Below are 144,179 nucleotides of genomic sequence, written 5' to 3' on the forward strand. Positions count from 1 at the left end.
TACAACAAAGAACTATTTAAGAAACAAGCAGGTGCTTTTACTTATCTAATCATAGTACACTTTCACCTTGGCTATGGAGACTGCAAGTCTGAGGACTGGTAATACATCACTTATTTTTTTTCCTGCCCTAAGTCATGAATAAAACATGCCGTCAATGGTTAATAGAGCTAAAAGTGGTTGAATAGCTCCTGAAAAAAAATCACTAAAAAATCTAGGTCTCTGTCCCCCTATTTTTAATGTGATACTTGAAAGTAACCAGAATCCTGCTTGCCACCTATTCTCTGCATTTTCTTCTCTTAACAAGTCTTCAGCACCAAATTTGACTGGATTTGCTGCAAAATATCCTGGGTTCCTGTATACCTATTTCTAGGGTTCATTGAAGCAAGCTACTAGGAGGGGCCATCTTAATTTTCCCTAGTGTCAGAAGCAGAAAGGTTTGCTGTCCAGCTGTTTGGTTGTAATCCTGTGGCTGCAGTCTGTGGCTAGTGGATATCTATAGATACTTGCTCAAAAGTAAAAGTGATCAGTATGTCAGCTGGTCTGCTCTGGTCTATATTGGATTACAAATGTCATTATGCCTAGCTAGGAGTATGGTAACTCCAGCCAAATCTATTGAGTGAGAATCACTCTGAAGGTCCCAGGATGTCCACAGTGAGCCTTTTTGTTCAATAGTGTATATATACACTGTGGCTTGGGGTTTTGGATTTGAAAGGTTACATTAGAGAAAAACCAAAAGAACAAAACTGCAGGGCCTTCCAGATGCTTCAAACCCTCCCAGATTAGAAAGTATTTAAAAATTTGGTTACTGTAATATTCAAGAAAACAATTACATTTAATAAATGCGAACAGTTCAGTAATCCTAATGCAGTAAAGTCTCCCATGGTGACTTGAATCACGGTAATTTAAATGTGCTCATTTCTTAAAAACGAGGTTTGTCACTGCTTTCTTTCAGGAAGGTTGGTTTATTTGCCATTTAGCTGGGCAGGTATAATGTACTTCATATTATAATATCATCTATTGCCAAACTGAACATTAATAAAGTGGCTATGAATTTGTGATATACTGTTTTATTATTTTTTAATCTTTTAACACCCTTCAGTTGCATTTTATGGTTTATTTTACGGATATGCAGTATGGTTGATATACAGCTGCATAAAATGGTTGATATACAGAATTTTTAAACTGAAAAACATAATATCCTGGGTTATATATTAATGAAATAATGCCCTTTAAAATTCACAATGAAGACATTGAAGTGGTAGACAGTGTTTATGGAATCAACTATCATTGGCCAAGGAATCAGCAGTCAAGAAATACATCACAGATTGTTTGGTAGAGAAGCAATGAAAGTGTTAAATAAGAAATTCAGAATCATCAGGCAACAATTCTTCCTGGAATGCTATATAAAGCAAAAAGTGAAATTTGAAAAAGCAGGTTCTGAAAAATTGACATTTTTGAACTTAAACTTTGGAGAAGACTCCTGGGGATACCATGGATATCCAAGAAAATAAACAGACCTAATGGCAAACCAGAACAAAGAACAAAGATAAGGCTAAAATAATCATATCTGTTCATATTATGTAAAGATCTGGTCTCTTGAAAAATATGTAATGCTGGGAAAGATGAAAGATAAGAGGAGGATAACTACCAGCTCAGTGGATGGATTCAATTACAACAGCAATGGGTATGCCATTGCAAAACCTGAAGAACTATGTTGTGGACAAATCATCCTGAATAAAATCTACCTATATGGTCACTAAGATGTATATGGTCACTAAGACAGCAACCTGATGGCACATAATTGTCAATAATGTCTTACTGCTCAAAAGCTTTCTGCTATAAGAATATTCCTATGCAACCAGAATTCAATTCATTTCTTTAAATAACTCCGTACTTCTGGAAAGGAGAGATGTAGCTTATGGAAGTCTATATTAAAAAGAATATGTCAATTTCATATAGTGCTCCTTAGGGTTCAAAACATTAACTCACCCTGCTATTTATTATAAATATTGTTATAGATGTATTGAGTGTGTCTGCCACTAGGTGCTGCTAAAATGCTATATATGTTAAGCTAGTCCAATATTAATAGCTGTAATTATTTTAGTTAAGACAGACAACAGTGATTTACAAAAAGCTTCCATTGTTATCTTTTGTATATATGGTTCTCAGGGAAGAATGGTTCTAGTAACTGAGGCTACAACCAGATTTTTTTTATATTTAGGGAGCAAATGATGCCAATTGAGTAAACCATGATATACATGTAGTAAGACATGTTATGTTTTCACAAGTGGTGATAGCAATGATCTACCCTAATAATGGGATTGTCAGAATTATATGTCATAATAATGTATGATGTGTTTTCAACACTTGTATTTTTATCATGGTCCAGAGAAAAACCTATGGATTAGGAAACTAATTATCATTGGAGACCTAGCTTGGACTCTCAAAATGCCACCAAACATGATGAATTGTATGGCTGATACTGCTCATTGTTCCAGGATTTGCCTTCATCTCACCATTTAAATATGGCCTTTCCACATTAGTCAGACTTAAGGATGGGAGGGAGACAGCTGTTATGGAATGCTGGGGAGTGAATGTTTGGGCAAAGATTTTTTGCTGGGCAAGAGAATTCTGGTGGAGCATTGAGAGATGAGACAGAAATGGTGATGGGCTTTGCAAAGAGTTGCGAGAGAATCTGTCAGGGACAAATTCCAGAAGGGTAACTATGTTTGGACAACATGAAGAAAAAATAATTCAGCACAAAATGAAATAAAATCAGACCACCCACTGGAACAATGCTAATGCTTACATATTTTGGGATACATAATGCAGAAGCAGAAATCTTTGGATAAGATTCTGATGCTTGAAAAATCAGAGACAAAGAGAAAGAGACCAGCAAAAGGCAAGAGCACTAAATATTATAACTAATATTATGACTATAAGTTTACAAGATCTCAGAAATAGTTACTGACCAACAGTTCTAGTGAAAAAAATGTTCACCTAGTCAGAGGGAACTGAAAGTTAATTATCACAAAAATGATGTGCTGTGGCAAGATAATTTAAAGGAAGGAACAAACTGCAATCAACAAAATGGAACTGAATGGCTAATTAAGCCACAGAATCTTTAAATTTGCATTAATAGTAAGAGAATCCAGAATTTACCCATAAATTATAAATAATGTGATTAAAATTAAATCAAGCAAAATTCTTAAGTGCATTTTTCAACATTTCACTCATTAAAATAATTATATTGACTAAATATGTAATTCCAAACTATTAATATCAAATAATATATTCCAATGTTTTCTCTTAATTTTTAAATCTCTGTAGTTATAGCCATTCATTTTATAAAAACGTTGAGTTTGCATGTTTAGCATACACTTGTTCCATGGTCCTGTCATTTTTGTTCCAAATTAAAAAAAAAACTCTGCTCAAGGGGGCAAAGGTAGTTTACAGTTCGAAGGTAGCTCTTTGGCCTAATATGTATTAACTGATCACACAGACTATAAAAAAAACATCCAGCCCTTGCTTATCAGTGGAGACTGAGTGGAGCAAGTGGCCAGTTTTAAGTTTCTGGGTGTTACATTAAAAGAAGACCTGACCTGGGGTGCCCACATTGCAGCACTGGTCAAAAGGGCCCAGCAGAGATTATACTACCTGAGACTTCTCAGAAAACAGCAACTGAATGAAAAACTGCTGGTGACCTTCTACCGCTGCACCATAGAGAGCATTTTAACATACTGCACCTCTGTATTGTTTGCCAATTGCACAGTGGCAGATAGGAAAGCACTCCAGAGGGTTAATGTCATTGCCCAGAAGATCATTGGCTGCCCTCTCCCCTCTTTGGAAGAGCTTTATAGCTCCTGCTGCCTTAAGAAAGTTCAAAACATTCTCAAAGATCCATCTCATCCTGGGCACCCTTTTTTTGAACTATTACCATCTGGCAGACCGTACAGAATAATAAAAACAAGGACAAATAGGCTGAAAAACAGCTTCTATCCCAGGGCAGTAGCTCTTTTGAATTCTGCTGTATACTGCAGTGTTGGTGTGATGTCGGGGATTTTCGATTCAATGTGTGAAGGGTGAAGGATGTGTGTTTGTATTTATTTTCATGCTCATGGTCATGGTCATGATGTGCACTGAAGATGGTGTTTCATTTTGTTGTACGAGATGCAATGACAATAAAAGTAAAAGTAAACTAAACTAAAAAAGGAAGAAGTTAACTGTAAAATGTAAGTCATATCTATATTTATGACTTTCTTGTCATATGCATATCTTTTCAGAAATCAAGTAAGCATTCAACATTACTTACTATCTAATAAATATGTACTGACTTAAATTTTACTAAGTGATGTTGATCCTCTATTCAAAGGTCCACTCTAGTTATTGGCAGTAGCTCTTCCATATCTAAATATTTACTGACTTCGTATTGTATAAGGGACAATCTTTATGTTCCCTTCTGGTTCTTTGTTAGGAATTCTATGTCTTACTCACTCCTGAGAATTTTCAGCTAGTCAATCTCAGGTAAAATATAATATCTGAAATTATCCTTTAGGAACCAGTTGTATTGTAACTGGTATGAATCACTCTTTTTCTCTTATATTGGTTTGCATTTTTCCAAGTGCTTCTGTGATTATTACCATCTACAGTACCCCAAATTCAAGCATTCAGTGTTACTGCTACTGCTATTACTGCTACTGCGGGGGGTTGGATTAGATGACCTACAAGGTCCATTCCAACTCTGATTATCTGTATAATTCTGTATTACTTATTAAAGCCACCCAATTTCAATGATTCTGGGGTTGCTTTCATGCAATGCTGCCTTCAATGCCTTCAAATATTGCTTTCATACAATGCTGCCTTCAATGTATATTCACAGTCATGCCTCTATTGTTAACAGATCTGTTTTATAATTTATTTGTTAACAAAATGCCACCAGACTTGAAATTCTAGAACTAGAAAACCTTGAATTACGCCGTCTTCGGTCTGACTTAAGCATGGTATACAAAATCATACATTGCAATGTCCTACCTGTCAATGAATACTTCAGCTTCAACCATAACAACACAAGAGCACACAATAGATACAAACTCAAAGTAAACCGCACCAAACTTGATTGCAGGAAATACGACTTCAGCAATAGAGTGGTCAATGTCTGGAATACTCTACCCGACTCTGTAGTTTCTTCCCAAACCCCAAAAACTTTAACCTTAGACTGTCTACTATTGACCTCACCCCTTTCCTAAGAGGTCTGTAGGGGGCGTGCATAAGCGCACCAACGTGCCTACCGTCCCTGTCCTATTGTTTCTCTTATTCTTTTATTTTTCTTATATGTAACCATTTCATGTATTCACAACTATGTATACATTTATACTTATTATCTTGTAAACAATTGGCAAATCAAATAAATAAATAAATAAAAAATAAACAAATAATTTATTTGTTATTGGGCTCATCCAGTAGATATAAAAACATTAAATGCAATGATTTTAAAAAATGAACCACACACCATCCCACCTATCTTTGATCTTTCCCTTACCTATCCAATCCTTTCTGTTCTGAACTGAATTAGCTTCTGCATAGTTTGTTGCCAATATCATGTTCACCAAATAATGAAGAATAATAAGGAGGCACATGAAAAAGAATTGATGGGTTGAAGCAAGAAAGCTTTAATTCCTTCATTATAAGTTTCCTATATTAGGAATTCTATATTTCACTAAGACCCCTGCTTGAATTATGATCTATAATAGATATCTCCCTTTTGTATAAGTTACAGGACTGCTATTTCTGTTGTTTATAATAACCTAGCCTACATACATACACCTTCTTAGTGCCTCTTATTTGTGAGATTTGTCTTAACTGCCCTTTCAATTCCATCATAAGCATTGCATGTTAAGGATTTGCCACAAAAATATGTTATGAACATATGGTGAGCTCAGTTCCTCAACAACATGCAAATCAGTTTGTTCCATTCTTTGCTGAAGAAAAAAAAAGGTCAGAAGCTACAGTTTGTGTAACTGACAGATTTCTGGCAACTGGATTTCCTGGCTCATATATTTTCTAGTTACCAATGTCCTCACTTCAATATGGAGTTCTGGCAGGAAGCAGGATATGTTTGATTAATCTAATGATGTCCTAGGTCTAGGAAGACAATGTTTCCAGTCTTTGCAGTGGGATGTTCTCATGTAATTCCCCTCTTCCTGCCTGGTTTCTGCTCCAGACATTACCTTTCACTCTGGCACAAGTCTTTTGCCTGTTGACATGACTTCCTGACCTAGTTTCTGGCTCAGCTCTTGGGCTTCAGATGCATAGTGCTTTCCTAATACTGGACATGCTTTGACTCATAGATGTTACTACAGCCTGCCATTATTCCTGTTCTGATTCTGATCTTTTGTTAGCTTCTTGGCTTCGCTCCATCTTTAGCTGCCAACTAGTTCTGGCACTTATCTTTAAATCTCTGTAGCATGATGTGATTTATGACTGGCTACCCTACAGGCCACCTTTAATCTCCAATAATGCTATTAGAAGAGCCAGTTTAATTTAGTGGTTAAGGCACCAGGCTAAAAACTGGGAGAGTTCTAGTCCCACTTGAGGTGGGAAGCCAGCTGGGTAATCTTTCTCTCAACTCAAGGAAATAAACAATGGAAAACCACTTCTGAAAAATCTTGCCAAGAAAACTGCATTGGTTTGTCCAGGAAGTTGCCTGGAATCAACATTGATCTCACATTTCCCTTCTTTATCCTAAATGAATAGCTTTCTATTTATCTCTGTTAAATTTCATGTTGCTATTTTCAGCCCAGTTTGGCAACCTACCAAGATAACCCTGTAATTCTGTATCCAACAGAATTTTGTGTTATTTGCATATTTGATAAGTATTCCCCCATCCCATCATCAATTTAAAGGAATAATAATGGAAGATTATAATACCAACAAGTGAATTTTATAGCACGCATCAATATCTCATTCCAGTTTGATGAGGAAGCAATGATGAACACTCCATGAGTGTTATTTTTCAAGCCAGCTTATATATCAACTGAGCACTAAACTGGCCTGTTAAGTGGAACGTCATTTTTAGAATGTGTAAATGCTTTATTTTCCCCCCAAAATTAAGATATTTTACATATTGTATATAACATTTGCACAAGCTACTAAGAAAGAAACCTGATCAAACAATAAGATTAGTTGAGCAAGACTTGATCTTAAAAACTCCTATTGTTACTGGTTGTTTTCAAAATGTTTACTGATTTTCTCCTTATAGTCTGCTTTAAACTCTTCCTTAATGTTAATATGAGTCTAACTGGTCCGATGTTCCCTCAATTGTCTTTTTTCCATTTTGAAAACAGGGCCAATGATTGGAATGAAAGATATATTCCCTGATCCTATTTCTATTCATTTCAAGCATCAGTTCTGTAATTTCATTTTGCTCTTCACAATTATCTGGTGGAACATTGAAGAATGAAATCAAAATAGTTTCATTGCTTCTTATTTGCATCTTGGTATAATAGTCCTTTTGCTTTTATTTTGAAAATATCTGATGCACATACAGTCGCAATATTTTCTTCTGTTTTCAGCTTACTTTACTAACTTCGGTTCATTTAGAGCTTCAGTTTTCCTGATGTCATAATCAGAGCTACCTGTTAGATGTTTTTTGTTGGTTCCACCTCCTATATCTTTTCTTTAGATCTTCAGTAAGATTTGTGGGGGCTACATTGGCTTCTTTGGCTTTCCTCCATGTTTTCTGGGTTGAAATTGTTTATACTTCTACTTTTAATTTCTCCTTTAAAGAAATTCCCCCCTAGCTTGAACACCTTTTCTCACTTGTTTCTTCCACTGGAATTCTACTTGTCATTGTTCGGACATAAAAGGCCTCTTTTTAAAAATCCAAGATATTATTACAGGTGAAACTCAAAAAATTAGAATATCGTGCAAAAGTTCATTTATTTCAGTAATGCAACTTAAAAGGTGAAACTAATATATGAGATAAACTCATTACATGCAAAGCAAGATAGTTCAAGCCGTGATTTGTCATGATTGTGATGATTATGGCTTACAGCTCATGAAAACCTCAAATCCACAATCTCAGAAAATTAGAATATTGTGAAAAGGGTCAATATTCTAGGCTCAAAGTGTCCCACACCAATCAGCTAATTAAGCCATAACACCTGCAAAGGGTTCCTGAGTCTTTAAATGGTCTCTCAGTCAGGTTCAGTATGAATCACAATCATGGGAAAGACTGCTGACCTGACAGTTGTGCAGAAAACCATCACTGACACCCTCCATAAGGATGGAAAGACTCAAAAGGTAATTGCAAACGAAGTTGGATGTTCCCAAAGTGTTGTATCAAAGCACATTAATAGAAAGTTATGTGGAGGGGAAAAGTGTGGAAGAAAAAGGTGCACAAGCAGCAGGGATGACTGCAGCCTGGAGAGGATTGTCAGGAAAAGGCCATTCAAAAGTGTTGGGGACTTTCACAAGGAGTGGACTGAGGCTGGAGTCAGTGCATCAAGAGCCACCAGATACAGACGGATCCTGGACACAGGCTTCAAATGTCATATTCCTCTTGTCCAGCCACTCCTGAACAATGTCAGAAGTGTCTTAACTGGGCTAAAGAAAAACATGACTGGTCTGTTGCTCAGTGGTCCAAAGTCCTATTTTCTGATGAGAGCAACTTTTGCATCTCATTTGGAAACCAAGGACCCAGAGTCTGGAGGAAGAATGGAGAGGCACACATTGCAAGATGCTTGAAGTCCAGCGTGAAGTTTCCACAGTCTGTGTTGATTTGAGGAGCCATGTCATCTGCTGGTGTTGGTCCACTGTGCTTCATTAAGTCCAGGGTCAGTGCAGCTGTCTACCAGGAGATTTTGGAGCACTTCATGCTTCCTTCCACAGACGAGCTGTAAGGGGATGCTGACTTCATTTTCCAGCAGGACTTGGCACCTGCCCACACTGCCAAAAGCACCAAAACCTGGTTCAATGACTCTGCGATGACTGTGCTTGATTGGCCAGCAAACTCGCCTGACCTGAACCCCATCTATGGGGCATTGCCAAGAGAAAGATGAGAGACATGAGACTGAACAATGCAGAAGAGCTGAAGGCCGCTATTGAAGCATCCTGGTCTTCCATAACACCTCAGCAGTGCCACAGGCTGATAGCTTCCATGCCACGCCGCATTGAGGCAGTAATTGCTGCAAAAGGGACCCAAACCAAGTACTGAGTACATATGCATGCTTATACTTTTCAGATGTCCGATATTGTTCTATGTACAATCCTTGTTTAATTGATTGCATGTAATATTCTAATTTTCTGAGATTGTGGATTTGGGGTTTTCATGAGCTGTAAGCCATCATCATCTCAATTATGACACATCACGGCTTGAACTATCTTGCTTTGCATGTAATGAGTCTATCTCATATATTAGTTTCACCTTTTCAATTGCCTTACTGAAATAAATGAACTTTTGCATGATATTCTAATTTTTCGAGTTTCACCTGTATATGCTGCCCAGTTCTGTAGCCCAGGGCAGGTTATAAAAACTGTAGAATGAATGACAAATTTGATTACACTCAGTTTTAGTTCCCTTTAAATGAAGAGTTTCAGCATTACAGAGTCACTTTCCCTTGATACCCTTGCTACTTCTAATTTTTCAATCAAGGTTTCTTTGTTGCTTAATATCTCGTACTTTCCGTCACAAATTGAAAGAAAAATTATCAAAAGGCAAATCAGGAACTTCCTGGAAATATCATGTGTGGTAGAGTTTGTCTCCTAATAGATGTCAAAGTATTACTAATACCATCTAACTGCCCACATGAAGGGGCAGCTCATCTCCCTGCCGAAGTGGTTCCTATTTATCTGCTTGCATAGAACATGCTTCTGAATTGCTAGGTGGGCAGAAGCTGAGGTGAGTGACAGGAGCTCACCCCACTACACAATACTAGGAATTAAACCATTGGAGCAAAGACCATCTCCAGCATCACTAAGCCACTGAGCTACCGTGCCTCTTTCCTGATAGGTGTCTAGGTATTACTAATAGTTTATGCCTCATTTTTTGTAATCCATCTCCCCACCATTTTCTGAACAAATTGTATCAACCAAGATGGCTCACCTGTCCATCTCTCGTATAGTTTATATCAGGGGTGTCCAACCTTTCACCTTCCCTGGGCCACATTAGAAGATGAAAATTTGGTTTGGGCCGCACATAATTAAATTAAATAATTAAATTAAATTAAATTAAATTAAATTAAATTAAATTAAATTAAATTAAATTAAATTAAATTAAATTAAATTAAATTAAATTAATAAAATAATAAAATAAAATAAAATTATTATTTATTATTTATTAAAAATTATTTATTTTTATTTTATAATTTTCCGGCCAAATTTTGCGGGGGGGGGGGGGGAAAGCTCGCCTCGCGCCTACCTCTCCTCCTGCAAATTATTTATTTTTATTAATTTTCCGGCCAAATTTTGTGGGGTGGAGGGGGAAGAAAGCTCGCCCGCCTCACGCCTACCTCTCCTCCTGCAAATGCAGCAGTGGCGGCAGCGGTGGGCGGGGCAGAAGCAGCGGCAGTGGCGGCAGCGGGGCAGAAGCGGCGGCAACGGGGGCAGAAGCAGCGGCGGCGGGGGCAGAAGCAGCGGCGGCGGTGGCGGGGCAGAAGCAGCAGCGGTGGCAGCGGCGGCGGGAGCAGAAGCAGCAGCGGTGGCGGCGGCAACAGCAGGAGGTGGCGGGGCGGGACTTTTGGGCTGCGGCTGTCCGCCTTTTCTGTTGCTCGCCTCGCCCCACCTCGCGCCTACCTCTCCTCCTGCAAATGCAGCAGCGGTGGCGGCGGTGGCGGCAACAGCAGGAGGTGGCAGGGCGGGACTTTTGGGCTGCGGCTGCCTGCCTTTTCTGTTGCTCGCCTCGCCCCGCCTTGCACCTGCCTCTCCTCCTCCTCCTCGCTGGATCTTTCATGAAGGTTGGGATGGGCGTTGGGCCGCATTACGAGGCAACTTGGGCCGCATGCAGCCCGTGGGCCGCGGGTTGGACAAACCTGGTTTATATATTATATACTAACATTGTCAAAGAACTGGGCTTGTAATTTTCTTTCAGATATTAGACAATTTTGTTCCAAGTACTAAAATTACTTTCTGTACTCTCATCATAAAATATTCAGATGCTAGCCAGCTGTACCTGGTAGTATTAAAAAAAGAAGTGAATAAAGATTTGTCATGCAGTGAGTCAAGAAGGTAGGGCATTTTTAATAGTTCAAAAGGGTAGGGTATTTTTAATAGTTCAAAAGTGAAATGGGCTTAGAGACACAGAGCCCATTTCACTTTTGAACTATTAAAAATATATTACCAAATTGTGGATATCTATTTATGATTATATATGGCTTGGTTAGTGGGGGCTTCAAGAAAAATCTTCACATTGTAATTGTTTCACAAGGTTTTCTCATAAAATTATGACCATGATGGTTTGCAGCACAACTCAAATGGCTGCACCTACTGAACAACTTTTATGCCTGATAAAAAGAAAAAGTGGATTGTAACCAATCACCTCGCCATTAGTTTTCTACCTCATTTTATGATTTCTTTAAGCTGTTGGCACTTTTCCTCTGGTTTATTTTTCTAGAAATCATTGTTTCATTCTGCAAACCATGGATTTCTTTGAATTTATTAGTATTCTCCTTTTGTGGATAGATAGTATCCTTTTGACTATGTGAATAGAAGTTAAGTTAATGGAACTTAGAATACAGCATGTAAGTCTCATAAGCCAATGACAGACCATCAAATGCAAATCTCTGAAATAAATCCTATAAAGTTTACTGTGATATTCTTGAGTTATCTTTTCTAGCCAAAACAATCCAATCCACTGGAACCTAATATATCTAAATCACAGTACAATGATAATCTGTTTTTTTGTCCAGAAGTTACTGGTATTGTTGTATATCTTTGATAGGATATGGGGAGTTTGAGGAGAGAGATCAGGAGAAAAAGAGGGAGAGAGAGAAAAAATATCTGAAAAGAGACAAGCAATATTAGATAATACAAGCCCATTAGTATAATTAATCATTGCTACCTTTATCAATCAACCTTCAGAAAAGTAGAGGTTTTTTTTTTAAAAAAAATCCATGCTCCTTTCCTTATAGTTGTATGAATTACTTATAGAGGGACTGCCACTAACTTCAAATGAATGAAGTTCAGTTTTGACCAAGTCCAGGAAGTGGTTTGTTTCTACAGTTTGTGGTATGAGAAGATTACTTTCACTTGCAAATTTTTGTAATTTTTTCCTTGATATTTTTCCTTTTCAAGGTATCCAAACTCAGCAAGGTTTCTGGGTTTCTTCACCTTTCCCCCCAAAATACACAATGAGAAAGTTACATGCCACATTTAAAATATAAGGAATAGCTCTGAGTGAAAGAAACTGTTATTTTCCAAATATGACAAAGTTGCTGATAATCAGAAGAGCAAAGCTGAAACCTGCTATATCATTCCACTTCTATGACCACAATACCCATCAACTTATTCTCTTGAATTGTTTCTTTACATGATGCAAACCTGCACAAAGGAGTCCTTCATAGTACATTGCACACAATTGCAGCCTTTTCAATGTCATTCATTCAGTCCCACCATTTAAGGTGATTAAGGCTTATTACTGAACTCATGTTAAAATATGTCATCAGATTTACACAAGCTTCTATTAAGAAGAATCATGTCTTAACCTGTTTCCCGCAGACAAAAGCAAATATGTTATTCAGTACCTATAATTATTAGACAATAGTACATCTAATCCAGCCAAGCAGTTTTATTTTCCATTGAATTAAATGGGAGACAGTGATTCAGGTTTTATTAATGTGAATGTATCATGACTATTATTTGTGTTTTTGCAAAAGCTTTAGTAAAGGATTTAGTCATTGTAAAACTTTGACCTTGAACATATATTCGTCTACTATCAACTGACTTGATTAGAAATATATTTTGAAAAATAATGCTTAGGAATGTGAAAATCACTTATGTGGTGGTGGGGGAATACAAATTTTTCTTGAGCATGCTTTTTAAAATTAGCTTTCCTATATGGATACAGATGGCAGCTCAGTACAATCCAGTATGATTTTATTTTTATGGAAACTCTGAATGGCCATAGCCATTTAAAGACCCTTCCTTATGAATATTTGACTCAAAAACAGTTTTAGACTCCTATGAATCCACAGTGTTGATGATATTCAAGAACTCAGCTGCCTCAGCTATCATGTATTTGAAACGGCAATAAAATGCTTTTTCTTTGAAACAGTACCACTGTAACATAATTTGCTAGCAGCTTGCTCCTGTCTCACAGCTTTCTAGGCTTTAGCTTCCTTGTCAGTCTTTCCAGGAAAGAGATAGTTTGATGGCTTTGCAACAACTCTCCTTCAGATAGATCACTGTTTTTTAATGTAAAAGTAGGCATGAAGGATGGCAACATTCAAAAAGGATATTTGGAGTGGAATGGTTAAGAAATGTTCTTGCAATTTATTTTTCTTTTATTTCACAACCTGTGGCCGCTGCAACGAGGTTGTGATTGAGTGCTGTTTTCAATTTTTAAAGGCTAACAGAGCCAAGATAGTTGATTATGTATCATTTTCAAACTTCTTTTGAGGCATCCAGAAGTAGATATGGTAGCAGTTTGGAAGCCCCTAAATTCTATCTTGGGAGTGAGGAGCATTGAGACTTTGTCGTATGTCACATATACACCCTCCAGTAATCCAACCATTCACACTACCTAGCGATAAGACTTGTAAGAAATATTGTAATGGCGGCTAGTTTTGGTATTTAGACTGCAGATGAAAACGGCATTGACCAGATTCTTTAATACCCATTACTGATGGCAAGTGTAATATTCTTACATAGCCTTCACTGATTAAAAGAGCATATAGAAGCATAGACATCCATTCTCTAAGATGTGTTTTCTAGCTCCTCGTGAATTGTACATTCAACACATCTGGAGGCCATCAGATGTTATAAGACTGTACTGCTGGATAATAGCCCCTAAAATCCTTCCAAAGGTGTTCCTGGAAATTCCCTTCTGCTTCTACCTGTAACTGGATTTTCTCATCATAAACAGCTCTGTCAAAGCTCTGGTCAATATTGCTTTCTATTTCAGCAATATTACTTCATTTTTTTAAAAAAAAATCAACTGCAGTGGTTTGCAGATCAGCAGACGTGGAAAACCAACCTAGCAATTTAACTTGTTTTGCCTAGGGTCCATTTCTTTTTTTTTTAATAGTTTTTATTTTTTAAAAAAACAAACACATACAAAACATAAAACCATCTTCCATTTTATATACATACAGTGTGTCAGTTGGTTACAAATCTTTTGTGCTATCCTTCTATAGTAATTTACTCACAGTTTATATCAATTTTCACACTGTCAAACTAACATATGCTTATATATTTATCAGTTATTAATCATCCATGACTGAACTATTTATTCCATCATTTTATGAGATATTCCAAATTTTAAAATTTATGTTATACTTTCAACCAATGGTTATATATGTCTATATTATGTTTTATATCAATCTATTAAATTTCTATCACAGAATTATCTAGTCTATTACATTACCATGTCTTTTTATCCAACCATTGATAAAACAAATCCCATATCTAAAATTGTTTATCTTCTTGTTCTCTAATTTCAAATGTCAATTTACTCATTTAAGCAATCCATAATTTTCTTAATAACTTCCTCCTGCATAGGTATTTTATCGTTTTTCCAATTCTTAGCAAATACAATCCTAGCTGCTGTTAATACATTTACAATCAAATATTTCAACTCTTTGTTGTATATGCCTAGGGTCCATTTCAAAGTTTTAGCAAGGCAGTTCTTCAACTGCTACCAGATTTATGGCCATATTTCCTCCCCCCAAATACTGCTTTTGGAGGACAGCTGCAACACTATCAACCTAGGCAAAAAAGAAGTTCAGTTCAAAAGTAAATGAATTAAGGCCTTGATGTCTTCTTGGTTCAAGTATTTGCCAGCACGTGCTTAATTTTGCAGGCTCCTTCTTGACGTCTGAACGGCTGTTTTGTTCGAGGAGAGCAATTCCAGCAGGCCGTTTCCTAGCAAGGGGGCGTAGAGATGTTTGACTGGTATCCCAGGAGAAAAAGAACCGTCCACAAGCAGCTGTGCAGGGCAAGTCGTGTCCAATAAGAGGCTCCATCTTAGAAGAAACCGTCTCTCTCGACCCCGCAACCCCTCTCGGTTATCGAAGGAAACCTCCGCCTCTCCTGTCACTAATCGTTCGTGGCCCCGCCTACCCGTAGCTCGCTTTAACCAATGAGAGGCCGTTTCTTTCTCTTCTGTTCGGGACTGCCGAAGGTTAACGTGTGTGTGTGTGTGTGTGTGTGTGTGTGTGTGTTTGTTGTCTGTCTGTCTGTGTGTGTGTGTGTGTGTGTGTGTCTGTCTGTATGTGTGTAAGTGATAGGCTCCGAGATTTGTATATATTTACTAGGCTGAGGCTCCTCTTCGACCAATGAGAACGAGCAGCACGATTTTCTCATTAGCATACACACCTCGCTGTTTTGCATATCGCTTCAGCAGGCGCCGGGAGTCGGGCGAGTTAAGCTCACACACGCAGTCCCCCGTATTGTGTGCAACCCTAGAAGGCGAAGGAAAGCAGGCGGGCAGGCGGACGGGCAGTTGCTGGCAAAGCGCAACGGCCGAGCCGAGGAAAGAACTGGCGAGCGCGTGTGCTGGAATGGCTGAAGGCTTCACTTCCTAGAAGAGAGCTGCGCTTACCTTCGGCGGCGTTGCCAAAGGAGAGCTCGGGGGAGAAGAGCGTCAAGGCAGATTCCAACGGGGCACGTTTTTACCTGCTGCCTTGAGAGGACTTGACGACAGCCTGCCGCCTTTCCATGGGGTCGGAAGGAAGGAAGGCGAGGCGCTGAAACGTCGCCTCGTCGCCTGGCGGGACTGCGTTGCGGGGAAGGGGAACGGAGAGGACGCTCGCTCCGGCCGACCGTTCGCCGAGAGGTGGGAAAGGAAGGGAGCCAGCCAGCCAGCCAGCCAGTGGCGCCAGGCGAAGGACGCAGCTCCAGGGCCCAGGCGGGGCGAGCGCAAAGGCACTTGGCCCCCCGTTGCTGAAAAGGGACCGTCCCCGGTCGGGCGGTGCGCGCCGAGGGAGCTTTTGACCGCCTCGGCGACAAGGACGAAGGGTCTGGCGATGCGCTGCTTGGCTCTGCTCGGTTTCTTCGCCTGGGGCTTTGGCTGCTTGGCTGGGCCCAGCGAAAGAGCTTCCCTTTCTCCATGCCCGGTTTCCTGTAGCTGCGATGGGGACGGAGGAGTGGACTGCTCCGGGAGGGGGCTCACCGCCGTGCCCGAAGGACTCAGCGCCTTCACTCACTTACTGTAAGTAGGGAAGGTGGGGGGGGGGGGCGGCGGTGGGGAATACGGGAAGGGGGTGGGTGGGTGGCACGCTCGTCTTTTTTTTTTTTTTTACCTTGCCAAACAGGTTGTGTGTGCTTCATAACCTGGCCTAAAAAGCGAGGGAGAGAGAGAAAGAAAGGCGCCTTCCAGCTCCTGGCTTGACTGCAGCCCTTCACCTGTGGGGAGAAATCCTTCCCGCCCGGGAGAAAATCGACCGCTTTGCAGCTCCTCTGTTGATTTTGGGGCGATTTACTAACGCGTAAAAAAAAGTGTCTGGGCTCGAGTTTGCATGTGCATTGTTATGCGCATTCTTACTACCCGGCCCGAGGAGGGATTCTCACTTTCGGGGGTGTGAAATGTACGCGAGGATTTTGTATTTTTTTATTTTAGGTCAGGGTTGAACGTATCTTTCCTTGTTTGAAGTAAATCTCTGCCTGAACTTAATCTTAGTTTAGGAATTCTGTTAATTGCCCTGTTCGCTACTTTGTTGTTCAAAACGCTTGAAGTGCCAAGGTTCTTGGCCTTTTTAAAGTCTTTTTAAAGTGGAGAAAGTGGGGCATCTGTTAAGAACTTTGACTGGAGAGGAACTAAAACATGGTGATTGAGTAACGTAGGATTCACTGGCGGGGAATTGTTATATATCTTGTGCATAGTGTTTGTGGTAGCCTTTAGTCCTTAAACACATTTTACTTGCATTTCCAAATAAATATGTCTATGGGTTTGTTTGTTTTTTAATCGGCAGACATTTTCTCAGTGTTTGCCATCTCTTAAGTCTATGGTTTTTTTCCATTTCTCCTGTTTTGGGCTTTTATAATGAGTAAAGGTGGGAAAGAAAGGGATGACCTCGTGACATTCCTCATGGAGAGATGAGATCTATGCAAACAGGTAAAAACGTGAGTGAACAGAAAGGTTGGAACACAATGGTGCTGTCCCAGGGTTCTTGGAGAGACTATTCAGAAGATTTTACGCAAATTTTAAGATACCACATTTTTGTAATTTTATATGTAATCACAATTATAGATACTGCTTTATCACTTAGATTTAGATTGCTACTTTTGGATTTCATTCATGGATTTTAGTTGAGTTGTTTTATAAATGTCTTTTAATTTGCCTTACTTTATTTACTGTCTCAAGATAGATTTATAAAGTACTCACAGGCACTGGTGAACACATTGCTTTTGCTGATCTAAGACTATAAACTGCCAGCCAAATAGAAAATAAGAGTTTACCTGATTTCTTGGATGAATAATAGCACATTTGGGTGAATATACAGATGCAGTCCAGTCCACAAAATGACACAATCTTTTGGCACAATCATGCATGGACACACACACACACAGAAACACACACATACACATTTGATGCTTTTCTATTTATGCAAAAATGCAGGTGTCAAATCACTTAATCCAGGCAATATTACTGAGGCTTAGTTTGAAAGCAAATTCAGCAAAACTAAGGCATCAATTCAATTAACTCCAGCTTTTCTCTTTAACAAAACCATTATAAGGATAAGCTTATAGAATGCAATATTAGGTGTGTACTGCATCTAGGATTTCAAGGGTGTGGTATTACAAGGTGTGTATGTGGTTTGGTGTTAATCATTCTTTATGCTGAATTTGCAGACCATAAAGGTCTTGAATTTCCTAAAAATTGCTTTTGTTTTAATATTAGTAATTAGAGCTTACTTGCTATAGTTTTCAAGTCAGGTGTGAAATGTTCATGGACTAATGAAGCAAAAATCTTGTTTAATTACCAAGACAGATTAAGGAAATATTGTAGAATGCTTCAGCTGAAACTTTTGGGACAGAACAGGCAGTAAGAAACTATTAATTTCAAAAGAATTAGGAGCAGTGAGGTTCTGCTTAAAGGTCAAGAAACAGAAGAATTAATATCAGTCAAAGATATGAAGCCTAAATGAGATTTATTAGAATAACAAAATCTAGATTAAGATGTGAGAGTTCAAACTTGCTTGAGATGCCAGCATGGTTCTGAATTTGAGAGTATATGTTTTATAGTTGGAGAGAACAGGCAGGTGTATATGTTGAGATGTCTGCTCCCAATGTTACAATATTCATTTTGTAATTAGCAATTTACTTGCAATCTTGGAATAAAGCATCTATTTTTGAACAAAAAACCCCCAAATAATATCTATATAAGACTAACATTATTCAAGAAGTGTAAACAATTCCTAAAGCTACAGCAGCAAAAAATAAATCAGTGGCATAATTTTTAAAAAGTGAATATCCATTTGAAAATACACAGGTTTCTAAAAAAAATACTGAATGAAAAGCTGAAATATGCCTTAAAACACTATATTTCTCTTAGAAGGGAGTTTCTTAAGGAACAAGCCACTGCTGAACATGTTTGTCCCTAGGACTTACTGGTTTTAGTACCAATCCCAATACAGGAACTTTTACATATGTGTGCATGCGCAGTCCACCATGCATCTAATTTAACACAGGATCACATAATGGCATCATCATTTATCCCATTCACTCAACTAAGATTTTAAATGGGTGGTATTAAAAATTCACCACTGTTAATTAAAGTTTCCCACAAATCTTTTATAATAGGGCATATTGAGTGTGCTTTGTTTTTTTAAGAGTTTAAAATTATAAACAGATAATATGATTTTATAATGAGATGCAGTCACTTATTAAGGTAACTGGCTTTTTAGAATAAATATATATTCCTATATAAAACAAATATAAGCATATGATCTGAACTTTTTAGTGAGTAGAATATGCTTGGTAAAACTGGTTTAAGTGGTAATTTTTCTTGTTAGTAAATAGATTTTCCTTTAAATTGCGATTATCGGGAGTATTTGTACATTGGCTCATCAGCCTGTTGTGAGTTTTGGGTCCAAACATTCTTTGGTTGCCATATTAGGGAAAGCTTTATATTGTACTGATGAAGACAACTGCAAAAGTTACTGATTTTATAAACCATTTCTTGTTTTTTAAAATATGAAAAAATATATAAAATATAAAATATAGGTAAATATAAAATATAGGTGACTAAATGGCACCAAAGGATTGGAAAAGCAAACATTTCATTAAAGAGAATTGGTTTTATAAGTTTTATAACTTATTTTTACATATAATGAAGAAATTTAAATGATCCAGTTTTTGTTCTTGCTAGTATCTTATACTGGAAGTTTCATACTATATATTAATAGTATTTTTTCTATGACTTGTTTCTGTACATGGCAACAATTGTATACAGTGCAGATTTTTTTTAGCACAATTATATGCGGGAGATGTTTTTCCTGCAAACATTTATAGAATCGGGTGGATAAAAATCGATGATTTAAAAAATAATTCCACCCTATATAGAATTGAGGTATAAGTATAGGTATAGCTTTGTGGTAGTATGCTTAAACTTACCTTGTCTTGATTTGTTCATTCTTAATATAATGGCTATAGTGGTGATATAGTTGAGTCAGTTTGAGAATTAAAATAACATATTTAAAGGAAAATTAAGTACATTTTTCAGTTGCTTAGAAATAATGAAATATTTGTTTTTGTACATTCGTTGTTAGAAATAGTATACAAATATTGAAAGGAAAGCATTGCTATTTGTTGTATATTTTCAATAATCTACCAATTTATTTAACCACAACTGAGATGCTATAAATGAAATCTGTCAAAACATGATTTGATGATTGAGGATATACTGATCCTTTTCTCCCTATGTCTTACATTCCCTTGGGTTTTCTATTTTATTTTTGTACATAATAGCCATTTCCAAACCATAGTTTACAATGGATTTATAAACCATGATTTGAAAAGACCACTAGGCAGTTAACTATTCTGGAAGTTGTGGCAAGCAGTATTTAGACAAAACCAAGACATAAGAGAGAAAACTGTTATGTAGAGGGAAAATGTAAGAGCTTGCAGAACATTCAAACTTCAAATTAAGGTTTAGCAATTTGATCTCCTCCAGATGTTTTCAAGTACGGACTCCATCAATCCCAACTAGCACATCCAGTGTTTTGAGGCTTGAAGACCATCAGGATAAACATAAAAAATTCCAATTCCAGCACTAGCATATGATCTATTTTTGTCTAACATGTTTACTAGGCTTTGAATATGTTCAGTATATTCTAAACATATACACGGGAGTATAAATTAGAATATATAGTAGGAAGATTATTGACCACATTGATACTGTTAAATATAATGTAAGATTTGCAAACAGGTAGAAACTAATGCTGGCCTTCCGATGAGTGGGAGCCATAGGGAGAGATTATCCTCAAGTACCATGTGAAATTAACTTCAGACGACTAGAGAATTACCTCATACTGCTTTTGCTGATAGGAACAATTATGTTTACATGAGACCAAAATTGGATTCAATCCACTATCTTATAAAGTACAGTTTTACTATCCATTTTCCTCACAGGTAATTATGCTAATCATTTGTATCTCATTGACCTGCTATAATAGAAAAAAGAACTTTCTCTCCTGCTTTATAAAAGGCTTCCTAACTTGCAGGCAAATAACTGTTTACGAGCCTGATTTGTATGTTTTTTTTATTCTGTTGGAAATTCAGATACAGATACAGTGTAGTTCTCAACATACGACCACAATTGAGTCTGAAATTTTCATTGCTAAGCAAGACAGTTGTTAAGTGAATTTTGCTCCATTTTATAACCTTTCTTGCCACAGTTATTAAGTGAATCACTGCAGTTAAGTTAGTAAAATAATTGTTATGTGAATCTGCTTTCCCATTGACTTTACTTATCAGAAGTTCACAAAAGGTGATTGCATGACCCTGGACACTGCAACCAACTACATGCCAGTTGCTATTGTCCAAATTTTGATCCTGTAATCATGGGGATGCTGCAATGGTTGTATGTGTGAAAAATGACCATAAGTCACTTTTTTCAGTGTTGTAACCTTGAATGGTCACTAAACAAATTGTTGTAAATGGAAGACTACCTCTAGTTTAGTATAATAAATAATGATAGGGGGGAATTGAATAGAAAAGAGCCTGATAGCAAAAAGTAATAGAGATTGATAGCAGTATAAATTTGATGGAAAGTAGAAAATAATTGATGTTATAACCATAGGTAACAAGTACTGTAGTCAAGAATGCTTTGGCTTGCATAATTCAAGTGCTTAATTGCTGAATATCTGATTTCATGATTGCTTTCTACTAGTATATAGATGTAATAATTGTTTTCATTCTTTCATGACAGTTGATGTCTAATATGATATGCAAAATATAGCTCCATATCACAAATTTATTAGATTGACTTGTTATGCTGAGTGAATCTCTTATCATTTCTAAGCTCAAGAAAATCTTACTATATGGATACTGCAGCCTCCTATCTTCCAAGAAGAAACTCTGTTTCACCTAACCAACTTGCAGGTGTATTATTCCAGTATGGTGTGTTGGCTAAGGTATTCAAATTGGATTGAAAATATCTGGTTTCTATTCCGCATCAAACATGGAGCAGTCTGCATTCCTTCTCTCTTATTATAGGGTGAGAAAAGGGGGGAAATTTGAGGGGGAGGGGAAGATGATTGATAGTAAGCACTAAGTGTTGTGGATATTGATCGGGAGCTTGGTTATAAAATAGATGGTTGCATAAATGTTTTAAATAAATAAAATAGATAAATTTAGATAAATCCTGTCTCTCCATTGGAGATCCTTCTGATTATAGATGGATATTTGATCGTGGCATAAAGAACTCAAAAGGGCATGGTAGCTTCCATAGGAAGAAAGAATCCATTTCAATATTTACTGATCCAATTTTTAAATTCAGGTGCCTTTTATGAAAGGGCTTTGTTTCACAGTGAAAAAAACAGGTTCTGGGAATGTTGTAGAAATCTATTGAATTCTGAATGTTCATAGACACTAAATTATACATTCCTAGTTGTATAGTATAGCTTGGTAAATTCATGGATGGGGGTAGAGGAGGAAAAATATTAGTTCTAAGGAAAGCATTATCTTGCTAAACTTTGTACTAAGTTGCAGTAATTTAACCTTGTTTTATTTTAAGAGACAGACATGCCAAATGAATATTTCAGCATGATACTTACAGTTCTACAGAATCTCTTGAATTTATTTATATTGGTTTATTTCTCTCTTTTTCAGTCTCTTCATCCTATGTATAGTAAAGCCACAATTACTGAGTTCTATTTAGTTTGTTTCTTTCATACCACTTGCCTTCATTTAGCCTTCCTAATTCTTAACTCCATAATTTTCTTACAGAAAATTGTGTAAGTGTTTAGATTTAAATAGAAACTGGAAATCACTCCTCTCTTTTTTTCTTAAATAGCAGCTGAGAAGCAATAAGACTTTTTCATCATTACTATAGCTAAGTTTATTTGCCAAAAAGGTCCTGATTTTGATATTTAACCACTGTCTATTCAAATATGCTATGGGTTTAAATGTGTAAAAGGTTTAATATTATTCATCTGTAAAGAGTAGTTGAAATCGTTGTTTCAGTACAGTCTGTGCAAGCATAAATTTGACTATTGTATTTGAAAACACCAAATTAAAACACATGTTATATGTATCTCATGAGAAATGTATCTCTATTCAATAGGATTTATTTCAAAGGTGTTATACAGTTGTAGCTTTAACAGAGTATCTATTGTCAGGGATTTTTGTTGTTTCCATTTTAAGTAGAGTGTGTAAAAATGGATTGTTTATATTTCAACACATATATCTGTTTACACTGATAAAATACTTAATGTTGTCCAAGAATGAAAGTGAAAGTTCTGCAGATTTTTTTTTTAGTGATAATAAGTGATTGTGTCTAAAAGGTAGTAGCATTTTGCTGACATTGTCTGGATGTGCAAATTAAGCAGAATCAGATCAGTTAATAGTCAGAAGGGAGATTTCAGGAAATAGTAGGAGTGTAAAATAGTTTGGGAAATTAAATATATATATATTGGAAGACACTAATACAAGTGAGTTCCAGATAGCTGCCAAAATACTTACATGGATATCTTGGGGCTCATCTTGGAAGAAACTTGACTTAAATTGATTTTATTACTTTAATAAAAATAAATATGCACACATTCTTAATTGTAAGGGTATTCAAATCTTCTCTTATCAAATATGTCTTTTAACAACATATAAGGCATTTTAGAAATATTCTATACTGGTAGTTTTCAACTTAATGAGCACAATTGGGACCAGAGTTTTGGTTGGAAGTTGTTAGATCGTAAGTCAACCATGTGATTTTGGCTGATTTCATGACATTTTGTGGTGGTTGTTAAGTGGATTATGGTAGTCCTTAAGCAAATCTATGATTATTAAGTGAACTGTATCTTCTAATTGTGTGGGTTTTTTTCCAGAAGTGCTTTAGAGGTCAAAAAGACCTGTTCCAGGCCTGACCTAATTTCAAATGGCTGTTAAGTGACAGGTCATAAGTTGAGGACTACTTTTATATAGACAAAAGTTCATTAAAATGTTTAAGTCAGGGGTCCCCAAACTTGGCAACTTTAAGACTTGTGGACTTCAACTCCCAGAAGTTTGGAGTTTGGAGACCTCTGGCTTAAGTGTTTTGCTTTCAAGGAAAAGCTAGATAAGTGCATGGGGTCCTTGACTTATTACTATAATTGGGATTGGAACTAAAATCATTAAGTGAGGTGGTGATATAAATGAGTCCTTCCCATTTTTATGATCTTTTTTTGGCATGGTTGTTAATGGAATCACATGGTCATTAAGTGAATCCAGCTTTTCCCATTATCTTTGGTTGTCAGAAGCTAGCTGGGTTGGTTGCGAATGGCAATCACATGATCCTGGGATGCTACAACCATTGTAAATACATGCCATTTGCCAAACATCTAAATTTTGATCTCATGGCTAAAGGGAATGTCTTAAGTATAAGGACCAGTTATAATTGTCACTGTTATTTTGAACTCTCAGTAAACAAATGGTCATAAGTCGAGGGCTACCTATATTTTATCTGCAAACAAAACAGTACTAATTTATCAGGGATTTGATTCTGTAGAGATAAAGTTCTTATTCTCTGTAGGGTTTTATGTAAATCAATGGAATGGTTGAGAAAAATCTCTCGGTACTTGGTTTTAAATACACTGCTCAAAAAAATAAAGGGAACACAAAAATAAGACATCCTAGATCTGAATGAATGAAATATTCTTATTATCAGATTATCGGCGTATAACACGCACTTTTTCCCCCTGAAAATAGGGGGCAAATGATGTATGCGTGTTATACGCCGATATAATGTTAAGAAGCCTTCGTGAATGCTGCTGGGATCGGGATCAAGGACACAAATGAAAGAAGGGGAGGGAGGAAGCAACCGAAGCCTGTCCTTCTCTCTGGGTCAGCTCTCTCAGTCGCTCTCTCGCTCCTCCACCAGCACAGGAAGAAACTGCTTCAAAAAGCGGGGCTTTCCTGTCGCCGCAGCTTCCTGAAGCGCCCGTTTCTCCCCACCCCGCCCGCCCGCCCGCCCGCAGTGCTCCGTTCTGCCTGCCTGCCTGCCTTCGTTAATGGTTGAATCGGAACAGCTTCGGCTGAGTAAAAGAGGCGAATAGTTATTATTCTCAGCCGAAGCTGCTCCCAAACAACCAGAAACTAAGGCAGGCAGGCAGGCAGGCAGAATGGGACACTGTGGATTGAAGCGCGCGCGGGTGGGAGTGGGGGTGAAACGGGCGCTCGGAATAGCTGCGGCGACAGGAAAAGCCCCCGCTTCTTTGAAGCAGTTTCTTCCTTGGATGGTGGAGCAGCGAGAGAGCGAAGCCTCCTTCTCTTCTCTCCCCCGGTCCTTGCAAAAATTTTCTGCTTGAAACCGGTCCCTGGTACAAAAAGGTTGGGGACCACTGATTTACCTTATAAGTGGTAATAATATTAATAAAAAAAAAGTTCTGAGCTACCCTTATTTTGCTTCAAAGTTTTTATTTAGAAATTTAATTTTTTTTCCTGAAATTTCCCTCTTAAAATGAAGATGCGTGTTATACGCCTGTGCGTGTTATATGCCGATAAATACGGTAAATACTTTGTTCATAATATAGTTGAATGTGCTGAAAACAAAATCACACAAAAATTATCAATGGAAATCAAATTTAGCAACCCATGGAAGTCTGGATTTGGAGTTACACTCAAAATTAAAGTGGAAAAAAACACTACAGGCTGATCCAACTTTGATGTAATGTCCTTAAAACAAGTCAAAATGAGGCTCAGTAGTGTGTGTGGCCTCCACGTGTCTGTATGACCTCCCTACAACGCCTGGGTATGCTCCTGATGAGGTAGCGGATGGTCTCCTGAGGGATCTCCTCCCACACCTGGACTAAAGCATCCCCCAACTCCTGGACAGTCTGTGGTGCAACGTGGCATTGGTGGATGGAGTGAGACGTGATGTTCCAGATGTGCTCAATTGGATTCAGGTCTGGGGAATGGGCGGGCCAGTCCATAGCATCAAAGCCTTCATCTTGCAGGAACTGCTGACACACTCCAGCCACAATGAGGTCTACCATTGTCATGCATTAGGAGGAACCCAGGGCCAACCGCACCAGCATATGGTCTTACAAGGGGTCTGAGGATCTCATCTCGGTACCTAATGGCAGTCAGGCTCCCTCTGGCGAGCACATGGAGGGCTGTGCAGCCCCCTAAAGAAATGCCACCCTTCACCATTACTGATCCACTGCCAAACCCGTCATGCTGGAGGATGTTGCAGGCAGCAGAATCTTCTCCACGGCGTCTCCAGACCCTGTCACGTCTGTCACATGTGCTCAGTGTGAACCTGCTTTCATCTGTGAAGAGCACAGGGTGCCAGTGGCGAATTTGCCAATCTTGGTGTTCTCTGGCAAATGCCAAACTTATTGCACGGTGTTGGGCTGTAAGCACAGCTCCCATCTGTGGACGTCGGGCCCTCATACCACCCTTATGGAGTCTGTTTCTGACCGTTTGAGCAGCCACATGCACATTTGTGGCCCACTGGAGGTCATTTTGCAGGGCTCTGGGAGTGCTCCTCCTGTCCCTCCTTGCACAAAGGTGGAGGTAGCGGTCCTGATGCTGTGTTGTTGCCCTCCTACGGCCTCCTCCATGTCTCCTGATGTACTGGCCTGTCTCCTGGTAGCGCCTCCATGCTCTGGACACTACGCTGACAGACACAGCAAACCTTCTTGCCACAGCTCGCATTGATGTGCCATCCTGGATGAGCTGCACTACCTGAGCCACTTGTGTGGGTTGTAGACTCCATCTCATGCTACCATTAGAGTGAAAGCACCGTCAGCATTCAAAAGTGACCAAACCATCAGCCAGAAAGCATAGGAACTGAGAAATGGTCTGTGGTCACCACCTGCAGAACCACTCCTTTATTGGGGATGTTTTGCTAACTGCCTATGCTTTCCACCTGTTGTCTATTCCATTTGCATAACAGCATGTGAAAATGATTGTCAATCAGTGTTGCTATCTAAGTGGACAGTTTGATTTCACAGAAGTGTGATTGACTTGGAGTTACATTGTGTTGTTTAAGTGTTATCTTTATTTTTTTGAGCAGTGTATATGCATGACAGTGTATTACTTTATAAAGCAATATAGTTTTTCTGGGAAACCAGCTTTTTAAAATATCAAGTGATCTAACTTGGGGGCTTCATGATTCCCATGCAAGAGAATTGGAATACCTTCATAAGTATGCAAAAATGTGCTGACAGAGTTATGAAAAAACATTAATGAGAGACGACAGTGAAGATGTTGGTTAAAGGTGCTGAAGCTTATCAAAGGCTATATGGTACAAAATGTTCATCTACAGTACTTGACTTACAACAGTTCACTTAGTGACAGTTTGAAGTTATAATGACATGAAAAAAGGACTTATTACTGTTTTTCATACTTACAACTGTTACAGCATCCCCATGGCCAGTGGTGGGATTCAAATTATTTTACTACCGGTTCTATGAATGTGGCTTGGTGGGCATGGCAGGGGAAGGATACTGTAAAATCTCCAGTCAGAGGTGGTGTTTGCTGGTTCTCCGAACTACTCAAAATTTCCGCTACCGGTTCTCCAGAACTGGTCAGAACCTGCTGAATACCACCTCTGCCCATGGCCATGTAATCCAGAGGTGGTAATCAGCAGGTTCTGACCAGTTCTGGAGAACTGGTAGCGGAAATTTTGAGTAGTTCGGAGAACCAGCAAACACCACCTCTGACTGGAGATTTTACAGTATCCTTCCCCTGCCATGCCCACCAAGCCACACCCACAGAACCGGTAGTAAAAAATTTGAATCCCACCACTGATGTGATCAAAATCCAGACACATTGCAACTGACTCATTTATGATGGTTGCAGTGTCCTGGGGTCATGTGATCAATTTTCTAACAAACAAAGTCTATGGAGAAAGTAGATTCACTTAGGAACCACGTTGCTAACTTAACAGCTGTTGTGACTGTGGCAAGAAAATTTTTAAAATGGGGCAAAACTCACTTGTAATATGCCTTAATTATAGTCTTAAAACAAGGATTACCTATATAATGAATGTAATATTAATTTACTCAATCTGAGAGACTAATTATATCATGTTACACTGCCAACTCTACGGTATTATTTGATGATCATGCATAGCATGATCATTAAATACCTATATAAAAAGCAGTTTTCTCAGATGATTTGTTGATGGCCACTACATTGCTGATATGCTACTACATTGCTGATTCTGTGTATGAGAGTGGATTTACTTCCAAAGAATTCTTGCATAACAAATAAAACTTTAACATGGCACATATAATTATATACTTTTAATAACAGTAAGAATGGAAGTGCTGGGCTAAATCAGAAACTGTTTAGTTTCTAAATCTAAATCTAGTTTTAAATCATATATATTGTATAGTTTATACTGTTTTGTATGTAACAAGTCACAAAAGAAAAATAATTAAAATGTAACAGTACAGTTACAATAGATTAAAAATGTGCATTAAAATATTGATGGAACTTGTTTCCAAAATGGCCAATCAAGAACTTATTGCAAGTCAGGATATGAATACACTTGGCAGCCACACATCTGCTTAATACTGGTTTTCTCAGAAAATAAGGCCGGGCCTTATTTTCTTTTGACCCCCGAAAAAACAGGTAAGCCGTCTTGAATCCTCTGATGAATCCTCCTTTGGGGTGGATCCTTTGGGAGAATCCTCTGGGAAGCTTGGTGCTAAGGGTCTGTAGGATGATTCCCTTTCTCTTCTGTTTGGATTGGAAGGTTTGCCTCTGCTCGAAGAGCAAAATGGATAGATGGTTCCCTTTTTAAAACTACTAGGAGGGGTGGGGAGGAAGCTGCTCGGCCAGTCTGTATTCTTAGGGAACTGACGGAATGAGAGTAAAGAAAACTTAAATAGGGGGAAAGGTCCACGGGGGGTCGGGCAGCTGGAGCAAGAGGAGAGTCCCCGACCATACAAAGGACGAGACCGTGACCCGAAACTCTGGGGTGGGAAGCAAAGCGAGGCATGGGGTGGGAAGAGAAACAATCACATCACCCTCTCACTGCCACTTCCATCCACCCAACCCCAAAAGACTAACCGACTTGCGGGACCTTGTCGACGCAGCTGCTGTCAATAAAAGCGATGCCCCTGTGGGAGGGCAGGCGGTTCTCGTCGGCAGTGGGGTCTGTCTAACCACTGCTGCTGTTGTTGGAGGTGGCACTGGCGAGAGAGGTGCCAGTGTCGGCGGGAACCGTGGAAGCTACGGCTTCCCTGCCTAGAAGCAGCTGAAACGCTGCCGGTGGAGGAATGCGTAGCACTCCAAACGCAGCAGCACACGGGCAGAAGGGAAAGTGACAGCGGCGGAGGAAGCAACAGTGGAGGGCAAAGTGCCCCACTGCCACTGAGGCCGACATCCACACCACCGCTGCTGCCGCCCGCTGACCCGGCCTGCACCTAGCACCATACCCGGGTCTGTAGCAAAGGCGCTTGGCCGGGGTAGGGAACTCTCCATGCTCCACCATGATTGGCCGTTGGGAGCAGCTGGTGGCGAGGCATGGCTGCCCGTGGGGTGCTCCTAACGGCAAGTTCCCCCCGCCCCCCCAATTTCACGTGTTTTAAACTAGGCCTAAATTTGGGGGGAGGGGTTTAAATTTCACCTTATGCCTAGAAAGCATGCTGGGTCTTCCTATTGGGGGGGCATATTTTTGGAGAAACACGGTATGAACTAAAAAAATTCTGCTCATATTTTAGAAAACACACCTTTAACCTGTTAAATCAGTCCTAGAACTGGTCTACATTTCAATTTCTTATATGCATAGACATAAAAATATGGGCCCTCAAAGTTAAAAAAAAACCTGAAAAAGAATATTGTAGGGGAATATATGTGTGTGTGTGTGTGTGTGTGTGTGTGTGCGTGTGTGTGTGTGTGTATATATATATATATATATATATATATATATATATATATATATGAATATGAATATGAATATGAATATGAATATGAATATAGAATATAGAATATTTTAGGGGAAAAACCCTCTGACAATCTGAAGCAGAATTTGCTAGAAGAGAGTTAAAGCTGTGCTAAGAAACAGTAAACAGAAAGAAGAAAAATAATTTATAAGATGTCATTGCACATCTTAGAACTCATTAAATGTTTACAATGAATTTTAAGTAACCTTAGTCTAATTAGATGATTGAATGCTAAATAGGACCCCCTACAGAGTGTATCATATTTAATTTTTTTTGGCTTATAGTCCTTGGTAAAACAATTGTAAAAACAATTGTAAAAAATCCCCCCAAAAAACCTAAAAACAGAAAAATTCATCACCACATTTATCTTTTGTAAATATTGATGCATCGTTACCTATTTAAAAGCATATCCTTTCTATTATTTTTGTTTCCTTAAATAAAGGGCAAAATAAAGCTCTCACCTATATTTACTTAATTGGTTGGTCCACACTATGGCTACTGCAAAGAAGGCCAACAGCACCTGCACTTTCTGAGGCTGCTGAAAAAGAGTGGTCTGGGTGAGAAGTTTCTGGTTACTTTCTACCGTTCTACCATCGAGAGCATTTTGGCAATACTGTGTAACGGTGTGGTATTTTGGATGCTCTGCAGTGGATAAGAAGATGCTCCAGAGAGTTATAAACACAGCACAAAAAATCATCGGTTGCTCTCTTTCTTCTTTGGAAGAGATTGCGAAGTCCAGATTCCTCTCGAGAACACTAAAAATCTCCACAGACCGTTCTCATCCTGGACATTCATATTTTGATCTGTTACCATCAGGGAGGCGTTATAGGTGTCTTAAAATGAAGACTAATAGATTGAGAAAGTTTCTTTTCTAAGGCAGTAATTGTCTTGAATCAAACAGTGCATTTGTGATTTAGTCCTATTATTATTATTATTATTATTATTATTATTATTATTATTATTATTATTATTATTATTATATACTCAGTAGTATGATTGTGATGTGGTGTTTGGGGCACTGTGCTGGAGTAGCTTTCAAATTTCATTGTATTCGTGGAATGCAATGACAATAAAGGTATTCTATATCTGTACAATCAATTTAGTGTTATTATACAACAGCATACAACATTTAAAAGATACAGTCAGAAACTGACAGTATCTATCTTTTGTCTCATTTAAAAACATTTTTTTCATTTTCTAGACAACTGAAAACAAGAAGAAAACAAAGGAAAAAATAAATGCTATATCTCCAAGAGTACAAATTAGACCAAGGCTGTGCCATTTATCAGAGAATAATTATCATGTTCAATATTCTGCCTACCACTGGTCAAACATGTTTCTTTTATGAAGTTTCTTTTGTGAGATTTAAATACATATAAAACATTATTGGATTAATTATTCTGTGTACATCGCAGATCATCACAGCTCGTTTTAATTATTCCAGTGAGATGCTAATGCACTTAATGAACAACAATATAAACCACAAAGTAATGATTAATAAATTAGTTAAATTATTCTAAAAAAACCTGCATTTTATATAGCTAATAGGCAGTTTCACACATTTTTATAATAAAACAGTATTATTTTGAAGGATATTTCATGTCTTTTATTTTTTACTATTTTTATATACCTATATAACAAAAAAGATATGTTTGTAGATACACAAAACAACTGGTATTTAGCTGGAATACCATGATACATTTTCAGACACTTGTATACTGCCAAAGAGCATATGGATTGAACACTAAATGCTATCAAAATTAAAGTATTACTTTCAGAAAAACAATGAACCAGCTACATACAAATACAAGTTGTAATTTAAAAAAAATCCTTTCTAAACTAGGGATTTTAATCTTAGTTAACTGATTGTTTGAAAACTAAAACTGATCGTTTGAAAACTAAAACTATAATCCCTTGATCAAGAGGCAAAGACTTAGTGGTAGAAAATTGGCTGTGCTCAATTTTGGGGGGAAGATGGGAAGGGAAGATTTAGTCTCTCACAAAATTCTACCAAATTCCTACGGACAACCAGAGTTCTATGGAACCCAGTTTAAAACTCCTGCAATGTAGTATATTTATTTGATATGTTTTAGGAAGGCATTTAATTCCAGAAGAATCTAAATTTTATCTGGTATTTTACCATAATTAGACATCTGCCTGGTTTTTATGGTATAATTCTTTAGTTTCATGGTATTTTAGGGAGTTTTACATGAAATGCTACTGATTTTAATTATTAGCCGTCTTAATTAGGATAAATAAAATAGCAATAATAATTTTAAAAAACCACTTTACTCATGAATGAGACCAAAATATTTACATATGTTTTTATCTACAATTTAAAATAGACATCACAATCCAAACGTGGTACATTAGACCCTAGGGAATATGAAATGAATTATTTAGTTTTAAATACTACAAACAACTAAAATACATGAGTATTTTCATTCTGTACTGAAGCAATGTGGTTGAGCCCAGAGGATAAAAACCAAGGCTCTCCAGCCTTTTCTCTCAGAAACTTTCGGGGTTTACATATCTCAGTTTTGTTTCTTGCCTTGATAAATCAAGCTGGTAGTTAGGCTGCTAACAGCTATTTTCCAGGGGTGGGCGGGGGTGTTGTATCATCTTCTAGCATCCTTTATTTAGCCTCACTGTGTATGAGAGAGTTCTCACAATTTGTGCACCATACTAACAAGTAAAGGGTTAAGAATGAGATAAATTAAGATAGTAGATATGAATCTAATAAGACAAAAATAATGGATTCAATAATTCCACAAACTTTGGAGATATCTAATAGATTATGCTATCAACAGTGGTTGATTAATTTTTCTTTTTACTCTTATAGCACTGTTTCTCAGTCTCAGCAACTTTTAAGATGTGTAGACTTCAAGTCCCAGAATTCTCCCACCCAGCACCCAGCTGGGGAATTTTGGGAGATTAAGTCTAAATTTGCTGAGATTGAGAAACATAGATTTCTTTTGGTAATGTAGTACTTGCAGATGTAGGCTTCAATAACTTCTGAAGTGTTAAGCATCTCCAGTTCTTTTCTTTCATTATTTCAGGAACTGTTATTGTTTAAAAAAACTAGTTAATACTTTGTATATTCACTTCCAAGGCATATAAACATGTTCCCACCCTTTCTCCCACCACAACCACATCCAGAATTTGAATAAGCTTTTATAGGATTATACAATGACAACATAAAAATGCAATATAGAAATATCCTTAAATATTTGGATGAGATTCAGTCTGATTACAAATGCAGAACAATTTATTCTTGACGATCTTGAGCGTCCTAATTACTTAATAGCTGATAATTTTAAAGCATTCCATTAATTAAAAATATCTGCATTATAAAGTGAACATACAGACATACACGTTAAGTAAAACACAGTAGGAGAGATAGAAAAGGTACTAGGGCATCATAATAGAATTTCAGTTTTCTTACCCAAAAATAGAGATGTGCACATGCTGCAATGTTCCATATCCCGACAGAACATGCTACTTGGAAGAAGGGAGGGGCAACATGGTACTTTCCAGAAATAAATCTTCTGGACTGGAATCAGTTTAAAATGATTCAAGGGTGACCCTGCCATAAAACAGGCCAGTTTCATCTGGAACACTTCAACCAACTTCTAATTTAGAGAATTTACTCCAGGAAACTGTTGAACCACCTCCAAAATGGCACAAATCCTCATACATAAAATATATTTGACCAGCTTGTCAAACATCTGTTAAGAAAGTATTCAATCAATGGTTCACAAGACAGAAGAAATAACAAGATCATAAGCTATTCAACCACACAATTCAGCAAGAGACATTTTCCCCTCAAAATAAGCACTACAAGGACGGCCAAAAATAGGCAAAGAACAAAATTGGAAACATGCATGCATCTATTGCTTGGTAAAGGAAATTTATAGCCTGGTAGTCCTCGACTTACGACCACAATTGAGCCCAAAATTTCCATTGCTAAGCACGACAGTTGTTAAGTGAGTTTTGCTCATTTTATGTCCTTCCTTGCCACAGTTGTTAAGTGAATTACTGCAGGTGATAACACCTTCGCCATTGCCTTTGCTTGTCAGAAGGTCACAACAGGTTATCATGACCCAAGAGGCTGCAACAGTCCTAAATATGTATCAGTTGCAAAGTGGCTGAATTTTGATCACGTGGCCACAGGGATGCTGCAACAGTCATAAGTGTGAAAAACAGTCATAAGTCACTTTTTTCAGCATCGCTGTAACTTTGAATTGTCACTAAGCAAATGGTTGTAAGTCAAGGATTACCTTTATGGCAGTTTTGCATTTAGAATAAAAGAAAAAAAGGGTTGGATAACATTCCTGATGCTTAGAACTTGGGTTAGAAACCTGTTATAACTTCAAAGAGCAGTAGCTAGTAAGTAGGATATATTTCCTATATCTCTGTTTGGTCTCGATCCTCTTAATGTTAACAAGTTTGATTTTTTTGAAAGACCTTGTTCTAATGTTTACCTACTTGTTAATATTTTACAGACCTAGTGTTATGAAAGAGTTAGGTTTGTACCATGACCTTATCTGCCTATGTACCCATGTTGAATATTCATAGGAGATGGTGAAATGTGGTCTGTCTGTAAAAAATACTTGTTTTGTGAATAAATATTGCTATACTTTTATTGAAAGAAATTAGAAGTTAAAATTTCATGGCTGTATTTGCCAGAAACACTAATGCAGTGATCCCCAACCTTTTTATGCCGCGGCCCGGTACCGGCATCAGCTGGGTGCCCGGTACCAGCATCAGGTGGGCGCCGCCATCTTTTTGATGAAAAGATGGCGGCGCATGTCGGTGAGCTTTTCTGGGTAGAAATGGCTTTCTACCGGAAAAGCTCATCGAAGCATGAGCGCCGCCATTTTTGATGAAAAAGTGCTTCCGTGAGCTTTCTACCGGAAAAGCTCACCGGAAGCACTTTTTATCAAAAAGATGGCGGCGCCCAGCAACCAGCAGCCCGGTAGGAGTTGTTCCTGGACGTACCGGTCCGCGGACCGGTGGTTGGGGACCCCTGCACTAATGCATTTTGAGTTTGGCGTATGATGTTCTGAGTACCCAATCACTGCTGTTGTAAACAATAATGGTAAGACTAGGCCCCAGGGTCATATGTGGCATTCATGTGCTCTTTTTGTACTCCTGCCCAAGACCTCTTGTCAGATTGATTTTATTATAATGCCTTGGGATTTTGGAGGGCCCAGAAGCATTATTAGAAATTAAATAATGTCTGAGGCATGCTACCATCCCATTTAATTTTCTGTTTGAATTAGAAGAACAAAGAATTGTATACCAACACTAAGACGCACGTTGTTAGGGAACCAGGGCTTAGATAGGGTTTAAATCCATTAACTGTGTTGTAGTTCACAACTCATTTTGCTTGTTATTTCCCTACAGAAATGTATATCAGTTCAAGGTATCTCTTGTTTTTACAGGTTAATAGAGTATCAATATCAAGGCATTGAACCTCTTAAAATAATAGCTTAAAATAATATGCATCAGAGGTCTTTGTTTAGTTTTAGTTTTTTTTAAAGCTTGATAGTAAATTCTGTGAACATAACAGGTAAAGAGGTGTAGCTTTGTTGGACTGTTTTGAACAAGGCAAGAGATGAGGGGACCTGCTTTTTCTTTTTAATAATGCACTACTCCAGGGCAGCTGAAGTATTGGCCGTTTATTTGTTGGTATGTTTAAGGGCTCCATGTTGACTGGTCCGCTAAACGAACGGCAGAAATATTGGAGCATCAATATCCTGTTAAAACACATGTTTTCAGGCATGCACCTACTGCCAGAGTGATTGATTAAGATAAAAATATTAAAGCATTCTCTTATATGTATGTCTTATGTCACAAAATAATTTAGATAAATTTATTAAGTTTTATACAGTATATCTCCAGGAATTCAAGACTAAAGATAAGAGAGAGAGACAGAGAATCAGGAAGGAAGGAAGGAAGGAAGGAAGGAAGGAGGGAAGGAGGGAGGGAGGGAGGGAGGGAGGGAGGGAGGGAGGAAGGAAGGAAGGAAGGAAGGAAGGAAGGAAGGAGACCCAAAGTGAATAACCCAAGATAATTTAGTGAGCTTTGAGATTGAATGATAGCTTGAACTTCTGGCTTATGAGTATAGACTTTTACTTGAAACGTATAATTGAAATAATTAAGAAGATTGGTAGTCATGACTGGAACATACAGAAGCTAGCTTAATAGCCTATTTTTTCTAGTTTCGGTGTTAATCCATTACTTTACCAAAGGGGAATTTCAAAAGCGGTTCTAATATATTGGGAAGTTGTCTGTTAAAAAAAGAAATTATTGAATTTAGATAGTGTTTTTAGACAGTTTTATCATTGCTTTGTATTGTTATAGAAATGCAGGCATCTTTCTGTCATGAATCTCTGAAAACACAGTTTTGTATACTTTTTGAGAAAGGCCTTTTTGGATTTTCATTAGATGGTTCCTGAAAACACAGGTAGGCCTAGATTTACAACCATTTATTTAAAGACCGTTAGAAGTTATAGCGGCACTGAAAAAGTGATTTGTGACTGGTTTTCACACTTAGGATCATTGCAGCACTCTGTGGTCACATGATCAAAATTTGGACACTTGACAGCTGGTATGTATTTATGATAGTTGCAGTGTCCCATGGTCATATGATCTCCTTTTGCAACCTTGTGACAAGCAAAGTCAATGAAAGCCAGATTCACTTATCAACCATGTTACTAACCTAACAGCATGCGATTCACTTAACTGTGGCAAGCAAATTTGCAAAATGGGAAAAACTCCTTTTAATAACCGCCTTGTTTAGCAGCAGAAATTTTGGGCTCAGTTGTAGTTAAAAGTCGAGGGCTATCCATAGTGTGTGTTTATATTTCTTTTGACTCCAAATTGTGAAATAACCTCTTTATCAGAGAAGGAGGCATTTATCAAAAAATGTTTTTTTTAACATTACACTAAAAATAAGATACAGTAAACTTCACACAATATCTATATTTTCTTGAAAATAATTTTCAGGAAGTAAATTGTAACTGTATTTTTCTGTCAAAAATACACAAAAATAATTGGACTAGTTACCATGTTTCTGAAGTTTAGGCTCCTTTCTCTTTTTAAAATACAAGTAAAGAGGCATGTAATGCCTTATTGAAAAAGTCCAGTGGGGGTGCTTTGTGTAAGTCTTAATTAACAACTTTGAAATGCTGCAGATTATTGTTATTCCACCCCATTGGTTCAGCTAACTGACTATCTTTGGTTCATTTTGCCCCTTGTGAAATCAAATGATGCTTTTGTTCATGGCTAACAGAGGTGAAAGAAGCCAATTATTGGCACTCTTTTCCACAGGGTAGTTGCAGACTGATTTAACTAAATGCAAGTACTGTATGATTCCCCCTCCTCCTATTGCAACATTGGAACACTATCTGTTTGTCTCTCTCTGTCATTGTAGGAATGGTGTTTCTCCTCAGTTTACATGCAGTGTAGCATGAATCAAAGTCTTCTTGACCATGTGGAACTGGTTAAATGGTTCTTTGGATTCTGGCTGAGATTGCCACCCACATTCCTGGCATCAAATAACAGAGTGATCCTTCTTTCTTCATAGATCCATTTGGCTAGCTCTACTATTGCCTAGTAGTTGAATCTCAATAGTGTTTTAGAGAGATGCTTTTTTAATGATGAGTTGTAACTGATTCTCTTATGACTGGTTTGTCCATTTGTTTTAAGACTAGTTAATGTGCATTGTTGTTTTAACATGAAGTGCTTTTTTCCCCTTAATGTTGTTACTGCCTTGACTATTTCTAGGAAAGAGAGGCATATATCTTTGAAACTGGAAAAACCATGAGACAGCATTTCTTGAAATGAATCCACGGAATTCTAATTAGAAAATGTAATCAAAATATTTATTTCAAAATGCAGTGAATCTAAAGTTAATACATGATGAAATATTAATTCTATTGTGCTGACATTTTAATTATTGTTTGACTTTACTGTACTCTGTGCTACCTTTGCCCATTCATTAATAACCTTTCTGCCTTCCTTGCTCCAGACTTCATCTAATTTGTTTATATATATGGATCATATATTAATTTTAAAAATATGTATATGTCATCCATCTTACTATCAAGTGACTTTCATGGCGTGACTCATGTCTCACCAACTTTATTCTGGCCATTGATACTCCATGGTAGCACCTAATATCTAATTATTTTTAGATTGTTGCTGCTGTAAATAGCAACACTTTTTTTTTTAAATTATGTGTAGTAAGTTCAAAAATGATTAATGTGGTATAAGTGTTTCTTGGTATAAGTCAGAAGAAAAAGATTTGTAAAATATATTGAACATAAGGCTGAATATTAAATGTAAACATGTCTACTAAAATATATGTGAAAGTAGGCAGATAGCAGGGGTATGGAATATACATGGTATATTGCTTTGAGTGTCATATGTATCTAACCACTGGATCTAACCACTGGATATTGCTTTGAGTGTCATATGTATCTAACCACTTGACAGAGATTGTGGATGTGTCCTTGGTGTAGACAAGCCTCAGAAGACAAGCCTTTTGAGGCTAACTGGTTTTACTTAAGGAAGAAAGGAAAAGAGAAGCAGGTGGATAGGGCTCTCAGGGATGTGATAGTAGAATCCCACATGCAACTACTTGACAGTATCAGAGAATGAGGATCTTTGAGAAAGAGGACATTGGATTAAGGAAAAGTTCTCCCTTAAAAAAGACTGCTTTCTTAAGAGCAAAACTGTTTTTTTCTTACCAAGAGGAATCTCCTCTTGTGGCATGGGTCTTCTGGTGGGACGTGATCCAAACGTTAGAAATATAGATAGCTGGGTGGGTTTGTTGAATGCATACTCAAAGATTGTGGGTATAATACACCATCTAAACTGCTAGTGGATTATATGTTATCTGCCATTTTGATGCTCACTATCCTAATTTGCAAAGATTCCTTTGGAGCTCTTTGCAATGCCGCCTCCTTTTTTTTAACCACTCTAAACAACCATCTTGACTATTTCACTACTCATGCTCACTTTCATGTCATTTATAAATTTTAAAAGCACTGGCCCTAGGACAGAACTTTCTAGGATCCTACCAATTACATCCCTCCGTTAGTGAGAAATGTCTATTTATTCCTGTTTTTTTGTTATTTAGATAGCTGCTTATTCACAATATGGGTTTCCCTTTTACCGTGGCTGCTAACCTTATTGAGAAGCCTTGGCTCTACATGTTTATTAACACCCTAAAAGCATTCCAGTTGGCTAAAGAGGACATTTTCTTAGGGAAATCATGCTGAGTATGGCCAAATGTTTCATCATTCTCCCCTGTTCAGAGCATCCAATAGTGGGGAGGTGCTTCAGTCTCTCCTAGGATAGGCTGGGCTTAATTACAAGGACATTTCTCCTCCTCCATTGCCAAACTGATAGCCGCAGCAGAATTTTCTGCGGATGCTACGTTTAATGCAGTTAAATTTTCCTCCAGAGGTGTTGCCTCTCAGGTATCTGCATGTAGATTGCTATGGCTCAGACATTGGCAAGCTGATACCAAACACAAGTGGAAGCTTGCCTCTGTGCCTGTCTCAGGCGAAAAGCTGTTTGGCACTGTCCTTGATCCGCTCCTAATAGAATCTAGGAACAAGAACAAAAATCCTTCTCTTTTTCGGAAATCGGACAATAGGAGCCCTCAGTCCTTTCAGAGGAGCTTCTTTCGTCCCTTCTATCAGGGTCCCTACTCTCATAGATTCCAGAGGGCCCCGGGATATAGACAAGGATAGCAACCTGAAAGGTCCGTCTCTGGAGACAGGAATAGAAGGGGAGGACAAGGCAAGAGACCTTTCCGTGGGGCTGGAAACAGATCTTTCCGTCGTCCCAAATAGTAAATTCCAGGAGATCCCTATCCCTATCAGTGGTCAACTAAACTTCTTCGCCGACCAATGGGATTCCTCTACCTCCGACTCCTGGGTCAGGGACACAGTTAGATTTGGTTTGGCTCTGGAATTCCAATCCACTCGCCCAAACTTCTTTATGAAATGCCCCCTCTCTAGAGACCCTGTCAAAAGATCTCTTATGCAAACTGCTATACAACATCTGCTTGAGATCCGGGCCATTCAACCAGTGGCACCGGATCAGCAAGGACAGGGTTTTTACTCACACCTTTTTGTGGTTCTAAAGAGTTTGGGGGGGATGGAGGGCAATTTTAGACCTAAAATGCCTCAACCGCTCTCTGGTGTACTGAAAATTTAAAATGACCACCTTACAATCTATTCTACTTGGTATCAGGAGGGGCAACGTTTTAACATTGATAGATCTGACAGAGGCATACTTGCACATTCCAATTTGGCCTTCTCACAGTAAATTTCACAGATTTTGTTATAATAACCTGCACTTTGAGTATGTTGCCCTTCCCTTTTGGCTAGCATCAGCCCCCAGAACATTCACTAAGGTCTTGGCAGCCCTGCCTGGACATCTCAGGGGTAGACCTGTCAGGCTACAGTGCTGCCTTGGTGACATTCTAATTTTGTCATCATCGGTTCTTCAGGTGAATTAGATACCCAGTTTACTCTACAGGCCCTTCAACAGCATGGGTTCTCAATAAACTGGGCAAAGAGTCATTTAACTCCATCAATTCACATAATTCATCTGGGAGCCATTATAGACACTGTGGAAAGGAGGGTCTTCCTTTCCCCAGACAGGCAGGAAAGCATTAGACAATTAACTCAGGAGATCAGGACCCTTAAATGGGTACCCCTGGCCAGCTTATCTGAACTGTTGGGGAAACTGATCTGCATTTCTATTGTTCCCTGGGCCCGGCTGCACGCCAGAACCCTACAATGGTACCTGTTGCCGTTCCAAAGGTCAAGAAGAGACACTTCCAACTCACAAGTCATAATACCACCAAAGGTCCTCAGATCCTTCACTGGTGGACCGCACTTGTCATCAACAAGGGTTGCCTAGTCAAAGAACCCAACAGATCTATCATCACGACAGATGCCAGCCTGTTTGGATGGGGAGCACATTACCAGCACCACACAGCTCAAGGGTGTTGGTCTGTTCAAGAGCAATTGTACAGCATAAACCTATTGGAACTCAGAGCTGTCCATGTGGCTCTTCGCAGTCTCCTTCCACAAATTCGGTCCAAGCAGGTCCTGATTCTAACAGACAAGGTTACAACGAAGCCTCATATAAACAAACAGACACTCGTGACAACTCATGAGAGAGGCGGAGAAGTCGTGCCTTTGGGCGGAGAGGAACCTGCTCTCCATGGTCAATCAGTCAGAATGGCATCTACACCCAACACTGTTCCAGGAAGCAGTCCTGAGGTTCAGGCAACCGGTGATCGACTTATTCGCCTCACCTCTCAACACCCAACTCCTGAGATTCAACTCAAGGTACCCAACTCAAGGAGCAGAGAATATCAATGCCCTTCATTGCTGTTGGCCCCCAGGTCTCCTGTACGTGTTTCCCCCTCTTCCAATGATCCCCAGGGTGATCCAAAAGCTTCTGGAGGAGAAAGCGGAGCTGTTGTTAGTAGCACCATACTGGCCCAGAAGACTGTGGTTCGCAGATTTCGGGGATCTGTCACTAGCGGAACTATGGAGAATTCCACCGGGCAGAGTTGCTCTATCTCAGGGTCCTGTTCAACACCCAGATCCTCAGTGCTCCACCATGCCATATGTAGATTGAGCTAAGATGTCTGAAGGGCGAGAAAATTTCCAATAGGTTTATCTCCACCATCCAAGCGGCCAGGCGCCCATCAACAAATTGCATTGACAATGTCACCTGGAATATATTCTGTCGATGGTGCACTAAATCCAGTATTGACCCCACTTCTACATCAGTGGCACAAATATTGGAGTTCTTACAAGATGGTCTGGACAGGGGACTTTCGCCCAACATCTTGCGAAGACAGGTGGCAGCCTTAGCTTCGGTCGTCTCCTGGGGTGATCTGTGCTCCATTTCCCATAATCCACGCATTCGTAGTTTCATTCGTGGAGCCACAAAATTACAGCCCCCAGTGATACACCGCTACCCAACTTGGGATCTTGACAAGGTCCTCTCTGCCCTCACGAAGAGACCCTTTGAGCACCTGAAGACGACGAGTCTCCATTTCCTAATGATACAAAATGGTGTTTTTGATAGCTATTACGTCAGCAAGACGAATCTACGAGCTAACCACCTTGTCTGTCAGAAAGGACCTCTGTATATTTCATCATGATAGGGTTGTCCTTCGTCCAGATCCAATGTTTGCCCAAAATTAATTCCGCTTTCCACAGGGCGCAGGAGTTGGTGCTCCTGAACTTTTGCCCAAGACCATCTCACAGACTTGAATACCAATGGCATCAGCTTGACGTGAGGCACGCCTTACACATTTATTTAGATTGCACAGTTGGATTTAGGAAAACGGAAGCTCTTTTTGTTTCATTTCAATCTACCACCCAAGGACGCAAAGTTTCATTTTCGACAATTGGCAGGTGGTTAAGAACCATGATTGCTAAGACATATGAGGCTCAATCACTTCCAATGCCCAGAGGCATAACGGCGCATTCCACAAGCAGTGCAGCAACATCGGCAGTATGGGCCACGCAAGCACTAATAGAAGAAATTTGTAGGGCAGCAACTTCGGCTTATCCATCATCCTTCATCAGACACTATAAAATTGATGTCTTTGCCTCTGCGGAGGCCTCATTTGGTAGGAAAGTGTTACAACGGGTCCTCAAGGACCAAGAGGGAACATAGATCCAGATGGGGTCCCTCCCATAGGACAGGCCAAGCTTTGGTATGTCCCACTACTGGATGCTCTGAACAGCTCAGGGGAGAACGGGCGTTGGTCCTGTATTTTATACAGGTATATATTTTAAAATATAGCCTGTATTTTATTTTCTGATTTTTTTTGCCAATATGTAGGACAGAGCATTTATTTGTTGAGATTTGAAGTTGCCATTTGTTTGACCATTCTGATACATAGTCAAGGTCTTTTTGAAGGGTAGCAGTATTGTCTGTGGTGTTGAATAGCTTTACATCATCAGCGAAGAGAACACAGTTGCTCTTGATATGATCACAGAGGTCATTTATGTAGAGTATGAAGAGAGTTGGTCCTAGAACACAGCCTTGGGGGACACCACCATTGACAGGTACAGAATTTGATAGGAAGCTCCCAATTTTGACCATTTGTTGTCTGTTTGACAGGAATGCTTCTATCCAGTAATGCAGGTGTCCAGAGATACCATAAGATTTTAGTTTTAGGAGTAGTTTGTTGTGTACCACTGAATCAAAGGTTTTACAGAAGTCTATGTAGATTGCGTCTATTGTTTTGCCCTGATTGAGTTGTGTAGTCCATATGGTTTTGCAGTGTAAGAGTTGCAGATTACATGATAGCTTTTTCCTAAAACCAAATTGTTTATTAGAGAGTAGGTTGTTTGTTTTTAAGTGGAGGATTGTAGAAAGCACGGGTGGAATTGGTGCGTAGAAGGTTTTCTTCTTGTTTGATGTGATAATTGGTGCATTAAGTTTTTATGTGGTGGCATAAATTTTTGTATCGGCTTTTGAAGTTGGCAACGTGACCAGATTTGTTTTTCCGCCAAAGTGATATTTTTTTTTTATTGAAGCTTCCTTATTGTTTTGGGTAATTTGTTGTTTCTGGTTTTGGGAGTTGTTAATGGTACATATAGTTTGATGACTCTTTTGACTTCAAGTAAAAATATGTTGGAATGGTCTTCAGCAGTATTGCATCCAGAGAATAGAAATTGCCAATCAAGGAATGAGAGATCGTTGTTTATAAGATCATAGTTGCCTTTTTTGAAGTTATAATTGGGGATTCCGTCATTGTGATGATTTTTGTGTGGACGTATGTTGAGACAAAAGTCATTCATGTGGGTGGTCACTGTTGGAAAAGGGTTCTTTAATTGGTATTCCGTAAATTGAATTCAAACTATTGCAGAAGATGAGATCGAGGCAGTTGTTAAGTCTAGTGTTGTTGGTTACTAGTCGTTCTAGTCCCAGATTTGTTACTGCATTGTAGAAGGTTGCATGTGTGGGTTCAGTTGTACATTCATTAAGGGTCCAGTTAATATGAGGTAGATTGAAGTCACCAAGAAAGATATATGCATGTGGGCAGGATGCTGCCCATGTTAGTAGTGTATTTAGCTTGTTTGCATGTTTGATGTCATAATCAGGGGCTCTGTAACATAGTAAGAACCGAAATGTGATATTTAAGGACAGTTCACAGGTGATGGTCTCAGGAATAGCAAGCTTCTGGGTAACTTGGATGTTTTTTAGAGGTAGGGACTTTTTATAGAAGATAGCAACACCACCTCCTCTACGGATTTCACGATCTGATCGGTAAACATGATAGTCTCTTACTGTGCTAATGGAGTCAGGGAGAGATGCGTTGAGCCATGTGTCACAGACAAATATAATGTTGAATTTAGCCGTATTTAGTAAGAAGAGAAATTCAGGTATTTTATTTACAAGGCTTCTTGCATTGAGTAGCTTGCATTTAAGGCCAGTTGTGGTTGGAATAGAGGTAGTTAGGGGCGTGCATGCCTAGTTTTGAGTGATGTTCGATTGTATGGGGTGGGGTTGGATGTGGAGTTGTGGGTTGTGTGACTTTCTTTTGATGCAATCAGCTCTGTAGTCTATAGATCCTTTTCTCCATTGTCTAGACGGTTTTTGAGTTCTGCGTGGAGATTCTTTGCAGTATGGATAAGTCTGGTCTTGAGCGAAGTTTTTTGTGGTTCGGATTGGCTTTTGCAATGGCATTTATTGTATGAATAAATATACGTTTGCTGGACTCATTTTTGCATACAACTCTACAAAATCTTGGGGCCACAGAGCTGTCATTGTATTTGTATCCATGGCCATCTCTGGTTATTTCAATGATATCTTCAGGAGAGATGTTTGTTGTATTTGAGTTGCTTATGATATCATGAACTTTGGTGATGTTATCTGATTCGTTGGTGTCTTCGAGACGAAATAAGATGGCATTTGGACATTTCTGTTCACGTTCCATGGTGTCTCTGATGAGTAAGGAGATATTATTTGTGGAATTATTTGAAGGGATAGTAATTTTTTGTGGCTGTGGTTTGGTGTTTATTTTTGGTTGGTTGTAATTGTAGTTGAGGTAGTGGTTGTGGTTGTTGTGGGATTTGATTTTGAGCTGATAGGTACTTATCTGTGCCGTATTTTTTTTTTTTCAAGAGAAATTATGCTTGCTTGTATAGTTGTTTCAAAACATGTTGCTAAGCGTTCTTCTATTGAGTGAATGAGTGATTCTATGCTTTCAACTCTTGTCAGGTAGGGTACTCAGTTTGTTTAGCTTAGGAGAACATGATGGACATAGCAAAAACAATGTATCTGAATTTTTAACCATATCAGCTAGGTTTTTGTTCGCGTTTAAGCAGGCAGGGTGAGTTAGATTATCGCATAGGCAGCATTTGATGTAAATTTTGCTTTCATCGATGGTTTCAAGACATTTAAAACATGTGCAGGAGTCTGGGAGGTCATTGGTAGAGATATTTTTATTATTAAATTGTTAAATTATTAAATTGTTAGATCTCACCATCAGCCTTATTAAAAATTGGAGTTACATTGACCACTTTTCAGTTTTCAGCTACAGAAGCCAAGCGTAGGGACATGTTGCAAATTTTTAACTAACCTACCAGAATGTTTTAGGGTTCATAAACTACACAGAACCAATGGACATCATCTACTTAGATTTTTAAAAAGGCTTTGACAAATTTCCTAATCAAAGACTTCTCAATAAGGTTAGCAGCCAAGGAACTGATCCAGCAGGTCACTATTTATGTTCCTAGCATTTATGTAGTTAGTGAGCTTAAAATATCCTATTCTAATTGGCATAGTTACAACCTAAGCTATGTTTATATTTTTGATTTTATTCCAGTTTTATTGCACTTCTTAAATATTAGCTTTCCAAATGTCAGGCTTATTCTGAAATGTGAGGCTCATGTTGCATTCTAAACACTGGGTATGGGTAAAGGAGGACCAAAATAAGTGAAACAGAAGGCATGTTAAGATATTTAAAATTCAGAAAATAGGAATGGAGAGTACCTGTTAGGTATTCTGGTTTTTTTAAAGGCAATTATGATGTAATCTAGATTTTCTTTGTTGGATTTTTGTTCCCACTTATGTAGGAATAAGTCCCATTGAATTCAACATCACGTCTGAATGAGGATTATTCAACATCATGTCTGAATGAGGATTACACATGTTAAATTTATGTAACTTTTGATTGTAGACATGACATATGTTTAAAAGTATGTTTACAAAATCCCTAAATATTGACTCCAGAATGCTCTAATGTAGCTTACATGTAGAATTGATAATTGAGAGCTTATTTATATAATTAAAAAGTTAGATATATATTTCAAAAGCAAAACAAGACATTGTATTATGTCTTTTATCTTCCATTGTGGGTACTTCATCATATCTACATTTTATACACATAATCTGGCCAATAAAATAGTTTTCTTTGCTACAATTTAAATGTATAAATGTCATATATTCTTCTGGAGTTGTCCAACAACAGAATAGAACAAGGGTCTTCAAATTTGGCAAGTTTAAGACTTGTGGACTTCAACTCCCAGAATTCCTGAGCTAACAGGAGGAGGAATTCTGGGAGTTGAAGTCCACAAGTCTTAAACTTGCTAAGTTTGAAGACCCCTGGAATAGAATAACAGAGTTGGAAAGGACCTTGAAAGTCTTCTAGTCCAACACCCTGCTTAGGAAACATCCCCTCCCTTCTATAACTTTGATTCCATTTAGTAATAACTTTTAATTTGAAATTTTAATTCATAAAAAGAGAGTAAAAAATAAGAGATAAGTTTTTTCCCCATGTGCATTAGTCCTTTTGAGCAGTGATCCCCAAACTTTTTTATGCCGCGGCCCGGTACCGGCATCAGCTGGGCGCCGCGGCCCGGTACCGGCATCAACTGGGCGCCGCCATCTTTTTGACGAAAAAGTGCTTCCGTGACCTGGAGCGCAAGATGCGCCAGCCTCAGTGAGCTTTTTCGGGTAGAAATGGCTTTCTACCCGGAAAAGCTCACCGAAGCGAGCGCCGCCATCTTTTTGATGAAAAAGTGCTTCCGTGAGCTTTCTACCCGGAAAAGCTCACCGGAAGCACTTTTTATCAAAAAGATGGCGGCGCCAGCAACCAGCGCCCGGTAAGACTTGTTCCGCGGACCGGTACCGCGTGGACCGGCGGTTTGGGACCCCTGCTTTTGAGCACTCCATACTTCATAATTACCTGTCAGCCTCAGAATTTCATGTTTCCCTTCTTTTTCTACTTATCTCTTTGTTTAACAAGGTCAGCCATTCAGCTTACTTAACAAATTTAAACAATCTTGTTTTGGACAGATGGATGGATGTGTGTGTGTTTTGGGGGGGGGAAATGGGGGTGAGTGGGTAAATGAGAGAGTGTGGATATTTTCTTTAATTAAAAAAAATCAAATGAGGTAATATTCTAGATTTAACTGTCCCTTTATTCTGTTTTTAAATTTTTCATTCCAAAATACTTTGCATTTAATTAAAAAAAATTCTTTGTAATTAGTTTCTTTCTTTTAATTTTTTTTCGGATGGAAAGTACATTCCTCCAGATGGCTTTAGGTGCTGTGATACTCTGAAGGTCTCTGCACTTTAATTTTGCTCCATTTAAACTGCTTTAGAAAGTGGATAGGGCACACCCAGTGTCTCTTAAGGAGCTTTCACTTAAGCTATTATGAGCATAAGATGTTTTCTTTGTATGGCTTCGGTGGACGATCTCATGGCTTATCTTTTTTCTGAGAAGCTCTGTTAGTTCAGGCATATAGCCTGACTGTCTGTCTTCACCTCTATATTATCTCTGCTGTTTTGCTGAGATGTGCTAGCCAGGCATGTTTTCATCTGGAAGTCTGCAACTCCTAACATGACATTTTACCTGGATGTATTCCATACTTTTTTAAGAGGAACTTTATGTATTGAAGAAGTGGTTCCTATATTTCAAAATAAGCATGGTGGAAAGGCTGCCTATTTTACTGAAAAGTTTTGGAATGTGGTATAAATCCTCAAACCTCAAATATGTAAATGCATCTGTTTTTCCTCCCTAATGTCCTGGCTTGATTTCATGGATTTTCCATACCAAATCAGTCAAGCAAGATTTTCTACTTAATTTTGTCATTTCCCCCCCAAATGATCTCAAGTCTTCACACTCATTTAAGTGGAAACGTAGATAACATAATGCACCTGTTCACTAACAGTCCAAATTCTGGCTAGACAAAGTCTTAATTGTCGGCACTTGTTCTAGAGAGCCAAAAGGAAAAAATATGCATATGTGTACAAATTTAATAAATCTGAAGTTATAAAACTAACACAACTTTGCTCTGTTTAACTTTTGATTAGATCCCTAATAATAGAAACTGCAATAAGAATTCTGAATTCATATTCTTAAATATGTCTATTTTGAAAAGCAATATACATTTCACTATCTGTATAATTATGCAACTTGGTGAAAAAGTCTGAAGTTTTGAAAAAGTCAAAACTCTTTCATATAAACATTCATTTTAAGACAAATGCCTAGAATTTATTTAAACTCAGATGTGGTGGAATGTAATATAGATTCCCAGAAGGAAAGGGCTGCTTTCCAGAGTGCAAAAAAACAGTGAAGCTGGATAGCTTAGTCAAGCTTAGCTTGATTGGGAGAAAGAGAGGTAAGAAAATTCTGCTCCAGGAATTTTCAGAGAATATTTATAGTAATGTAAGTAATTGCTTTAGTTTATAGCAAGATTTCTGGCTGTAGGAGAGGAATAATAACAGTGGTTAGAATGCAGTACTGCAACATAATTCTTCTCAGCAGTTTTGCAGTTGGATTCTCACCAGCTCAAGATTGACTCAGATGTCCATCCTCCCAAAGGTTGGTGAAATGAGGACCCAGATTGTTGGGAGCCATATGTTGACTCTGTAAACTGCTTACAGAGGACTATAAAGCACTGTGAAGTGGTATATAAATCTAAGATCTCACACAACAATCCAATCATAAAATGTAGATTAAGATTTCTCCATTATTTATTAATGAACTGCCATCTGATTCTTAGCTTCTTTAGCCTAAGCATTTGGGTGGGGTTCAGGCTTTCTCTACAACCATTAACAGGACAATTTTTAGGGAAAATTTTGTATGTGCTGAACATGAAACAAAACTACTCTCTTGAGCCTTTCCATCAGAACATTTAAGATCTCTCACATTCCAATGGAACATAATGCTTTTGGGGGCTTTGTTTTCATTTTGTATGCACCCTTTATGATTATAGAGCTAAACTTCAAGTTACAACTACAGTAGAGAACAGAAAAACTGTCATTAAGCAAAGCATCACATCCAGTTTTATTATCCTTTTTGCTGCTGCTGTTAAGCAAAGCATCATGTGATCATAAATTGTGACTTTTCCTGCAGCTTGCCCATTGATTTTGTATTCATTCAATGTCATCACAAATTTGAGTGGTCACTTAACAAATCATCATTAAGCAAGGACCACCTGTAGCAAGCAGTTGTTACAATTAGTATTTAATCACTTTTGTAAAAAATATTTTAGGAATGTATTCCAATATACAAAATAGTATCTGATGTTTTTCTTCTTTTTCTTGTTCTGGAAATATGTCTTTTTATTGTTTTACTCAAGTATTAGTGCTTTCACCTTCTGAACCACCCCTAATTTTGCTATATAAATGAATCAATTGAATTTGAATCAAACTAAACATTTGAATCAAACTAAAAAGTCTAAAATAAGTTTAATTTGCCCAAGAAACTAGGAACAAAATGGAGATAAAATATGAATTCCAAAACACAAACCATATTTGAATTTTCAAATTTCTGCTGAAGATTCTATTTCATAAAATAAAAATGACAAGGCTCAGAGAGAAATACCTAGCCAAGAAGTTACATGCAAAATGTATATTTAGGTTTAAGTTCTGAATATCAAATATTTGCTTCTCACAGAACAAAACAAAATACCAATTTCATATACTGAGAGAAATAAGAACCAGCAAATGGAGCATTTTCCGATAAACTAGATTAACACATACACTAAATAAAAACACATAGTACACATTAATATGTCTACACCAGAAACTAATCTCTTTTAAGTTGTTCTCCCTGCTTTTATCAGCAAATGGTGACACTTTTTTTAAAATAATGCCTTTGCACTCTACAAAGGAACCACATACATTCTTAAAATGTTAAAATAAAGATAGATTTGCAGAGGCTTCACTTGCAACTTACCAATTACTCTGTTAATTTTCTTTTAATTAAAACAAATCTTTAAAAAACCCTCAGTCCAGGGTGTGGAATTATTTAGGTATGGGTATCACACATGTCTTTTCAAGTATAGTCTTGCATTCCCAACCCTTTTCACACTGCAACTTAGTCTTTTTGGTGGCAACTTCCTTTGAGCATCCTTGGCACTTTCCCAGGTTTGTAACACGAAATCAATCTTGCCAATGCTTCACCTTGGTTAACTGGAATCCCTATTCAATATAAAAGCAAATAAAACATAAACCACTCAAGTATTTGTAATGTAATGCTACATTTTAGAAACAGTGAATTTAAAACTGTCAGATTATTTTGACATAATGAAATCCTTTTCTAAAAAGGAGCAAGCATGAAACCAGAAATTCTAGAAATATGTCAGTCATAACTTCCAATAAAGCTATTTCTAAAAACCCCACTTTTAATATGATCTGGTATGCTTCTCTAAAAACATTGGTTGAATCTCAAGATTTAATATTTTTAGTATTTAAAAATAAGCTTCAAAAAAAGAGAGGGGTAGTTTTGGAATGATGATTTCCAGGTATGCAGGAAAAGGACTTTCTTGTTCTTCAATAACAAAGAGGGTAAGTTACATAAAATTTAGAAGAATATCAAGTACTACTAAGAAAAGCCATCTGATAGCCTAGAGCTTTTCATAACAAACCTGTAGGAGATATAACTTTTTAATATACTCTGTAAATATCCATCATAGCAGATGGCAGTAATTCAGTAAATTGGATGATTAAAAAACAGCAGCAACCAGAATCAGACCTGGTTAATGATTAGATTAGAAGAGACCACTGGAAAATCCAAGGAAGGTAGGCTAGACTGTTATCAAAGTTATCGAAACCTCTTTAATAAATTTATTGCATTTTTAAAAAATATTTTTACCATCATTTAATACATCAGTTATATTAACTGACTTCCACACTCTTCCAGCTGAGTTACTCTGATCATGGCAACATCCATTCAGAAACACACTGAATAGATTAACAGAGTCTTTAGTGGTGTTTATATCTTCTCTAATTTCAACAAGAAGAGCCAGCACATCTTTCTTAGCAGTTGTCAACACTATCATATTAATGGGAGAGGAAAGTGACAGAACTTTCTTCAGCATCTTCCAGGCAGATGAGGAGTCCCCTTCCCAAAATCAAAGCACGCAGGGTTGTGATAATAGTTTACTTAGCAAATAATTATCTAGATATACATTCTAGGGTGATACTGGGGATGAAAATACATTGACTGGAAAACTCTGCTGGCACCCTGTTTATGAAATACTTTACTAAGGAGGCTTGACTGATATTTTCATCACAAAGCAGTGTTAAAAATTTTATTACAGGTTTTTTTTCATAGTAGACCAATATCATTTTTTCAGGATTTTATAGGCTTCTAGTTCCCATTGACATGATCATAGCCAGGTATGGTGGGAATTGAAACCCAGCAATACTTGAGAAGCCACACTGACCTCCCTATGCATTTTTTACATTTGCTATTCAAAATTCTCCCATCTGCAGAAACAATTTGGTTGTGCTTGACATTTCACACATTTCTATCAGTTAGCCAATACATTTGTAATGGTGGAATCACCATACTTTGAATCTCTTTGTAAATATTGGTTTGGGGGTGTTTTATTGTTCTTTTTAATTGTGATTTTAGTGGGTGCCTTCTGGTACCATGAACCTATCATTTATTTCATATATGCTAATATAAGAATAGAAAAGCTCCTAAAATTGTATCTTAGTTTTCTTAACCTTTTGGCCTTTGTGTTCATAGACTAGAGCGTCTTTTTACAAGTATTTACTGAAAAATAACTATTCTTGTTTCACTAGGACGGAGACTCCATTCCACTCCATTTGAGAATTACATAAAACATAATTTAATCTAGTTCTTTTTAGTTACCTATGAATATTTTTAGTTGTAACAATACATATTGTAAAACATTTGTACAGAAAAATAGCAAATAATGTTTGCATGCATATTATATCTTTGCCATTCATAAAGGAATTCATTTTTTTTCTTTTGCCTTATTTCATGAATGCATATCAACTTGAATTCCTCAAGGGAGCCATTTCATTGAAGTGAACAATGTGGTTTGGTTGAATTAAATTGTACTTTAGTTGAGAAATGGGCATAGTGGAAAAAGAAATGGCTGAGACATGTTTTTACTATATACTTATCAGCTTGAAGGGCTTATTTTTTAAGTTTTGAATGTGTTCGTTTCTGTGCTTTTGCTTTTACTTTGTTTTAAAGGAAGAGATTGATATGAATGTTTAAATTCATGGTGCTCACTTAAAAAAGCTTTCAATAGTAGTACAAAAATAGCTTTAATAAAATGCAGAATTCATGTCTGCATATGTGTCCTGATAACTACACTCAAAGAAATGCAGTGGAGTTATAGCTCTGAGTTGGTGAAGCATGTACAACTATGTACTTAAATTAGTACTCTTACCTGAATAAAGATAATATATACATTTAAATTTCTTGTTAAATTTGTATATGAAAGATACTTATCAAACTTAACAGGCTGTTCAGTAAATATCTAAAATAAGAGCCATAAAAAGAAAGAAATGTAAATGGATTGTTGCAAAACCATTATTTCCTATTCTACTCAGACATATTTTTCATTCTGTTCACCTGGTCTTTGTTCTGTTTTTCCACCTCAGCTACCTACACATAACACTCAGTTATTATTCCATGCTATGGGTATACGTAATTCTCCAATTAGCCTGAGAAGAATGTTTTATGTGTATGTTCTCAAGTCCCAGTACTGTCTTCCTCTTGTGTATAGTTGATTTATGGAATTGACACTCAAAAGGCCTTTGAATTGTCAAAATACTCAGTTTTTTAATATGTATTTTTGCTTATTTGGTTTTGGGGTTTGCCACTTAATATTTTCGTTATTATGCCAGGTTACAGTATTCTTTGAGCTATTTTAATTTAGTGCTCTTTGAGCTTAGTTGTTTTCTTGCAGATGATTCATTACCCAATTAGGTAACGCCATCAGTGCTAGTAGGAATGGGGTTTGCTTATTTTCTTGTGGAGAACAAACCCCACTCCCTACTAGCACTGATGAGTTATCTAGTTGGGTAATGGAATGGCTACAAGAAAACAACCAAGCTCAGAGAACACCATGGTGCTCACAGTTTAACCCTGAGCTACAAATACTCTCTTAATACTTTAACTTAGTTAATCAAAATATTTTTATCACAGAATTGTAATTTCTCTCTCTCAACATTTAGGGACATCAGTATGAACAATATAACAAGATTACCAGAGAATGCTTTCAAGAATTTCCCTTATCTTGAAGAGCTGTAAGTATTAAATGTAATGTATTTTGTGGTATAGAAAATGAATGAGTGGAGATTGGCTGAAGAATTCCTTTAAAACTAAATAATGAACAGTAATGATACAGTGCTAATGAGAGAGAAAACATATTTATTCAAATACCATTTGCACAAGACCTTTTCATAGTAATTATTTTAATTGTGATTCCAGTGATGACATAGTGCAATTACAGTGTTGCCCAAAGGTAATATGGGAGTGTCTAATTACCACAGTTTTAAATGGAGATGTGCTATACTGATTGCATAACTTATATACAATATGTGACAAATTCTTGTGCTAACTATGTGCCAGGAACATCTGAATGATAGGGAAAAATATTTTGCCTTGTCTAATTTGACAGCTGAAAAGTCAAAAAACAAACAATAAAAACCTTTTCATTTCTTCAGTTCTTGCAACTATATCAGAGGCATACTTCAGAATTCCTAAAAATATCTAAGCACAGATTCCCAAAAACCATTAGGGCAGACCTAGATCATCTAAGGAGATGTGGTATCTTTGTACCTTATTCAATTCATGATCCCAGCTTATCAATCATTTACTAACCAGTTTGCTTAATTTGGACACATGAACAAGAAAAAAGTACCAACTCTTTGTTTTACAAAAATGTCCTGTTCTAACTACTAATAACTTATTGCTACTTACTAAATGTGATAAGCTGGGAACTATCCTGTAGTTAAGCACCAATTTTGCTTCAAAGATTTAGAGATTTTCACTGATGTTACTAGATGGACATGATGAAATTTTGTCTCATTCTTTAAAAAAAAGTTAAAAATAAATTGTGTTAAAATTAGCCAGATCACTTTATCCTGGGGCTGTGAACATAATTTGTTGTAAACTTGAATAATTTTAAATTTCTGGTGCAACTTTCTAAAATTTTGAAATAATTTAATAGATGTTTCTTTTAAAGTTCATATTGCCCAATTCAAAAGTCATGGAGAAAATATAGATAGACAGATACGCACATACAATACACACACACACCATTTCTTTTAGTAGAATAATTGCTGGCAAACTGGCTATATAGTGGTATGAATAGGATCAATATATAGTTTTCTCATTACATTGGACTTAGATGTTTGTGATGGGAATTGCACATTTCCAGATCTCTTTTTGTTGAAGGAAAGCAAGATATATAATGGACAATGTTTTTAAATCACAGAAATTAAGAGGAAAAGTTCTAAAATTCCCAGAAGCATAGAAACTGAAAAAAGCCTCACCTAGCTATTCAGCCTAAATTGTCTCTTCTATTAAAAGGCTCCACCCAAAGACAAAAGCCTCAAGGAAAGCCATCCAAATTGTCTATTTCTAGAAAATATTTTGCTGACCTTTGATGTACACTAGTTCACAGAGCACGATAGGTTCACAAAGCTGAAACATCCTTTACTACTTACTTGGGAACTTTATCTTAGTAGTTGAGAACTTTATAGGTGAGAGCAGCATAGTCATTTGGGACCATTTCTCTGCACTTTAAGACAGACATTCAGAACTCTTGTACTATCTGTAATATTTGCTGTTGTAAACTTAATAAAAATATGAGAACCAGAACTCAAGAACAAATTCTACTGAATATTGCAAATATTGTTAAAATTATGTCCAACCAACTGGATGAAGGTCCCTTATAATATGGGCCTATTGAATCCCTTCTATTATAACAGGCATGGTCCACATTCTCTTTTTTTACATTAGTTTAGAAATTATCTTATATTCAGATATGCAAGTTGACTAATATTTATAGTAGATTTCCTTCTGTCACATTTATATTGGCTTGTTTTCTCCCTCCTTCCATCATGAGGAAGTTGTTTACTTCATGTTGACCATTAATTATTATAAGTGTAATCAAATGAAAGAGTTATAGTTTATACACTGTTCAGGCCAAGTGTGTCTATACAATTTACATAATAATATTAGTATTTAATAATCTGTAGCATGCTAATGAATATAATGGAAATTCTTTCTTTTGTGGCAATTACTCTTCTGAAAATAATTTATAAAAAGGCATTACAGAAGACTATCAATTGCCATTTTCTTTAATGATATGTGTACTCTATGTAATGTCAACATGACCATTAGAGCTGTGAAAATCATTCTTGAAAGCTTGATACAACTATTTTAAGACCATTTTACTATTCTGAGCACTTATGTTACATGTGCACCTGCCAAGATTCCTTTACAAACTGTAAAGCAGCTGTAATTAGTATGTTGCTGCCCTGGATATTAGATGGGGACTAGAATTCCTGGAAAGTTTGACAGCTGTCTTGCTTTCCCTGTAAAATGTCTACAGTTCTGTACAAATATCTGAATGTATTCCACAAAATTATTTTTAAATAAATTAAAGCAGTTATAGCTACTCCTCTAATTATCCCCTAACTATATTAGCATTAAAGGACTTAAAAACCCAGAATTTATTTATCATTTCAAAAGTGCACAAATTGTTGCAATAGTAGTGATTATTCAAGTTCAAGATGGCACCAATTTTAGTAACAATAGAAAGAAAAGACAAAAATCATACTTAGGTATATACAAACGAAAAGACACCCAAAGAAGTGAATATACTTAAGGATGTGTTCCTGTAAAGTGGGAGGGGGAGAGGAGAGAAATGACTGTGATTACATATAAAAGCTTTTCTGGGAATGAAACAAAGAAATTCATGATAAGAAGCTGGATCTAATCTGATGTTTTATAGCTGTGCTGAGTATTTAAAAGAAATATTTTGCAATGAAAAGCTCTTTCTTGGATTGTTAAAGTAACTGCATTCTTTGGAAATTTCAAAGCCTATCCCATACTGTGTATGCATTTGTGAGTATGGACAGCTTTGCTGGCAGTTTTGAAGGAAGAGTTGTTTTCACACACGTATGTGTGTGCAGACATCTGGGGAAAGTGAAGCAGAAACAGCCAAGTGAGCATTCCAAAATCTGTTGTAGCACTTTCAATGCAATGCTTTGTGTCTACTTTGGAACCAACACTTTCAGATTCTTGGTACAGAGTATTGGATTGTACAAACTTCTTCTCAAACTTCTCCCTTTTCAAAAACCCACATCTGGACAGGCTAAGCAAATATAAATTCTAGAACTTATACTGCTGTCACTAATCTCCAGTTTCATGGGCTTGCGGCTGCAGCTTAATTTTTAACTCTGGTTTTATTTTACTTTTGTAGGTGTCACCATGTAACATCATTTGAATTTTAATTTAATTTTATGTAGCCGTATAGCAACTCAGTTTTTAGTTTTATAGCATTTTTTTCAGTTTTTTATCTTTTAACATTATAGTGACTACTTACAAGTTCTTGGGGCTTTTTATGATGTAGTTGCTGATTCTACTATCTCCACGTGTTGTGTTGATCAGAGACAGAAATAAAAGTATATTGTAATTATTTTTGATCAAGCAGTCACAAATTTCTGCTTTGATCTATCTCAAAGCAAGTAACATTATTCTATGAGATGTTGCATTTCTCCAGATGAATGTTTTAATAAAGAAGTCATGATATCTTCAGTAAATATGGTTTTCAGATCTAAAACATAGCAACCTCTGTTTCTCTAAACTCATTTTTAAAAAACCTGTATTGTGTTATAGGTGTGTGTTCACCTATTCACAATGATACATTTTAAGCAGGTTGCCAATTAATTTTTTTTAATTTACACACTGGAAGATAGAAATTGCCCATACTTTGGAACAACCATCAGAATCAATTATTTGTTTCAAGATATCGATTGGTAGTGTGTTGCAAAGTAATCTGTAAATAAATAAGTTTCAATTTTATAACACCTAAGCTCCCCCCACCTTTTTTAAAAGATTAGTTTATCACTTTATTGTCTATTTTTGCATGAAATACATTCTTTGGGGGGGGGACATAGGAAATTTTTTATCAATAAATAAAATATTTTGCTGAATAAAATATTTTGCAACCTTTCCTTGTACTTCAAGCAAGATATTTGTACAGCTGCACAATTCCCAGGTGCTTATAGAGAAGAGTCCTTACATCCATGTTATAGAAAGGAAACATCATGCTCGCTGGAACAGAGACTGGACTTAACAGAGGGTTAAGTGAAACAAAGAGTGTAAATTAGCAGGGATTCCTTGTCTGAAATGAAAATTACATCATTCATGTTTATATGGTGTGCTACAGTGCTTGTATTTCCCTTAGTAATGGTAATGAATTATGATTCTGTTCTTCCCTGTGCCTTTGGACTGTGATTGTGGAATTTTAATATGGGGAATTTTTGTTCCCCATATTATTTAACATTAAGTTGGAGATGGGGCAGGGAAAACCCTCTTCAGATTGAGATTTAGCATCATGTAACTTTAGCTATTAAATTTGCTTGAAAGAAGCATTGAAATAACTAAAGGATAAAGAACTGAAAGTTAAATCAAAGCAGGATGGAATTATTATGAGAAAGAAAAGAGAAATCAACTAGCATTGTCCAGAAAAAATATTTTAACTTTATCTCAATTTAAAGTGTTCTATAATGCAGACATGCACACACACACACACACACACACTTTACAATATAAAAGTAATTGCTAACCATATATAACTGTGTTCCTATAGCATATCACCTACAGTGGATAAAGAAAAGACCTATACAAACACGTCTTTTAAAATGCCAGGTTTTTGAGATGTAAAGAATCAGACCAAGGTAAAGCACTTCAGAATTTTCCCCCCACTTTGAATACAGCACACAAGCTGTACAATTCATTTGAAAAACGAGCTGACAAACTATGGATTAAATTGCTTAAACTATTTCATATTATTGATCTAATAAATGCATTTATTTATTAGATCCTGTCTGAGGGAAAAGTGTAAGTCAGCGATAGACAGTTATAAAATAATACCTTGTAGAAGAAACAAGAATTACATCCCACCCCCTTGTAATTCTAGAATCCAGACATCCTGTTAAATCAAATGACAGATTCCCAGCAAGCAAAAAGATGAACATCATCTATGCACAACACATGGTTAAACTATATAAAATTAATTGCTGTAAAATGTAGTGGTGGTTACTAACTTAGATGGCTTTACTTAGCATTACACTACACAAATTTTACTGTCATTAAGAATCCTGTTTATAATGACTGGGATCCTTAGCATCAGTGCAGTCATCGAATATGATTCCCTTAAAAATCTCACACTGTACCTAATTTCTGAGCATCTCATAACCAGTAAAAAAAATATATATTAGACTATGGAGACAATTGGTCTTGTCCATTTATGTGGGGGGAGTGTAAGAATTTTGATTAAAATAAAGTTTTGTAAATAGTAAATATAAAACTAAGTTTAAATGTAAGAGACTATCTTGCACAATTAATATTCATTGAGTTCTGCTTTGAGTAAGGAAATATGATATTGATGACAATGGAATATAAAATCATTGGGAGAGAGTTTCTGGAATGTGTGTAAAAATTATTTGTATACTTACAGTTATAATTTATCTATCAGACAAATAGAAATACTATGTATATTTTATTATTGCAATCTTTTCCAGACGACTGGCTGGCAATGACCTTGCTTTTATTCATCCAAAAGCCTTGTCTGGGTTGAAGGAACTCAAAGTTCTGTAAGTAATCAAATTTCAGTATGATTCTTCTTTTCTTGTCCAGTCAGCATGTTCACTGATAGAATGAGCAGAACAATATGTTTTTGCTCTAGTTTCTAATGTAGTATAGAGCCAAGAAAAAAGTTTTATTTTTCTCATAATTCAGATGTAACACCAACCTTTTAGTTGCTGAGAAAAAAAAATACGTATTTGTACCTCTTTCTCTCTCTCTCTCTTCTCTTTTTTTTTTTTTTTGAGAGAGAGAGAGAGAGAGAGTTGATGCACAGAATACCATGGTTTCAGCTGAGACAAAATAGCTGGGAAAAGCTGCCAGGAGTTATTTCTTCTGTCATGCTACATCAAATTGTGTCTGATGGAGAGCTGAAATTCAACTAATAGTATAGGTGCTTTCCAGTTTACAGAAATGTTTCTTGCAAGAATTTCTTGCAAAATGTATCTACAAATTAGCCAGTATTTTATCCAAGTGAACAAATGTCCCACTTGTACCTCGTTATGATACTAGATAAAATGTTTTGAGATAAAGAAAATACAACTAGTCCCTGAAGGATTGCCTCTGTTCTTAAAAGTGTTTTCTTTTATTGATTTTTATTTCTTTTTTATTATATTAAAAGAAAAACAGATATAACAAGGAGAATAAGATTTTCTTAAGAGACACAGTTATATTACTCAGTTATATTACATGACAGTTATACTGTGTACTATTATTATAGTAGATTACTATATAGCATCATATTATATTAGACAACTACATTTAATTCAGAATTCCAAAATGAGGGAGGTGACATATGTAAAACACATAGCAGGAACAAATTGTGCTAAATAATGGACATCAATGTGTAGCTCTTTCTCTTTCTTTCCAGCACTTTGCAGAACAATCAATTGAAAACTATTCCTAAAGAGGCCATCAGAGGACTCAGTGGATTACAATCCTTGTAAGTAGTATGCCTGAACTCATGTTAGTTGGGTTCATATTTTATATTTCATGAATTATTTTGTATTTTGGAAACCAAAATTAACAGGATAGTTCATACAGCACTCTTTAACCGTTGCAAATGCAACACTTTTTAAATTAAAGCTTAAATAAATGTAATAGAAAAGCCTAACGGTATACACAGCTCAATTATGGAAACTCCAGATACTTTATTATAGATTCTTTTTTTAATTAATTGATTCATTCATTTAATGGTGTATAAAATAAATAGAAATATCTAAAGGAATTTATCAAGTGTAATATAAAAGCCTAACAATATACACAGCTCAATTATGGACACTCCAGGCACAGGAGTGCCTAGAACATTCACAAATATTTAGGTTTGTTGAAAAATGGATAAATGCAGCATAGAAACATTTTGGTTCTGGGGTATTATTTGTAGCTGCTAAGAGTAAAAAAAAGTGATTTAAATTATCTCAAATTTGATAGCATTATTTTCTGAAGGAGTTCTGTAATTGGGTTGTCATCATTGAGAATTCCAGGAAAACAAGAATTGTCACACTGTGGATGACTTCCTAAGATGGAGGCACAAGCAGGCCTTATCAGCAATTCAGTGGCTGACAGATACTGCAGAGCTTGACTATTAAACTGTTTAGATCTATAGATCAATGCTGTCATCTTGAATTAGGGTGAATTGTTCATAAGTAGCCAGTCCAGCTCTTTAAGGATATTTTAACCGTGATTACAATAATAAACATCCAGGAATTCCTGCTAGCTGAGAGAAGAGTTGTATTAGGTCAGGTCAGTTTTTGCTTGTGCAGGAGGTGAATTATTAATAAAGGTGTCCTTGTAAGTACTTAAAAGGAGTATTCACTGAATCCATGAGTAACTGAACAATTGTTTGTTTTTGTAAATTGTTAAGTTTTGTGTTCTTCTGATAGATAAATTGTACTATACAGTGTGTATAGCTTGGTGCCTTCTCTCTAGATTGTATTGGATTGCATGATCTATGACTGAGTTTGTGGGCTGCATTCTCACAGTTTCAAATAGTTACTGCTTTCTAATCATTTACATTTTTAAAAAATAGTTTGCTTCTTATGTTTGTTTAATGCTCCTATTCTTTTCCTTCAGACGTTTAGATGCTAACCATATTACAGTTGTCCCAGAAGACAGTTTTGAGGGTCTAGTTCAACTACGTCACTTGTGGCTGGATGATAATAGTTTGACTGAAGTTCCTGTTATTCCACTCAGCAATCTTCCCTCACTGCAAGCTTTAACTTTGGCTCTCAATAAAATAATCCACATCCCTGACTTTGGATTCAGAAATCTATCAAGCCTTGTGGTCCTGTAAGTATTTGCATTCTGTAATCTCAGTGAATACTTAATTTAAGGGAAAAATGGATTTAGAACTTCATTACGTTTTTATAAAGGAAAAATCCATTCCAAGATGCTTCTGGAAGGCAAGATTTACATTCTCTTTCCTGTCATACTTGTGACTTGAGGGGAATCATAAAGTTAATTCTGTGAAAATCCATTTTAAAAATCATTTCTGGATTCCTCCATAGATTCAGAATCGGAGGATTGCTTTTTTTCACACCCGGAAACTTTATTCTTAAAAACAAAAAAAATGCAGAGTAAATTTCAAAATATATAATTTGTTTGTTTTTCTATTACTTTGCTTGATAACCAAAGGGATTTTATATGCTAATAATATGATGCATTTTTTTGCTATAAATTTTAATTTGGGGAAGCTGGCAAGAAATGATTCATGAACATGAAGTAATGGATTCTACATCCCCCCTTTTTTTTCAGGCATCTCCATAACAATAAAATAAAAACATTGGGACAACACTGTTTTTATGGATTAAACAACCTAGAAACTTTGTGAGTATCCTCCTGGCTTTGAGGTTCTGTAACAGAACAACATGCATTACTTAATGTCTTGAAATATGGACATTAGGAATTTAAACGATTTGGTTTAAACATGAACAGGGTTATAATTAAACATAATTATGCTGTGGTTAGCTAGATTTACATACATTTATAAATATACTTAATGCTTTATTGTGAAACAGAACTGGTCACAACTTGGTTTGATTTTCTTTCCCAAGTTATTTTGTTGCAGGAATAGGGAAATTTCACAGTTCCTTCAATGTATCTTTTCAGTTTTGGTAACTGGGCTGGTTTTAGCTTTAATTTCCCCCTAGTTTTCCAGCTACATTACAAAAAAGATGTACAATACAAAAAGATAAAGAAGGGGAATGAATTGTTATTTTTAGGGGGTATAAGTATGCAACTATGGAAAGTTGAGATATCATATATGCTGTGATTATGCAACACATTTGATCTAGTGACTGAGACCCAAGCATGAGTATAAGTTACAAAAAATAGATATATATTAGAAAGGTCTGGTAAGCTGATATCAACCTATAATTATTTAGCATTACTGAAGAAGATCAGAGAGAGAAAGAAATTAGAGATAGGAACTATCTTAAAGGAATAATTATAGTCAGTCACATTGTTGTAAGGTGAAAGGAAATAACATTCCCAAGAATAACCCCAGATTTCAGAATAGGGGGAGATTGAGAAAGGGGAACTGACATTACCCTGTAGCAAGAAGATATTTGGCTCCTACCAAGAAGAACTTGTAATTTGATAGTTGAATCAGGGCCATCTTAACATCATTATGGGGCCCTTACGACAACTACTCACAGGAATAAAAATGTAAATGGTCGATAAAATTAAAAATATATTGGCATGTTAGTATTAATAAAAATGCAGTAAAATGTAATAAATATGTTGCTGTACTTATATGATACGGTGCATTGAAGGGTTAACAAACACAGATTAGTATGGGGCCCCTATGCTCATGGGGCCCATGGGCAAATACCCATTAGGCCCATGCATTAAGACAGCCCTGAGTTGTTGCAAGAGGGTAAGGCAAGCACTTCAATAATCAAGGACAGATTGGAAGGAGATAATTCTAATGGTTCAGTATTCAGATTCTAAAATCTGTTAAAATTAATGAGCTAAGTTGGACATCCAGAATAAGTGAAAAATTAACACTATCGTAAGGGAGAATAAAGTATTTGAAACAAATGTGCATCAAGTGTATATGTATTCATGCATTTACAGCATAGTAGACGCATAGCAAGCTTAAACCAAGAGGATTTAAACAAATTGAATAATTTTTTAAATAATTTTTAAATTTTAATTGTTCATTTCCCCCCCATAATATACTACATAATACCATTGTTTATGTTCTTTCAAGGGATTTAAATTATAACAGCATGGTGGAATTTCCAGAAGCAATTAAATTACTTCCAAGCATTAAAGAGTTGTGAGTATTACTATATAGTCTTTATTTTTTACAACAAAAAATATTTAGGTTCAGGAAGGTTACATTTTTCCTCTTGGTAAACTAAAATGAATTAAGTTTAAATGGGGGAAACATTACAAGATCAACTTAAAATAATAAATGGGTCTGTCATATTTGGTATTGTTAGTTGAGTGCAATATAGGTTATTTTTTTAATGAATTAACATGACTATTATAATTTTCATTTTCAAAGAGATTTTATTTCCTTATACCTTTTAAAATTTAGTTTTGAAATATATAATATTTTTACAATATAGTTATTTTCAACATGTTGTATGAGGTAAGTCTTCTCTATATCTCTTTTCAGGCCTTTCTTACCAAATTCTTCCAGTACGCCTTTAAAATTCAGATTATTTTTACATTGGTTTCTAGTGGTTCTAGACTGGCTTCCAATTGGTTTCATTCTGTTTGCTGAGAGGTTTGGTTAAAGATATTTCTGGACAGGTTCAGCTTGAGTTACCAGACTATAATATCTGTTGTGCATTTTTTCATGAAAGATACACTTGCGTTTCCTGGTGTAATTATTGAAATAACTTGGGGAAAGATTATTTTCCAGTACACAGAACTTGCATATAAAGAACTTTTGAAATTGTAGAGAAGCAGCTGTTTCTTCTTACAGAAAATTTGTTTTTAGTTTGTTTCCTTTTACACGTTTTGAAAAAAATTACTAAGATTTTATATATGATCCCCAAATACTAAACAATTAATCCAACAATTTCAATTTGTTTTTAGGGGATTTCACAGCAATTATATTTCCATGATCCCTGATAATGCATTTATAGGAAATCCACTTTTAAGAACAATGTAAGTTTTTAATTTAAAAAAATAAATTTTGGGGCTTAATGGATCAAAAAATAAATGTTTTAATGATAAAGGTTGCCTTTTCTCTCTCTCTCTTTCAGACATCTGTATGATAACCCTTTATCCTTTGTTGGGAACTCAGCCTTTCAAAACTTATCAGATTTACATTCTTTGTAAGTATTCTTGCAGTGAATTTAAAATGCATCTCCTTGCTGTTATAATTCTTTTTCAGACTATTTTTCTTTTTCGCTGTTCCCTTTGATATCAAAGTTTTAACTCCTTTCCCCCTTTTTCCCCTTATTACCACACTTTGCATTATTTGATCATTGAAAATGGCTTCTTCTTTGTCCCGCCCTTCTTCTTGCTCTTGAAGCTTTTCCTTTTCAGAGTTCAGGATCTCCATTTCAGAAAATTCAAATACGAAGCCAAAGGATCTTCCTCCCCTTTCTGCATCTTCTTTCTGTTTTTTAAGACTCATCTTCAATTCCTCCAGGAGTGATGGCATTTTAAACACTTTTGAACAACCACCCGATTGACTTTTAAGTAAAAACAGAAAAAGAAAGAAAAACCAATGCCAAAACCTTTTTTTTTTAAATCACCAAATGATCCTAGACTGTTCCTTCTTGTTTCTTTCCTTTACTTTTCCTTTCTGTGGGTTACTGTATCTTTTAATAAGATTTCAGTTACAATGTATCCTCGGGAGTCTTTTCAAAATTTCACTGTTAATCCTCTTTATTTTTCCAGGTGGCACTCCATTTTTCCATTATTCTAAGTCCCACCCTTTTGTCTCCACTCTTCTCCTTTTTAGGGCTTTAAAATGACCAAGAAAAAATCTTTATTCTCCTTTTGACACTTAGATTTCAGCTTAAGGTTGCCTATTAGTGTCAAAATAGATTAATATAAATTTCTTTCCATACCATTTGTAATTGTCAATATAAAGGTAAAAAGGGGTTTTTTAACCTCCTTTTCTCTCTCCTTCGCTGCTTAAAGATCTTCTTTCAGAAGTATCCTTCTAGGTACTTTTAGATTCAGGGTGCCTTGCTTAGATGTTCTCTGTTGTTTAGCCCGGTCTGTCCTGCTTTCCTCTTTGTCTTCCTCCTGCACAATCTTATCCAGTCGGGTTCTTCTTTGAGGTGGCCATTTCTGACCACCGCTGCAACCACCTTCGGGGAAGGGAGTTTAGATCAGCCAAGGAGGAGAGATGCGGCTCCCCTCCACTCAGCTAGCAATCTCCCGCCTCTTCACCACCTCTACGGGGTGGCTTCAGCCCCAAATCCAAAGGATCGGGGCACTCCGGCGAGCACAGATTGAAACCACGCACGATCGCGGATTTCCATCTGTCACCGAAGAGACCCAAACCAGAAGTCCATAATTATGTGTTAATTTTTCAATGGCAGTATTACTGACCATTGTTATTTATTACAAAAGTAGGGAGAAATATTTTTATTGTTTTTCTCTTCTATCCTTGCTCGGTGGAGGTGTTTAATCTGGCAAAATTGCACAGAAGCTGATCGGTTATATATATTTTGGTATGTTTGCTAAAGCTCATCTTAGTGGTTACACCCAACAGAAACAGAAGACTGCGAGGTTTAATTAAGCAAATGTTTGTGATTCTTACTTATGTTGAAATTTGATTACGTTTGTGTGTGAGATTTTTATTACTGCTCAAGTTAAATGCATCTTCATTTAATTCCAGAACTACTTCGATCTGTTACTTGAACCTTTAAAATAAAATGATCATTTTTAGAATTACTACATTTATTTTATAAGTTGTTGTCCATCCCATAAACATATAAATAGCTGATAAATGTGTATTTTTAATTTTAGTAACAGACTCATAAAACTTAGAATAAGATGTACTTAATAAAACGAATGGTTTAACAATTACATCATACATTCAGTTTCGCAATAGAGCTGGTTTCAAAATTGACTATGGTATCATCTGCAGGATATTAGTGCATTCCCAGAAATCCAAATTCTGGTGATCATAAATATTTCATATTTTCATCATTCATTATAGTTCAGTACAAACAAACTCCCATGGCTTTAATTTTGCAATAGTAAATGTTAGTGAGAAAGAAAAAGTCACCTCAGTATAAAATACTAGCAAAAATGTTAATGAAACCTTCTGTTCCTGTAGGGTTGATTTTTCTGTTGAACAGTATAGCTGTGATGTATTACATTACTGTTTTTCTTCAGAGTCATTCGTGGAGCCAACATGGTGCAATGGTTTCCTAATTTAACAGGAACGATCAATCTGGAGAGTCTGTAAGTATTTACTGTCAAACTTCAAAAACGAAGTAACTAGTAAAAGCAATCCATCAGCTATGGAGCTACATTTTATGGGTCTTATGAGACATGCCCTTTCTGCCATTGTGCCCACTTTGTAGAACATTCTGCCCCTCAAAATCAGTTCAGCTCCATCCCTTTTGATATCCCAGAAGACCCTCAAGACTTGATTATATTATCAGGCCTGGAGCTTCCACGGAATTGGAGACATGCTTAGATGGCTCCATTGCTTAGATGACTCTGTTGATGAGTTGGCTAATTTTATTCCCTCTTTACCTAGGCTTTGTATTTCTGTTGTTATAATATTTCCTGTCACTGTGATTTTTGTAATACATATAAAACTTTTATATGTGATTTTACCTGTTTGTTATGCACTGTCCGGGGTCACCTTCAGTGTGATGGGCAATTATATATATGATTTATTAAAATCATAGGCCAAAAAATTTGGAAGGCAAAGACATATTTATGGTGCCTATTTTTGCACACTGTATTTGGATTCAGTGAATAGAGATAAAACAAAGAAAAGCAAGTTTAATATATCTCTTAATATTGGATATTTATTGTAAAGCAGTTTTTCTTCTTGATTGTATTAGCACAAAAATGGGAGTCCAGAATTTCTAAGTATGCTAAAGGACTTGCCGGTATATGCTTTTCCAATTGTTTCTCATTAAAGGAAAACTAAATAACAACAGCAGGAACTTGATAATCATGGATAGCTTAGTATTATATCCAAATCGTTGACTCAGGATATTTTAAAGAAGAGTTCTTGTCCAACTTTAACTTAATGATGAGATGCATACAGTTAATACCTCAAAGCAAAAGTAACTGGAAAATCCATGAAAGAATAAGTGTACCAGACCTGTTCTTTGCTATCAGTAAGCCAGAAATGTTAGCTTACTGTTTGTTTTAATGGGACCCTTTTTTAAACCTATTGTACTAAATAGGCATATTATTATGAAGTGGCTTAAGTGGATACATCAGTACTTCTACGATACCTGGTTAAGCTAGGTTCACGTGATTTAAAGCATTCTAGAAAAGCTGCTACTTTTTAAAATTCTGTTTCTAGTGTTCTTACAGATACTGGTATTTTATTCAACAGAACTTTTACAGGAGCCAAAATAAGTAATATCCCCACTGGTCTATGCCAAGAGCAAAAGATACTTCGGACTTTGTAAGTAATCATTTCTGGTTCTAGTCTATTTTTATAAATAGGGAAAATAGTGTAAGGAAATCAATTTGATGTTGGTAAGTTTGGTAATAGTTTGCTTTTTGGGGTACAAAAAACACATCAAAACAAATTTGTGTATGTTTTATTTACTTATTAAGATTATGCTACCCATCTTGCCAAAGTCGATTCTAGGCAGCTTGCAAATTAGTTGACTACTTAAAAAACAAGCAAACCTTAATTAAAAGCCAAGTATGCTACACATTTTTATTATAGGGCTAACTTATGCATTGTAATTTATAGCAAGTCCTGTCCAAAAGACATTAGGTATGCTAGGAAACAGCAAATATCTAGTTAATGAATAGATGGTAACTTCTAATAAATTATTGTGGTTTATTTCTAACTTGATTAAAATTGTGAGGCTTACCATTGCTAAACAAAGAGAGCTTTTAAGAAAATAGCTAATCCTGTAATCGTTAATGCAGTACATCAATTTATTATTTACTTTATTCCCACAGAGAACACACTGTTATAAATACTTCTTTATTGCATTAATTTTATGTACTGCTGAATTTAAGTACTCTATTTCTGTTCTATCCTTTTGAATTAAGTTAAATGGAAATAATGTCTGTTTCTTAAGGAAAAAAACTAGGGAAAATTGTTATAGCAATATTATAAGAGAATGATTTGCTGACAAAGCTCAAGTAAAAACCAAACAATTTTATAACAATTAAGGTTGCCTTTTTCTTTCTTTTCCTTTTCCTATCTTTTAAGGGATTTGTCTTACAACAATATAAAAGAACTTCCACATTTTAAAGGTTGCAGTTCCCTAGAAGAAATGTAAGTAAAGAACACACTGGATCTAATTTGTTAGTGATTTCTGTTTTGTTTGGTTTCCATATTTCAATCAATCAGAGTAGAGCTTGAAGGGACCTTGGGGGTCTTCTAGTCAAACCCCATGCTCAAGCTGGAGAACCTATACCATTTCCAGACAAGTGACTGTCCAGTCTCTTAATATTTGTTTGGTTGAGACTCTGGTTTACCCATTATAATAAGATAACAAATATAGGTGCTTGACCAGACTGCCCCAAAGCAGCTTCTCCCTCACAGATCCAGTCCAGCTCCTGTGTACACTGAGGAGTTTGGGAAGAAGCATTAGAGATTTGGAAGTTTATCTGTGTCTTCAGGGTCATCTGAATAGTGCAAATGGATGTGGAGCTTTCTTGGAACGGTTGAAAGGACTATGTCGTAGACTGGAGATAGATGATGTCATATCCCTCCCCCTCTGTTCTGGGCCTCAATGACTCTCTAAAAGGATGCAGATGACCAGCTGTTTGCAAGGTATATAAATCCTTCCATTCCCCACCATCCAGTCAGATCTGAAGAAGCTTCTTGGATGAGAAGTGAAACATCTCCAAAGAAAGACAAGGAAGTCCAGTTGCCTTGAAAAAGCACCTTTGGGACAACCATGACCTGGATGACTGAGAATCTCCATAAATATTAGAGAGGATGCCTAGGGCAGGAAGAAGAACAGCCGAGTTTGACTCTAATCAGACAGCAGTAACAGGACATGTTGGAGCCAATCAGTGGGAATTTGAATGGCAAAAAGGTAGCCATTCTCATTGTGTTTGTTGAATGCTGCCCTGTGGTCCTTTCTAAATCAACTTGTTCCCTTTTAAGGAAAGATGATTGCCAAGAAGACCTGAAGATTGTCATAGCATATGATCAGTGAACTTTTCAGATTCAAAGAACATTAGACATCTAATTGGACAGTACAGAGTATAGAGTACAAAAGTACTGAGAAGAGCAACCAGGATGATTAGGGGACTGGAGACTAAAACATATGAAGAACGGTGACAGGAACTGGGCACGGCTAGTCTAGTGAAGAGAAGGACCAGGGGAGACATGATAGCAGTGTTCTAATATCTGAGGGGCTGCCACAGAGATGAAAGGGTCAAGCTATTTTCTAAAGCACCCAAAGGCCAGACGGAATAATGGATGGCAACTGAACAAGGAGAGATTTAACCTGGAAACAAGGAGAAACTTTCTGACAGTGAGAACAATCAACCAATGGAAAAGCTTGCCCTCGGAAGTTGTGGGAGCGTCATCACTTGAGACTTTCAAGAAGAGATTGGACTGCCATTCGTCAGAAATGATGTGGGATCTCCCGCTTGGGCCGATGGTTGGACTAGATGTTCTACAAGGTCCCTTCCAACTCTGGTTATCTGACAGTACCAATGGGGATCTGAAATCAGTCTGAGTCATAAGGAAATCCAATACAGTTCTACCATCTCTCATAGTTGATTAAGGCCTCTTGTGAAATGGCAGGAGAATGGATTCAAGCAGCAATCTATACTTTTTGGAGTGAGGGGATATTTCCATTATCTCTGGAATAAGCTGCTGTATACCCCCTGCTTAAGAAATCCTCTTTTGACCTGATTATTTTGAATAATTCTGGGCCAGATAACCCTTCTCGGAGGCATCTCCCACTTGGACTACAACCTGAGGCTGCCCTTGGAAAGGATTCAGAAGGTTCAGCTAGTACAAAGTATGGCCCATGCATTTTCGAGTATATCCATATATACTCAGAAAACATTCTGGTTTGAGTGTTGCACTGGTTGATTCAGGACCTGTAGTTCTCAGAACCAGTCTTTTTACTGTTATCTGCCTGTCCAGTCAGGTTGAATAGCATCAACACTGTCCAAGTCATGTCTATATGACAGTCCATTTGAAGTGGCATTTTTGGATTAATGCTCCCAAATTCTGGAATTGCTTCCTCACAGAGATTTAGTCTGTTCCTTTCCTTCTGGATAAAGGAGAGCAATTAAGATCTGGTAACAAGTAAGGGGAAAAGGTATACTATGATTGTTAATTTGAATCTTGGAATATATGTATTCGGAAGATTTATCAACCCAAATGTGACCACATTAATCAAGCAAATTGTTTTCTTTTTTCCACTTTTGTGTAATTCTGATGGTATATTTGATTTAGTTTGTGGATGGTTTATTTTTGAAGGATATTTCTTTATTATTAAGGTGAAGGGGGACTTAGTTTATAATTCACAGCAAGTGGTTGTGCTTAAACCTGTATTCTTCTTGTAGAAGATGATCTGTTGTAGTTAGTGTTGGAACCATACAATACTGTGAATTTAATTTCGGTTTCTTTCCTGTCTCTGTTAAATTTAATTCTTTCATTTTTAGCCTCTTTCTTTAGCTTCAGCAAGGTCTCAAAGATGTCCCTGAGTTGTAGAAGTATAGGATATTTTATATATTTCTTACTTATAGTTGTCATTATTCGCTTCATGTTCTTCTTTGTAGGAGGCTGTTCCCTTTGGAGAGTTACTTCCTCTGTCAGTTCCTAATATAGCACATTCTTTCTGTGATCTAATGATCGTTCATATTCTCTTAGGAGGTGAAGTATTAACCTTTCAGTGCTCCATTCTTAGTTTTTAGACAGTGCTACAAGCTTATACTGGATGCAAATGTATGCCAAGTTGTTTTCAGACAGGAACAGAAATTTGCCAAAAGCACTGCAGGTCATGACTCAGAATCATTTCCATTTAATTTTCAGTTATGTTATGAAAGCACCAGATAAAAGGATTTTATGTCTTGTTCCTCTCTCAAAGACATTCTTTTGGTTTTTCACACTATTTTATAAGCAATAATTAGTGTTAAGTGATAGGTTAAATGGGACTCTGTTTCACCAGAATATAATGAAGCATCAGATGTATAGCTTTTCTTGATGAAGATTTTCCTACATAACTAATTACTTCATTTCAGATATTTGCAGCATAATCAAATTGAGGAAATCAAAGAAGATACATTCCAGGGATTAACATCTTTGCATACTCTGTAAGTATACTTTCTCTTTACAAATGTCTTTAAGTTAAGAGAAGTTTGAAAGTGAATGGTTGTATTCAGTTTTGGAAGACAAACTGGTTATTCAAAACAAAACAAAAATCAGTAAAATATTTATTGGTTTCCTATCTCAGATTTGGGGTGGTAATCAATGATACCAATCAAAATTTATTACATAAACCCTACCCCTTTTCCTCCTTAATATGTTAAATATGTAAGTCTGTATGTACATTGGAATGAAGAAGAAAAAAGGTAGTAATATAAAAAATTTCATATTAGATATTGTCACCTGGATTTACCAATTTTTGTAAATAAGACAGAACACTAACAAATCCTTATTTAGAATCAGCCTAAATCCAAACCACTTCTCCTGACTATGTATTTAATCTGTCTAAATACAACATCTTTCTTACACATTTAGTTCATTTAAAAGTTTCACCAAATTGATAATAAGTAAACAAATAGGATATTGTGAAATGTTTTCTTGGACAAGTTGAATTCTAAAGATATATCTTGTGCAGCATATGAGTCCTGATGTTCCATGATTTGGTTTTCTGCAAAGTAAATCAAATACACATAAACCTATGTTGACTTCTGATGGGATTAGTAAATAATCATTTGTTCTTGACAAAGATTTAAATGAAACTGATTGTTAATGCATTTGAATTACATATTCCTTCACTTAGTGGCTACAGACAGTCCCAGCTTTTAGTGCAGGTTTATAGCAGAAGAGGGATGCGGTGGCTCAGTGGCTAAGATGCTGAGCTTGTCGATTAGAAAGATCGGCAGTTCGGCGGTTCGAATCCCTAGCACCGCATAATGGAGTGAGCTCCCATTACTTGTCCCAGCTTCTGCCAACCTAGCAGTTCAAAAGCATGTACAAATGCAAGTAGAAAAATAGGGATCACTTTGGTGGGAAGGTAACAGCGTTCCATGCGTCTTTCGTGTTTAGTCATGCTGGCCACTGACCACGGAGACGTCTTCCAACAGCAGTGCCTCTTTGGCTTCGTAACGGAGATGAGCACTGCCCCCTAGACTTGGAAATTACTAGCACGTATGTGTGAGGAGAACCTTATAGAACTGACGGTGATAGGCTTTAAGAAATTAATAATACACCCATACACACACACATTTGGTAATCAGCTCTTCAATATCAATTTCCATAAAGGAATGTAGGCTTGGATAATATGCAGATATTATAGGGAAATTGTTCCATTAAACCGATAGCATATAGCTTAACCCAATGATGGAAAGCAACTGATTAACTTTTTTTGTCATGCAAAAGTGAATTTAAATATAAAGATAAACCATTTTTAACATTTCATTCTGGTGTCCATAAAGGCATTTTCATGTATGGAATGTGTCCTTTTCTGGCAACAAAGCAGGTGTTCATGTCCCAGGTTTCAAGATGTAATTGCATTCTGATTTAGGTAAGCTGGTGCCCTAGAGAACAGAGAACAAACAGAATATTACAGTTTCATACTGTGTGGAGCTTAGACCTTTATGTCCCCAAACTGTAAAGCTTTCCATTGAATTAAGTGTTTTAAAAGAATTAGATAAAGAAATTTGTCAAGATGACATTGTAAAATACAGATAAACTCAGGTTATTTATCCGTTGGAAACTTAGTGTGACCTAAAACATAATGTAATCACTGAACTGCAAGCAATGACCATTTGAAAGTGTCAGTGTAAATCACTAACACAATAGTTCTTTTTAAAATTGCAGTGATCTCAGCAGAAACTTGATCCACCGGGTTAACAAGGAAGCATTTACTACACTTGGTGCTATTACCAACTTGTAAGTAGGACGTTTAGCATAGTGAACATTTCCAATCTTAAAATATTATAATTTCTTCTCAAAAAATTCTCTTCTACACAATGTATTAAAATCCTATTGCACTTTAATGAAAAGGCCTGTGGAAATCTAGATTCATTGATTTTCTCCCAAATTCCTGTTTCCTCGTGCAAAAGGAATCTTGGATCTCTTGGCTCCTTTCAATACCATTGACCATGGTATCTTTCTGGACAGGCTGTGGGGAATATTAGAGAGAGGCACTGTTTTCAGTGTTTTTTCTCCTTTCTCCACAACTAGTTGCAGTTGGTGTTGGAGGTGGAAGGAGAGGTCCAGGCCTAGGCATTTACAGTGTGGGATATCTCAGAGATCATTGGGTGAGGTTATCTGATGGCAACAGGTGTGCTATCATCAATACACTGATGATACACATTTGTACATCTCCATCCCTGTCCAGGAATAGGATGCCTTGTTCCCCAGTGCTAGATTCTGTAAAGGTCTGGGTGGTAAGAAATATGTTAAGTACCAATTGAACCCATTCCTGAACCAGAAGATCTTGCTCACAGTGATTTGTCACTTCCCAGTTGGACTATTGCAACAAGCTTTACATAGGGCTTCCAGTTACAACACGGCAGCCAAAATGCAGCAGCTTGTGCAGAATTGGGCACCTCTTAGTTTGCCATGTTACACAATTGCTGTTCAACCTGCATTGGCTCCCACTTCCTTTCCAGGTGCAATTCAAGGTGCTAGTTATCAGCTTTACAGCTCTACATGGCACAGGCCAGGTTATTACAGAATCATCTTTCCTTGAAGTTATCTGCCCATTTCAGATACAGTGTGCATGCTCCTGTTCCGTCCCCCCCTAAAATGTTGTCATCTCCTGGGACTTAGGAAGTATGCTTTTTCAGTAGGTTCCCCCAGAGAATTCCCAAAGCTATCCAGCATATGTGTGGATCTGCATATGGGACAAGTTATAAGATTTCTAATAGAGAATTTTAATGAAGTTCTTTCTAATGGAAAATTTTAATTAGCTCATACACAATAGATTTTTCTAATTTCTCTAAATTATCTATGTCATATCCTCTTACAGTCTTTCATACTCCTTCCATCCCCACTTAATGACTACTGGCCAGTCATTAGCTGCCAGCTCCATGGGACAGTTATACTTTGTCAAGGTGGCAAAAGCTGCTGTGTTGTCAGAAATGACAACCCTTGTAAGCATGGGAAAGCAAAAGAGACTGGTAAATATCATCTGGCTTTGCTTGTTGAATAAGATGCTTGCCAGACAAAATATATGTATTAGTTTTAATGGCAACAGGAAATCTAAAGTCAGTAAAAGAGGTCAGGTCCCAATTCATTCTTAGCCATGAAACTCATTAGGTAATCTTGTACTAGCCTTCATCTCTCAACTAAGGTTTGTTGTTTTGCTTTTGTTAAGCATATGCCTCTGTAATTTTTGGAGGGCTACAAACAGTATAAACAAACAAAAAAAAAATAGATTGCAGCTTTTTAGTAGAACCTTCTTATTGTAGAATTACTTGCTATTTCTTCTTGTTTTTGTTTTGCAAATTCAAGTATTCAGTATTTTTGCTTCCCCTCATACTTTTTTTTCTCACCATCCCTTTAGTGACTTAAGCTTCAATATGTTGACTTCATTTCCAACTGGAGGTCTGAGTAAATTAAAGCAACTTAAGCTGATAGGCAATATTGAACTGAAAGAAACATTAACACCAAAGGACTTCACGAAACTCAGGTAAGTCAATAATAAGTTCGTACTCTCATATTTTAACTATACAGCTGTTCTGTTCAGATTACACTTGCTTTCCCCCAAAATGTGACAATTCAGTTAAGAAAACCTTGTATCTTAGCAAGCACTCTTCTTACATTTTTCATGTGCAGAAGAAAGGTACATGAGCAAATAAATTGACCTGCCACCCTGGAAACTGTGATTGATCATAGATTTAACAATATGGGGACCACTTATGCTTCCCAGCAACTTTCTGGGACTCCTATAGCATCCTAAAATCATGCTGTTGAAAATAGGAAGTAAAAAATGGACAAATTTGGATAGCATAGATTTTGGCTAAAAAAAAATAAGTGAAAAAAAAATAAGGTGATGGGTGGAAATGCAAGCCACCTAGGAGATATAATGCTCTGCTTTCCTGATTAGTCTGTGTTGTGTCCTCTTAATTGTGTTGTGTCCTCTTAAAGTCTTTCATGCTCCTTTCATCCCCATTTAATTACTGCTGTATTTGGCTGACTGGCTGCATGGGACAGTTGTACTTGTTGGCAATAGCTGCTGTATAGTCATACTCTAAACTGGATTCTGGCTGCTAAATAGATAGTCACACCTAACATTGTAATGTACTGGTATCAGGATACTGTAGTAAGTAGACCTGCATATTGACTTTGATACAGTTAAGCTTTTGTTCTATGTGTTCATCATAAAAAAAATAGGGAAACAAGTACATTTCCCATCTGTTATGTAGACTAGGAATGTATAGTTCAGTACAATGTCTGGGTGTAAGAGATCCCAATTGTTAGGATTCTTCAGCTTTCAATCAGATGTTCATTATTTTAGAGCAGCAAGTAATATATTTTTAATCATGCTTTAATTAATCTTTTCCTTATCTTTTCCCCGCTCATTTCTTACCCAGGGTAAGGAAGACTAGTAGATCACTGTAAATCTTTTAACACTGACATTGTCAGCCTAATAACTGGATGAAATGAGTTTGTCCAGAGTATTATACTCTTGAAAGAGCAATAACATCCATTGTTTATTCTCCGTCTACAATGGCAAGAAAATAGTATGACAAGTATACACAAGTATAGTATATCAAATATATAAAACATTCTCAGAAGTCAACTTGAATTGAGTTATTTCCTCGATTAAGGCTAGTTTAGAAGAAATAAAGGGCAGTTGTCTGTTGTTTGTTAATAACTTTTATCAGCCCTCCAAGGTACACAAAACCCAGAAACACAACTTAAAACACACAACAACTTATTATAAGGTTATAGTAACAGAATCTTGCGAGTCTGAATGTGCTTCCCCCTTTTCTCTTTTTATATCTCCAGGAGATCTAGGGAGGATCATGTCTGAAACGCTTTCTCAAATTACATTTCTGACCCAGGTTTAGATTTCCTTTATCTGACTGCTGTCTTGGTTGTGACTTTTCTTCCTGTTCCTTCTTTTCCTTACACATCTCCTATGGAAACCTCATTTTGGATAAGTCCAGCAGACCAGATGTATTCTTGCTACTTGAAAGTTGGCTTCATTCAGAAAGCAAGAGAAGCTAATCTAGTGTCCTATTTCTGTTAGCAGTGATAACTTCTTACTGTTCTAACGGTGGTGTTTTTTATTTGTTGTATATTTAAGGTTAATTGGAGTTATTAGTTTTTTCATAACCAAAATCTATGTGACAGAATATAATTAAAAATAATATACACTATGGATCTGACCTGTTCTGAATGCAGAAATGTTTCTGGCATTCCTTGAATTAGTTAAGAGAGAGGCACAGTGCAGGAAATCCAGACTGCAGCATTTCACATAGAATTTCATGTAACCTGAGAGAACAATAAGGATGACAGGTGTGGGCTTAGTGCTGTGCTTTCCTGGGAATTCACTTACGCAAGGGTGTTACTCTCCAGCCAACTTGATGAATGTTCATTTCAATATGCACAGGTAACAACATGATTTCACAAAACATCTTGCTTCCCTAAAAATAACAACACTATAACATAATGTTGGATTACACTCAGGTGAATTTTTCTTAATTTTCAACTTGTATAAAATTTAAACTATATCCTTTTTGTCTAAATAAAGTCAAGCTTTAGAAAATGTCAACACTGATTTTAATTACAAGGTTTTCTTAGAACATATTTTTGAAAAATCGGTTTCAAAAAAACGCTGCTGGTTAAAGAGGTGAGGGGAGAAAAGCTTGTCAGTTCTCCCTTTGAATACCAAATGGGACCTGAATGAGACCCACTTCATAAATTATCTGATCTGGAATGAAAAGTTAGTACGTGTGACAGACACCTGGTTGGGTGAGCTGGACTGTATCATTTAATCTCAGTTATTCTTACCTGGTTTCTGTGATCTGAAGCAGAGCTATGAAGCAGGCCTCAGGGAGGGAAGAGTTCCCATCATTGTAAAGGATTCCCATTCCATTCTCATGACAAAGCCAAAAATGATACAGGCTAGGGGTTCTGAGTGTGTGTACCTAGAGCAAAGTGAGCAAATTAAGACAGGAATCCTGATGGAATACTAGATACCCTGCTGCTCAGGAACTTTCCTAATTGAACTAATAGTGCTAGTCTTAGAGATAGTGTTGAGTCTTAGCTTAGTACTTGGGATTTTCAACCTCCTGAATGCAGTTTAGTTCATGGTAATTGTGATTTTCTTTAGCCTATTTTAGGTAATACCTACTTCCACTTCTCTGTCAGGGAACACTTTGGACTAGATGTTCTGCACTGAGGAAGGTATTCCGTGAGTGGAATAACCTGTAGCTACTCCCTTGTCATGAAACCTTTTATCATGGATTGATCAGTTAATAGAGGTGCATCAGTAATGGCTTTTGGATCCTGTGACTTCCAGAATTTGCTTGTTATTCCATCTTTCAGTTGAGACCTTTGGTATGGCAGACTGGAATGACCAACTAAAGCTATTAAATAATTGATTCCTAAACATGCTTTGACTCTTCACTGAAACAAGTTGATCTCCTTGGTTTAGTGACAAATTGGGTGATGAAGCAGTCTTGCCTCTGGCTAGACTGTCAGTGCAGAAAACTAATTTGACCATATTATGTTTGAGAAGGCCTATACCAGGGAGAAAAGCTATTCCTTTGCTGCTACTGAATTGTGGAAAATCACCCAAGGAAGCTCTTCTGCTAATATGGATGCTGATATAACTCCAGAAAGTTCTGGGAAGGTCTGTTAGAGTCTGTGATGGCAAACCAGGAAAGCCTTGTGTTTTTGTTTTTTGTTTTCTCTGAGAAAGTTATTCAGATCTGCCAGCAGTTTGGCAATATGACTAATGGAGGCACGAGGTCAGGATTGTCTCTGGGTATGATAGCGTGATTGTGAACAGCCCCTATTTTTATCAGTAATGGATTTACCAACTACATCTCTTTCTAGAAATTTCTGGCCCAGCCAGTATTACCACCAATGACCACTTTCCTTATAAGTTACTATAATATACTGTAAATGGGGATGTCCTCAAAGTAACCTTAGGAAATGCAGCAGTTTTAGAATGGGGCAGCTAATTCTTGGTCAGATATTATATAGAAAGTTATGCTTTTTTATTGTGGGCTTATAATTATGATGTCTTCATTATTTTATTTTATTTATTATTACATTATTGTTGTAACTTTATTGCTATGTTCCACAATTAAATTGTACCAAAATACAAATACATTAAGTAAACTAAATAAACTTTCCCCCCCTATTATTCTCTTCAAACTTTCAGATCTCTCTCTGTTCCTTATGCCTACCAATGTTGTCCTTTCTGGGGTTGTGACTCTTATTTGAATTCTAATCCTGAAGATCCCAGCCTCCAAAATCAGAGTCGAGAAATCATAAATGATCAAAGTGAGTGCTCTGATACAATCATAATATATGCAGATTATTTAAAATTTAAAAGGATTCAATGGTGTCAATACAGTATGTGTGAATGAATTTAGATGTTAACTATGTTTATACTTTGAACAGGCATGTAGAATATTTTGTTTCTATAGTATATCATTTCATGATTGAGATCAGCTGTGGCTATGTAATCCATATGTTCGCTTGCCATGATTTGAGTATAGACGTGTATAATATTTCTGGTCAAAAAATTCCAAAGCAATGGCATATTAGGACCTGGTCCAAATCATTTTTATTACATGGAATAATTTAATTATATATTTGAAGAAGGATAACTGCGTAACAATATGCTTGTGCTTGAATATATTTCCATGTAAATGCGATTCCCCTGAAAAGCTGCCCTATTTAAAAGAATTTCTAAAACTTATCTTTGCTGGATTGTTTATTACCTAGTGTTTATTCATTTGGAACTTTAAAAAAGTGGTGTGGGTCTCCACAAAGTGTTTGCCATGCAGGCATACCATATGCAAAATGGTAAAAAGTTATCTGTAATAATTCAAAAACTAATAATAATAAATTTATTAATGAATTAATAAGCTAAAATAATTCTTTATTTTCCTCAAAGTATAAACAGTTCACAGAAATGGTACATCTGATTAGATGTGGCTGGCATTTATAGGAACATCCATAAAGGTCTTTGTCTCATAAGAATAAGATCTGGGGTTTTTATCTATTTGTTCTAGAAACATGAATATATGTTTTAAATTGATAATGATTTATGAATAATCCATTGCAAATTCAAGAGTTGTATTATAATATATTTTTATCAAATCAGGGAAAGCACATGTATGTGTACACCTTTTCTCTTTGTGTTCATGAATTTTGAGAAATATCAGATGGTACTGCATAGTGTCCATAAAGAGGCAATGTAGGCAGTGACTGAAAAAAAATGAGATTGAACAGCAGTGAGAATTTACCAGCCCCTATGTCATAAAATTGTATTGGAAATGGCATATTTGAGTATTAAAAAATCACAATTAAAAGGAAAAGAATGCATAGCTATTAGAGCTCTAAATACAATTCACAAAATGAAAATAAAAACTTGATAACTCAAAAGAATGATTTATATAGAGACAAAAATATCAATACTTTTAAGATATAGGGAGAAAGGACAGATTTGAGTTAAGCAATATTCCAGAAAACATGGATAATAAATAATACTGAATCACAGAAAAAATACTTTCAGATTAAAAATTGTTCATCTATCTGTGCTGGCTTCATGAATTGGGATAGAAAATGAAGACTTCCCATTTTTCTATCCCAATCATGGCTAGAGGCTTTTATCATAAATTGAGACTTCTAATGACACATTATGTCCTTGAAATTCAGGATATAATTATTTATCTTATGTTGTGTTGTAATTTACTATATCCCAGCTTTTCCCAACTTGGCTTCCTCCAAACATGTATGGCAGGAACCTATGTTTTCAACAGAGCAGGGGGCATAGGTTTTAGCACCCATCACATTAATTTTTTAAAGAATATTTGTATAATCTAAAGGATTCAAACAGATTCTTGTAAATAAATAATATGCTGAAGCTTGATACTACATTTTACTGGATGTTACCTTCTCATTTAATAATTGTTTACCTTTTTACACATTTTTAATGAAGTCTTGATGGGTGTTTATGACAATGTCCCTGAGGAATCTGTTGCTTACCCCTGTTCTAAGTAATTCTAATTTAATGTACAGAAGCTGTTTGGTGTAGTGGTCAAAACACAGGTCAAGAAGCTAGGACACCATGCATTCTTTGTGCCTTTGGCGCAAGCCAGTTTGATGACCCTGGGGCCAGTCTCTCTTCCCCCACCCCCCAGTCCTGGGAAGAAAGCAATAGCAATTCACTTCCAAAAATGTTGCCCAGAAAACTGCAGGGATTTGTCCAGGCAGTCACTCAGAGTCAAGGTTGACTTGATGAGAAGAAAGTTTAGTTTCCTGAGTTGTATTTTTTAAAAATAGAATATATGAAGCAAGAATTTAATATTTCTGTAAGTCTGTTTTTTGGTCCTTTTAATCTAGGTGCACCAGATGTAGATGACTTAAGCAGCGCTGAAGTGAAAGAATCAGGTCAAACAGTAATCCACTGTACTCCCACAACAGGTACATATTCTGTTTCCATTTCCTCTTCTATTTCAGATATATTTATCTCACATGATAGATGTTTGCATGTATATAATTAATTGTGTGATAAAGGATACAGGTAGTTTTTTTTGGCTGTCCACTTTTTGTCAGATGACATTTTGCCTGCTCTTCAACATGAATAAAGGATGTGTAGTAGAGGAGGCATCTACAGCATACAGCATCTGCTTAAACGTTCTCTCAGAGACCTTTTACTTCTTAAAGCAATCTGTTCCACTGCCTGACACTGTTAATAACTAATGTTTTTTCAAAGTCTGCCTTCTTTTCAGTTTGCATCTGTGGCTACTTCTCATGCCTTCTGCATGACATCATGAGATGTTTGCAGACTGTGTTTTAATTTTCTCTTTTGCAACCTAAGCTTATTCAATATATTCAGTTATTCTGATAGAATTTAATTTTCTGACTCTGATTTATTAATGACTTTACTAAAATATAGCACATAGAACATGGCCTTAATGCTCAAGGATATAATAGGATAGAGTAATTAATATCTTCTGATGCAGACACTGTAAGTTTATGCAGTATAAAATTGATTTTGTAAGTAGCTGCATCACATACAGCTTTTGATGAGCTAAAATAACTGGGTCCTTTTTACATCTTTGGACTATATCTCTTCTGTATATATTGTTTTGATTCCTATATATGCAAGGCCTTATAGGTTTTATATATTTGGGTTTCCCCCCCTTGTTTGTGTTTTTATCTGTTAGCTGTCCAGAATTGCTATAGCAAGTTGGGTAGCCAAATAATTGTAAATAAATAGAGGAATATTATCCAGCCTACATTTTATTTCTTTTAACAGCAAAATGAGGAGCTTCTTGCATATTATGCTGAATTGGTTTTCCTTCATTTATCATGCTATTTTGAAAAAAAAGATAAGGCTTTTTCACTGGATTGACTAGTTATTGATAAATATCTTGACTATTAATAAAAAGCATTTTTTCTCTAACTGATCCTTAATAAACTGCTTTGCCCTTATTAACATACAGCTGTTTAATCTTAATTTCCCATACACTCATCCTTCTACTCTCCTCAAAGATAACATATCTGTGTCCTAGCATTCTCTCAGAATTCAGACTGATAAACTGAATTCTCAAAAAGTGCAGACCAAGGCTTTGAAATAAGAAATGCAAGCTTCTTCAGCATCCCTAGAAATATGCTATATGCATCTGCTATAAGACCACTTTATACTGATATTTTCCTATTTATTGTGGACCAAAAATAATGTCCTTTCTCATTCTTCTTCTAGCATAATCTCTCCTTATTTTCTAATGAGGCAATAGTACAGGCACATACTGCAAGTTCTGCATTATCCAGTTGCTCCCAGGGAGTAATGTCATCCTGTGCCCTGGGGTTTCCGCTTAATGTTTTATATCCTTACCATGCTTAGATGTGCTATTGGTCAGAAGGTTTGGAAGCAGATGCAAAATAAATTTTGTAGTAGAAGTATGAATAAGTGAAGTATCATCCCATTTTCTTCCTAGTTTTACTAAGTGGAAGAGTAGAACTAGAGAGTTATGAAGAATTGACAAGCAGCTTCTTTTCTAATTTTCCAAACAAAGATTGTTTGCAAATCTAACCTGTAGCAGAGTCATCCCAGATGTAGGGAGCTCAGAGCTCCTAGTATTCATTCCTCTTTTTCCTTTTCTGAAAATACTAATTGCATCAGTACTTCTATTTTACACATATTCAATTCTGAATTTATAAACCGCTCAGTCAAGGCTTCTTTAAACAGGGCACAAAAGCCACAGCTTCTGCCAATGCAGTCATAATACACATAATACATAATATCAGAAATACTGAGTATAACTATGGTTAAAATACACACACACACACACACACCCATAGCAGAAGCTCTGCAACATGAATTTCTTCAGTATGCCACAGAGTTTCCTGGCATCTGTGGGCCTAGAGATACTTGGGAGATGTCCTGTCTAGCATTCTTATTATTTATATCTTCAACTAGGCCAACAAAAAATACAACTCTAGATCATTGGGAAATTCCCCAAGTGTCATCTGGAAATTGGATCCAATCAAGCACCTATTTGTATAAATAAATACAAGTCAGTTGATTAAGTGAAGCTTAATTGAACTTTGATCTATTTCACATAGGTTATGAAATGGCTTCTCAAGTGTTACTTCATTTTGATTATTATTTCAAGAATATTTTCTTACCCTATTGCTCTGCCTAACCCATTAATTTAACCTTGAATGTAAATGTTCTTATGTTGTTTTCAGAAAAAAAACTTGTTTGTTATATAATATGCTGCAACTAGCAATCTTTTTTTCTTAGCATATTTTTCCCCACTGTTTTAGGTGCTTTCAAGCCATGCGAATACCTACTGGGAAGCTGGATGATTCGTCTTACAGTCTGGTTTATTTTTTTGGTGGCCTTAGTCTTCAACATGCTTGTCATCTTAAGTATATTTGTTTCTTCTACTTCACTTCCTTCGATCAAATTGTTCATTGGCTTGATCTCTATCTCTAATTTACTGATGGGGATCTACACCGGTATATTAACTTTCCTGGATGCAGTTTCCTGGGGACGATTTGCTGAATTTGGTATTTGGTGGGAGACTGGCAATGGATGTAAAGTGGCTCGGTTTCTGGCTATATTCTCTTCAGAAGGGGCAATTTTTTTCCTTTTGTTGGCTACTATTGAACGGAGCTTGTCTGCCAAGGAAATCATTAAAAAGGGTAAAAGCAGCCATCAAAACCAATTTCGAATTGCAGCCGTGTTTGCATTCTTGTGTACATTGATAGCAGCATGCTTGCCAGTCTTCCATAAAGGAGAATATTCTGGGTCACCCCTTTGCTTACCCTTTCCTACTGGAGAAGCCCCTTCTTTGGGCTTCACAGTTACCCTCGTGCTCCTTAACTCATTAGCCTTTTTGCTAATGGCTGTTATTTATACAAAACTTTACTGCAAGCTAGAAAAGGAAGATCTCTCCAAGAACAATCAAGCTAGCATGATTAAACATGTTGCTTGGCTTATCTTCACCAACTGCATATTTTTTTGTCCTGTTGCATTTTTCTCTTTTGCTCCACTCATCACTGCAATTGCCATCAGCCCTGAAATTATGAAGTCTGTCACTCTGATATTTTTCCCACTGCCCGCTTGTTTGAACCCGGTTTTATATGTGTTCTTCAACCCCAAATTCAAAGAAGACTGGAAGTTACTGAGATGGCACATCACCAAGAGGAATGGGACCGGAACAGTTGCTGTCAATACACAAACTGGCTGTAGGACTCAGGATTTCTACTATGACTGCAGCATGTACACCCATCTTCAGGGTAGCTTAACCATGTGCGAATGTTGTGAGTCACTCCTTATATCCAAGCCTGCACCATGTAAACATTTAGTAAAATCTCACAGTTGTCCTGCTCTGACTGTAGTGCCTTGCCAAAGGCCTGATGGGTGTTGGTCAGATTGTGGTACACAGTCTGCTCATTCTGATTACGCTGATGAAGAGGACTCATTTGTATCAGATAGTTCAGATCAGGTGCAGGCCTGTGGACGTGCTTGCTTTTATCAGAGCAGAGGCTTTCCGTTAGTTCGTTATGCCTACAACACCCCGAGGATTAAAGACTGAAAGGCTTTATTGCAAGCAATCCATATGCTAAAAAGGAGGAAGCATGATGCTTCATATAGACCATACCTGTTTCATTCTTTCATCTGAAAGCACTTTTATTAATCATTGTATGATATTAATTATAAATAAGGGATGTATGCCTAAGTACTATATAGTTTAAATAAGAGCTGTTGCTCCTTCTGTAAATAATTAGAAAACCAAAATTTGTAATCCATTTTAAAAAACTTTTTCCCAAGCAACTATATATTTGAATCTTATTGCCATGTTATGCAATTTTAATTTCATTTTTTGTTGTGATATTGATCCTGATAACTTTTATAAATAAGCACAAACAACAGAATATTATAGGTGTTTTGTTTTTTTTAGCTGTGCAGGGGGGGCTGTTGCTAACTTTTGTATAGCATTTTTGACTGAATCTCAGGACAATTTACTGCAGGGCCAAAAGATGGGAATATTTTTCCCATATGCAACTGTGAGATAAATACAGGCAAAACATTTTTTCTTCAGTCAAATTATGGATTAATTTGTCTATAGTTAAAACTATTTATTTCAGCCAAATACTTATCACCCCTATAATATATTCTGAGTAGTTCAGCATAGTAATTTTTATTTTGAGAGTACTGCTTGAAAACAATTTGAAACTGATCTTTAGCATACTTAAATGACATCAAACTCAGGTTTGCTGCACTAATATTTAACCTCTGATGAAAATATATACTATTAGAACATTCCTACAGTCTAGATTCACTTTGGAGTTCTGCCATAATAGTTGTTTCCTGCCTCTAAAATGGGTATGTTCTTATCTACATACATTGGAAAATGGACATATGGTGAGTATTCTAATGCCAGTTCAAACAATTTTCACAAAGGCAACATAATACTTCGTCATCCTATAATCTTAAATGTGCATGTTGGGTTATATATGTTATTTTGACAGCAAAAAAATTAACTCTACTTTGTGTAGATGAAAATCTTTTTAAAGTGTCATTTTCAGTGAAGCTACAGCACATACTGCAATCTTCCCCAACCTGGTGCTCTCCAGATGTAGATTAATAATAGGGAATCCTATACATCTGGAAGGTACACAGCAAAGTCTGAGGTAGAATATATTAACAGAATAGGTTTTATTAGGAGTAAAAGCGGTGGTGGCACAGTGGTTAGAATGCAGTACTGCAGGCAATTTCTACTGGCCTGCCTGCAATTTGGCAGTTTGAATCTCACTAGGCTCAAGGTTGACTCAGTCTTCTATCTTTCCGAGATCGGTAAAATGAGGACCCAGATTGTTGGGGGCAATATGCTGACTCTGTAAAACTGTTTAGAGAGGACTGTTGCTAAAAGAGGCTCAGATGTTCCTAATGTAGAGACAGAACAATGTAAAGTACCTATACTTGGGGTTTTCTATTTTATTGTTATATTACAGTAATGTGAAACCAGGCTGACTTTTCTTAAAAGGGCAATCAAGGAGATACACAGATCATTGCATTTTAGAATTAACCTTTTTCTCTAGTTATCAATACATATAAGCTACATCTTTTTTGAACAAAACATTAAATGAGAGCAATTCAACTGCCAAATCAGAAATTCTGGCACATATTTTTATTAAATAACATTAGAATTGCAGTTAGAAAAATTAAACTGTACAAAGTGTGCATAAAAAGAATTTTTCTTGGTTTGTAAATTATTTGATAGAACACTTGATGGGAAATGTGGCTTCAGTACCTTTTGTTAATTAAAGCTACCTCCTGAAATATAGAAGCTGCCAGTAGCAGAATGTTTAAATTGTGGTTTATATATTTTTTCCATTGTAAATAAATTTCAGTTGTATATTGTTACTATAATAAAAGCCAGAAGCTTTGTGTACCAAAATTACTTAACTTGTAAAAAATATAAGCTATTATCATTCTTGTATACTATAATTTTGTAAGCCTAAATTGTTCCTAGTAAAATCATAGAAAACTGAAAACAAGAAAGTATTCTGATATGTTCTGTTATACTTAAGTCTCTTAGATATTTAACCTAATGTTACAGGCCAGTGCCATGTAACTTTACATATAGTATTACATGCAACGTTGTAGTCATGAACATTCACCAGGTCACTGTCATCAGATCAACACTTTTATTCTTCTTGCACATTCATAGATTTATTGCCCTGTTGGGTTCCCCAAACAGAACTCCTACCACAGTTGTTTATAATCCTGCTGTTAACACAATAAGATATACGTTATTAATTGTAACTTTACTTCCATGATAAGATTAAATCCAAAATAATCCATCAGGAATAGTGACCTATATATGTTATTTCATGGGACAGGGTCAAAAAAGTCTAAACTGTCTTACACTGATTTATGACTCATTTCTTTGTACAGTACTGTTCCAGTATTTGTTGAATTTCAGGGTGAAGCAGAAATTTCTGAGGCATGATTGCTTTCTTTGCACAGAGACTGGATGTACAGTATATGGCTGAATATAACAAAGTTTTAAGAGTTAGCTTTTAGCCATGGAGGAAGATTTCTCCTTCCTGATCTGATACACTCCCTCCTTGAAATGTTTGGTCGATTTTGACGTCCTTGAAATGATTAGTGAAATCCTGAATCAAGCTAGAAATATAAATAATTCTCGAGGAATTAAGAATCTCTCAAGACTCAAAACATCTCAGTATCTCCAAGTCCCAACATATCAAAATATTTCAGTTCCAAAAGTAAAATACTGAAAATGCATTTTGATTGCTTTTTAAAATGTTTTAAATTCTAAGTCCATTAATTCAAAATGAAACCAGTTAACAAGCTCCCAACCATAATGTGGCAATTTTGGTATTTGGACTGTTGCCCTGAGGTTCATGAACTACCAGATCCACCTAACTGGGTGTGCCCACATCTGGGGCATGATATGTCAACACTGTCAGTTGGTATTACTATCTTTCTGCCTTCCCAATCAATGCAGCAGTTGGCAAGAAAGTCTAGAAAAGTATGAACAACAGCACTCTGGACTCAAAGGGCAGAGGGGTCATCCAGTAAGCCATAAATCAAAGTGTGGTTCATCCAGGGTATGAATTGAGAGCTTGGCTGTCTTGATAGTGAGGAACCTATGGAATAAGATCATTGCATAAGCAGGGATAACATCTGCTTGAAACAGGATTCTCTAACAAGGCAGCTGTTCTGATCATATTTAAGAAACAGTAAAACTGCAGCCATAATGATGGAGACGGGCTACTGTATCCAATATATACATATATTGCAAAAAGATTCAAACAATCACTAGAAGACAGTGCCATCCACTCATCTGGATTTTTGAAACTCATCTGTGGGAGCTTTTAATTTTCTAAGGTGGATGGGGGGGAAGTGATGGTGGAAATACAATAGTGGCTGCCACTTAAATCAGAATAGAGCTAGAGGGGACCTTGGAGGTCTTCTAGTCCAATCCCCTGCTCAAGCAGGAGACCCTATACCATTTCAGACAAGTGACCAAGTCTCTTGAGCACCTACAACTTCTGAAGACAAGCTGTTTCACTGGTTAATTGTCCTCAGAGTTAGGAAGTTTCTCCTTAATTCCAGGTTGCTTCGCTCTTTGATTAATTTCCACCCATTTTCCTTGTCCTGCCCTCTGGTACTTTGGAAAATAAGTTGACCCCTCCTCTTGTGGCCACCTCTCAACTACTGGAATATTGCTATCATACCCCCCCCAGCCCTCTTTTCTCTAGCCAAATCCAAATCCTGCAACCATTCTTCATGTTTTAGTCTCCAAGCCTTTAATCATCTTAAGTTGCTCTTCTTTGCACTTTTCCCCCAAAGTCTCAACATATGTTTTTGGATTTTGCTCCATGCTAGCAGGAAAATTATAGCAGAACGTAAAAAAACAACCAACCAAACAATTCACAACCTGAAGGGGTTCAGAACGGATTTATTTTCCTGAAAAGCTTCCTAATTCACTAGAGCAGAGGTGGGGGGAAGAGAGAGAGAGACATGCAAGCAGCACTCGAACTCCATTGTTTCCTCATTCCAAGCCTCAGCCTCACAGGGAACTTAAGCCCTTTGGCTAAGCTTGGACATGCCGCGCAAAAACACTCCCGCCAGCTTGATGCCCAGTGGTGAAATGAAGTTTCGCCTGCAATAGTGACGGAGGCGATGCATTGTTGAGGTAACTCAGCCAGAGATAACTGGACGGCGAGAGAAAGGGCCGGGAGGATTATAACAGACCCACACATGCAGCTGTGGGCTCTGAGCATTTATTAAACCGCTGTAAGTCACCCAGGCAAGGAAAAGGTTAAAAATGAACGCTAGCTCTCGGGAGAAGTAGGGAAAGAGGAGGAGCCTAATCCCACGCACCGCCAAAGCGGAGCGGGGACCGAGACGTTCTAAGGCGGGCTTCCTGAGAGATGGCAGAGAGGCGTCTTTGTTGCCATGACATCCATTGCGCATAGTGATTGGTGGAGTCGGCTCTGCCGCAGGGGCGAGTGGGAAGCGAATGAGCGCTGCGGGTTTAGAAGAGGCAGCCTCAGGTAGCGAGGTGGTGTTGTGTCCTTGAGGACCGTTGAAGGGGGAGGCGGGAGGGAGGCGCGAAGGCGGGGTGTGTGGATGGGTGAAGGGAGAGCCCCACAGATGGAGGCGAGAGGGGTTGAGGCGGTATCCCCGAATAGTCGGGTGGGGAGAGTCGAGCGTCATTGGAGGCGGAGAAGCGGGAAAAAGGGGGGTCCGGGAAAACTTGGCACTCCATTTGCTCCTTTCTTCACAGGTACTAATCACCATCATGCCTACTTCCGAGCCCCCCAAAAGCAGGCGGGAGGCAGTCTATTCCTCCCCTGCTAGTTCTGACGACGAGGGGGCCGGCAAGTCTTCCACTTTCTCCCTGATCTCTGACAGTTTCCATCCAGAGTTATCAGATTTCCACCATGGGGGAGAGGGAGAAACAACAACAACTAGCAGGGGATCGAGCATCCCTCAGAAGATGAAACACCACCATAGGTAATGTGACACTCGCACAGTGCTACTTTCTACTTTTATTGGGTTATTATTATTATTATTAAGCTAATGGGGCCCAGATAATTCGGAAGGCGCACTGGAAAGCTATATTTAATATTGGTGGGAAGCGTTTTGTTTATCCAAATTCCTCTGCCCTGAGGTGTCACAAACTGAGGAATTATATCACTACTGGACAGAGCCTAGATTTGTTTTGCAAAGTGGTAAAAAATATCCCCCTTTGTTCTATTGTGCAGTGTTGCTGTTTATTGTTGCCCCAATAAAGTGTCATCAAAGTTGTCCCAAAGCATTGGAAGTGGCATCTATTATACAAGAAAATCAGTGGTGGGATTCAAATTTTTTTACTACCGGTTCTGTGGGCGTGGCTTGGTGAGCGTGACAGGCAAGGGATACTGTAAAATCTCCATTCTCTTCCCACCCCACTAACCTGCTTTCCAGCTCCGTTCTCCTGTGCAAGACAACAAAAGAAGACCCAGCCAATCAGCTGGGACTCGGGAGGCAGGGAATAGATGGGGGTGGGGCCAGTCAGAGGTGGTATTTGCTGGTTCTCCAAACTACTCAAAATTTCCGCTACCGGTTCTCCAGAACTGATCAGAACCTGCTGAATACCACCTCTGAAGAAAATGCATCATGGTATTTTTAAATACCTTAGCTTGGTTAATGGCATATTTGCCCCCAAAACTAATCTTCATTATTTTACACAGTGATTCTAGACTAATTGATAAGAGAAAATGGCTTCTGCTTTATGTACTGCATAAAGCCATTTTAGACTGAAGTAGCTTATACATCTTACAGGTATATAAACTTAGAAATCCAATTTCTTCCCTAGAAATTTATTTCTATTTTGTGTTTCATCAGAGATTGATTGGATATTCCTTTCCCATAGACAAAGATGTATGTGTGTCAAGTTAGAAAGTTACAATGGTCATATCAATAAATAACTGAAAACAAGCTTAGTGATTACTAAATTTTTAAGAAATAAGCTAAATATTCAAGTACTTTACATCCAATAAGAGGCACAACCATCAGATTTTTGTAAATTGTTCTGGAGGGTTGAATTTCCTCCAAATTAGATGGAGACACATAAATTGGGATTGAACAAAATCAGAGAACATTGCATGAATGGCTTATATAATATAGAAAATAATTTTATAAAGTTAATTTTGCCTATTTCAATTACTTTTCAAATGTCCATGTTTGGGGTTCTTAGTAAATCAAATGAGCCTGGATTAAATAAGCACTATTATAAAGGCATTGCCTTGATTAAACATTTAGTGTTAAAGGTAAGGAAAACAAAGCTGTTAAAGTAATCAGAGGTAAACTGCAAAAATGGTAGTCCTGACTGGACCAATGTATCTCTGAAAGAGACCAGGTTTGGAAGGCTGAAGAAATGATGCCTACAAATATTATTTGGCAAGACATCTTTACCATGACAGGAAGGAGCTTGATACATATTCCTAGTTCTTGTTGCAAGTGTATTAAAAAGTAATTGAAAAAGGAATGTTCTTGGATTACAATATATTTTAAGTATTTATCATTTTTTATTTATGTTTTATGTGTTTGAGGAAGTTATTCATTAACATAGGAGCATTTCTCAACAAAAAAAAATCTGACAGAAACTTCACTCACCTTCCCCTTGCACCTTTAAATTGGTAACCATTATTATACATTATTGTAATATTTTAGGGAAACAAATATTGTTATTCTATCACAAAGCCTTGTCATTTGAGTTAATTCCAAAAGCCATATATAATTAATGCATAGTTTGTTGCACCTCTAAAAATCAAAAACATACATTTGAATACTGTGGTTGTTTCAGAAAAAAACAGGGTACTATGATAACAATTGCATACTGATATGCTAGCAAACAATGTGATATGATAGGACTGTATACTACTGTATCATAAAGACCTTAATGAGTCATAGATGAAATATCCTGATTATCATTTTTATGATATACATTTTTAATTAAAATTGAATTTAGAGACAATCATTTTCACATATATTGAAAATACATACCGTATTTGCCGGCGTATAAGACGACTGGGCGTATAAGACGACCCCCAACATTTCCACTCAAAATATAGAGTTTGTTATATACTTGCCGTATAAGGCGACCCCCACTTGGAGGCGGTGCGGCGGAGGCCGGCCTCTTAGGAAGTACTTTTGTTGCATGCCCAGATATAGTGCTGCCTGCGTTGGTGGGGCACTTCATATCGGGAGACCTTCCACCGTTGCTTTCCCTTCTCCCTTGCTGCCGCCCGTCTTCCCTTTGCTTTGAAGGTAAAGCGAATTATTTTACAAAGCCTCCCCTGCCCGAGAGGGCAGCCCAACCAACGTGGGAAGCTAATTTCCGGGGCCTCTTCCGTTCCTCCCGACCTCCCTACACTGCGCGCCTCTGACGCGCCGGTCCCTTCAGCCCAGCGACCTTTTCCACCTCAAAGAAAGGCCAGGCGGGAGCCGCTCGCAGCGAAACAGCCACCACCCTTAGCCCGACGCGGGAGAACGGGCGAGGTTAGCGCCCGCCAGCCCGTCCTTCCTGCCTTTGGAGGCACCTGCACGGAGCGCCTCCGCGGCTCGGTTTCCCCTACCGGCGGGTCCTCCTTTCGTGCGGAGGGCTGCGGGGGAAGGCGCTCGCCCGAGAGGATCTCTCCCTCTCTCTCCCGCAAGGTCAACATCTGCGCTGCAGAGGAGAGGGCTGCAGCCAGTTCCTCCTGCTTGCTGAGTGGTGGGGAAGCCGCGGTCCGCCCGTGCGAGATTTGGCGAGGGGCAGGAGGAGGCACGCACACACCCGCGGCTCACTTTCCCAGCTCTGCCCAACCCTTATGGCTCTGGCGCGGCCCTGGCGGATCAGCGAGCACCTCCCCGCTGGACCCTCCGCTCATCCTGCCAGGGCGCGCCAGAGCCATAAGGGTTGGGCAGAGCTGGGAAAGTGAGCAGCGGTGTGTGCGTGCCTCCTCCTGCCCTGGTCTCCTCAGGGCTTCGGTTGCAGGGAGGAGCCCTGACTGGCCGCACGTGACGACCGGCGTATAAGGCGACCCCCAGTTGGAGGCATGATTTTTAGGGCAAAAAAGTCGTCTTATACGCCGGCAAATACGGTATTTAGATCAAATCATGAATTTATATCACTTTTTCCCTCCACCCCATGTAATTATGAAAAATCTGCAATTCTGAAATACGTGGGTTTGGGCTTTTGATATTCTTTGGGATTCAGTAAATTAAATAAATAAATATATATATCTGAGTACAATATTCTATGTACGCATTGTTCACATTCTGAATAAATGTTTACATTATACTAATGCAATACATAAAAGCCATAACTTCTACGACCAGTATATATTTAAAAAAAAGTTTATTGGAGAAAACTCTTTCATTTTAATTGAATTTATTAAGCATTGTTACATGTTTCTATACACAGAAGAGACAGACATTGTACTATATGAATGGAACTCTGAGTAACATTGGATGAAATCTTCTAAGGTTATACCGATTTCCATTAGACTACAATTTTTCTCTCTTTGCTGTGACCACATTCTATTTTTCTACAGAAGCAGATTTGGAGAATTGCATGGAGACTTTTAAAGGGAGAGAAGGGAGAGAAGACTATACTATAGTATAGTAGCAAACAGAGTTTTTTGGGTAAAATCCCATAATTATAGTAATCTAAAGAACAATTCATAATATTACTTGTTTCTCATTTTATTTGAAAACAAAGATTTGTTTTAAAATTGTATTCATTAAACACTATTGCATCTGATTTCTTATTTGTCAATTCACAGTCTGGAACAAATTAAGGATACAAATAAACTTTCACCTGTTCACAATAGTCTTTCACCATGGGAAGAATGGTTCCTTTGCAAAGAGAGAGAACTACGTGCTCGTTTACAAATGAAAGCTTTGGAGGTGAATACATAGCTTATTATCTTTATAGTTAACAACAGATTGTGAGACATCAAAATGCATACTTTCCCGATTATTTTTTAAAATACAGATTGTTTTTTATATTTTGATCATATTTGTCCTGCTTTTTATTTGCTGATTATGTCCTGATTCATTACTAGTAGTGAATATTTTTACTCTGTTTTTATTTATGTTATGCTGATAGAAGCTATTACTTGAATTTTACTTAATCAACTCCCTCCTAAACGTTTAAATTTAAAATGTAATGCTTTAAAAAAAAATGCGTACATACGTATTGAAGCTTTAACACATTAAAAATGTGTGCTGTTCATGGGTAAGTGAAGTTTTATGATCCAGGGTAAGAGATGGTTGGCTATAAAAGTATATTATGGTTGACATATGTTGTGATAAACTGTAGTATGTTACATGACTGTTAGAGAAATATGTTGTGCTTTTGTCCCTTTCAAAATTAAATTTATTTCTAAAAAGTTTTATATTAGTACCCTTTTTACTTGTGAACTTATCTAATTTTCTGGTAATATTCAGAATAGTCTCACTTCATTTTGTGAGATGATGCAGTCTTAATATTGTTTGCACTACCTGCATTTTATGAAAAATTCTGTCGTTTCAATGCTATCTATGCTGATGGACATTTTTGACTATAATTAACAGTAATTTTTGAATGACTGGTAAAAGACTTTATTGTCCCAACTATTTTATCTACTTAATGTAAACCTTCCTGCAGTTTACCAGGTATGGATCCTAGCTACTGAAGAAACAAACGGCTTTTGGCAAAGAAGAAAATTTGTTGCTTTAGATTTTCAATTTATTGTAAAAAAAATTCTGAGCAATCTTTAGGAAGTCAGTTTGGCCTAGACTAAAGAAATAATTTTCTCTAAGTCCAAACCATTGTTAAGTAAAGAAATGAGGGTATGAAGTGGTTCTTCAATTTTGTTAAACATGTTATATTAATTAAGCAATAGTTGCTGGGATGAAACGTAGTAAGCCACAAATCATCTTTTAATAGTACAATCATCCAAATTTTCATGTTTGTATCATTACTATAAAAAACATAGAAACCTCTCCCAGTTTCTTCACTGAGAAATGTCTGTAGCAGCCCTTGCCTGCAAGCCATGCCCTCTGCATATCACAAAGGGAGTTTTTGTAAATTTTGTAAGTTCCCTATTGAACAATGCTTCTGTCCTAGTGCTGGTGGGGCTGATCAAGTGGAAGATGTTATCAATTATATCCTCCACTGCTTCGTTTACAATGGGATTAGGCCCAAATTATTAATGACGGATGAACTCAGAGCCTCTAACCTTGCAAAATTAAACTGTTTCAACAGTCAGGAAACAAAGTTGTTGTCATTTGCACTTAGAAATACTTAAGATCTTAGTTGTAGCTTTGACTTTATTGTAACCTTTTTACTTCTAATACTTCTATTACGCTGTTTTATAATTTCATTATGGTTAATTTATTGTATTTTATGGCATCTTCATATGTTGTGAACTATGGTTACAAGAATAAACATATTTACATTACATAAAATCATGTTTACAAATCTTAAGAGCTGGGTTTACACAATATGCTAATAAAAAAAACCAATTACATTATGGCTTAGAACATTATGTAGCCCAATCAGTGTCAGTGAGAGTTTCATTAATCATAATGTTTGATTGTAGCCAATAATTGTACAGAGATGTTGATATCATTAAATAGATTATTCCATTTCATTAATTGATATATGTTGGATATTATTCATGGATGCCTAATTCACGTATTCTGAGCAGAAACATGAGAAAAGCAGAAAGATTAGATTAATAGAACAGACCTGCACAGTCTTGCTTTCCTCCACACAGGGAACTTGAGCGAGAGCATTCAAGGCCCTTACATTTAATCAAACATCAGTACAATATCCACAGTGTTCACAAATGTAATGGCAATAATGGTCAGACATTTGAGTCCCTTGTGGGATCCTTATCTATGTTTACTGTGATAATCTGTTCATTAACTTTTTTTGAGTGAAGGAGCAATCTGGAGTTTAAGTTCATTGCCTGCACAAACTGGGGTTTCTAATTCTTGGAGGAAAATTCATCTTCCTCAACAAGGGGCATTGATGAATAATTTCCCTCAGTCAGTCAGAAGTAAAATTAATATGTTTGGCACATTCAATAAATGTACAAGCACATTGTATTTTGCAGCTTAAGTCAGTGGGATGGATGAAAAGGAAAGTCAGGGCAATTCCGCAGTTTGCCAAAGTCATGCCCTGCCTCTGACAAGAAAATAGGGTTAATCCTTTTCTGCTGAATACAATTGGGGGTGACTTGGAGAATGGCACCTTACAATTAGTGTTCTGAAGAGAAGAAGCATTTGGACATATGCCTCAAAACATGAATTTCAGCCTGTGGATCTTATCTAGACTTGCTTCAATGTTTATTGTTTTCATCAAGACAAATTATAGGTTTTAGAAGGACAAGGCATCCAAGATATTCATTTACTCATGTAACCCCTTATTCAACTGCATACTCATTCATTAGAGAAAACTTCATGATAAGTTAAACATACACATCATAATGAAATATCTTGTAGCAAAAAGATTTCTGGAAGTTATTACTTTCATTACTTTAAAATAAAACAAATTTGACATGTACTTTGCAGTGAGAACTGTATTTGGATTCAAAGTTGCTGTGGTTTATGCAAAGTAATCAAGAAACAAAGAGTAATTTTCATCTCTTTCAATAGGAAATGAATCAGCAAATGGAGGAAACAAAGGAAAAACAAGAACGAGAAAGAAAAAAATTAATTGCTGAAGAGAAACACAAAGAATGGGTCCAAAAAAAAAATGAAGAGGTGAAAAGGGTGAAGAACTGCTTTTCTCTTTCAGCTATATATTGTATTTGTGAGATGGCATTTAGTATCTGTTTTAATGTGAACCAAAATAATATTTTAGTTCCTAAACTTTTAAAATCCACTGCAGATTTTTAGTTAGATTTTATTTTGTTGATTCAGTAGGAATTAATGTACTTCCTTCACCATAGCATGAAAACATGACCTTTCTTATTCTGTTAATAACAGTGATTAAGATCAATTAATTAATAGCAGACAAACATATGCATATTTTCAGAATTAGGTTCCATGTGGTATACTGAAGAATTCTTTTTCTGTGTAGCAGTTTGTTCAGTTTCAGTGCCACTAATGAAGTAAATTCCTCATAGTTAAATAGAAATTCCTGTGAGTTTTTTTGTAAATTCTTCTTGTAAAAATACCTGCTTTCTGATGATTAAACACAAATTATATAATTCATAACCAAATAATAATAATTTGGCTTATACTTACATTGTTTATGATGATTTATATATACTTTGAAGTAGTTCAGAATACTCTTTGCTGTATAGCAAGCAGTGTTTCCTCATTCTTGGCAATTTTCAGACAAGTGGAATTTCAAATTATAGAATTTCCCAGCCACCTTAGAATAGAATGGAATGGAATGGAATGGAATAACAGAGTTGGAAGGGACTTTGGAGGTCTTCTAGTCCAGGAAACCCTACACCACTTCAGATAAATTGTTACCCAACATCTTTTTTAAAACTTCCAGTGTTGTAGCATTCACAACTTCTGAAGGCAAATTGTTCCATTGATTAATTGTTCTAACTGTCAATTGGCTATTGCTATTGCTACTGTATCAACGTGGCTATTGCTAAGAATTTTGGAATATGTAGGGAAATTTTGGAAATATGCACTAGATATTGGATATCAGATCATAGATATAATAGAATTAATTATTTTGATAATCCATGATGTGAAATTATCAACATTTAGAAAATATAATAGGAGTAACAGGTTTTTATTATTTGTGATGCCTATTTTAGTGTTTGAATGCCAATTTTAATGTTTAATTCAATTTTGTTGATTTAGAAGCAATCTCATCTGCCATCATCAGGCTTCTGTATAGTGTTCGTCTGTGAGTCAGACTTTCACAGCCGTTTCTGTTTTAAATTTGGTGCTAGCCTACTGCTGTGCCAGAATGGTTTTTTCTTCATCCTGATTGGTTGGGAGTTTTGGTCTGTATTTATTGGTCTTGGATTTTGCTATGTGATGATGGCAGATGAGATTCTGCTGAAACGTTGCTACAACTTTAAAAGCACAACTATAGTGACGTGGGAAAATACCCGAACAAAGCTGAATACCATACATAGAGATACCCACGAAAACTTAAGAAAACATATATCTATATCTATATATAGATCTATCTATCTATCTGTCTATCTATCTGTCTATCTATCTATCTATCTATCTATCTATCTATCTATCTATCTATCTATCTATCTATCTAATGTAACAGAAAAAATAAAATAAAATTGCAACAACAAAAAAGTTGAAAAAAGATATGGCTTCCATTTGGTGAGAATGGTGCCTCTTTTAGATCACAAGGACATCTTGCTTTGACATTAAGTTGTGTTCAGTGTACAAAAACAAATGATCTACTATCAATCTTATTCCTATTTAATTCTTATTTAATGTGTATTAAGTCATTGAGGGATAAACACATCTTCAACATTTTGTGCATCCTGAAGAATAACATTAAATCATTCAAAATGTTCTGGATTTTTCAGGAAAAAAATTACACTGATTTTTCTCCAAATTTCATATTTTATAATTAAATTTTAAGTCTGTTGGCTTATAGTAACATATTAAGGACATAAACTTTTAAAAGGTATAAAAAATTTAAATGGAATTCATAGCAGAACAATTCTGGCTCAGATTTAGAAAGATGAGTTCTTTAGAATATTACATAATTGATAGAAAATGAATGTCCTTCATCCTTCATTCAGCCTTGCTGTATCAGTTGCTTTGTAATGATACAAAAGTTATATTAATTACAATAATCCTCTTATCAGTTTCTAAACCATGCTTATACAAAAAGAGAATATTATATGTATAAAAATCAGTAAGCCTCATAGAATAAAATTAATATATGAAATAACTTGTCAAAACAGGAGGTGCTATAGCATGCAGGCGCTTTTTATGAAATATCATACTTTGAGCATCATATTGTCAATAATTAGCTAAAGACACCAATTGCTGCCTAACATCTTACATAGTTTCCCATAGGCATGAAATATTTTGTTGAATTATATTTTAAATATGTAAAAATGAGACACATAGATGACAAAATGCTGTTTCATCTGTGTTAATTCATGATTATTCCAGTTCCTTATTCATTAGTATTAGTTTTAACATCTAATTATTTTAACACTTTATAAATAACTATTATAATCTCATGTCATTAAGAACATACATTATTTTAACTATCATGTTCAATCACATTCTATGCTATTTAGAACTACCAACTTAATTAGGTTTCAGCAAAAGACTAATATTGCAACTTCTCAAATAATACATAAAAAATAAATTACCTGTTAACTATGCTTTCCACGTTCTACCCAGGTTCTCCAACAAAAACACTGCCCCTTCTATTCTCAAATTTTACCATATAATAACTTAGCATGTTTATAGGATCAAACTTTACTTTCTATTTTATCTGATGATAATTCATCTTAACCTTTGAGTACTGGCCATAAAAATTGTCCACATAATTTAGGAACCCCAAAGACATATATTGAGATTAAGGCCTATATATATTATATCCAGAAAGATTCCAAAACCATCAATTACAGATATTTAAAATGCCAGCCCTTTTCCAGGTCATGCTATTCCTGGGTCAGCATAGCAATTTATCATACATGATATTCTTCCGACTAAAATCGGAATTCTGATTTTTTTCTTTTCCAAACATCATCATCATCATCATTATTATTATTATTATTATGCTTTTTTTGCAAAGTTGCCACTGGTCGGTGGAAAAAAGCCAGCTGGTTCTCTCCGCTTGCAAGCGTGGGAAGCGCCGGATCTCCGTGTTTTTAAGTGGTGGGGAGGAAGACCCGAAACAAGCCGAGCTGCGCAGCTGGGCTGTTTTGAGTTCCGTGTTTCCTTTGCAACTTGTAAGCATGGGGGTAATCGGAAGCAGAAAAGTTCTTGCATGGTTTCCAAGGCGTCTCCTCTCCTGTTCCTCCCCCCCCCCCGTCCCCTCTCCCCCTAATTCCTACCTCCCCCCCCATCTCCGACTCAATAAGCAGCACTGTTAGTTTGGACCATCCCTGCGGCGGGCGGGCGGGCTGGCTGGCTGGCTTGGCAAGTGGACGAGCCGAACAGCGGCTTGGCTACCTACCTTGTGAGGCAGGGGAAGGCAGGAGAAGGGAAGAAGACCGGGGGTGGCATGGGGTGGGGGGGAGAGGTTTCCCGGGGATGCAGAGGTGTGGAAAGAGCCAGACGGCTGCAGCTCCCTCCGGAGAGCGAAAGCAATGTTCATTTACCAGAAAATTCCCCTGCGGGAAGTCACGCAGAGGGGGGGGAAAAAAAGAGAGAGCTTGGAGCGGCGACTGGAACCGGAGCTCCCTTGATTAACAATTCTGAATTTTTTTCCCTTTCTTTTTTTACTCCCTTCCCGCCGTTGATGGATCCGGTGCCTCCAGGGTCCTGTCGGTGGTGTGGGGGGAGATGATTAGATTTGGGGAGGAGGGCGAGGTCGGAAGGAAAAGGCACCCCTGGCTACTTTTCAGATTTTTTTTCCAGAGGGGAATATCATGCCTGATTTATTGTCCAGAGCTGATGCAGTTTGAAGCACTTCAGACATGACTTTCCAGACAGAACAGACTTGTTTAATGGCTCAGTCACTCTTGGGACATCTCCATTCATTTCTGGCTCACAGAATCCTGTGAACCAGAATCTTCTAGAAGCTGCCAAATCATCCAAGAATGACATAGTCCAAAGGAGATTTAGCAACTAGGCTAAAATTCTAACTGCAAATTTAACAAAAACAAAAAGAAATGTTATATAACTAGTAAATTGTTTTATAATATAAGTACATGGTACTTTAAATTCTTTATTTTAGGAAAATTAATAAAATAATTCTGTTCACTGTTATATTGTAATTTTTTGTTTGCCACTTGTGTCGTGCTATATTTTTTTCCTGTGCAGGCACTATAGACAAATGGAAAAATCAGTTTTGTTGACTGAAGTTTCAGGCTGCTTTTGCTAAATACAAAGCACAAACTATACTAGTTTTGGCATGTTCAGATGTGCAGAGTTGATGTTTTGATACGTGCTGCTGCTGCTTGGTGTTTGCTTTAGAGAGAGTTAACCTCCAATGGTACATAAGTTGTTTTCGGCTGATGCCAGCAGACCAGGTTTATAATCTAAAATATATATATATGTACATTTTAATAAGGAACAAGTCTTGCAGGAGCCTATGGCTGATACTACTGTTGTTATCTTCTGGGCTTTATTGGTATCAATCCAGCAGCAATTGCTTTGCTTAGCATAATAATGTGTTGCAAATATCATGTCTTAATGTTTCAAGTGGAAATTTATGTTTTCCTTTTTTAAAAAAAGTCATCAGGCAATTATGCTGCAGTTTGGTAAAAAAGACACAGGATTTATTTTGAGTTTGCCAATATTTGTTATAATAGAGTCTTTAAAATGGCTTGAGTGCTTGTTCCCATTGTAACACTTGAGACATTCTCAATTTTGTCTATCAAAATGAATAAAATTTAAAATGTTCTGGCTATCCAAGTGAACTACTTGATTCCAATTCAAAAGAAGATTTGTCTTCCATTCTCTGCATTTGCCTAATTATAACCAACTGTATCAAGTCTGTTGGAGTATGGCAACTGTGAAATATGGCAATGGCAATATTTTGGTATGGATATTTTGCAACTTTGAGATCTGGATATCCTACAGTCAATGACGGAGTATTAATGAGCTGAAATAGTTCTATAAAAAGGAATGGAGCAGAACTCTTTTAAGCTCAATATTCAGAATTAATTAACCCATAAAATAAATGTTTGATTTAAGTTGCTGCTAATGCAGGTGCCCCCTTACTAAATATAAATCTTCATATCTTTTTCCAACAAGGACAGTGAGTATTGGCTCAATAGGTTCAATAAAACTCACTACATTTTTTTGAATCTCTTTATCTACTTATAAGAACTTATACACACTACACCATAGATCATAGTATTACAGAGTTATAAATTGCTTTTACAGATAATTCTAGAAATATTTGGCATTTCCCTTAATATTGTCTAGTGGTTAAGGATTAAACTAGAAATCATGCTGTTGTGAGTTATAGCCCTGCCCTTAGGCATGAAATACTAGCTGGGTGACTTTGGGCAAGTCATTCACTCTCAGCCCAATCCATCTCACAGGATTTTAGTTGTGAAGAAAATAGGAGAAGGAAGATATGTTAGATATGTTCACTGCCTTGAGTTGTTTATAAAAATAATAAAGGTGGTATACAAACCTATTTATTTATTTATTTGGGAAAATTTTATGGCCACCTACTCACTCACAGTGACTTTAGGTGGTTCACAAGAAGTGAAATCACAATATAGAAAATAAAAAACAATAATCCCCTTCCAGCAACAACAATACATGGAAAAAATTAAGAATAGTTCTTAATGTTAGCCATTCTGAAATAAGTTTGAACAGTGGCATGAATTTGGTTAGGGACTGACCCACTCTTTTCTGTTTCAGACTAACTTTGGTCTTACCTTGGCTAATTTGGGCATGACATAAGCCAAATAATTACAATTGTCTTGTAAATGAAACACAATTATAATATTAATATTTATAGGCAGACTCTTATTTATTAAGAAAAACATGAGAAAAAAAATCATAGCATAAAATGACAAAACATTATATAAATCCACTGAGTCTGAAGATGGTCAATGGGCCTTTAAAATGGAGATGGTCACATGTACTTTTTTGTAATTGTTCATTGATGACCCACTATGACTAATCTTATCCAGATGTTACCTAGTCAGCCTACAAATATGAAAATAGTCTTTTTTACATGCTCAATTAAAAGAAACTTATAAGTTGTACATTACCAGTGTACCTGATACAGTTTTAATAGCAGCACATACATAACCAAAGTTTCTTGGTTAAACTGGTAAATAATTGTCATAAAGCCAGTAAGTAGCAGGGTGGGTAAAAATCAATGATTTTTTTTTAAAATCAGATTTTTAACATTTAAATTAGATTTTTTAAATTCAGATTTTTTAATTTTTTTTTAATCAAATTTATTTTAATAAAATGCTTTTGGAGTAAAAATCTATCTAAAGATAGTTTTCTATTTAAGATACATTGATAATTTAATTTATTCAGCATGAAATGGTGCTTAGTTATGTAGCATGAGGCTGTATATTCTGCAATATTTTACATTTTTGGTAACCTCATTCAATGAATCCAAGCTCTGCAAGCTGAGATGACATGCACTGCATTGATGCATTCACACAATTTTACAGTAACGATGAGATAAATCATAAAATAAAGTTCAGGAATATTCCCTTATCCCTTGTTTTGCAAATCTATGTATACTACAAACTGTATGATTGTTTGAAGAGAAATGCATCTGTATTACCAGACCCTAAGGAGGAAGGAGAAGCAGTAAAAATGAAAGTGAAACCTTCTAAGCAGCTTATGAATATAATATTATAGAACACCTGTCATTTCAGATCCATCGTGGTAGCGCCTGTAAGTGGGCAACCACTTACCTGCTGCCTGCCACATCCCTCACTTTGTTGTGTCACTGCCTCATCACCAGCTACCCCATTAAAGTGAATGGGACTGTCGGTGAGTCAACAGTGGGTCAGAGGAGCTGCTGTGGGACAGAGGTGACAGTTGCTCTTTTAAAATTATGGTTTAAATTGAGTTGATTTAAATCCAGCCTTTTTACTAGTGATTTAAATCATGTTTTAAATCAATTTGATTTAAATCAAATCCACCCTGGTAAGTAGCAAAATCAAAAAGTGCTATAATAAGATTGCTTTGACAGGTTCAATTTGCAAAAGAAGAGTATAGTATCTTTATAGATAGCCCTGGTATATAAGCCAGGTAATAAATCTGCATTGGGACTCATACCTTTCAGGTGCAGGTATTATTGAATAACCAGGATATCAAGAACTTAGATTTTGTGAGTAGTAATATTTCTACCTATATTTTCTAAAATAATGCTGTCTGCAGGAAAGAAAAGAAAGACAGCGTAAGCTCAAAAGAGAAATGAGAGAAAAGGAAATAAAACAGTTTGAGGAAATACAGTCAAAGGAAAAAGCAAAAGAAATGTATAAGGAATGGCTGAAGAAAAAGAACATGGAAGATCTTCAAAAAAAGAAAGACGAGAAAGTACGTTTAACTTAGCTTTTTATTTGGAGAAAACCAATAACTGATCTTTCTTTTTTGGTGTAAGTTACTAACATTTTAAAAAGAATGTGTTTCTTCCTGTTTCTTCTGGTTAAAGACAATTGGATCTTGTTTGTTAAAGACTGAAGCACAAAAAATCCACAATTGTGTGGTATAGGGAAAGATGTTTTCAGTGATGAAGTAACACTTGTAGAATATTTTTCCACAACAACTCAGTTTGCATATTTGACAGTTTCTTTCAGCACAGGGGTTTCTTTTTATACACATGTTAATCTAAGGGCTTTCTAATCTGCCTTCTCTTTGAGACATTTGTATATTTTGGTGCTATATTCATTTATTGTTGAATTTTAAATTGTTGTAAATATTGTCCTGAAATATCTGTTACAATGAAATACCTGTTACAATGATTAACCAGTTAAGTAAGAGTAGATGAAATAATTTTACATACATACATGTACACATATTCATTATACTCTTCCTTCTTAGAGAAAAAGGAAGACCAAAAAGGTTATAGTTTGGTGGAATTGGTGAATTTCTCAGAAAGAGATGAGTAGTTTAAAGAACATAAAGTAGTATATGGTCATGGAAGAAAGTAGTATATGGTCATGGTTTGCAAAGTTTCATATATTCATCAACTCCATTCCTGAAGATCAGACTACCTTTTAGATCTAATGTGTTTTTCCCTATTCTGTTATTTTTACGAATACATCATATTTTTAAAACTTCCATTCATTAATTAATGCTTTTTAACCTTGCATTCTTCTTACATTCCAAACTGCAGTATTTCATGTGGCATAATCATAAATACATGCAGCCATGAACCTTGACATGTTTTGAGGCTTTCACAAAACTTTGTTTATTTATAAAATGTATATGGTTATCTGACTTGAACAGTGCAGATCTGGTAGCTTATAATAGAAAACATTCCAAGATAAAAACAAAAGTCAATTCATTTTTAATAAGAAAAAAATAGTCTGTGTTGTTAGATTAAGTTTCGCCTATGGTACACACACTGCATTCCTTGCTTGTATGTTAAGGACAAAATACCAGTAAGCTTTGGCAGATTTGGCTAGCATGTTATAGGCCAGTGATGGTTAACTTTCGGCACTGAGTGCCAAAATTGGAGTGCGTGCACGCCAGAGCGCCGGAACCAGGAAGAGAACAGCTGGCTGGTGCTCATGTGCACAGCGGCCAGCAGCACTTCTGGGTTCCGGTATGCGCATGTGCACTAGACAACTGGTCCAGCAGCCGTGCCCATAGAGAGGGCTGTGAGTGCCACCTCTAGCACATGTGCCATAGGTTCACCATCACGGTTATAGGCCATCTAAACTCAATTTAATCCAAAGGTTGCTCACATTTTATACAAACCAGCATCTCTAATCTAAATATTACCTTACAAGTCAGTGTACTGCTACCCTAGTTCCACCAAAAGAAGGTAGATGCTGTATATTGTATCTGCTCAGAATAATGATTAAATTGTAAATATATTACTGGTTTTAAATCTGGTTCGGAAAATTGAAACTCACTCTAGGTTACAAGCACCTTTAAAAAATTTCGTTTTGGTGTGAGAATTAAGCATGTGCAGTTTAGGTCAGTGTGACTTCTAAAAGTGTAACTATAACTCAATTGTTTCTAGAGCAGCCAATTATCTTGATGAAATATATTTTTGCAGGATTTCAAGGTACTTTGTATTTAGGTATTGTTACATGCTTACTTTTGCAGGAAAAGGAAAAGCTACGGGAAGCTGAATTACAGGAGAAAAAAGAAAAATCAGAGAGGATGTTCAAAGAATGGCTGCAGAATTCTAAAAACAAGCCCCGCCCAGCTTCTGCTGGCTGTGCCTATGTCAATGGGAAACTTGCAAGTTTGTATCAGTAGTTAGTCAACTACTGTAATACAATATTTCCTCAACTTGTATAGAAATGTTGATTTTCAAGTTTTCTTTAAAATGTTAATGAGCCAGGTCCTAAATATTTTGGATATGAAGGGGAATTAAGTGCCAAGTCAGGCCTTCAGAGCATACTAAACAGCATACCTGTGACCTCATAGAGGTTTTCATATACCTACAAATATAACCAACTTCGTTATTTATAGAAAATACGTTAAAATGTGTCACATTGTATTGCTGTTACCAGTGACAACAGACTTTGTTTTTTAAATCCTCCTGACCTAAGAAGAAAGAGAAAGACATAGAGGTTTATTTTTCTTTCCAGTGAAGATAAATACAAGATAGTATTGCACAACCTAACAATTAAATGATTACTGGATTGTCTGGGACCAACCAGGCTAGGGGTGGAGGTACACTACAGAATCCCAGAGAAGGGACAGATGCAGCTGAAGAAAATATGATTAGAGGCATGATGGTATTTTGTTTGCTAAACAATATAAAAACAAGTGCTACTGCCATGAAAGCAAATTCTGATTAATATTTGAAAGAACCTATGAAAATTATAGACCAGAACTGAAAGGAGTATCAATTGTTTTAGGTAGATAAGGCTAAAAAGTGCAACTGAATGCCAGATAAATCAGTCAAGAAAAGCTCTTTAAATCTTCAAGTTATGACTAACTCAGGTTATCAAATACTTTATAATTAATCCACTGCTTTCTTCAGTTTGAAGGTAAAATTTAGCCTGCATACTAGTTCTTAACTATTGCTTTCTGAACTTTTCAGCATACCCAGATGGAAATGCCTACCCAGCTCCAGCCTTTTACAACCCCATACCTTGGAAACCAATTCCTGCGCCTCCTCCTAAGGAAGAGAAGTATGTTTCAGTGAAGAAAAATAAGAGGCCTCTATCCAGTCACACCCATAGATCTTCATCAGTGCTTTTTCAAAAATCCAAGAATAATGTTTATCTTGGATCATTACACAGACTTCATAAATAGCATAGGCATTTTGTATATAATATTAGTGAAGTTTAAAGTGTTACATTAGGTGTGACATGTAAACATCTATGATTTCTTGGCTTTTGATACTTTTTCATTTTTTATTGTTAAAGCACCTAGTAGAAAAATAAATGATAATTTCATTTTATATAGGATATCTTGTGAGCCATATCTTTGTGTTAAATACTTAAAAGTATTATATTTACATATGCAACTTCTATTGCTTTTGTGCTTTTTTTGAGCTAGCTAATGTTACAAGATCACCACAATACAGTGGAAAAATAAATCAAAGTTGTGGCTGCAAGCTAAAACTAAGGCTTTGGATTTTAATCCATTTGGGCCTATAAAGTCAATTAACTGTATTGGGTTTTATCTAACTATGCTTGTTAAACTAACTTGCAGAGTGTGGAACTGAACATTCTAATACCCTATTTATTGATTTGTGAAATGCATCCCTTTAATATGAAATAATAGATATGTACTATATTTGTAATATATTTTCTCTTCAGCTTAGTTTTTCTGATAATGCTATTGGTTTGTAGTAAGTAATTGTATAAATAGTATTTATTTTAAATCTTAAGCTAGCAGAAGAAATAGACGTTTTATAAAGTATATAGTGTATCTGCCAATAAATACAATTTGTAATTTCTAAATAAATTGTTTCTTTTTATGTTTTAAAAGCAATTGTTTAAGGAATAAAACAAATTGTTACAAGACTAATGATTTTTATTAATGGCTTATAAAATATACACATTAAAGCATAAAGTTGTTGGTTATACACAAGCAGTTACTATAACTTCTACATATAAGTTTAACAAAATAATGCACAACTAAAGTGTATTCTATTACAATATACACTTATCAGTACTAAAGAGGAGAAACTATGCTTTGGTCATAATTTAAAAACCAAGGGCTGCTTATCCAGATAGGCTTTTCAACCATTCTATAGAAAAGAGATCACTGCAACATTGTCTGAAAAATAAAATGAAAACTGTTTGATAGAACATTTAAAAACATTTTTAAAAAACAAACTTGGAAATAGATGCAAACATTAAGCAGCAAGAAATACAATCTGGTGATGCTGACATTATTAGGAAACTGATTAGAATTAAATCCATTTGCCATTAGCTGGGAATCCTGTTTTGAACATTCTGAATACTATATTATGTTCAAGAAACCTTGGAGAGCCAGGCCATTTTTATAATGTTTGAAAAATAATTTCAGCAATCTTTTTTTTCTTCCTTAATGAATGAAAGAGCTTTATTTTTTAATATTTTGAGTAACCAGGCAAAGAGACATAATTTTTGAAACTACTAGATTATAATCCTTTTCCTGCACATTTTCTGTCCTTATAGAAGAGATTGCATCAGTCATTTAAAAAAGACTTGCACAAAATGAATCATAGATGAATTCAGTTTGAATCTCATTAGCATATCCAGGTTTTTTTTTAATAGCGTGAGACATCAAGTTCAACAGAGTTTAATTTATTCACAAAAGATGGTGCTCTAGTTCCAAATGCTATGGGTAATTTTAAACTGCCTTGCAGAACATGATGCATAGCTGTCTACAAATTGGCCTTCTGTAAATAGAGCCGACAGCAGTAATTCCAGTGACGTTGGGCAGTTGGGTCAAACTTGTTTTCCTACAATGCCTCTAATATCAAAGAACTTCAGGCTATTGTGGGGATTGCTCAGCTATCAGATGCTGCTCTTAGTGCCATAGGACTCAATATAGGCAATGGCAAATGTCCCTCAAGCAATTGCTCAAGAGTACCTCATTGGCATCAGTCCTAAATATATGCATTACCTCTACATTTGTTATTGTTTTTCCTTGATCTTTATTGGATGATTTTAGACATGTCAGTTTATAACCTTTTAAAAAATAAATAGCTGTACATGTAATGACTATTTTCAGGGCCTGGCTTAAAAAAAAAAACTAAGCTAAAGTTGCCTGTATACTTTTATCCTCTATTATATTCTTTGCATTGGAATGCTGTAGATCAGGGGTGTCAAACTCGTGATGACACTTCATGTGACATATCACAACTTCCCCCCCCCTTTGCTAAACCAAGGGTGGGTGTGGCCAGCCCGTGATGCATCCGGCCTTCAGGCCACAAGTTTGACACCCCTGGTGTAGCTCATTCTTCATCTTAAATCCCATGAATTCTGAGACAGATTATGCTGACAGTATAGCATACCATACTCGGCTCAATAGTGCTGTGACATTCTATAGAAGCATGCTATGGAAAAAAGTGGATATAAAGAGCTTGTACATCAGGCTTCCAAACACTGGGCAGAAATGTAAGCAGTTCCAGCAAATCTGCTGACCCAATGTATGATACGAGGCTTGCTTAGTAATTATTTTAAAATAATGTTAAGTAATACTTTTATTATATATGTTAAATGCAGGTTGCTATACTTATTCTCTTATCTTACTCATTGAATCTGGTCTTTGTAATTGCAGAGTTTCAATCTCAACCCAAGCCCGTCTGTTTGGGAATGAAGAAGACAAGAACCATGAACCTAAGGCTGTTAGTCATTAATTCCTCTGCTTTCCTTTCCTAGCATGCATGAAATGCATGAAATAAACAGAAGGCATAGTACAGCAATACTGTGAGAGGTAGTATTGATGGAAAGTAGATGGAGGGTGCAGGACTATAGACAATATTGTTTAAATGTTTTCAAATTTCAGAAAGAAATGCTTTGTTCATCCAAGTTATCCCATCCCTATGTCTGAAGCAATGAAGCAGTCTCCCCTTTGTTTAATATTATTGAGTCTTAAGAGGAAACAAAATAACAATGACCTCTGTGATGTAACCAATCAGTATATGTGCAAAATATGCATGTATCTGCAATGGGTGCTAAAGGGATGCATTTTTCAGTTTGCATAACATGGTTAGCAATTTTCTCTAAAATTCAAATCACTGAAGGGCTTAGGAGAATGTTGTGAAATGGCATAATTGATAAGAATGAAACTCTTAAAAACACCACTGTATAGGATTAAGAGTTACCAGTTTGTTATTGATTTTTTTAATTAAAAGATTTTTAATTATGTTGCCAGAGGTTTTAGTTAAGAAAATGCATCATAAAATTGTAGCCTAAATTTAATTCTATTAATGTCTTTTCACACTTTTAGTGATAATTTATTTTAGACTAAAACATATTTAAAACGAGGTACCAAGAAGAACATAATCTTAGATAAGAGATCAGTGATTAAAACAGCAGCTGAGTCAGTCAGCTTTATTAAACATTATTAAGTGCTAAAGAAAAATATATTTGGCTTCTAAATATCAATGGAATTTGATGAGATAGTGTCAAGAAGAATGAATGCTTCAAGTCAAGTATTTTTTTCCCCAAATTTTTTTTATTTCAATCTGCATATGCACACCAATACATTAACAGTGTTGCATCAATATATCATACATTTTACTATAGGCAAAATTAATATCAATCATATCTCTCAATGCATATATTTCACATTAATTTATAATCCTTCAATGCTTATTTTCAACCTTTCTCCATATGCCTACCACCATATCAGTTAAACATACCTAGTAATTCCATTATTCGATTTTCTCCCTGCTTTTATTTTATTTTTTAAAATAAAAAATTCTCATTTGGCAAGCAGTGTGGTTCTAGGTTTTACATCTCAATACAGACATGACCATAGTTACCTGTTCGTTATATTTGTTTAGTTTCATATTGCATCATCCTTATTATTGTTAAATATTAAGCTTATCTTATCCAATTCCAATTCATGCTATATTAATACATATTCATATCTTATTTTACAATGTTATCTAAAATTCTCATCTTATTTCTGTTGTCATTTCTCATATTTTTTCTGTCACATTTGTCATTTTATCAAACCTTATCTGTAAATACAATTGTCCCCTCTGCTTAATAATTCGAGCTAACCATCTTCATTCTACCTTAATATCAATCTCCCTATCTAGTATATAACACAAATATATATATATATATATTTCAGTTTCCGCATTATATTTTCTCAAACACCTTACGAATCATCTATACATTACAAAATACTATTTTCAATATATTCTTATACATCACAACATATTACCTTGCGGAATCGCCTTCCTTATCCTTTTTTTTTTCACCCATTATCTCACTCTTTGGACAATGTACTTTCTTTTCGTTCTTGTTTGTTTCCTATTCCTCTTTGTTTTCTGGTCCTTTCTCTTAATTCCCTTTTTTCCCATTCTTATTCCCTTCCATTTCTCATTCCAGTTATTAAACTTTTCTCTCTCCCTCTTTTGATTTTTCTTTTGCCCTTCCCTTTTCTGCTTTTTCCCTCTCTCTTTATCCTTTTTCCAAACCATTCTCCCTTTTATCATCCCATCAGACCACACATTTTTAATTCTAATTCCTCCCCCCCTCCCCCCCGCTTAAATAATTGTTCGTTTTGTCCTTCAATGTTGGCTTCTTCTTTATAGAACAGAAATAAACCCCCTCTGGTTTATTTTGTTCTTGTGTATGCTGAGTCACCATTTCTAATTTCGGTAGTACATAATTGCATCTTTCAAGTTTAATTTTTATCATGTTCCTTATATCTTGCAAATCCAATCTTAACTCTTGTAAGTCCAATCTTATATCAACAAATAGTTTCTCCATTATATCTTCTACTTTTTTCTTTTTCTTTTCTCTTCCTTAATAGTTAAAATCCTCTTCTTTAATAGATATATTCAATCCCAGAGTCCTTTAAATTTTCTCTTCCAAATTAATCCAATCCAAGTTTTATAGGATCCAATTTCTTTCTCACTTTCTCTGGTCGCCGCTTCCACATACTTCCCTCCCTTTATTTTAATACCGCGGTACCTCAAAAGCGATGTTCTTTGCCTGGTTCACACTCTGCTCGCTACTTCTCTGCTCCAGCACAAAACTTAGTTTCCCAGAGTGTTCTTTATCTTTGTGGTGGCCATTTTAGGACCACTGCTGCAATTTGCCTTTGGGAAGGATTTTCCTGTCAGGGAGGGGAGTTGTGACTCCCCTTGACCCTCCAGGCGATTTTCCCCTTCACCACCCCACCAGGGTGGTTCTGGTCTCGATCGGGACCCTCCAGCAAGTGAGCTCGCACGATCGCGGATTCCACTCTGACTCCGATGAGGAACAAACCGGAAGTCTCAAGTGAAGTATTTCTAAGAGCCTAAAGAAATTTTAACTTTCCTATATTGTTCCTATTGAGCATATAAATGCACGTAATTCTTCCACTGTAGTCCTGTTCCATTTTCATTATGGAAAATGCTGAACGAGGGAATAGTCTCAATAATTCCCCATGAATGTCACCCAAATTAAATCAGATGCTGCAGATGCAAAAGCCAAATTAGGTTGGTTTGCATGCAAGTTAAAAAAATCCTTATAATGCAGGATTGTTGCTCAAATGAAAACTAATAGTGAATAAGTCTCTTTGCTACAAATATTTACATTCAACACGTGGATGCCTGCAGCAGCTGGTGGTTTTAAAATGCTTTTGGCAGCAAGGTTATTATACACTGAATATTCATGAATGTTCAAACAGGGCTTATAACATCAGGTAATTTCTTCTGGGTGGAGGGAAAACCAGATTTATAGTATTTTTATGGTTATAGCTGCTTTATTTTATTTGGCACAAACATGTGGACTAGGTTGGATTAACAACAGTGAATAGCTCAGTCACATAGTCTGCATGGTATAAGATTTATTCCAATACATTTAACTCCACAGTAAAAAAAAGAAAAATACCTTAAATGAAAATGTAGAAGAAAATAAGATATTTTGACATGGTGCAGGGAATTTTCAGATGGTAAAATGAATTATGTAGTAAAGGGATTTTAGACAGAAAAGGTTACACTTTGCTTTTTCAGGATACTCTTCCACATCACTTACTCAGAGATTGTAGTATACAGTACAAGATTCTATAAAATGGCTATACTTATTTAAAATTAAAAAATGCATTATTTCAAATTCCTAAATATCTACCAAGAAATAAATTAGAAATCATCAAACATTTTACACCATATTCCTCAAGCAATCTTGAGGGCAACTTAATATATGGTCTAGATTCCCAAGAACCCAGAAAATATGATTAAGTCAGTACACAGATTAATGTAATTTACCCACAAACAACTGAGACTTCTACACTCAAAACTATCACTGTGGTAAAATAACTAATGAAAGACAGACTTTATATCACTTCAATGATGGCTGGGTGATGTCATGGAGATGCTATAAGTCATTAGTAAAAAACAGTCTTGTGCTCTGTGAATGTACTGTAGTCGTCATTATTTTGCCAAGTGTCTGGGGTAGCATAGGAAAAACCCTTGATTGCTTTAATTTCAATCAAGTCTTGTCTAGAAATGATTATAAAGTCCCTAGACTTGTTTATACTCATAATCTCTAATAGTAAATACATTTAATTATGACTCACCTTAGATATATTTAACATTAATCAAGACCCCTATATTTTTAAATATAAGGAACTCATGAATTGGCCTCTTACAATTAAACCTACAGTAATTTATTTAGAAATTACTGAACAAAGCAAAGGTGTGGTTCTAATCTACCACTGAAAGATTTGAAATACCTCTTCACGCTATTCTTTAAAAAATACTTGTTTACATTTTGCCTTTGGTGTTTAATTTGTATTATCCAAAAAATAATAGGTTTCTTAAACAAATCAACCCTGAATTGATGCAAACACATTTTAAAATTAGAGAAGACAGTACTAAGATACCACACTATCTGAGATGCTCCAACAAATTATACTAAGGAGAGGAGAGGAGGGCCAGTTAAAAACTGACCTTTTTCTCCATATTTAATTTTATCTTTGCCTTCATGTCTTCTTGGGAAAGAAGTATTATTCTGCTTTGCTTGTAGAATGTGTTGCATCTAAAAAAAAGTCTCTAAAAATAGCAACTTCAGAATGAAAGCTCTTGAACAATCTTATCTATGGCATTACAAATATGGTTTTCTACCCGCCTGAATAAGGTTTTAGGCAAGATTGGTACATGTTAGACTCAGTTCAGTCAATATAATGTACTGGTGAATAGGGAAGAAGAAAAACATTACTTGGTTGGTTTCCAAAATGGTGCAAAGCATACATCTGAAACTTTATTTTAAGATGGAATATTGAAAAAAGTGTGGTTGGTTTTAAAAAAAGCAATCCAATTAATTCTAAGTAGGCAGAACTTCTGGAAGTGAGATATTGCTGTAATGCTATCTATCCTAAGAGGTGTTGAAAGTCTTCCTATTTTCTCAGAATCTTCATTTTAAAAACGGGGAAAAATGTTGTAATTATTAACTGTCATGCAAGTGGCAATATCTCCCAGCTTTTTCAGTGAGCTTTTTCTCCTGGTTTTATTTTTAATCTGGATGTGGCCTCTAAAGAGGGAGGAGAAGACAAAAAAGATCCAACTACAAGCCAGATCCGTGAGGTATCTAACAAGTCCCAAATAAAAGAGATAGTTTAATAGTGGTGTCTTTGGTACTCTCTGTACTTGGTTTTTTGCTTGCAGACGTTTCATTATCCAAGTAGGGTAACATCAGTACTACTTGAGTGTGAGGTTTCCCCCCCTGTTTATATACATTAGATTGCCTTGCAGCTAATGGCAGGGTGTGATTTTTCTCCTTGCAATTTCTTGATTAGGGTGTTGTGGAAGAATTGCAACATATTGTGTAAAGCTGCACCTGCCACAGGCAGGCAGAAGATCAGCAGAGTGCACCAATGAGCAGTCAGAAGATACAATAAAAATCAACCATTGTTCCAGATAGGAAACTCAGCATTCTGGATCAAGCAAATCCAAAAATGCTAGAGAATTCTTGGAAGTTTGGCATTCAGACAAATCAGCCATCAATAAGACACATAGAAATAAATCATATTTACTTACCATTTAAGAGAGAGAAAAAATTATGAGGAAACATCCATCCAACAGCCCAAACCAAGAAAAGCAGGGATTAATACCAGACAAGCAAGCAGAAAACAATATCCTAGCCAAGGAACTCCCAAAAAGAAAAGCACACTACCAATATTTGCCAGGCAAACTACTTTGACTAGGGGCAAACTCTACACTCACACTGATGATGTTATTTAGTTGAGCAATGAAACATCTGCAAACAAACAACCAAGATCAGAAAAACACTAGAGTCCAGAAAGCAAAGTGCAGCTCTCTTGTTGCATCCTAATGTTGTACTCCTCCAGGGTATGACGTAGGCTCTACCAATTCCTATTTTATCAAATTGGATGGATTTTGTTTTGTTTTTTACATTACTGGCATTGTGACTAGCAAGAGAAGGTATATTGATTGTTGGCAAGGTGTTTGTAAGAAGGAGACCTCTGCCAGACAAGTTTGTTAGATGGGTTTAAAGGAAGAAAAACCAACTTATAATTAACCGAACATGTCTGGCACATACTTGCCCATTTCAAGCCAGAAAGACTGAAGATGTGGACAAGCATCCCATTTAGGATTTTGTTGCCGGATTTGGAGATGGTGGCAAGTATAGCTCTTCTTGACTTTTTAACAGCAAAAGATTTTAACAGCAAAAGGTTGATACAAGGGAAAGTTGTCCCAAAGTTTGTAGTATAAGGATCAAAACTTCTAAACAAAAGTTGGCTACAGAACGTGTAACATTGGCCCAACAGTCTTCAAGAAGTAGTGAATACATACCTTATCTTTTCTGATTGTCAGTTGAACCTTGCCTTCCTTCTCATCATCAAGAAACTATCTTGTTAGTGATAAGAAATATTTATTAATAGTGGAGACCAACAGACATCTATAGCCCTGAAATGAGTGATAAATGAGTGATAAAATGAGTGATAAAACATGCACCATAGTACAAAGGTCACACCTTATTTGTATGTCACTTTGTTACACAATTATGAAAAGGCAGAACTTTTTGCTTTATCATCTAATTTCATATTTTGATGAAACAGTTACTTTATGAAAGTCCCTCTTCTACATATAATTAAATGTCACAAATCAATGTATTTTTGGTTGCTGCTTCCATTTGATTAGATTTCACAGTCAAAGTCCAGAGTTAAGTCACAACCAGTTCTTTTAATTTAAATAATAGTAAAACAAAGAAATCTGAATCTTGGTGTTCTCACTGGTCTCTGTTAAGACAATGGCAAAAAACAACAACAACAAAAAAACCCAGATCTATTCCTCATTGCAGAATGTAGAAAGAACAATTTTAAACAGAATCATGATACATCAAGAGTCATCTCCATAATACTGTATTCCAAAAGTATTTACTTTGTTCTTATCAAATTGAGTGAACGGAATAGGACCGGATTTGTAATTAGGAAAATGATTCTAACTGGTGCTTTGCAGATACAGTGATGCAAATGCATACACATGTACATTACATAATAATGACAGAGCCTGTATATTAACTATGGAGAATATCTGAAGTGTGCTTATATGCTTCTCCCAACTGTAGAGCAATTGCACAGAATTTTACTCACAAGACCCACCAACAGAACAGTAATAAATGGAATAAATAAATGAAAAGAAACAGAGCTGAGAGAATACATTTAAAAAAAAAACCAAGAGGGTGCAAGAGATGCCAACTACTGCACCTTAAGCAATTTAAATCTTACTTTCCAAAGCAAGTATATTGTTTCTAAAAATATATATATTTTCAAAGAAACTAAGAAATTGGCATCTTCACTATCAACCTGCACATATAGTACAAAAAAAAAAAAGATGTGCCAAGCCTCATCAGATTGGTGTGTCTTAGCAAGTCTTTTTCAGCTAACGTTTCCTGCCAGATCTACTTGCCAATGTCCTGATGGTGATGGTCATTTATCCATCATTGGATGCCAAGGCTTGAACTTCAGCCATGAAAATTATGCTAAGCAAATAACTGAGAGACTGTCTTGGATAATCAAAGCCAATAGAAAGATAGTGCCCTACCATCACCAAGCATGAAATATCTTTGGTTATAGAGTGAGAGAATTCAAATAAAAGCCTATCTGCTTGCACTGCAAACACCTGGGGTCGTTATACTGATTCCAATGTTTTTTCCAAACTAAATCTAGTAGCATTGTAATTAAGACAACATGACTCTACACTATAATTATTGAGTAGATTTAACAATATCTTCAGATTCCTTAGCATCCATAACCTTGATTGACTCATTTTACTCTCAGTGGAGGAAGAACTCTTAACATGAGATCTTAATGACTGATGTATAGCTTCTCTAAGGACAGCTGAAATGCTTCCAAAAGGAGAAGGTACCCTTCTTTCGCTTTCATTTCCAACAAAGTGGACTTAGGTTTGGATACATATTAACCAACCTTGAGAGTGCCAGATATCACCGATAGCTCATTTTATATTGATTTTCTTTATAGACCGCCAATTTCGTTATTTTATAATTTTGCTTCCAGATTCTTTCCCAGTCTTCCAAATTGATATTATGTCCTACATTCCTTGCCCATGCAATCATTGGGCCCTTAACTATTTCTTCTGCCAATTCAAATTTTAGTAGGTAGTTATACATTTTGGAGATTATTTTTTCATCTGTTCCCTCTAATATTTTGGAGGAAGAACTCTTAACATGAGATCTTAATGACTGATGTATAGCTTCTCTAAGGACAGCTGAAATGCTTCCAAAAGAAGGATTAAGGGATACTGAGCTTTAAATGATTTTGAGTTTTTGCGATTATTTAATTCATTTGTCACCACAAGAATTAATATTCCAGGACTACATCCATGTCTCCTGACCTCAAATGATTGTGGAAGATATTAGAGAGCAGAAATTGCCATTTATCAATTAAAAAACATTTATCTGCATGTAGTATGGCGAAAATAGAATCCCATTGTCATATCTGACGTTATATTACATTACATATTTGGTGTTGGAGAAGACTACCAATAACAAAGGGAAAAAAACCAAATAAAGTATTGAACAAATCAACCCAGAGTTCTCATTCAGGACACATACTGTATGACACTAACTTATCTGACACTAATGCAAAATCCTAGCTTTTTAGAGAAATCGGTAATTCTGGAAAACGTAAAAGGAAAGGAAAGGAAATGACTAGTAGAAAGTGGATGGATTCAGTTACTGTGGCAATGCTGGACCATTGGAAGACCTAATGGACCAGATTGGGGACAGATTGTCCTGGAAAAGATCTATCTATGCAGCAAGGATAGAAGCATTCCTGTCAAACAGACAACAAATGGTCAAAATTGGGAGTGTCCTATCAAATTCTGTACCTGTCAACAGTGGTGTCCCCCAAGGCAGTGTTCTAGGACCAACTCTCTTCATACTCTACATAAATGACCTCTAGAGCAACTGCGTTCTTTTCGCTGATGATGTAAAGCTAGTCAACACCACCGACAATACTGCTACCCTTCAAAAAGACCTCGACTATGTATCAGAATGGTCAAACAAATGGCAACTTCAAATCTCAACAAATAAATGCTCTGTCTTACATATTGGCAAAAAAATAATAATCAGAAAATAAAATACAGGCTGAATAGTCAAGACCTTGTTGATGATCCAAACTTTGTCAAGGACCTTGGAATACTCATCTCTAATGACCTAAGTGCTAGAGCCCACTGTAACTACATAGCCAAAAAGGCATTAAGAGTTGTTAACCTAATCCTACGTAGCTTTTTCTCTGGTAATATCACAGTACTAACTAGAGCATATAAAACATTTGCTAGACCAATACTTGAATACAGCTCATCAGTCTGGAACCTGCATTACATATCTAATATTAATACAATTGAGAAAGTCCAGAAATATTTTACAAGAAGAGTCCTCCACTCCTCTACTCATAGCAGAATACCTTATGCCACCAGACTTGAAATTTTAGACCTAGACAACCTAGAACTACGCTGCCTTCGGTTTGATCTAAGTATAGTACATAAAATTACATATTTCAATGTCCTACCTGTCAATGAATACTTCAGCTTCAACCATAACAATACAAGAGCACACAATAGATTCAAACTCAAGGTTAACCACACCAAACTTGATTGCAGGAAATACGACTTCAGCAACAGAGTGGTCAATGTCTGGAATACTCAACCTGATTCTGTGGTTTCTTCCCCAAACCCCAAAAACTTTAACCTTAGACTGTCTACTATTGACCTCATCCCTTTCCTAAGAGGTCTGTAGGGGGCGTGCATTAGCGCACCAACGTGCCTACCATCCCTGTCCTATTGTTTCTTTTTATTTTTTCTCATATGTATCCATTTTATATATTCATAACTATGTTTATACTTATACCTATTATCTTGTAAGCGATTGAAAAAATCAAATAAATCAATAAAGAAAAAAGAAAAAAGGATACACAAAAAAAGGAAGGGTTGACACTGACTCTGGTGAATAATCAGTCCAGACAAATACTATGTGTATGCTTTTGGTACAGAATCATGAGACAGGGACCTTAGACTTTTATTAAGAAAGGATTTGCAATGGTAGAATAATAATAAGAAAAATCAGTGTTCTCCAATCAAATCAGAAAGACTTAATTATAGACAGTGAGCAAGAGAGATTTTTTGGGGTGGGTGGGTGGGTAGGGAGGTTAAAGGAATTGTAGACCTAGAGATTTGCCAAACATTGTAAAATTATACATTAGCTTTTAGAAAATAGATTTACTTACATGATCAACATTTCAATTCAATCAACTACTGGTATCTTATATGTCTAACAAAATATTAGCATTTTAAAATAATCTTTAAGGATTGACAAGGGGGAAGGATGTCTCTGGATTGTTTTCTAATCTTTTTCAGTCAGTAGCTAGAAAAAGCAGCTGTATTTTTTTTCTGTGTAACAAAGTAACATTTTGCCATCAATTGGTGTACCTTTCTGTTTTTTCCCCTGTGTCTGTATCTCTTTATATGTATATGTATGCTAGGATTATAAAGAAGGCTGTACACATTCCACTCTAGCTTCTACTATTAAGAGGGGGGAGAAAATGGGCTTGGAATGGAAAAGTTAGCAACTATCACTACCCAATTATCTTTCCATAGGGATATGTTGGGGAATTTTTTTCCTGGATTGTTTTTCCTGAAGCCCTCAGCCTGATCTGCCCTTTTAAAACTCAACCTTTTTCTTGCCAGCTTCCTTCCTAACGTAACACATTACGTTAAATCCCACTCTGTTCTGATTTTGTAGAGTAATCCTGTAGCAGACAGATGGATAGAGATCTAAGCCCCCTTGTACATAATTTCTTCCCAACACTCTGTTGAATTGGAAAGAATAAATAAGAAATGGAACCACCATCTTTCTCATACAAAGGAGAAATGCATTGAATAGTTAGACCAGTCAAGACATGTACATGCTTGGGAATACTCAACATTAAATAGCTCTGTATCTACTGCCTACAGTCATTAGAACGAGACGGACTGTGGGCTTGTATGTCACACCAAACCTCAAAGTATTCAGCCACAATTTTGCCTCACCCATGTGATTCACTTATGGTTCAATATGTCATTTTTAATATAATTCTAGTACACTAAATTAATTAAGAGAAGTAAAATATGATTGCATATGACAGTACTATCTGAGTAATACATTGGAGAAACAAAAGAAAATATTTTGTTTCTCCATTGTGAGATAACATTCTCCATCAAGAAAACTGATATAGCCACAATTCCCAAACTTTGAAAGTCTTCCTTACCCCAATGTAAAGAAACAAAACAACAACGAACAAAAATCCAGGTCAACCCTAATTCAAAATGTTGACGGAAAACTATAATTGAAAATCAGGTATGGATTTTTGCTTCCAATATATCTGAAACAAGCTTGAATTTTTAATAGATTTCAAATACTGGGATATGGCCAACTACAATGTATGCATTTTTATGTCTACGCTACTGATAGATACAGAATAATATGAGTAAATCCACTGATAGTTCAATGTGGCACCAAATCCAGAACATTGGAGTGTGTAAACTCTGGTTTACCTGAAAATGAGTGAGCATGTTATGTGAAAATATCTCTGGGTCCATTTTTGAAGAACTGCCTTGCTTCCCACCACATACAGATTTATATTTGGGGGGGGAGGGGGTGTTGTTAACTGTCTCAAAATGATGGTAATTGCATTTTGATAGAACACAACCATACATAATCACTATTGTTCAGATGACAGATATACTGGAGAGGATGGATCAGATCCAAACCTTAGGTACTGGATGAAAGAAAGATCTTATTCAACAAAGAGTTGATTTTAAAATGTTAGCAGGAAGCTCGTGTTCTGTTTTTTATTTCATTTATTTCATTTTCTCTTCTCTTTGTTTCACTGGAATCTGCTTTGAAACGAACTCCTACTGATTTGGAAATGGTTTCAGTTGATGATTTGAGACAGAACTGCCTTCCAAGTTAGCAACTGTGTTTGAGAACATTCCAAGCAAAAGTATCATTTTTTATTAAAAATAATAATTTTATTATTGCAGGTGGGGCCATTAATGCTGCTATAACATGACACTGAAAAAGCTCTTGAAAACAGCTTTGCTTTTGGATATAGTATTTCAGGATAAAAGAGTTCAACAATATTATAAAAACATCATCCATATTAATTCAGGAGAATGAACTGTATTTTGCTGTTCCTTTTGGGAATGATCCCATGTGAAATATAATTGCATAAAAGCTTGTCATTAAAAAAAAACCAAAGAAGAAACACAAAAAGTTGTAGTAGTGAACAGGATAATGGCTGTTTACCCTCATACAACTAATCACAGATAATTCTGCCCCTTTTTTTCTTTCTGTGAATAAAACTATACAATTTCTTTCAGTTGTTAGCAAGAAAATCAGCTTGATAGTTAATTTAAAATAACTATCTGGGATGTGGGCAGTCAAATAGGAAAGGAGAAAATGAAAAGAAAAAAAGTCAGCAGGTGACTTTCCCATTAAATCTAGTGGATCCTGGACTGGGGAAGCTTATCCTATGTTGTCGTTCTCTTAAATAGAGCCTGGAATGGATGAACAATCAGAAAAATGATACAGAAGAAATTGTCCCAAAGATAATGTCTATGGAGATTCTCAGTCATCCAGGTCATGGTTGTCCTAAAGGTGCTTTTTCAAGAGGCAACTGGACTTTCTTTGTCCAGTTTCCATATTTTCTTTGAAGATATTTTGCTTCTTCTTTTTTTTGAAAAAGTTTTATTGTTTTTAAAGACAAACATAGACAAACACAACATAAAAACATCAAGCCATCTTCCACATATATACATACAGTGTGTCGGTTGGTTTACAAATTGTTTTGTGCATCCACTTCATAGTCATCACTTACAATTACATTGTATATATTCTCATATTGTCAATCAAATATTCCTAAATACATTAATATCATTGTTAATCAATCATTTGACTATACTATTATTCATTCATGTTTTACAAGATAATCCATATTTTACAATTTGTTTTATGACAATTCATATTATCATCCCAAATCTATCCTATAATTATATTGTAGTTATGATAAAAATAATACATCTTTATATATTCATTATATTCTAAAAATCTACATATTTCATTACCATGTTTTATTGTCTAACCATTGATAAAATAAATCCCAAATCTTATAAAATTATTTATCTTCTTGTTCTCTGATTTCAAATGTCAATCTACTCATTTCAGCACATTCTAATATTTTCTTAATAACTTCCTCCTGCGTTGGTATTTTCTCATTTTTCCAGTTTTTAACAAATACAATCCTAGCCGCTGTTCATACATTTACAGTCAAATATTTCAATTCCTTACTGTATATTTCAGGTAAAATTCCCAATAAAAATATCTCTGGTTGCAAGTCTATATACTTTTTTGTCATTTTTTCCAACCATCTGTGGATTTTAGCCCAATATTTTTTAGCATCCGCGCATGTCCACCACATATGGTAATATGAGCCAGGTATCTGATGACATTTCCAACATTTTTCAGATTTGTTCTTGAAAATTCTTGCTATTCTTTTTTGGGGGGGATGCCACCTGTAAAACATCGTATACAAATTTTCTTTATATGCTGTTGACATTGTCATTTTATAATTTTGAGACCACAATTTTTGCCATTTCTCTAAATCAATCCCATATCCAAAAATTTTCCCCCAAGCAATCATTGTTTCTTTGACTTGTTCTTTTTCTAGTTTAATTTCTAATAAATATCCATACAATTTTTTAATCACCTTTTCATCAGTACCTGTCAAAATCTTATCTAAATCACTCAATTTATCATAGAAACCTTCTGTTTTAGAATCTTTATCATACCTAGAATGTATTTGCGCATATGAAAACCAATTCATCTTTATACCTTGTTCCTCTACTTTTTGCATAGATTTAAGTTCACCCGTTTCATTCAATATTTCACCATATCTAACTGTTTGTTACTTTTTATATATTATAGGATAAGAAAATGCTTCAATAGTCGATAGCCAGACTGGAATTTTCAAATAACATTGCCTTTTAGTCTTCTCCCAATTTAACCACAGAGACTCCCGTATATAATGTCTTCTAAAGTACCCCTGTGGTTTAGTTCTTTTATACCATAGGAAGGCATGCCACCCCAACAACAGATCATGTCCTTCTAATGTCAACAATCTAGTATTTCTTAATGTTATCCATTCCTTAACCCACATCAAATTTGTAGCTTGATAGTATAACTCCCAATTAGGCAAACCAAATCCTCCTCTTATTCTAGCATCTTGCAAGAGTTTTAGCTTTATTCTCGCTTTCTTACCTTGCCATATATATTTCAACACAATTTTATTTAAATCTTCAAAATAATCTTTTCCAAGCCTAATTGGAATTGTTTGGAACAAATATAAAATTCTGGGTAATATATTCATCTTAATTGTTGATATTCTCCCTATTAATGACAATTGTAAGTTTTCCCATTTTGCCAGATCTAGTGCTATCTGCTGCTTGAGTTTAATATAGTTATTCTCTTTAAGTGTGCTACATCTTGCTGTCAAATGTATCCCCAAGTACTTGATCTTATTTGTGACCTGAATTTTCAAAACATCCGCCAATTCTTCCTTTTGTCTTAATAACATATTCTTTGTCAGAATCTTTGTTTTGTCTTTATTTATTTTCAAACCAGCCACCTTTCCATATACCTCTATCTTTTCTATCAGTTTTAGTGCTGTTTCTAGTGGAACTTCTAAAATGAAAACCAGATCATCTGTGAATGCTTGCAATTTAAATTCTTCCTTATTAATTTTCATCCCTTTTATATCCTTTTCTTCTCTAATATTTCTATTTAGCACTTCCAAGGTTAACACAAACAACAAAGGTGACAGTGGCCATGATCGATCAATTTGAGTGGTGCCTCCATCCGACTCTGTTTCAAGATGCGGTCAGGACATTTGGACAGCCGGTGGTAGACCTGTTCGCTTCCCCCCTCAACGCTCAGCTCCCGAGATTTTTTTCCAGGTACCCCTCGCAAGGAGCGGAAAACTTCAATTCGCTCCGCTGTCGTTGGCCCCTGGGACTTCTGTATGGATTCCCACCACTTCCACTGCTTCCCAAGGTCATCCAGAAGCTGCTAAATGAGAGGGCGGAGCTGCTTTTAGTAGCTCCTTTCTGGCCCAGACGGCCATGGTTTGCAGACCTCCGCACTCTATCTGTATCAACACCATGGAGAATTCCACCGGACAGGGTCTTGCTAACCCGGGGACCCCTTCAACATCTGGACCCTCAATGGTTACACCTGACTGTCTGGAGGTTGAGCGGAGTCGTCTGAAGAGCGAAAAGTTTTCCAACAGAATTATCGCCACCATCCAAGCCACCAGACATCCCTCAACAACTCGCATTTACTGGACCACATGGTCCAGTTTCTGCAAAGTCTCAAATTGATCCCATCTCTCCATCTGTGGCTCAAATCCTAGAGTTCTTACAAGAGGGGCTTGACAAGGGGTTATCACCTAATACGTTGAAAAGACAGGTGGAGGCCTTGGCGTCAGTTATCACTTGTGAAGGTCTACTATCTCTTTCCCATCACCCACGCATACGGAGTTTTCTTCAAGGAGCCACAAATTTATGCCCACCAGCAGTACACCATTACCCCACTTGGGACCTTAACTGGGTCCTTGTTGCACTCACTAAGGGCCCTTTCAAACCCTTGAAATCGTCAAGTCTCCAATTTCCGGCATATAAAGTAGTTTTCCTTGTAGCGATCACTTCTGCTCATTGTATTTCAGAACTTGCAGATTGGTCGATCAGACAAGATCTTTGTGTCTTCCATTCTGACCGGGTGGTCCTTCGTCCTGATCCTACGTTTATACCCAAAATTAACTCGGCTTTTCACAGGGCACAAGAGCTGATACTTCCTAATTTTTGTTCCAGACCATCTCAAGGGTTGGAACTACAATGGCATCGGCTTGATGTGAGGTGAGCTTGGCATCTTTAAGACTTGTGGACTTCAATTCACAGAATGTGGCAGGTTTTAAAATTGTCAAGGTTGAACACTCCTGGTTTTAAATCTTCATCTAGGCCTACATCGAATATGAGACTAAAATAACAGTTGATTTTGATTCCTCCAGTGCAGGTATCTGTTCACTTGTTCAGAGCCAAGACTTGGTTTAGCTATAAAAAATATTTGAAATGGAAAAATCTGAACATGTGCAGAACACCTTTACAAATGGAAAGAAAGGATCAGCTGTTTTACATTCAGAAGAACTTGATTTTTCACATAGCAGTGCAGTATGACTGTTCAACAGAGGAGCATTATTAGAAAAGATACTCTGTACATGCTCAGATTTTCTTACATTAAATAACTGATTATTTTTATTCCAGAACTCCACCTTTGCTCTAGACAAGTGTACATCTATACCCAAATATATGCCACGTGGATGTAAATGGTAAACCCTGGACTACAACAGGAAGTAAGAGGGTTCCTTCAGTCTGCTACCTTTTGCTATTCATGCTAGGTTCTTCATTATCTTGTCTTCAAGATATTTTTTTAAATCATTTGGCTCAAGGCCACAGATTCAGATTTGTGTCTGTATCCAGCTTTGGAATGATTCCATTTGCTACCCCGCACAGGTGCTTCAACCATATCAGACAACTCAAAGATTACAAAATGAACTTTTCTCTTGACGCTGAAATGACTCAAAAAAAAAAAAAAAAAAAAACCTCTCATGAACCAGGTGCATTCCAATGGGTTAGTATACAAATTTCATATATTCACAGCATTGTGAATATATATTCACCGCACAGCAACTTTCAGAAAAACGGAAGCCTTATTTGTGTCATTTCAGCCCAACACTCAGGGATGCAAAGTCTCATCTTCTACAATAGGCCATTGGCTATGGGCCGCAATAGCAAAAATGTATCAGTCTTAATCACTACAGGTACCCAGGGGCATAACAGTTCATTCAACAAGGAGTGCTGCAACATCGGCAGCGTGGGCCACAGAGGCACCAATAACTGAAATTTGTCGAGCAGCAACCTGGGTCTCTCCATCGCCATTCATTAGGCATTATAAAATAGATGTGTTTGCATCCGCTGAGGCATCCTTTAGCAGAAGAGTTCTGCAACGGGTCCACAGGGACCAGAAGGGGATTCCAAGCCAGACGTAGTCTCTCCCGTAGGACAGGCCAAGCTTTGGTATGTCCCACTACTGGATGCTCTGAATAACTCATGGGAGAAAGGGCGTTGGTACTTACTGACATGCCCATTCTCTTTGAGCTGTGAAGAGCATCCAGTCCCACCCTTTTTTCTGTCTGGTGGGATCCTGTTTCGGCCAACGAATTATTAGGGCATTGAAGATGAGGGTGTTTATTTCTCTCGTCTTCGCCAAAACTAGGGAACGCTGGGGAGGAGTCCCATGGAGGAGGAGGAGCATTCCACAAACTAAGCCCAGCCTAGACATGCAGAGACTGAAGTACCTCCCAGTACTGGATGCTCTTCACAGCTCAAAGAGAATGAGTGTGTCAGGTAAGTACCAACGCCCTTTCTCTAGAAGTGAGAGTAAGCTACAAAATACATACAATGTGTAATGCCTAAAAGTGAATGCATAAACATACAAACATACACACATAGACAGATAACAGATAACAGATAATCAGAGTTGGAAGGGACCCTTTAGGTCATCTAGTCTAACCCTCCACCCAAGTGGGAGACCCTACACCATTTCTAACAAATGGTGGTCCAATCTCTTCTTGAAAGTCTCACATGATGATGATCCCACAACTTCTGAGGGCAAGCTGAGGTCAAGAACAATTGGGTGAATGTTCTTACTATCAGAAAATTTCTCCTTATTTCCAGGTTAAATCTCTCCTTGCTCAGTTTCCATCCATTATTCCTTGTCTGGCCTACAGGTGCTTTATAAAATAGCTTGGCCCCTACCTCTCTATGGCAGCCCCTCAAATATTAGAACACTGCTATCATGTCTCCCCTGGTCCTTCTCTTCACTAGACTAGTCATGCCCAGTTCCTGTAACCGTTCTTCATATGTTTTAGTTTCCAGTCCCCTAATCATCCTGGTTGCTCTTCTATGTACTTTTTCTAGAGTACTTTTTTCTAGACTTTTTCTAGACATACTGATTTCTATTTTTTTAATTAGGACATAGTCATATTTTAATTAGGACATAGTCATATAAAGAAGAAAGCTTTCTTCATTATATTCTTTTTAATACCAAAATGTTACTCTTTGCCTCAAGTTTTTTTTTTTAAAAAAACCCCTCAACTCATGTCAATTTGGAGGAATGCAGGAGGGTTTGGGTTTTTTAAAGAAATTGAAGTAAAATGGCTGGGAGTCCACACTTCCTAAAGTTGTCTGATTGAGAAATACTAGTTTTGAAGATGATTACAGGTGAGGAAAGGGTTAACTTTCTATTTTTCATGTACAATGGTTATGATCTGAATCAGGGCATCATATTCTTACATTGGAATAAGGACACCAGTATGATACACTTGACTTAAGCCCCAAGGCCAAGAAGAGGTACATACCTTTACGTTTGTCCTTAGATTGCAGCCTGTAACAATGAGTCTGAGACATAAGCAAATTATGCCTTGCTAATTTTTTTAAAACTATAGTTTATAATATGTTGATTAAATTGCTAGATTTGAATAAACCATGGTCTATATAACCACAATGGCTGGGATAACAGAAGTCACAAGGTAGTTTGACGTGTTTTGGCTAGGGATATTGCCTGGAATCAGCCAAAGAGCACAATGTTAGAATTTTTTTGGGGAAATGAAGGTAACTCTAACTAAGCATTGGCCAAAAGTGGTGACATGAAACACATGGATTTGTTTAGAGGCAATATTGCATTGACTGGGGAATAGGTGGGAGTATGAATGCTTTTCCCCAGAAAGTATCTTTTCCTGGACCTTCCTTATGCTACCTGATTTAGATTCTCTCTTTTCTATTTAAACAAATAACAGAGTTAGTGGGAAAAGCCACAGTGCTATATTCTTGCCAGATAAATTAGGGAAAGCTGTCACCTTTAAGGAGGACTTTTTCAGTGATGAAGAGTTCAATTTGTGCCAAACAGTGAAATGTGTAGGGCAAGGGTGTCAAACTTGCAGCTTATGGGCTGGATGCATCCCACCCCAGTTTAGTGAAGTCACGCTATATCACGTGACGACAATGTGACGACTTGAGTTTGACACCCTTGGTATTGAATTAATACCACTGCCTTCCCAATGTAATATCTGCTGTGTATAAAGACTGAACATATTTTTTTGAAATGTTGAATTAGTGGGCAACAAATTGCTCAATTAATGAAAATGCTCCAAAGAATAGAGTTGCTAGAAATGTACTAATTATGGCACTATGCTCAGACAAGTAATTAAAACAACAGATCTATAGTTAGAAACAGAAATCTCCATAGAGATCCAAGTGGGAAAAAAATAAATAGGCAGGGGTTTATGCTATCTGATTTGTGGATTTCTAAGGGGTTTTGATTAAAGCTGATTTTCCTTTGAATCTATTGGCATGCTATTTCTCAAAACTGAATAACATTTGCCAAGTTCTTGATTAATTTCCAGAGGTATTCTGTGGCCATATTCTCTGATAATATTGTATTGTGGTTACTCCTAACCATTATCTGGAACGAAACTGAGCTTACATTACATAAATTATGAACTATTGTTACATTACATAAATTATGAGCTATATGTTGCATTGTAGTTGATTTCTGATTGCATGTTCTAATTATATGAAATATTTCAAAATACATTTACTGATAATTTTGCAGAAAATTAGAGACCATTTTTTCAGACTACAACTGTTGATCAAAATTACCATGAGTTGCAAGCTCTCAGTTCTCTTTCTCCCTCTTGCTTAAACATTACAATTAATTACGTAAACTTTCCTGCATACTGGATTAATGGCTTTTTAAAAAAAGCAAAGCAGAACTTTTCTGTTTTTGGTATTTTAAATGATGTTTGCCTTTTTGAATGATAATGAATATTTTGAAGTGTGATATGAAGAATATGAAATAGTTTGGGATAATCATATTTTAAAGAAAAAGTTTCTTTCATACATTAAAATTTAGAATGTATTCAGTTTTGTGACAGAGGGATAAAAAATAATGATAAAGGAGAGATCAAATTCAAAATATTTCATTCAAGAAATACTGAGGATATACTTCACATGTGAAAGACATGACTGGATCTCCCAAAATCCCAAGAGAGTAAAATAATTGCCAAATTGCCCAATTACAAAACTACCACATTATGTAATGAAACTTAAGTAATGCAATTAATAAATTGAAACTAAATTATTACATAAATAACAATCTACTTGAGATAGATTGGAGAAACAACTATTGGAAACTGAATTTGAGACAAGATGTCAATGAGAACAAAAAATAAAAATGCAATTCCACAATTCTATCTTAAATATTTCGGACACCTTCCATTGTTTTCAGTGAAGTCTTTCTGTGGAAGTATGCCTGAGTTAAAGCTAAGAATTACAGGCTTTGGTTACTGCTATTGACGCTATTATACATAATGACATTGTTTCTAGAAAAGGATCTTTCTAGACCTAGGTTAGCCAGAGGTTTTAAATGATAGCTTTAGAAATGCTGAGGTTTAGCTAAGCCTTTAGAAACATAGTAAAAATATTTTTAGCAAGAAAAGAGGATATCAGCTGATGTTTCACTCCCTCTCTCTTTCTCTTTTTCTCTCCTCACATATTTATATGCTACACAAATAATTCATACACTTTAAAAAAATTGATCCAGGCTTTAAGACTCTAGAGAAACAATACAAAAAGAAACAACTAAAAGGAACATTTGGAAAAGAAACAACTGCTACATAAATGCTGGAAATGTCCACATTGTTGTTTTTTCATATACATAAACATTCAATATTTATACTCATTTTAAAGAATTATGTCACTTCTGATGTCTGAAAGCAACTCCCTGAAATTTTCAAGACCTGGGTTTATAGAAATGGGTCTAGTACATTCCAAACCAATTTTTAAGATGTTTTTAGATGTGGATCAACTGGCCTATTTATTTCCTTGATTTGATTGGGAATTTTCCAATTTTCCATAACTGGTTTGAATGCCAAACCTACAAATGGCATCTGATTGAACAAGAACTCTTCCCTACTTGTCCAAATTTGTTCCATTGCTCAGTAAAATCAAGTGATTGCCCTTGTATCTGGGCTACACTACTTTCAAGTAAGAGTAACACTTGGTTAAATAATGGTTCTCATTCACAATAACTTTCTCTACCTAATGACAATTGCAGCATATGGTTAGATGGAGCTGCTGGTTCTCCTTTTTTCTTCACTTGCAAATGTTCAAAAATATGAGCCTTTGCTTTCACTTCCAAAAGGTATTATCCCAGAAAAGTTTTTTTCCCCTTTATAATAGTTCTGCATCTCTAATAAACAGGCTTGGAAAGTCACTTGTGTGGCATGTGATGCAGGCAGTGTGTGATTCAGAAGGTGAGGCATTGCCACAATATCTCTGCTGTTATTTTTGGACTTCCATATGTTATGTTTGGACCCAGTTCCATGGCATTTGGTTTCAGATTTTCTTCCCCTCTTGGATTTGGCTTTTTAAGAATAGAAAAACATATTTAAGCAAAATCCAATAAAATGTAACTTTCAGAGCAATTTAAGGCCAAGGTTGGTTTCAAGCTGGAAATACACTGTTCTTCTCTGGTTTTAAAGGATTCAGCAGCTGATCCTAAAAATATTGTTTCTAAATTATTGCTACAGAGATGGGAATGGCTGGGGGTGGGAGAGAGAATTAAATGAACATTAACATTGAAATGCTTACTAAACAATCATTATGTCTTTCTTGCACATAATTAAAGTTTAAACCCAATGAAGTAAAAAAAAATCATCTTCTGAGTTATGATAGTGCTGTCTACTTTTTTTGCTAGTTTTTCCATTACAGTGATTTTTCTAGCATATTTGTCACTGTATGGAAATACTCAAACCTTTTCCTGTTTATTCAAGTCTGTCTACCTGTCTCATTAGCTGTCTGGCAGCAACCAGTGAAAAATCCGTCAACTGTCTTTAATGTTTAGTTGTTGTTGTTTGGATTATCAAAAGGAAAAAAAGAAACAGAAAAGAAATGAACCAACCAAATAAACAAACAAAAACCTTCTGTGAAGTCAATTTAGGATCTAATATATTCTGAGCTATTATTTATACTTTTTAAATGAATATTTCAATTCAAAAAAATTAATCCAATTAATGAGCTTTAATTATATAGCATAATTAAATAAAGTATTATGTGTGTGCATGTATGTATGTGTGTGTGTATGTGTATACACACACACACATACATATTAATTCATTTAAAACCAAATGCCACAAGTGCTGTATTGTAAGTGTGATGGACTTTATCTCTCAAACACCTTCTCCCCTTTTGTGTGTGTTCATGGCTTCATCACCCAACAAAACAGTATGTCCCTTTTTTATGTTAATTCAAAAAATCTTAGGTTACAAAAAAGACAAGCTAAACTCTGGATTAAAAATGTCTTTTTGAACCTCAGCATATAATTTGAAAACGTTCTGACTACTGTGGCTGTAACTCCAAAGCATAAGCATTGTGGGAATAAAATAATGCTGCTGTTGTACAAAAAACAGCAACAACACGTTTAATAGTCTTATTTAAAGTTACACCATCCTTCCACAACCTGGTAAATATCTTTAGAATATGTGTGCTGTAAGATGTGAGTCTGAGCCACATCTTACTGAAATTTGTAAACTAACCCATTGGAGTTCACCTGGCTCATGAGAGGTTTTTTTTTTTTTTTTTTTGAGTCATTTCAGCGTCAAGAGAAAAGTTCATTTTGTAATCTTTGAGTTGTCTGATATGGTTGAAACACCTGTGCGGGGTAGCAAATGGAATCATTCCAAAGCTGGATACAGACACAAATCTGAATCTGTGGCCTTGAGCCAAATGATTTAAAAAAATATCTTGAAGACAAGATAATGAAGACCCTAGCATGAATAGCAAAAGGTAGCAGACTGAAGGAACCCTCTTACTTCCTGTTGTAGTCCAGGGTTTACCATTTACATCCACGTGGCATATATTTGGGTATAGATGTACACTTGTCTAGAGCAAAGGTGGAGTTCTGGAATAGAAATAATCAGTTATTTAATGTAAGAAAATCTGAACATGTGCAGAGTATCTTTTCTAATAATGCTCCTCTGTTGCACAGTCATATTGCACTGCTATGTGAAAAATCAAGTTCTTCTGAATGTAAATCAGCTGATCCTTTCTTTCCATTTGTAAAGGTGTTCTGCACATGTTCAGATTTTTCCATTTCAAATATTTTTTATAGCTAAACCAAGTCTTGGCTCTGAGCAAGTGAACAGATACCTGCACTGGAAGAATCAAGATCAACTGTTATTTTAGTCTCATATTCGATGTAGGCCTAGATGAAGATTTAAAACCAGGAGTGTTCAACCTTGGCAATTTTAAAACCTGCCACATTCTGTGAATTGAAGTCCACAAGTCTTAAAGATGCCAAGTTTGCACCCCCCCTGATTTAAACAGATTTGTGAGCTCTGTTTTGTTCTTACCTCCTTTGGCCTTGTAAGAAAAGTGTGTGTGTGTGTGTGTGTGTGTGTGTGTGTGTGTGTGTATCAATTGGCAACCAAATAACTCTGAATTATGAAAGAATGCAGTTGAGAAAATGTTACTTCCTTGATTTAGCCAAACAGAATAGTGTCTCTTCCGCCTCTCTGCTATTCCTCTGTGGCCCTTCCTAAAACAGTGAAGCAAGATGTCAATCCTGCTTGCATCACTTTGGAAAAAAAAAAAGCATTAACAACTGAGAGTCTCTGCTGCCTTATTGACTGGGCAGTGACTATTCAGAGAAAATAACCTGAAAAGGTCTCCTGTTAAGTTCTTGGGGATAAAAGCATTGCATCCTCTTTTCCACGGTTCATGGGATGCCTTGTGACTCCAAGCTCAAAAGAAAAATATAAATATGTCCTTAAAAAAAATCTGCAGCATTCAGTTGCCCAGCTAAATAAAAACTCATATGACTATTTTCACCGAGGCCCCATTAAAACAGATTTCATTCTGGGTCACCTGGAGTTTAAAAAGTCCAGGAAGAGTGCAGAGCAAATATTTTATTATGTGCTGCTAGCAGATCTCTACAGGGCTTAGAAGCACATGAACTATTGTACACAAAGGGTTGGACTTCCTGGATAAATATCATGGATATGGAAGAGAAATTTTTGGGGGGAAGGGAGGGTGAGAAATCTATTCTTTATTGTCTCAGACAAAACAGCAAGGCAGAACTCCTGGGAAATGGATTCAGAATGAGTCTCTCCCTCCCCCCTCTCTCTCCCCCCCTCTCTCTCCCTCCCCTTCTCTCTTTCCCCCTCCCCCTCCCCATATCTATCTATCTATCTATCTATCTATCTATCTATCTATCTATCTATCTATCTATCTATCTATCTATCATCTATCTATCTATATCTCTCTCATCTCTCTCTATCTCTCTCTATACCTATACCTATACCTATACCTATACCTATACCTATACCTATACCTATACCTATACCTATACCTATACCTATACCTATCTCTATCTCTATCTCTATCTCTATCTCTATCTCTATCTCTGTCTCTGTCTCTGTCTCTGTCTCTATATCTCTATATCTATCTATCTATCTATCTATCTATCTATCTATCTATCTATCTATCTATAACTATTGGTTTGCCTTATTAAAGAAATAATGGATGGTTTGAGTTAAGTTGATTGCAAAGTATTATTACATGCCACTGCTATATTGTGTGTTATGGCTAATTAAATATTAAGTAAAATCAAATTATTGATGTTGTGCAATAGTTTGATAATTTATCAAGCTCTTCATTGAATTGGAATAGCCTCATATTCTTCTTATAGACTCCCATGTTTTTAAGGAAATTTGCTTTACTTTTTTCTTGAATTCTTCTAAATATCAGGTAATGCTTATTCCATGGAAACTGTTTTCAGCTGCGGATGTAAATATCCTCACTATCTGATCTCATATAAAAATACTTATATAGATAATTTAAAGAAATTTGAGTTGAGTTGAAGGAAGATAAATCTTATAAAATATTAATATTTTAGCACAGATATATTGCTATAATCATTCCTTTAAGTTAGTTTAAATATATTGACAGGAAATCAGGATATTAAAGGATAACATTTACATTTTCTTTAACAAATTATGATTATGATGAAAGGAGTTTTACATTTTCATGATTTTCAGTTGTAATTTTAAGGAATCTTGTCTTCAGTTCCATCCATGGAATGCATGTGTTCCATGTCAAACACCACTATGGCCATAACCAGAAAGTTATACTATTACATATTCAACCAGTTAAATGTTTCATTAAACGAAGAATCATATCAACCATAGTGTACAGCAAAAAGATTACTTTTTAGCTGAAAAGACAGGATGATATCAGATTTATAATGTCGGGTCAATGCTATATGTTTGTTTACTCTGGTTTTATTCACGCAATGGAAAGATTGATTAATATTTGTTTTGATCAAGTTTAATTATATGCTTAAAAATGAGATTAACTGGTTCTCTCAATATGTAATATATACCAGTATTTTGTTTTTTTCTACTTTACTGTGTGTCACTTCTTTTGTTTTTCCCAAGCATGTATTTAGTATATAGAGATTTGGGAAGTAAGAAATATATAAAACGTGTCTTGTTTTCTTCTTGAATTCCTGTTCTTCCAAATCTAGTTTCTTAACTAGGCAATAATTTCATATAATTTTTTGTTATGTATATTGGATCATATCAGAATGGAAACTTGGAAACATTTCTCCCTGTGCCAGGGGTGGGATTCTACCAGTTTGGACCGATTCTATAGAACCGGTTGTTACAATTCTGTGCAGTTCGGAGAACTGGCAAAACATGCCCCTGGCTGCCCTTGCCCCTCCCTTCCCTGCCCAGTCAGTCCTTATCCCACATGCGCAACATCACGCGCATGCCTGACATCACTGACTGCTTCTCCCTCACCCAATCACTCCTTAAGGTATTTCCCCCCCCCGCTCCTGACGATCAGCTATTCCGATGATCAGCTGTGCCAGGAACCCCCTCGCTGTCTTACTGCTTTGCCCAGGAGGCTTCCCTGAGGCCCAGAAGGCAAAAAGGGGCATGCAGAGGGGCATGGCAGCTCCTATTATTATTATTATTATTATTATTATTATTATTATTATTATTATTATTATTATTATTATTATTATTATTATTATTGCCTTCCTGGGCCCCAGGGAATTTTCCTGGGAGCAAAAATGCCCCCAGGAGGCTTCCCTGAGGTCCAGGAGGCCCAAAAATGGAAGGCAGGGGGGTGCTGCGCGCCCTCTCCCCTGCACTCTATTTTTTGCCTTCCTCTTCCCCAGGGAAGCTTCCTGGGAGAAAAAAACACCCCCCCCAAGAGGCTTTCCCGAGGCCCAGGAGGCAAAAAAAAAAAAAAACCTGGAGGGGGAGGGCTGCTGCTGCAAAAAAGAAGCCATGCCCACCCAGTCACATGGCCATGCCCACCTAGCCACACCCACCTAGCTATGCCCACAGAAGCGGTTGTTAAAATTTTTGAATCAGACCCCTGCCCTGTGCTAATGAATTATCTCACTTTCTATTGTGCAGATTAACAAACAAATAAACACTGTCCAAATTTAGTACCATGCTTATATTTTCATAAGGTTGTTGGAATCATGAATATATATTTGTCTGTGAAAACAAGTCAGTAAGAATTCTATCTACACAGACAGGACTTATTTAAGTGTCTGATGTATTTTCTGTATACTGAAAAAAAATTTCACTTACTATTACATTTCTAGCACAGGGAAATGTTAAACATATATTCATCTAAGTTATATAACTTGTAAGTGCTCTGCATTTGTTGTGCAAATTTCCCTGAAAACCACTAGTATAATTTCCTTTGGAGTGGTTTTCCCTTGGTGGAATGCGTGCATGGGCCCCAAGTCTGACCAAAAAAGGGCTACAATCTTTCTACTGGATTGATCTTCAGATGGTGCTCCAGGAAGGGCGTAGCTGTTCCTGATCTCAAAGATTAGAAAATAGTTTTATGGATTTGAGCTGCACTTCAATTTTAGTTTTCTGCCCCTGGGATCTGAGGCCTGCAAGCAAAGTGTGATAGACAACATCATGAAATGAAGTTCAATTTTTAGGACTTTTTATGTGTGTGCGTGTGTGTGTGTGTGTGCTTGAGTGTGTTAAGAGGGAATTGTTCTACTTTGCACCTTATCTTTGGTGATATGATCTGGGATATGCCAGAGTTGCTTGCAGGTTGTCAGTTACCTGATGCTGCCTTACCTGATGCTGAAAAGAAATCTGAATTAGTTCTGTAGCTAGATAGTGTCAGCATTAAAGAGCAGACTGTCTAAGATGTGTTCAGATTATGAATCAAAAAAGTCATGTTATTGTTTTTTTTTTACTTTCTTGTTCTTATCAGAGAATGGAAGTCCAGGGAGTGATCTAGTATTGCATCCCTATTTAAGGATGTACATGCAGAGGGAGTTTTCCACAGAAATAAAAATTTACTTCAAGATAAAATATTTTCCTACAGGCAGGACTTTCAAGAACATTGTGGATCATCTCCAAAAGAGAGTGTGATCTTCAAACTCTAGAAATCCTCTAGTGAGCAGCAATATCTGAATCTATGGTCTACAAAACCTGCTCTCACAGCCTTTTTCTGGTCTCTTGAATTTTGTTTCCCAAGGTGTATGCCCAGGATAAGGAAATAAAAAGTAAAAAGATGGTGGCCGTGAAGGTTCCGTCAAAACTTTTGTCTATGTGTCAGAGATTAAAAAAACAACAGGCAAAGACTTGATTGTTCCATAGCAGCAGGCATCTTACCTTTTTTTTTTGTTTGAGCCCTCAATTTTGGTCAAAAGTCATGACAATCATAAAGTGAGTCACCACATGACCAGACCTGAATTTATGACTCTTTTTGCCACAATCATTATGTGAACATTACAGCCATTAAGCAAACACCACCATTCTTAAGTGAACTCATTGTTCATTATGGGGTGAGTTTTGCCAGAAACCAAAACTAAACACCATTTTTGGCAAAAATGGTAAATGGTGATCTCATGATTGATGGCTGCTACAAATAGCCATAAATGCAGGCTATTTTGTTGCAGCCATGTGACTGGGGAGGTGCACATCAGAACTTTGAATCTGGGTCATAAGTAGCTTTTTCAAGGTCCATCGTAACTTTGAACAGTTGCTAATCTGGTTCCTTTGTTCCTCATCTTTAAGACAACTTAAATGCCTTTTGGAGGCCAGCATGTAGTTCACATGTACTCTAAGCCAGGGGTGTCAAACTCACGGCATCATGTGACGTATCGGGACATTTTTCCCCTTTCGTTAAACCAGGCAGAGGAGGGGCCAGGACATGACGCATCCAGCCTGCAGGCTGCGAGTTTGATACCCCTGCTCTAAGCAGAGCAGAATGTCCCTTAAAGTGCTATCATTACACAAATTATAACATAGATTTCATTAGCCATTTGGTTGATAAACACTGCCTTTCAGGCTTCAAAATTTTGTGGAAATTGAACCTTGACCCTGGAAACAGATGTCCCAAGTCAATTATTTCTAACTTGGGATGACCCACAAATAAGAGACATTTTTTGGTTATTATTTATTAGGTTCTCCTCTTACCTTCCGTATCTGGTCTTCAGACCCTTAGGAAGAGAAGATCTATCATCACAAAACCAAGAGAGAATTCACAAATTTTCTTCCTTTTCTGGTGGTCTTTTTCTTAATCTACAGATCATCTGCAACAATAGCCCTTCCACTACTTTGTCCCATCAGGATGATCCTTACCTAATTTATTGTCCAGGATAAATATAGGCAAGGTACAAAATTGCTAGGCGAACATCTGGTACTTTCTTAGTTTAGCCAGGCAATGGGTACAACGCCTCATTGGCATTTATAGGACATAATTATTTTGTAATTTCTTTTCCGCTGTGGTCATTGGAAAAGCAGGAAACATTTTGGAATTAAGAGGAAAGAAAAACAAACAGCAGCATTAGCAGCAGTAGTAGATGCTACCATAGATATTCATAAGCATGCAATATTCTGTATCAATTCTTCCTCAAACTGTTGCCCTGAAAACAGGTAGGACTTCCTAAAATCTTGGATTTGGATAGCATTGTGCTTTGACAATTTTGTTCAGGGATGAGGAATGTGGAAGAGGGATGGGTTTGTGGAAAGGGAAGCAAATCCTGGATTTCCCAGGGCTTTTTTTTTTTTTAGGAAGATACAACGGGAAAAATTGGATAGAGTACTATCCACAACATAGCTTAATGTGGGAAATAATCAGATGGATATATCAATATATCTCATCCAAGCTGTGGTCAACTTTGAAATGGCTGAAACAGCTGTGCAGTATCTTATCCAGGTCGGAACCACCCTAGCTATTGTGGTTCCTGTGGGAGGAAATGGAAATGGGGTGTGGAGACCATGTTTAAGCTAAGGAACATTTTATGTCCCCTAAAATATATGCTAGCAGATGTCAGATGTGTGTTCTTTCTGCATATAGCAGGAGCTGAATACTGTGCCTTGGGTGGTCTCCAAGACCTGAGTTACCACCAGATTCTGTTTTGTAATGTAGTCCTGAACTGCATCACTGGATCAAACTGTGAACAAATCTCTCATGAGCGGTCTGACCCATCCATAAGCTAAGAATCAATGAAGCTATTTCACATTGATTCAGGATGTCCAAGCAGAACATTATAAAATGCCTCTGCTCAGTTATTAGTGAAATGCAAACTCCGGTGGGACAACAACAGATGTTTAAGCATTGCAGAAATCCCACTTCCAAAAGGAAGTTCATATTATACATCACTTCCACAATATGGAAAAGAGGTGGCTGAAAAGGTCTCATTATATTTAGTTGGAAATAGTTCAATAGCTGAAAGAAACTGCCTGGGTTAAAGAACATTGAGTGGGCTGGTGGGAGCTATGAGTGACTCGGTGAAGTTCACAGTTGGACCAGTGATTGCTTCTGAGCGTGGTGGGAGGTGGAAGCTGCAAGCAGGCCAGGTGGGGTCATAGGGAGACCAACAAGGCCATGTAGGCACTACAGAGCATGCGTGGGCCAGTGAGGGCTGCTACGGAGTGCAGACAGGCAGGGATGTGTGTGTTATGGAGTATGAAATGCCTGGGAGATCCTTGGAAGGAGGTGACAATCCATTGAGGAGACATTAAGTTTCCAAAGGATTTCCATAATCAAAAGTCTATTTAAAGTCAACAAAGCAAAGCTGATTTAGGTAAATGAGTTTTATTTTATTTTCCTGCTTGAGCAGGGGGCTGGACTAGAATACCTCCAAGGTCCCTTCCAGCTTCTATTCTATTCTGTTCTGTTCCGTTCTGTTCCATTCCATTCCATTCCATTCCATTCTATTCCATTCTAGTATTTTTCAAACAGATGGTAAAGCACTAAGCTCTGATTGAGACTGGAGCCACCCGATCTAAAGCCTACCTCCTCCTTATGTCCCAAGAAAGTCTCCTCTTCCAGCCAGCCTAGCTGCTTACAGTAGAAATGTTTGTACTGTACTGTACTGTACTGTACTGTACTGTACTGTACTGTACTGTACTAAGGGTGGGATTCTACCAGTTCTGTCCACCTCTGTAGAACCAGTAGTTCTGAAGAGCAGCAGACAGAGAGCATACATAGAACCGGTTCTATGTCTGCTGCTGTTTTGGCCCACCCGCCCACCTGGGCTCTTACCTGACCTTTATTTCCTGCTTTTTCAACTGCAGCTGCTTTGAGCGACACAGTTGCAGTTGAAAAAGCAGGAAAATAGGGTTTTTTCAACCACTGCGCACTTGCACACAGTGCTGCTCAGCTGTCTGGGCAGCTCAGCAGGTCGCAAATTGCACTCGTGCGACTCGCGCATGTGCACATGACGCAGAGCAACAGAACCAGTAGTCATACCAGTCGGATCCCATCCCTGACTGTACTGTACCATTGCCCTGTCAGTCTACTAAATACTATTAGCAAGCTCTTTAGCTTGCTAATATGGTAATATTTAGTAGGTTGACAGGGCTATAATTAACTAATTCATCTTTCCTGTCCCTCTTGAATGTACGGATAATTATGGCCAAGTCCCACTCTTTAGGGAAAGAAGTTGATTTATCAGTATAAGTAAACAGTGAACGCAAGTTTGGTGCCCATCTGTAAAAATGATTTTACATCAATTTGGAATGGATTAAGTCCTCTCTTGGGACCTTTCTGGATTCTTTTTTGTTGCCCTGCCTAATTAGTTGAGCTACTTTCCAAATATTGCCTGAGAGTCAACCAGGCAGCTGTTTTTCTCTTTACTCCAGTCCAGGGGAACGCAGGCTTTCTCCAGCATAAAGTGGAAATGTATCTGGAATGTGACAATGTTCACAAGGAAGGGTGAATGTTCATTGCCACTGTTTCAGTTCTCCAGAATTTACTGTTGCTGAGGTTTTTAACTGCTGATGCCTTCATTATCTCAGGGCTGAAATAATGCTCAGACTCTCACGCTGCCTGGGGAATTCTGGGAGTTGAAGTCCACAGTTGCCAAGGTTGAGAATCATTGATTTAGAAGACAGCCAGGTTAGAAAAGGCCGAGATCAGGCATTCTGTTTCTGTTTTGTTCTTTTTGAACAGAAGGGACCAAGTAGCATTCTGTAGCAGGCAAGTATAGCTAGTGCTTCAACCTACAACCATTTGTGAAGTGTCTGTTCAAAATTGCAACACCACTGGAAAAAATATATTTGCAACTGGTCCTTGCACTGATGACTATCTCAGCACGGTCGCATGATCAAAATTCAGGCATTTGACAACTGGCATGCATTGGTGATAGTTACAGCATCCCAGGGTTATGTCATCACCAGTTGCAACCTTCCCAGTCAGCTTCAGACAAGCAAAGTCAATGGGGGAAGCCAGATTCACTTAATGACCTCATGATTCACTAAACAGCTACAGTGATTCCCTTAGCAACATGGCAAAAACGTCACAATATCGGGAACAACTCACTTAATAACCTTGCTTAAAAACGGAAATAATGATGCTAATTGCGGACGTAAGTTGAACATTTCCGATAAGAGAGATGATTTTTGGGTGTTACCGTGGGAACTGAGGAAGACAATTTTAAACAAAAACTAGATTCTAAATAGCCTCTATGCCAAAGCTTGGGAGGAAAGCAACAACAAGGAGAGTAATCTGATATATTTCAATTGGGCTTTGTATGACCTTACTGGGAAGAATGTGATTCTATGTTAAGCTCTTTTTGTGTGTGTTGTTCATTGGCACCCTCCACTTTGCCTTTTTGCATAGAAGCCACAGAGGAGATCCAACAGCTGTGGAAAAGGAGAAAATAGGCCCCGCACCAGCTGTACAGACTGAAAGTGTATCTGTAATCCTTAGGAGTGTGGAATGCAGTTTTTCTCAAGGGAAAAATTATCTCAATGAGACAGTTGGAATTCCATTCTGACCTGAATCTTCTGTCAATGATCCTTTTCAGACTTTTATCTGCAGAAACATTTCTTCAAAAGCAGGGTAACTGTTCAAACAGGTTCTGTAAACACCCTGCTGGATTACCACCATTCACAATACCCTGGGAATTAAAAACAATGCAGATCTTCATATGATGTGCCTTGTTTTAATGAAAGCTCAAATGACTCACCTGCTTGAAGCTGTGCTGTGGAGCAGTGCGGCTCCTTCATTTGTTTTGTTTTTTTAGAGTAAAGTGAAGTTCCGACAACCAGAATGAACTGCCAGTTGTGGTTTCCTGCAGCTGTACGAGGTAGGCATCTGCCAGCTATCAGGAGTGCTCGTCCAGGCTGCATGGCAACCCAAAATGTCTTGCTGATGCAAATCCTTCTGCCTCTTTGCCTTGACAAAAAGAACTACATCACTGCTGTATAGCACAAAACCCTTGGTAAAGACAAATTCAAGTTGCCTTAAGCAAGTTTATTAAACATAAACATCTGGGTAGACAAGGCCCATTTTCCAGCTCTCAGACTGAATAGGGCTACTTGTAACCTGACTTGGTCCTAAGGCTAGGCTTCTGGACTGCTCCATTCATAGTAATATTCTCCCAATACCTCTATCGGCCTGATTCCTTGTGCTTCTTCAGTGCATTGTGGAAAGCTCACCTTTACTTCCTTTTCATTTACTATGTTTGGATTTTTTTTGCTAATAAAATTTCAAAATTCCATCTTCTATTGAAGTTACATTAGGAAGGGAAGCTTTGCCTTCTCACACCCATGATAAGTTGGAGAAGGGAACCTAGATATTAAATTACATAAACTAGAATTGGAAAAAATGCATTGGTATTGAGGTATGAAACCAATTACAAGTGTCTCACTATGTATGTATATGCAAGTATTTACCTTATTCCTGATGAATAAGGTAGGCTAGATTCTGTGGCACTTGCAGGGATAAAAAAAATCAAGGGTGCTAGCTAAGTGATGTACCTTTTATTACCGTATTTGCCGGCGTATAAGACGACTGGGCGTATAAGACGAGCCCCCAACATTTCCACTCTCAAAATATAGAGTTTGTTATATACTGCCGTATAAGACGACCCCCACTTGGAGGCATGTTTTTCAGGGCAAAAAGTCATACGCCGGCAAATATGGTAAGTTGTAACACTTGGGGTATTCTGGATATAATTCTTGATTGACACCCCGTCCCTTTCCCCCAAACTTACAAAGCCACCAAAATGCTTTAGAGAGGCAGCTTCGCCTTTCTCAGGCTGGCACTCAATTCTCTCTCTTTCTTTGCGATCTGCTTTTTCAGGGAAAATAAATAAATAAAAATAAAACTGGACGAAAAACAGTCGAGTTGTTTCTTAATATCTTTCCACCTCCCCAACCAATTTGTCTCCAAGGGTGCACCACACTGATTGCGACATTAATTATTTCAGAGAGAGAGGGTGGGGGGAGAAATCTTTGCTTCCTACTGTGGCTTTTTCCTGCGCATCCCTTTTTCCCTTGGCTTTGTGGTTGTTACTTCTTACAGGGAGGGATAATGAAATACCCACGCTGGGAGAAAGCGGAAAGGATGTCTATTTTCCTGCTCACTAACTTTCCAGAAAGCGTCGAGTTCCTACCCCGAGACTTGCCAAAAGTCCAGTTCATTCATTTGCTACCTTTCTCCAATGAGATCCAGATCTGTTTCCACAACGCGCTTAGGATCTTATCTTATTATCTTATTATTATCTTATTAGCCTTGCTCGGTCCGTCCAAGAGAGAAGAAGGCAGACGGTTTTGCGCTCAGGGAGAAAGGAAAAGAGCCTCTCGCTCATGCTGCACACTGCCCCCTCCACCCCAGCAACGCTTAGGAAAAGAGTTACACAAGCATCCTTTCCAGAAGTGAATCGGGGGAGGATCGAGCAAAGGCTGAAACCGGGAAGAGAAAATTCCCAAAGAAAATCGCACGAGCAGCATCCCATTCCTGGGAGAAAAACAAAAACAAAAAACATGAACTCTTCCCGAAGCACAAAAGCAAGGATGGCGCTTTCTCAGCTTTGAGCTGCGTCGCTGCTCTCCCACCCCTCCACTCGTCCCCACGTGCGGCGAAGTTTCTGCCACTGGGTGGGGGGTGGAGGGGGATGGAAGGAGGTGAGGGATGGGGGCAAAGCCTGGAGCCTGCCTGTCCGCCGCACGAGCGGAGTGGGTGGGTGGGTGGGTGGGGGGGAGGAGGAGAGAGACTCCGGCTGGGCTTGAAGGGGCTTCGCAAGTTGCGGAGCTCCGCCCTGTCGCTCTTGCACCAAGTGACAACAACATATTTGCCGGCGTATAAGACGACCTTTGTTATATACTCGCCGTATAAGACGCACCCCCACTTGGAGGCATGTTTTTCAGGGCAAAAAGTCGTCTTATACGCCGGCAAATACGGTATATATCACAAAAGGGCAGGGCTTCAAACAGTTTTCTGTCCCCTCTACTTCCCATCCCCTAGTACAGGGGTCTCCAACCTTGGCAACTTTAAGTCTGGAGGACTTCAACTCCCAGAATACCCCAGCCAGCTTTGCTGGCTGGGGCATTCTGGGAGTTGAAGTCCTCCAGGCTTAAAGTTGCCAAGGTTGGAGACCCCTGCCCTAGTAGACACCTTGGTCCAACCACAGAAAGCACCGAGAATGCACCATTCTTAGCAGAAACATTACTTCTAAATCATATAATCATAAGGCTGGAAGGGACTTTAGAGGTCCAACCTCCTGGCCAAGGTAGGAGTTCTTATGTCATCCTGGACAAAGA

At 36.8% G+C, this 144,179-nt stretch overlaps 2 protein-coding genes across 7 annotated transcripts; both read left to right on the forward strand.

Moving 5' to 3' along the window:
- Positions 1-14,257: 14,257 nt before the first annotated feature.
- Positions 14,258-86,477, forward strand: LGR4 (leucine rich repeat containing G protein-coupled receptor 4). 2 transcript variants are annotated; one of them, XM_026664769.2, is made up of 18 exons: positions 14,258-16,363; positions 53,271-53,342; positions 58,857-58,928; positions 59,789-59,860; positions 60,991-61,206; positions 61,672-61,743; positions 63,131-63,199; positions 63,970-64,041; positions 64,140-64,211; positions 66,238-66,306; positions 67,427-67,498; positions 68,267-68,332; positions 71,272-71,343; positions 73,076-73,147; positions 74,769-74,894; positions 78,606-78,727; positions 80,798-80,878; positions 83,231-86,477. In XM_026664769.2, the coding sequence occupies exons 1-18, from the start codon at positions 16,179-16,181 to the stop codon at positions 84,505-84,507; spliced, it is 2,859 nt and encodes a 952-aa protein (XP_026520554.1). In that variant the 5' UTR covers positions 14,258-16,178; the 3' UTR covers positions 84,508-86,477. The 2 variants fall into 2 exon arrangements, with proteins under 2 accessions (XP_026520554.1, XP_026520555.1); XM_026664770.2 differs by lacking the exon at positions 73,076-73,147.
- A 2,383-nt stretch (positions 86,478-88,860) lies between these two features.
- On the forward strand, positions 88,861-110,316 carry CCDC34 (coiled-coil domain containing 34). 5 transcript variants are annotated; one of them, XM_026664773.2, is made up of 8 exons: positions 88,883-89,002; positions 89,236-89,465; positions 93,263-93,386; positions 96,126-96,242; positions 103,470-103,628; positions 105,369-105,510; positions 106,318-106,408; positions 108,996-110,316. In XM_026664773.2, the coding sequence occupies exons 2-8, from the start codon at positions 89,251-89,253 to the stop codon at positions 109,072-109,074; spliced, it is 927 nt and encodes a 308-aa protein (XP_026520558.1). In that variant the 5' UTR covers positions 88,883-89,002; positions 89,236-89,250; the 3' UTR covers positions 109,075-110,316. The 5 variants fall into 5 exon arrangements, with proteins under 5 accessions (XP_026520557.2, XP_026520558.1, XP_026520556.2 ...); XM_087951078.1 differs by having other exon boundaries at positions 88,950-89,002; positions 96,126-96,233; XM_026664772.2 differs by lacking the exon at positions 108,996-110,316 and having other exon boundaries at positions 88,861-89,002; positions 96,126-96,233; positions 106,318-107,248.
- The last annotated feature ends 33,863 nt before the right edge of the window (positions 110,317-144,179 follow it).

The sequence above is a fragment of the Notechis scutatus genome, chromosome 1, assembly GCF_049901735.1.
Source record: "Notechis scutatus isolate UNSWTSFEM ecotype Mainland chromosome 1, rNotScu1.2, whole genome shotgun sequence".
Lineage (NCBI taxonomy): Eukaryota > Metazoa > Chordata > Lepidosauria > Squamata > Elapidae > Notechis > Notechis scutatus.

Excerpts from the sequence above, each read along its gene's own strand:
- CCDC34 (XM_026664771.2), top strand. The coding sequence starts at position 89,251 with ATGCCTACTTCCGAGCCCCCCAAAAGCAGGCGGGAGGCAGTCTATTCC. Across the intron at positions 103,629-105,368 it reads AAAAAAAGAAAGACGAGAAA|GAAAAGGAAAAGCTACGGGA; the intron begins GTACGTTTAACT and ends TTACTTTTGCAG. Across the intron at positions 105,511-106,317 it reads TGTCAATGGGAAACTTGCAA|CATACCCAGATGGAAATGCC; the intron begins GTTTGTATCAGT and ends TGAACTTTTCAG.
- LGR4 (XM_026664769.2), top strand. The coding sequence starts at position 16,179 with ATGCGCTGCTTGGCTCTGCTCGGTTTCTTCGCCTGGGGCTTTGGCTGC. Across the intron at positions 64,212-66,237 it reads TTATCAGATTTACATTCTTT|AGTCATTCGTGGAGCCAACA; the intron begins GTAAGTATTCTT and ends GTTTTTCTTCAG. Across the intron at positions 73,148-74,768 it reads CTTGGTGCTATTACCAACTT|TGACTTAAGCTTCAATATGT; the intron begins GTAAGTAGGACG and ends CCATCCCTTTAG.